Genomic DNA, 121249 nt, shown 5'->3' with positions numbered 1-121249 from the left:
TCTGTGAATCACACACCAAGGGTTGAGGGGGTGGGTGGCAACAGGAGAGGAGCCTTTGCTCTGAGGAGGAAACATTCAAAGATAGCGTTCTGTTGTCTGTCACAAACTAGACGTATCATTGCTTTTTAACTGCCTTCTTGTTGCTATTCTTTGAGTCCACTCATCCTCTTGCCCAGACTTAGTGAAAGGATGTTTGAGTATATCAGCTCAGATGTTCCTGTGTGTGTTTATGTGTGTGTGTGAGTGTGTGTGTGTGTGTGTATGTGTGTGTGTGTCTATGTCTGTTTGTGTGTGTGTGTAAAGATTGCGAAAGAGTGGGAGTGATCTACCCTCTTTCTCTTTAGTCACGGCCATTGGATTGATGAGAAATGCAGAAGACTGTTAAATTAAAACAGTAGCATAGTGGAATTGCACTGATTAACATTTAAAATACCAACTCCACCCACTTTTTACACACAAAATTATAGATCTGACAATTATAATATTTTAAAAATAATACAAAAGATACTATATCATCAGCAGACAAAGGGAAATGTGTGGTTCTCTTGTGGAATTAAATAAACAGTGATCTTTGATTATGTAAACTATAATTCTCTCCTACATTCTGGCATCTTACAGCAAACTACAAATAAAAAATATACATACAGTATAATAAAAATTTAATTGTCATATATACAAGAAATGCGAGCAGTCATCTGCATAGATAGGGGAAACTGTACTGCAGCTATTTATGATGATAATTGTAAAAGAGGGCATTGGCATCCCTTTGAGGTGAATGCATAATAACAGTATTGTGAGGTCACACACCTGTCAGATGGAACCAGAAGGCCGTATTTAATCAGTGATCCCAAACTGAGCTTTGGAACACAGGAAGCCTGTCCTCCTCAAAGGTATAAAGACATAAAGACACACCAGGGACTGTGAGCATTGACTGCCTGTATGATGGCTGTGTTTTCTTAGGGAACAGTTCTGGGGAGGCAGGGAGGTGGGGGATGAATGTATATTTATAGAACAGAGGGGGTGCAAAAGCACTTTGTCTTCCAGTATACTTAAGCTACACTCTGATTAATAAATTACCACAAAATGACCTGAAGTGTAAAGAAAAAAAAAACTTTTTTTTCTGTACAAATACCGCCGCCGGTGTTGTGTTAAAGTGTTGAATGTTTTCACACCCCATTAATTTATTACTTCTTCCTCCCTCTCCTCTCTTCCATTCTCTTTGCCCCCCTCCTCTCCCTCGCTCCCTCTCTCCCTCTCTCTCTCTCTCTCTCCATCTTTAAATTTCATTTGGAGGAGAGAGCAGGGAGACTCCCTGCTGCCACAGCGATTTTCATCTTGTTGTTAATTTTCCCTGCTCCATATGGTGCTGCAGACAGTTCACCTGCGGGCTGTACTAGGCTGCGCGGCAGCGAGCAGACTTCCTCGGGCCGGAGCTGTCATTTACGCGGCTCCGTGCATCTGTCTGCGCCAGAGAGCCGGCTCCGCGCCCGCGCCCGCGCCCACTCCGGAGAGGCCCGGGAACAAATTGGATGCACCTGAGATGTGCATGAGCGCTGCGCTTTTTCACCCGTCCGGGGGCCCGGGAGTGGAGCGGGGGGGGGGGGGGGGAGTGGGGGGTCAGGACGGGGCATTCTGTCACTGTTAGGCGACTCGGTACTCACCCTTTCCATTTGGGGGGTCAGGCTGCGGGAGCCCCCCGCCCTGCCCCAATATGGAGGGCGGGGATGTTTTTTTTTTTTTGGGGGGGGGGGGGGCGGTGGTCGGCGGAGGGGTGGAAGAGAGAGAGGTTTTCATCCTGTCTTGTCATTGATTAGAAAAGGCTCTTTAATTCCATTTCACCCCATGTTGTGATTAATTTGCATTCTTTGTCAGGAGTTAATGGAGTTTTTTATGGTTCGCTCTGAAAATCCTTGAAGACACCAGACTCCATCTGATGTGTATACAGCCGCCAGCACCGCGCCTGCTGATTGATCGCTGCCTTTGTGTTCGCTGGCTGTTTCTCTTTTTTCTTGATTTGTTTTTTTTTTTTCATTTTGAAAATGATTATTTGCAGTCGGCTTGGAACGCAGTATTCAAATATATTTGACTGAGATGCAAGTTAAAGTAAACGTGTTGAGCTCCCTCAACTGACTGACTGCATGTTTCATATCTGACTGCATGTTTCATATCTTTATCTATCTATCTATCTATCTGTCTGTATCAGTATGTATTTGCTTTAATTAATATTCATGATCTCAGTAAATGTATAAGTATATATACTGTGAGTGTGCCCAGTTCAGAGCAGATGAAATACTGTGTTCCCCTTGAATACCCAGGAATGTGGTGGCAAGTGCTCAAACAAAGTTTGTTTAATGAAATGAATAAAAAACATTGAAACATTGAATTAAACTTATAAACCTGGCACCCGGGAGCCATTGTTCAGCTGCATGGCCTGCTCATATTTTCAGGGACATTTCTGTCAAAACTAAGTACTGAGTGCTCAGAAAAGTGTTTTCAACACAATTACGGAATTTAATGGCATTGATCTTTGAAGTGGCAAAAAAAAGTCTCTTAAGAAACGAGTCTTTTTATCTACTGAAAGAATAAGGGTTTATATCATTAATTACAAATTAGAATGAAGAGATGAGCAATGAATGAAAGAGACGAGGAAAGATGTGGGTAATGATTCTAATTGGGTTTTCTTCTCCGGACCAGCAGTTCACTTATGTGGATTTACATCAGACTTGTTCAGTCCCAACCCATCTGGCCCTGGCATAAATGTGGTGCACAGTGAATCGCTAAACAGAGGGATGGATTGAGATGCCTGTAAACTTCCTGCCTTTCACTCCATTGCAGAACGTCTTCCAGGTGACCGTGTTCTCATCCTGCTAGATTAATCCGGAAACGACTCTCTGGGCACCCCTCCCTGGTTCAGTATTAATGGATCTGCTCAGTATAAATACATGTAAGGTAGGGATGGTGCCTTTTTTTCCCACAATCCCCTTCTTCTGGCTTTGTCACAATAGTCTGCAGGCGGAAAGGGAGAGAGCGAGCGTCGGACGTGTCCCTTAACATTCTGTCACTGTCTCTTATTTTCTATGAATCTTAAAAGATATCTTGGCACAGAGGTCCCGTTTTCTCGTTAAGGAGGAGATGAGATGGGAGGAGTGGGTTGAGGAGTGCGGGGGGTGGGGGGGGCGGTGGGGGTGCAAGGAGGGTAGGGTGTTGGGGAGGGGGTGGGGGGGCCTTGGTGGGGGTGCTAAGGAAGAGCTGGGAAAATGTGGTGATAAAATTTGTCAACCGAGGGAGGAGGCCGTGTCCAGGGTCAGTGCTAAATCTGTGCGCCCCGGGCAGCGGGGTAGACCATAATTCCCGAGCAGACGAGCAGAGAGCCAACCCCGGCACAGGCGAGGCCGACACAGACGGATTTCATTTCACTGGCAGCATTGTCATCTCGATAACAATGAGGGAGAGGAGAGAGAGCAACGCAGGGATTCCTCTCTCAGACTTTCTTTACTCTTATCTCCATGGAGACTGAAACAGAATGCCCTTGCACTCCACCAAATGTCTTTTCACCTCTACCGTACTATATTTTTCTAAAGTTTGCGCCATTGAGTAAAAAGTACGCTGCTTGATCCAGCTGTTGGCCTTGAATATCCTCCCGGTACCCACAGAAGCTCTGGAGGTTGTGCTGGTCGGGGTGAAGGTTATACTAAGGCACTTGGGCAGCATTCAAAGATGGACTCTTTGCTGTTTGAAGTATTTTGTGGATTACTTGGAAAATATAGTCTGATGTAATCTGGTACATGATTAAAAGTGTAATTAGAAACCCAATCTGGTTGGTTTCTAATCAGATTACTTTTGAGTTATAGATTCATTAGCCAAATATATTCTAGAATACATGAGTTAGCACAATATGTTAGTTTATGTGTCTGACAAGACAGTAGCTTCCTTTTTTTTGTCTTCTTTGAATGTGTAGCTACAATACATACACTCACTTCCTGCTCATCCTCCTGTGTAGGTGTACATGTGGCGTGAGTGTGCATGTGTAAATGCATGTGTGCAGTGGTGAAGTGATCCAAAATATAATAATATAAACATTGGAACAGTGACTGTAATTTTTAAAAAGTATGCATATTTTCTTTTTAAGTATCCTGGAGTGATTACAGTTATTTAATTTTTGTAATCTGTCTGCATAAACCAGATTGCATGTAATCTGTTAATACTCAGGCTGCTAGTAACCGCATCCCTTGTAATGCATTGGCTGCAACATCTGTATAATTATGCTATTTGCATTTGTATAACACAGTGACTTTATGGTTCTGGTTACATGTATTGGGAACAGGACATGAAACAGCACCAGTGTTTAGGGCAGAACAGGAGAGTGCATAGGCCCAGACTAATCAACATTTATCTTTAGCTTGGAAAGTATTGCTATTTTTATAAACATACATTTTTAATTCATTGTTGTCAGTGCTAAACTAGCCAAACCTTTATTTTTTTCAGTGAACTAAGCATGTGACTAATGTGAGACACAGTCTCCAGGAAGATCTTTCAGTTGTGACAGGTGCACGTGCACAATTAGGGCCATCTAAAGACATTTAAACATATAGTATTTCGTTTGTATAATCTTTACATTTTGAATCAAACTGGACTATCTCAGAATGAAAAGCTCTTCAGTTTGCACAGGGTTGCGCGTTCTGTCCAATGAGGCCTGCACATCCCATATCCCCTGAGCTGAGGAAACCATAGATGTCAATAAGCGCTTCAATTCGAGGAATTATGGTGTGTAGAAAAATTCAGAGAAAGGCGGTTCTGTTGTTGATCTCTGTGGTTTCATTTCTTTACTGCTTACTTTCCCCTCTATCATAATAAAATAAAATAAAATAAAATAAATTCTATTTGTTTTGCAAGACTGGTACTGTAAATCCTTAGAATATCAGCACAAATGAAGCTAGTTTTGGACCAGGTTAGTTCCTCGTGGCTTGTGTTCAGTCGACTTTGATGCAGATGAAAACATTTTGTGAGCATTTCACAGACAGTGAGGGCTTTGGCTCAACATTAGAAGGGAAGACTTTTTTATTTTACTAAAGAAATAACACATCATTAGAATACAGCCGGGCGATCCTTTGTGTAATTCCATAAGATTGAAGATGGATTGAACAGCACAGCCTGAACATTGAGCGGGGAATTTTACTCAAACAGCTTCATTAAATAAGTAAATTGTCATGGCAAGTAGATAATTATCACCATCCCTGTAGACTTCTTTATATGAAAATGCTATTGTGATAAATAAATGATCAAGTTGTACAGTGCATTCAGATTCTGAAATCTAAAACATTTCATTTTCAATACACATTTTAATGACATTTCTTATTGACTTGAACAAATGGATAATACACCTGGATTTTTTTTTTTTCATATAAACTTGGGAAAATTGCAGCGGTTGTTGTAAATGAATCTCATACTCCAACACTGGCCTGTGTACGGCATGCAATTATAGACTTATTTTATCATCGCTGAACAAATCAATTTTCCGTAGGGCTGATAATGCGTCTGATTCAGGCAAAATGGATATTGTGTCGGGCGGGGGGTCTCTAGGTATTTACAGAGAGAGGAGAGAGCAAAGCTTTATTTAATTGAGAGAACGAATCAATAACGGCACTGCCACATTGTCAAAAGACCGGGCAAAATGAGCAATTCATTTACTACACGTAATCAGGGCTTGAAGGGAAGCTGATTGAATTAGGATACACTGGGCCTCTTATGGCCGGGAGAGTGTGGTTTCCGCCCGGCGTCCTTAAAGCCGGCACAGCTTGCGGTGGCTCTTCATCACGGGGCTAAACGGTTCTTAGGGTTGCACAGATTCCTCCTATTTTAGCCTCTAAACGGAAGCACAAGACTGCCTCTGCAAGGGACTCCTGTCCACTGCAGGTGTGGTTCTGCAGCTGCTGCGGATCCCGTGTCAGGCAGCGGTAATTCATCACGGCGTGTAATTTGGATATCAGCTCAAGGTAGTGCTCCTGGATCTGTCTGTAGGGGCTGCTTCCATGAAAGATTGTGTGATTAGCAGGGATGGTGTTTGTTTTTTTTTGTTGTTGTTTTTTTCAAGGAAATTAGCCGTACAAACATTTTTTCCCCCCCGAAACAAATGATATTTTATTTTCTAAAATATAATATTTTATATATTTATTAATATGTAATGCGTTTGTTCTTGCATTCATTCATACTTTCTGTTGATTATTCATATCTAAAGAACAATGAAATCTGAAACAGAAAGGTCTCAAAGTTTATAACATGTAGATCTGTTTTCATGTGGTCCCTGTGCAAATTAATGGTAGATTAAAATTAATATGTAACATTTACCAGTCAACTTTGCAGAATGAACAGCTAAATTGAATAAAAAACAGAAGAACTTTCTTGTTGTTTTAGTGTTTGTTGAAATGTTACCAATGTTGGTAACTAACTGCTAATCTGTCCTCAGTCTAAAAAATCCCAGACCCAGGGTTAATGGTGTAGGACACAAAATGGCAGCAGTGTTGAATCCATGTGTACAGTTACACGGCTACAGCCTGATCTGGCTACAGATCCCTCCTCATGTCCTGAGTGAACACTGTTTCTGATTGATGCCTTACTGAGGAAGAAATTAGCATCTCGTAACACCTGTTTGTTGACTCCGCACACCTGGCGCCTGATGGTAGTGCATTCCCAGTCCAGCCTTCTCTGAGAGCCTGCTGCTGCATCCATCCTACAGGGAAGGTCTGCACAATAACATGATGCAAGGAAATTATATTTGCCAAGAAAGACATGTGTATATATTCATGTGTACATTATATGGTTATGCTCTTAACTGATACTAATGTCTTCATGTGTAAACTGTGTACTGTTTTAATGGGTCTTTTGTTCAGACTGTTTTGAAAAGGGAGTTGCCATCTTTCTGCAGGTCCAGTGAGGTGTTCTTTGTGCTCAAAACAGTAAGTATAAGAAGTTGGAATGGCATTCCTAGAACAGCATTGAATTCCCTATAGATTATCGATCCACGTTTAATTTGATTTGATTTTTTAATTCCTATTTTATTTCCTTAAGGTTAATGTTGAGCTTATTTGTTGGAGGAGTTGTTTAGCATTTAACTGGTAATTCCCTGACTCATGCATCATTGCCACTGTGTTGTAAATGGATAAAAAGAAATAAATCTTACTAGGTAAAATTGCAAATGCACATTGGCACAAGTCCCAAAATGCTAATTCCTAAGCATGATTTCATTTCAACTTCAAAATAAATGGGATTTTAATTGAAAATGAGATTCTTGCATGGTGCCTCTCTGGGTGAGCGTGACGTGGGAATGGTAGGTTTCGGAGATTGTTTCAAGAAAAAAAAAATCGTATTTATAACTGAACCAGTAAACAGCATTTGGAAATGGATTATATATATGTGTTTTTTCAAGCCTGCATTTTTATACAACCTGGAGGGTAGTAAAAGAGGGGGTAGTGTGAAATTAGCATTCTGCTTACTTTCCCCTCTATAAATGAGAAGCAGGCTATTAACATTTGTGTATTTTCATTATGTAAATGGTGTTAACACATACCCACAAATTGCCACCAGCTATGCAGTAATTTTCTCTCAGTGATCATAATGTGTCCAAGTGAGTCGTTTGATTATGACGTGCTAATTACATATTGCCTTTTTTTCCCCCTGCTTCTCAGATTGGGAAAGAACCGGGGATCTTTAATGGTGAGCGTTTATGAGTCTGAGGAAAGGGGTGAAAAATCCCTTCCCGCATTCCTGACGGCTACATCGTGCCCACGCTTCAGTGCCTCCCTTTAAACCCCGCAAATTGCATTTTGCTATGAAAAAAAAAAATACACAAGCTCTTAACTGCCACTATTAGATTAGGTACCATTAAGAAATAATAGAACATTCTAGACTGCAATATTTTCCTTAGAGTCTGATGCTTTTGATTAATCTGACGACATTTTATTGCATTAATGATTTTCCTTGCCACTCTACTGTAAAGACATTGCATGTAAGCTAATGCTGTTTTCTCTCTCCCTCTCTCTCTTTTCTCTTTCTTTTTTTCCACTCTCTCCCGCTCCCATTCAAGCCTCTTCAGTTTTTTTGCAATGCATCGCTGATGAGGTGAGTCGGCGTCTTATGTGCTTTCACTCCTAAAGTCATTCCTAATGGAGTGGAAAGCTTATATTTTGTTTCCTAATGAAGCACAGTAGTCGCAGGCTAGCACTCCTCCGCCTGCCACAACCGCCCTGAGCCATTCTGCTGAGGGAGCAGCAGGCTGCGCTGGAGCGGGGCCCTGGAGGAGAGCGCCGGGCTGGGCCAGGGGTGAGAGGGCGGGAGGGGAGGACTGGGCTCCGATCGGGGGGGGGGCGTGGGGGGGGGGGTCATTGAGGGCCATTCTGAGATCAGCAGCTGTCAAAACAAAGCCATTCATGTCTGTCTTTTATTCTCCTCAGTGCTGTTGGGCTGTGGGTCTGGGCAGAGTCGCCAGCGCTGCGCTGAGTGAGGCTGTACAGCGTGGAGTCACTGTCCACTTCCACACGGCTCCCGCATTCACACAGGTAAAGCACTGCTGTGCCCAGCACACATCACACACACACACAAACACACACACAAACACACATGTACACACATACACACACAAACACACATACACAAACACCTATGTACACACATACACACACAAACACACACACAAACACACATGTACACACATACACACACAAACACACATACACAAACACACACAAACACACATACACAAACACACATGTACACATACACACACAAACACACATACACAAACACACATGTACACACATACACACACAAACACACACACACACACACACACGTACACACATACACACACAAACACACATACACAAACACCTATGTACACACATACACACACAAACACACACACACAAACACACATACACACACAAACACACATACACAAACACACATGTACACACAAACAGACATATTCATGTATACACATTTGTACACACATACACACACATGTACACAAACACACATGTACACACAAACAGACATATTCATGTATACACATTTGTACACACATACACAAACACACACAAACACACAAACACACACATGTGCACACACATACGCAAACACACACGTACACACAAACAGACATATTTATGTATACACATTTGTACACACATGCACACACAAACACCTATGTATCTACGCACGTACATGAATACATATGTACACACGCCTATGTACACACACACGTACACACAAACAGGTGTATTCATTTGTAGACACGTACACACGTGCACACACACACACATACAGGCATGCAAGCACATGCACATGCACACACACACGCACATACACGCACACACGAGCATGCACACACACACACGCACAGTCAGGCCATGGGTAATGTAGCATAACCAGGCTGCAGAGGGTGGAGGCCTGCAGAAAATGTGTAGTATTAACCTTGATCTCTGCGACTCGCAGAAATATCCTCCCTGCACCTTGACACACTTCCCTGACCCAGCAGCACGCTCCATATCAGCTGAGGTCAAGGATTTAATGTACGGCCCATAACGTCACCCCCTCAGTGACCCCATTGGCCCGTGTGTCATACTGTGTGTGTTTCCGTGTACGTGCGTGTGCATTCACGTGTGTGTGTATGTATGTACATGTGCGTGTGTGTGTGTGTGTGTGTGTGTGCCACTGTACACTCCCACAGGACGGGCATCCTTTAATAATGACACAGTTCAGTAAATGCTCTTATTACACACTCATTTTCCGTGTGAAACAGTACAGAGATTACACATAGACATTTAAACAGTTTGATCACTGCCTTTCAAGGCACATTAATCAGAATTAAAGCCTGCCCATACTGTTACAATCTGTTCAGATCTAGAGTTGCTCGTGGTTAGTGGCCTCCTCTCAATGTGTGTGCAGCATCCAGCGTTACCAGGATCTCTCATCTTCAGCTAATCTGCCTCCTTTTTAACTGCCAGCAGACTTCTCGGGAAGTTATTCTGGGCTGTGGTTTCAGAACAAGGTCATTTTTAAAACAAAATGTCTCTGGCACAATCTAGGTCACCTCGCGCTCCCGTACTTTCTCCCAAACTTGCCGTCACGGCTTATAATTAAACGCACTCAATTATCCCAAATTTAATGGAATTTTAGTAAAGCAGTTTTTTATTTAAGCGGTAATGAATAATATTATAATTGCATATGTAACTGTGCAATCCAAGCGAGGCTTTTTCTCAACTATGTGTAATTACTTAGTCAAACTTTCTGACCTGGCATCACTTCTCTGCTTTCCTGGCCTCTTGGTTTGTGAGAGACAATGATACAGCACTGTGTTGCAGTAATATTTACAAAATATATCAATAGACTGTACTGCAATGGAAAAATAATAAAATCAGCAATTGTACTGAAAAATATAAATGTCATTGTCATTTTCGTACAATGTTAAGTAATAGGTAAAAAAAAAGGTTATTGAGTTTTAAATTGTGGAATGAGTATATTACCCAGTGTCTTTGTATGCTTGAGTAAAAGATGTGTACAGTACATTTGTATCAGAGAGAATGTAATGTATTTGTGTTAGTGTGTTTGAATGTTTCTGCATGTATGTGTGCTCAAAGTTTTGTGGGGTGTGCATGTGTATGTGCACATTTGAGAAAGCAATGTATGTGTATGTGCGCATGACAGTATGTTTGAGAGAGGTGTGTGTTTATGTGTGCGTCTGTGTGTGTGTCAGTGAGTATGTGTGCATGCAGTTGTGCGTGTGTATATGTGTGTGTTTGTGTGTATTTGTTTATGAGAGAGAGGTATGTGTGTAACAGAGTGTGTGTGTGTGTGTGTGTGTGTTTGTGTATGTGTGTGTTAGTAGGTGTGTATGTGAGAGAGATGTGTGTGTGTGTGTGAGAGAGAGAGAGAGAGTGTGTGTGTGTTTGTGAGAGAGAGAGGTGGGGAGTGTGTTTTGTAGGTGTTAGTAGTGTGGTGAGAGAGTGTGTGTGTGTGAGAGAGAGAGAGAGAGAGAGAGGTGTGTGTGTGAGAGAGAGAGAGAGAGTGTGTGTGTGTGTGTGTGTGTATAAAGGGGTATTTTGAATGTGTGAGTTGGGCCCTTCTCTTTTCTGCCTGAGCTCCTTGCTGACACGCGCTAATAACAAAATGGCAGGAGAGGGAGGGGGCAGCACAGCCACACATTAAACATACTGAATGTGTCCTTTCGCTTATAGATTGTGCGTAATTAATAATTAAACGGTTGCAGTTGTAATGGGTTGACCTCCCTGAACTGTTCATTACTCACAAGGCAGAGGTATCACTCAAACTATTTTTTCCATCGCCTCTCCCCGTTCCCCCCTCGGCGAGAGCGGCCCCATCGCCACCTTCATTCCAGCTGACCAAGGGCTTAATAAGAGCTCGCACTAAATTAAAACTTTCAGGCTGCAGAGAGAGAATGAACGCCATTAACTCCCATGGACCCACTTCCAGGAGTAATCCAGCTCAGCTGTTACACTGCAGCCAGAGTGTTGGGGGGGGGGGGGGGGGGTATGGGGAGATGGGGCTGGTGGGGAGCTTAAAAGAGAGATGGGGGGGGGCAGGGAGGGGGGGGGGAGGAGACAGAGGCTAGGGGAGAGTGATGGCTGAGACAGGGAGACAATGCCCAGGACATGTTCTCTATCCCAAACCCACTAAAACATTGTTTAATTATTATCTCTCTTGGATGTTTTAACATGAGTGGATTTATTGTGCACATGAAGTGAAATTGGGTCTTTTTTCAGTAGATAATTAATGCTGCAGTAGCAGGAGCTGTGTGTGGAGACAGAGATGTGCTGGACAGGAACACTGCTGCTGTGCTGGACCTTGGGGACTTCAGGTGACAGTGGATCTCTCTGTGCTCTAAGAATTTACCACCATCCTGCGATCGTGTCTGCATCACATTTCAAAGACTCCTTTCCTTTACACTCTCACCAGGACTACTCTACTCTTCCCACTACTCAACAAACACAAGCACAGATATGGTACTCATGTGTGTGCAGTGGGGATACAGCTCAGACTACATGCACAGTGGGATACAGTTTAGTGTGTATCTGTATACAGAAATTATTCTGCTGGCTATTGTTATTGCCAGATGAGATTGAACACCAATTACCCTCTTGAATAGAATACATTCAAATTCAAAGGTTCTGCTAATTAGCACATGACCCAAGGACCCAAGACACTTTGCATATGCCCTTATAAAATCCCTCTGCCAGAAATTCATCTTTAATTTCTCCTAAAGGTGGCATGGGCTTGTGCACTATTTCACTGGAGGGAATTTGGGAAGCAGTTCCTGAAATCTAACATGTGACTAATCTCTACAGGTGAGTTTCAGCGTGGTTTGGAAACCATTTCCAAACTGCAATGCAAATGGAGATAAAATTAACCAGTAACTAGTAACTAGTGGCGAGAGAGTGCAAAGACAAAGGGAACATTCTGGTTCTTTGTGTCCTCGGTCACCAAGTGCATGAGTATACGTGTGGATACAATGCAGAAGAGTACCTCACAGCGCCCCTGGCCTTTAATGTCACTCCCTCCCTCTCCTCTGCTACCTTATACATACTTTCTCATGAGCAGATAGGCAGGTCCCGTTCTGTGCTCAGAGGAGGAGAATTGGCCTTCGCAAAGAAACAAGCGTGTAGAAAAAGAGTCAGAATCTCCTCACAATTAGACACATCCCATCTGCTGCCAGCTTTGCTGTTTGTCTGCTCACGCTTCGTCATTTTCCTTCTTCCCTTGTTGTTGAATAGGGAACAGTGTACTGATAAGAGTTCTACTTAATATTCTCTGGTGTAATTACTGATCTAGTGTTTTTTTTGTGATAATTGGTTCCAAGACAATTGCATGTATATTTACTACTCACGTTGTGTACCGGGGTGGGGGGAGGCAGCGGCTCGCCTCTGTAGTGGCGGGTAATGATGGCCGCCGCCTAATACGACAACGCTTCCATCATCCTCCCCGCTTCTGCCACATCAAAGCCGTCTTCACCCCCAGCACCCCCGCCCCCCCGCATCAACACCCCCCCCACCCCACCCCCACCCCCACCCCCCCAGCCAGTAATGAATACATGCATGTCTGCGACACAGTTGTGTGCGGGCGAAATTGTTTGGCTCTATCTAAACGGCGTGTGCACGCTGCGCTGCCTAGCCCGCAGCGCTGGAGGGCCTGCATGTAATGATGTATTGCTCATCCGAGCGGCCGCAGCACTCCGAAGCACAGCGAGATTAAAATAAGTCATTCCTTTGTTAATTTAAATAGGTGCATGTATCATACTTTGTGAGGCACTTTGAGCGGAATGTCAGGGAGAGGGAAAGCCGCCCAAAGGTATTTTTTTTTTTTATATATCAAATGAGATCGGATGGAGGGATGAATTCTGTTCGCTTTTTTTCTGTCTTTTTTTAACAGGCTGCCGCGCTGTCCCCGCAGTTTCTGGGCTGTTCAGTTATCTGTAATGACGAGGGTGATTAAATCCCTGTTATGTGTTAATTTCATTACAAGGCTGGGTCGTTATGTCTCTCCATGTTCCGGTCTGTTCTGTAAGGCTGTAGAACTAAAGACGCGTGAAAAAAAGCACTGTGCCGTGCTGGTCGGAAACATTCCAGTGACTCGAAGAGAGAGGACCCGTCCTACTGCACTGAATGTCTTTAAATTCACTGCCATGAAATTATTTGGAGCAGCGCATTGATCCCTTATTGAATTCTCCGTTCTTCAAAACTGAGATTGGATCTTGTCTATCATCTGTTCCTACTCTCTTCTGGGTATGTAAAATGATCCTCCTTTGTTTCTTCTCAGTGCTTCCCAGCTGTGCTCCCCAGCTGTACTCCCTGTCTACTCCACCCATCTGCTCCTCAAACGCTACTACTGCTTTACTCCTTCATTACTCCGTAGCCCTTCGTTACTCATCGAGAAACAGACGATTGGAGCAGAAGCCCTGCTGCGGCTGTCCTTGTGCTCTTTAACTGAAAGCATGAGGCTGATAAAACTCGGTGCCGCTTGGTGCTGGTTGGTGGGTTTATTTCGGGGGGGGGGGGGGGGGTGGTTGGGCGTTGGAAGGAGGCGATCAGGCACAGCTGTTGTACACGTCACGGCTCACAGCCCCTGAAAGGCCCACGCGGGCCAGCCGGGCCAGCCTCCCCACGCCAAGGTGAGGGATTGACTGCACTCCAGTCCATCAGTCAGTCATATTTTATTCAGCATAGTGCCCCTAATGACCGCGCTTCCGCCGCCCGCTCCGTCCCGCGAAACGCAGAGAACGGCCATCAGACAGGAGGAAAGAGGCCTTCTGGGTAGTATCGAATTTGCTTAAATTAGAAAATTGGTGAAACAAAACTCATTGCGATATCATATGGTTGATTACAAAATGTTGAAATAGCAACGTTTGGCTTAATTCCTCACCAGCGGCCCATAGTGTCATCTGTGGCCCAAACGACCAGCGCTGAGCGCCTCAGACGCGAGCTGAAACTGATCGTTGAAATGTTATCGAGCAAAAATTATGTTGTTGATGGTAGCTAAAATATCCAGTGTGACAGTATGAATGTGTGGGTGCCATTTTTTTGTAAAGCTTGAGGGTTCTTATTGCAGTCTCTCTAGGACTCTGTGAGTTAGTGTCCTTGTCCAGTCAGGTTGCTCTCTCTCCCTCTCTCTCTCTCTTTTTGTCCCTGGGCAGCAGATCCACTCCTTTGGCCTCCATTCTCTCTCTCTTTTTGGTCTTTGCTGCACACTCACGGAAGCACTGGCTGAGTAAACTGCTTTCTCCATGGTCAATGTACTTATTCATTTATTTCTGTGGGATTTCTGTTCCCACCTCCATTCTGACCACAGATTACAATTATACTGCCTCCCCTGTCCTCCAGCCAACAAAGGGGGTTCAGGTGCAGCCAAACATTAACATACAGTGTACGTTATTAACCAAAGAAATGGTGGAGTGCTATCCCAGTTATTGAAAAAAAAACCTGATCAAGGACAAATCCTCCCGAGGAATATGTTCTAGCTTTATATTTTAATTCTGTATTTTTATGCTTTATTCGTTTTTACAGCCTAACCTGCTTTATATCACACGGAATGAGGTTATGTTCATTTTTTGGACACTGTTAATGGCACAAGCTTTGATCCATCATTTTGTCCACACTATAGTGGAGACAGGGTTAGCAGGGTTCAACTGTTTCCTTAATTCATTTTTTATCATACAGGCATGCCTGCTGTTGTTTTGGCTAAATTAACACGGAAATCCATATAAACTATTCTGTAGATGAAACTGGATTTTGGTTATACAATTTGCTAATTGGGTGATGTGATATTAACAATATATATATATTTTTAGAGTTTACAATATTTACAATATAGAGTCTTTTTCCCAACACATTGATCAAATAATCACAATGAAGCAGCTCTCCTAAATAAATTAATTGATGCACAACAGTCACCCACATACGCAGTTAAGTGTAGGTGGCCTTGATGGTTTCGCTTTTGGAAAGACAACCTACTATCTCCCAGGCTGTTATAGATGGAATAAATATTATAGAAATATTTACTGCTGGTAGGTTTGCAGTCATATTTTTCTCCATTTGAAAAATGTGTTTTTAAGGTGGCGTGATAGGCTCCTGATTTTAAATTTTGGGAAGAAGATTATTCCTTTATGTTTGCATATTCTGGGCAGAATCACAGGAAGTATATATGTTCAGTATATACGGAATACAAAATTAAGAAAGAAAGCATACATCCTAACAGATTAAGTGCTTCACATTTGACACTAAAATTGTGGTCTTCGTTTGCTTAAATATATGAATTGGTCATTACCAATTTTTGTCATTTAATTATATTAATGTCATTAAGTTTTACTTAATAACGTAACACAGAGCACCTCCATTGCCAGTGGGATGTTTCCACTGCTGTGTGCTCTGCTGTATTAGTGGGTGGAAGTCATTATCCTGCCTAGGTGCCTGGAGAATAATTAGACTTTAATTTGTGTGTGCGTGTGTATGTGTGTGTTTTCACAGCTGAAAAGATTAGAAAATATTTACACTGGTGCTGTCCCTGTTCCATTGACCCCTGTCCAGAATCACAAACAAACACGCACGAACACACTCCTCCCAACCCCCCGTGCGGTGGTATGGGGGTGTCCCCCCGAACCACTAACCTCCCATTTCCTAAATTCCCTAAATCTCCCTTTCCCTTCCCAGTGCTCAGGGGCACCCCGTGAACAGCCAGATGTGTGTGTGTGTGTGTGTTGGACTGACTAGCCACTGTTTACTCTCCCCTCCTTTTATTTACACAGAAGGGTCACCTGATGCGGGAGGAGCGGCGGGCCCAGCCGGTGCGGAGCGGCCTGGCACTGCCCTGCCACCTCTCCAGCTATTATTAGCCCGGGCCCCAGCATGCATAATTCATCACGGTGCAAACCGGTTCCCTCCAAATGGGTCTCTGCACCCCTAATCCCTCACATCCCTTATCTAGGTCGTAATGACAAATCTGCGCACGCTCACCAAGTAGGCCCCGTGCTTACTCACACCTGTTCGGACGATTAGTCAACCCTTAAATGCCCGATCGAATATGGAGATGAGCACGAGGCAGACCATACACCGGTGGGGCTCGTGTTCTGAGTCGCTGCTTGAGGCGGACATTTCTCTCGGGGGTAAAATTTTGGGGGTGCCAGCACTGTTAGGGTTGCACTCCCTGGTAGAGCGACTACAGCAAGACTTCCTAATGAGATGTGATGGGTTTAAGTATTACTCAGGCTTCAGTGGTCTTACACGCTCAAGGCACTGTTCACAGGGATCCAAACACAGTAAAGATATGACATGAGGGTTAGGCATTTTTTTACCATCCAGACAGCCTTAGCACTATGGGATATTCAATGGCCACACAAAAAGAGATTAAGTAATTCTGATGAAAACGGCATTAACAGAGTCAGCCACCTAACATTATAAGTTTAAAACTGAACTCTGAATCGAGCTCTTCTTTGGTGAAGGATACCAAACGTGTAGAAAAAACAATATGGAGGCTGGTAACTCAAGGTTAAATCTGCTGACAGCCAGATGCTTTGTTCTGTGACAAAAACGTTAAGTGTTAAAAAAAGATTTCATAATGTATGGGATGAGTTGAGAGGTTAAATGAAATGTGTTTGTATGCTCAGTGCTACGGATAAATGGTTCAGGGAGCCGCCAGCATCTAAGAAGCTTGTGGTAAGTGGCTCTGATGTGTGAAGTCCACCTCCTAATTACTTCTGTTGTGCACTGTAGATGACCCAGGGACCTGCGCATTAAAACATGTCTGTACTCAGGTGTTTTAATATAACTGGCTTCAAACCAATTCCCATGTACGCTGCAAAGACGGAACGCAGTTCTTACACAACCTTGATAGTAAGCCCTTCCCTCTTTGTAAATGAATGACACTCACCAAAGCTAATAAGTCTGGCTTCAGTCAAGCAGTAAAAAAAATAGATTAATTGATTTAAATAATAAATAATACAAATTCCCCAGAGGTCCTTGTATTTAGCGCAGTTTTGTTGCATTGACAATGAGCAGGCTTCTGGAGATAAATAACGTGGGCCACGGCCTCCAGTAGAATTAGTAAGTAATAATTATAAAAGCCACGCTGCTTCTGGCGGCAGCTCCTCTGGCATCCAACAGCGCTCAGCCCTGGAAAGCAGTCAATAAACAGAGGGCAGCGCGCGATTAGAAGAGGCTGACGGGGCAAAACGTGGGGCAGGGATGGCAAGCGTGGCGGAAAGATGCAGTGACCCTGGCGCGCGTTGCCGAGGAACGGCTTCTAGACTGGCCCGGGCCGCTGAATGAATGCTTCTGCTGCAGTCTCACATCTGACCCATAATCCAAAAGGCTGCAGCAAGTCCTTTCAGTGGTCATGAATTCATGGCCTCCACAGGAACCTGATACATTATCATTCTGCTACTAAAGCTAAGCCTAACTTTGCAATATGTAATGAAATACAGTGGCTGTTTCATCCTTTAAGATAGCTATCCAGCATTTGACCTTGAAAAGATTACTATTCAATTTACAATTTGGTCATTTAGCAGACGTGTTTCGCCGACGCAACTCAGAAAAATTAATTTCACATGGTAATGAAACGCCACAAGAGTTTATACATTTTCACAAAGTCAACTATAACATTGGTGGGAAGGTTACCGCTTATGTAGATGATTGTCAGTACAGTGGGCTGCATCGCAGTGTTTGTTTGCTGCGAGCCTTGGGCCCTGACAGGCTCCTGTAATTCGATGTGTGGATTTGATGGAAATCTCTGATCTCCTGTTCACAGACTGCCGCAGCTATTTGCACCTGCTGCCTTTTAAAATCTGTCATCAAAGCAACTGCTTGAGCCGTTTCGGGGCACTGGACAGAGGATCCGTGGAGAGCAGGGTGTGAATGCTGAGGCAGTATGAAGGGCCTGTTCTCACCCGAATGCGCTGGGGGAAAGAGAAAGTGAGATGGGGAGCTCACCGGACACATCTGTTCAGACATTAGCGCGTGCTCACTAGAAAATCTGAACAAATTTTCCTTTAATCCAGCAAGTCAGGCAGCCTACATGTTTGCCAAGAGTTTTGGCTTTATGCTAACTACTTAAAATATATATTGGGATGTGTTCTAAAATTTCAATGGTAAGTAGGCGATGTGTATAGATTGGACACCTATACAAAATTTGATTTAAACATATTGTGTGAAAGCTTAGCAAAGCCAAAGAAGCCTGTTTACCTTAACTCTGAGTTACTTTGTGCATAAATGGTGCCTTTCAGAGGCAACCTTTGTGTCATTATGGTAGCTTTGCATGAATTCAGAGTTTGAAATAATGTTGCCCGCTCGCTAGCTATCAATGTCTAAGGAGCATATCCAACTGCATAGCTTGCAAGCTATGTGGCTACATGCAGTTTGCATTTTGATGGCATTTGAATGTGGCTCACCTCTCTGCTTAGATTTCCTCGACTGACAAATGAGAATACCTGACACATTCACTATTCATTAATTACACTCTGGGTGTCGCTTCTAGTCCTGCACCAACATAGAGGAATTCTATGCCTTCCATCTGTTCTTGTTTTTCTGAAATCAGAATGATTAGAGGAGATTTCTAAATTAAATTAAACCATGATATCTCTGTAACGTCTTGGTTTGTCGAATCAATTAACATTTAATAAAGGAGGGGCAGGGCATGTTTTTCTGAAACCAGAATCACATGCCAGAACCGCTGCCCTTGTGGTGTGCTATATCTCTGAAGTCTAATATCCCCAATGCCAAGCTGGTGGTGGGGGGGGGGTCTTTCCCTCACTCTTGGCCATCTCTACGTGGGTGTTGATCCTTTTGCCTCCTGAGCTGGGAGTAGAGGGTTTTGTAAGGGTTTAGAGCGGTTTAGATCTCCTTGAAGCCCCCGGTGCCTTCAATTCCCCAGGCCCAGAGATGAGGAGGAGATGAGGTCAGGGCCAAGCTTGTGCTGATCAGCGCATCTTTGGGGGCTGATGATTGTCTCATCCAGAGAAAAGGGAGAAGGGGAGGGACTAGCACCCCTCCCCCCACCCTCTGCATACATATTAGCCATCTATACCCATTCTATCTGTATGTAAATTCAGTCACCACAGCTGGAATCCTGCAATGTACCATGATTTACTAATAGTTATCTCTCCGGCTTCTTCTCCCAGCAGACCCTGCCAAACAAGCAAACTGTGTCTTCATGATAATGCCCCCATCGCTCCCAGCAGCCTGCCATAGCCAGTGGTTATTACCACTATTACTCTCATTATCACTATTATTACTGGTAGCATCCACATTATTAGTGCAGCTGGCGAATGTCCACAGGAACATGTGTGGTCTGTTTGAAGGAGTTAGTTTGAAGGCGGGTTGCATTGGTTTATGTGTCCTTCCTGAATGTGTGCGTTTGTTGATTGTGATGTCTCTGCCAGTATGCATCACAGAGCCATTTTTCAAGTAGATCGTCCTTATGATGAATAATCATTAATGGCGGGTTAGTCTCCAGTAAGTATAAGCTCAGGCTTAATTGAGCGTGGCTGTGTTAATGTTGCGGGGGGGGTGGGGGTTGCCTGGATAATGATGTAGTACTACTCCCCCCCCATCTGGCCAACATGACAGGTTATGCACCACTGCATCTCTGTCTGTCAGAATGTTTTCAGTCTGTTGGCCCTCTACCAATGCTGTGTTCTCTTGAACTCATTTGTTTTTTATCTTGACCACTACAGCAAAGCTTGTATTCTGTGTGACAGTTGTGCATTCTCTCACACTGTGCAGTGTTTTTTTATCTGCAATTTTCTGCACCCGTGACATCGCCTCTGTGTTCACCTCTCAGGACAGAATGCTTTATGGCCTTGTTCTGTTGAGTTTGTTGTATGGAGGTTGTTGTATGGAGGTTGCAGTATGGAGGTTGTTGTATGGAGGTTGTTGTATGGAGGTTGTTGTATGGAGGTTGCAGTATGGAGGTTGTTGTATGGAGGTTGCAGTGGGGCTTGTGCTGGTTGCATGGAGTTACCGTGTGTATGGAGTTAAGGACACCAGGGCTTGGATGTTTCAGCAGCCGTCCTTCGTATCCTCTCTGCACCCCTCATTCTTTAGCATGGAACTTCTCACTTCTCTGATAAAACTTAAAAATTCAGTCGACATAATTTAGTGGTCCTAGCTATACAAGCATGTTATCCTCTTTTGCCTCTGTGTAGACATACGGCATGCTATTATTCTGCCTTAAGATGGCACGCAATGTTTATTTTCCATTTCGTTGCAATTTCCAAGAGTTAAAAAAACTCGAGTCCACTTTGTGCTCCAGAAGCATGGATTTTGGTGGAATTGTGCGGGTGTATGTATGTGTGTTTGACTGTGTGTTCATGCCTGCGTGTGTTTGCACACACAAACTGTCTCTGCTATGTGTCTATGAGTGTGATTGTGCCGTGATTGACATCTCTTGTCCTGCTGCAGCCGGCCTCCCAATCCTCCAATCCCCTTCGGAGAGCCCTCATTGTCACACAGCCTTTTAGCACTTTTGTCCCCACTGTCCCCCAAGACCAGCAGCTCCCAGCTGTGGCAGATGAGGCCCTTCCTGTGACAAAAGGGTCCCCGTGTCCCGCCTCATGAATCCTTGCGAGTCCCCAACCTGTCGAGGATTCCTCTCAACCCCCACCTTGTGAAATGAGTGTTCAATTTAGTAAAGGGAAATTGGAGAAGAAGGGGGAGGAAGGGAGCATCAAGATACTGGGCCAGGCCCTCGAAGAGACAAACAACTCCAATTAAGGGTGAATCGGGCCCAGTGCAGTGACAGACGGCAGTACAGGATTTTCTCAGGGGCCTGCAGGAGTGGACCGATGTCTTGTTTACACATTAGCGAGTGCTGGGATATTTCACGGTGTCTGAGCTTTAGGTCCTCACAGGCACATCCCAGTAGGCAACACCAAAATCCCAAGCTATTTTTTTTACACTGTGGATTTCAAAAAGCAATGATTCTTTGTCTAATAGAGGCCCTATGTGTCAAACCTAGCCTCTTAGTGAGGATAGTGTATAGCTTGGAACACTAGCTTCATAGTTAGGTTAATATATGGCTTGGAACACTTCTAGCTTAGTAACTAGGTTGTTACCAGTCTTAGAAGATAGCTACCGAGCCATTTGAAAGTGCCAGAAAGCCAAGAGGTTTACTCAGTGTTGAAATTAATAAATCTTTCAAAAAATCATGAAATGATTACTCTGAAGTATTTAAACCTAAACTAAGCAGAAGGTGTTAAGGTCAACAAAGTAAGTTTACCTTCACATGAGGTAAATAACAGAATGAGATCAGTTAATAAAAGCGTGATGTGTCGGTCTGAGAACGCCTCTGTGCTTCCCCATTGCTGGGTTCTCTTTCACAGTCTCTTCTGGTTCAGCCAGTGTGAAACACAGCACATGAGGGGCTGAGAGCGAAGCTTGGGAGTCAATTAATGATACAATTAGTGATCACTGGTCCACAGGCCCTGTGTGGGGCTGTGTCAGGTACCCCTCCCCCATCATTTTCTGAAATAAGACCCGTGCTCCAGGTGGATTATCCTTGCTCGGTGTCACTTGCATTTGCGAGTGTTTTGGTGAAAGTTCAGCTGCAGCATTTTCCTGTCTTTCTCTCTCTCTCTTTCTGCCTTTGCCAGCCAGCTTCCATTGGGAGCATATTATTAGTATGCAAATCTGCAAAGCCCTAGTTATTACACTGACCCTCTACTTTTCTCTTTCATTCTGTCTTTCTCTTTTTGCAATTTCAGCTGCCCCCTCCCTCCCCCTACAAACAGATACATTCATATTTCCCTGAAAATAGTTGCCCTCATTCTTACACACACACACACACACACACACACACACACACACACGCACTCCTCAGCTGCATCTTTCCAACACCATCTAATGAGGTGATGACCAGCCACTTGTTATAATTGCTTTAGACTCCTTTTAATTTTCAAGCTTATTAATCATATGTAGAGTTATTTAAAATTGCATAAATTAATCTTAGATTAAAAAGCCTATCAAAGCCTCAAAACAATTAAAGAGTAAGGTAAAATTTCCCCTGGGTTGGCAGTTTTATTTTAATAGAGTGTTCAGGTGATTATCACTCTTTGATGCCGCGCTGTGATTAATGCAGCCACACTTTTAAATGAGTTTTCCTTCCGCTCTTAAAGAAAGGTAAGCGTGAGCCAGATAATGACCTAACTAAGAAGTATTTATTTTATTTCCTCTCTTAATAAGTTCCTCCTCCTATCCGTGGTCTTAGTAGCAGGTGTTTTAATTAATGACACGTCTTATAGACAGCATGCAACAGCAGTTTGTGGTGTTGTGCGTTCAGGAATGGGCAAAAGTTCTGAACTTTTTCCTGCGTGGTTACGAGTCATCCGAGTTTTGCAAGCGGTTTCTGTTACATGTTTTCCAGCAACGTTTGTATGTTCAGGGACAGTCTTTGTCACCCGTGTTCAGGAATAACCATTATTCCTGACATTCAGGCATGGTTATGATTGTGTGCATTCAGATGCAGTCGCAGTTCTGCGCATTCTTGTGCAGTCGATGTCAGTTTTTGTCTGAAAGCATGGTCATGGTTCTGTGTGCTCAGGGTCATGGCTGTAGTAAATATATATATGGAGCTCGCTTCAAGAGTCTACAGTCTATAGCTTACCGTAGAATAAGTACCCTACATTATGAACATGAACGTGAACAGAACTGTATTGTCCAGGGCAGTGGAAATTTTCCTTCGCCTTCACGGCGTTGGTTGGTTTGAATGTGTTTTTACTGTCATGTTATGGCGCCCTGAGCATTCTCCCCTGGTGTTGTGCTACATGGCACGTCATGCTGAAGCTCTGGATGTCGGTACGCTGATGAATCCTCACAGTAGTTGTTTCGGATCTTCACAGTGCTGGTGCTGACTGTGGCCGGGAGTCCTGCAGGGTGGCGCACAGTTGCCCATCCCATTGCCCAGAGAGAAAAGGTTTCGGTCAGGAGGGGTGTGTCTATCTAACTGCAAAAGAGCATCTTCTCTAGCTTGACTGGGGGGCCTGCAGTCTGCCTGTGCCAAATTCACAGGAGGTGCACCTCGCTGATGCAGTAACTGCGCAACTAAGCTGGCAGGCTGTACACCTGTCGTAGGAGAGCACATGCATCTACAGTATCTAACATTGATTCCGATTCCTAATTGTAAGTAAAAGTAAAAGTAAGTAAATTGATTAAAAATTGATTAGAACAAAACAGCATTCTCATCTGGCGTAATTTCTATTTCCAAAGAGAAAAACTTTGGACAGAGGCGATGCAAATTGGGGTACTTGGAAATTTAATTCACACACACCTGTGGGTCATAGGCTCGAGTCCCCAACAGTTTCTCCAGAAATACAGCACCCAGAAGGTGCGCTCCCTCCAGTCAATGAGTGTAATTAAACTTTGTATGTTAGTGCAATCTTCCCTGTAGACAAACAGCAGGGTCCTGTACGGCCCTAAGGAGCAACAGCAGAAAGCACTGGACTGGACTTGACTGGATAAAGCTGGAATGGACTGGACCTGACTAGAGTGGCTCTAAGCTGTGGGGAAGTAAAGATCAACCAGTGACAGAACAGTCTGAGGCTCTCCCCACATCACAGACTCTGTTAAACACCATGTCTGTCACGGCTTGTGAGTGAACTACTGCCTTGCATTTGGCTGGTATTAACTGCTCTATCTCTCCCAGCCAGCCCGAGTTCCCTCTTCACTCCAGAGAAGTAAGATCGGAGCTGGTTTGAACAGAACAGAAGCAGGTAAAGACGTGGAGGCGGAATCGCAGAGCGAGGCGCGGCATGTAATCATATTCTGTGTTGCCGTTTGGGCTTTACTGCCCATCAGTCTCTGGGCTGCATGGAATTTGTGGTTACCGAGCTGGCGAGGCTGGGCCTGAATAGTTGCAGCAATCAAGGCATATTGATTTTTGCAGAATAAATAAGAAAGACAGCATGCCGGACAACTTCATTGGAAAGCCAATATGGCTCTTACACTAAGTACCTGCTGTCTCCATTCCGTGCTTCTCCTCCCTCCACGTCTTTATTGAGGTGCATTAAAGCCGTAAACAGAGAGCTGCTGTTGGGCGAGCACTCAGCGGCTCTGTGACGCGTTGGAGCTGTTTATGCTACTGATTAAACTCCATAATTAATGCAATGCTCAAAATGCGATGTCTCTCCTGCACTGAGCTGGACTACTGCGGGCTTGCGTGGATTACACTGTAATCCACTGTGTTGTCCTGGGAATTCAGGTACGCAATGAATCACTTTAAAGTTTCCTTGTCATGCCAAGGAAAGTTCAAATCCCCCTACACCAAATCAGATAAATCACATCCCTAATCAAACATCTAGTCAGCCCACATCTTTCCTCAAATGATTCCTCTCTCAGGGTCTCAGGGTTTGGGCCATGTGTGTAGGTTTGGGGAAAACACGTCGCCCCCAATATTTTAATATGAATTAATTGCTATACCAGCTAGTATACTTATGAGACTTGAGGTTTGACTACAGAAGACAAGGTGGTCCAGCAGTGTATCTCCTCCAAAGTTGAAATGAAACCTATGCATCTGGTTTTTGTCAATTAACAGAAGATTATTCCTCGAAAGAATAATATGATTCATTTCAGTTCAGGCTTGTAATACAAAAGAGCAGTGGGATATGGTGTCTGATATCCAAGAATACACAGAAAAATCATTATTATGCATCCTTGCATAGAAAGAAGAGAAAGATCCTATTTCTATGGTAAATTGTATTGAATGAAACAGAAAAAAAACTTCTATCTATATCAAATTCCATATGTGAAAATAAATGTTAATATATAGACAATTTAAGAACATTTACAATAATGTATGGTGTAGTTACCTAGCACTTGACAGGATAAATATTGTGCCGGGGTCATCTACAAAGTAAAGCTATAACATAATTATTACACTAAAAATATGCTTGTACTGAGTACAATTATTGATGGTGTGGGTAAATTTTACTTCCATTCTTTACATTTTGGCCAGATAAAAAAGAGGAAAATTACTTTCTGTATGAGATATGGGCGATGGGGCTGTATCATCTGGAATTTATGAGTAGTTAAAAGTGGGTGCACTATTCCTGTATACTGAGCAGGCAGTCCTTCACTCACAACTCATTGTCCATTGTCCACTGTTGTACACAGGAGTTGGGGGATTGCATTCAGAAGGTGTAATATTTAGAGTTTGTTTCCATATAAAATATTGACTTTTTTTAACCTCTACTCTAGTCCCAAAAAATTACAGCGCTTTTTTTTTAATGAACAAAAAGAGCCCCCTCAAATGCTTTTGTTTATATACCCATGCTTCCCCTCTTAACTGGGCCCCTATTAACAAGGAGCTTGTTTGTTAGGTCCTTTTCCACAACACCCTTTATCAGGGAAACCAGCAGTGACAAGTTCATTTAAGAAGCCCGGTTTGTCGTTGTTTATCTAATTTTCCAACTTGACACCAAAAATTAGTGCAGCTGCCAGTCATGGCCACCACACCGCCTTTCTACTCACCCCACTCCCCACCCCTGACCCCACAGTGACCTCTGGGGCATGGCGTTCGCTCTGAGGGGCTGAGGTAATATTGCCATTTTGTACCAACAGTCTTGTCACTGATAGCACCCGTGTGACATGAGTTCTCTCCTGGGCTAGATGCTGCTCACAGAAGACTGCGCGTTAAAAGAGCCCCAGAAATGGCCTCAGTCACCCATACAGTACAATATGCCTTGAGCTGCAGTTAACTCCGGGCATCAGATGTGCCGTTTCTCATTGCCTGTCTGTTTATACATACTCAATTTGCTCCAAGGGTGGTCATTTAATGCTGCGAGGAATACACTGACACTGTCCACTCGTCATAACATGGTTGGTTCACTAACTAGCTTTCATCATGCAACAGCACATATGGATGAATATGAGCCTCTTGCAGTTTTGTGCAAAGTGCTAATTCTGTACAATGGCTGTTGTTCTGGAGGCTCTGATTGATTGAAGGAATAAAAATATGAGCAATGATTTGCATGCTTTTTCATCTTGATTTTCTGGGAGCACTGGACCGGTGGTTTGAAGTGTGGATGACCGGCAAAAATACAGTGCAAACCTACTCATGCTCTGTGTTCTTTACTATTAATCTGGCAGGCCATCTTATAAAATGCTTTCTTGATGTACAGTGGATATTAATGGACTGTATCAGTGGGCAGGCAGAGACTGAACTCTGTGATCATTGCTGTGGCATTCGTTAGCAGTACTCACAGCAATGGTGGTGGTGGTGGTGATGATGACGATGACGATGAAGATGAAGATGAAGATGAAGATGAAGATGAAGATTATAATGATGACGATGGTAATGACAATGTTGATGATTACAATAACTTGATATAATGATTAAGATCATAATTAAGATGATGTGAATATACTGTGTTGGTGAGAGAGTACGGCAAAGGCAGAAGACTACACCATTGCCCTGCATGCCAGTCCCATGGTGTCTCACTCACTGTGGTGTCACTCCTCTCAGCCTCCAGATGCTCGTATTCCCTGCGCTGAGACTGATCAAGACCACAAGGTCTCATCGGAATTTGGGGAGTTACAGTGGCCTGAACCCACCAACAGGTAGGCTGAGATTGCTGGCAAGCCTTTAGATGTGATGGGTGTGTCTCCAGACACTTGATTGTTGCAAATGCATTATGTATTTCATTTAGCTAAAACATCTGTTTAACCCTTGATAAAACAGATAAAACATCTGTTTAATCTGGATAATCCTTGACAGTCTTATCCATTCCCACAGCTGGAAATTTACCTGCGTGCTTCACCTACATTGTAAAATGTTCAGTGTTAAATCAACTCTTATAGAGTTCATATGGTCTTAATTGAACTCATGTGCACTCTGTTAGCGTTGAATTAACACTGGAAATATCACATGTATAAGTGTCTTGCTCCAGGGTACAATGGAAATGTTCCACATGGGAATCAACCATATAACCCTGTGGTTAAAATCCCAGTTTATCCCCTAAACACCTAAACTGCAGCTTCTGAAGAATAAATACACCTTTCCATGCAATGAAGAGATGTGAAGGGAGCTGCCTCTTAAATGCCGTGGTCAAATGGGAAAGGGCTGACAGTATATGCAGCAGGTCCATGTACGCACACCATGAGTGACTGGGACTGGTGATGAGCCCCTTGTCATCTCCACCCTGCCCTGTGAATGGCCTCCATGAAACCACATAGTTTTTTCAGATTGGTGGCAACATTTAGTAACTATTCTGTACTTGAAACTTGCACGGCACTGGGTGAAACACAGAAAACCTCCACTTTGTGTTTTTTATGCCTTTCTTTTTCAATGAATGTGCACTTTCATGTTCATTTAATGATGGAAAATCCAAATTAGCATACCTCCCTGTTCTCTATACTGACATAAATGAAGGGAAGAATAAACATACTACTACTACTACTACTACTACTACTACTGTGGACGGAGTGTAGCACAGTGGGTAAGGAACTGGGCTTGTAACCGAAAGGTCGCCGGTTGTACACTGCCGTTGTACCCTTGAGCAAGGCACTTAACCTGCTTTGCTTCAGTACATATCCAGCTGTATAATTGGATACAATGTAAAATGCTATGTAAAAAAAGTTGTGTAAGTCGCTCTGGATAAGACCGTCTGCTAAATGCCTGTAATGTAATGTACTACTACTACTAATAATAATAATACATTTATTTAAAATGTGAAAATCCAGGATATATGAGAAAGTGAATAAAATGAAGATATAAACTGTGCATGAATGTGTAAGGTTACCTAAACAGGCATTGCTGTAATAGAATGTGCTATGTTCACCTTGTGCTTGCTGTCAGCCAGGCTATTGTGCTAGGCTGACTGCGAAGGACACCATGGCCTGCTTTACATCTGTGATGGCAATAGCCTGGCTGCTACCCACAGTCGGTGTTATCATCTGATTTGCTAAAGAAACCAAGCCACTCAGCTGCTTTATTTCAGATGATCGCTTTAACATTAACATCAAAATCAAATTAGCTACCGTTGGAGATACCTCTGAAATTTGGACTTTAACCCATACTGTAAATAACAGTTCCTGTTTGAACTGGGAGAAGCATGCCACAAAATAAACATATAAAATCCGGTTTAACAAAGAACGTTTTGCTAATTCGGTTCCCTCAAGGCTGGCCATTTACTCAGTGTGCGTTTCACACCTTCAACGAAATGCTCTGGAATTTTACATGTAGGCGTACTTTTCGAGACAAATGTCACGTCATGAGTATACTTGAGGAGAAAATGGTTTTACATTGTTGCCGGAAGGTGGAATTAATTAATAATATATGTTGTAGCTTTTTACCTGTAACCTTCAAAAGACATTCTAAAAGTGGGGGAACGGTAGTCAGATATTAAGACTCTAGGTCTTTATTAACTTTATTAACTGATTCAATTGAACTGGGTGGAAATTATTGTGAAGTATTTTTAAATTAATTAAATGTTTTTGCTTTTAGTCAAACCAGGATAAATATGCGTGTGTACAATGTATTTCCCTGGGCAGCGTTAAGTCCGCTTAAGCTTTCAGATACATTGATGTCATTGTGTCATAGTTGTGAATGAAAGAATTTGTTGGTTTAAATTGGTTTATATTTTTATGCACCCATTTATCTTGCGACTACGGGGACGCCTCTTATAGATGTGTGGCGACGTTTTAATTTCTCTCATCTTGTTTCTGTCTCTGTTAGGGTTGTTGACTGTCTACAGTGCTTTCCCTAATCGATAGCCTTGTGTCTATTGATCGCCTGGTTTTCATTTCGCGAGTCCACTTACCGACGGATTGTATCTCCATCCAGGGCGAATTAGGCAGAGGCTGCAGACGATGAGTTATTCAGTTAAATAAAGAGGTACATAAATAGAACGCTTTCATATCTGAACCGATAATGCAACTACCTCCAGCTGAACAATGTTCTACGGACCCCCCGAAGCATTTTCAACATTTAGTAGTTACTGCTACAAGAGAAGGAGGGCCCCTGCGGAGAGAGATTCGATTGACGCATCACGTTACCGTGGCAGTGGATACTGTACCGTATCACGCTGTATGTTGTGGCAGGTTTCCCTTCTCCCACCGGGGGACCGGGGCTCCATCTATCTAATCGTCTCCGTCTTCTTACTCATGCTACTTAACAACAATACAGGCAGGTCTGCCTGATACCATTGTGTTGATGAGTTGACCATGAGCTTACTAATTAAATACTGAGCGACATCGTCGGTGCATGAACTTTATAACTACACTGAACTTAAGTAGGCCTATATATGTACACTAACCATGTACGTGTGTATGTGCAATTATTTGTTTAGTAGGTTATGTTTCTATTTTTGCCTTTATTTTTTCTACAACATGCGTTAGGCTACATAATATTTTAATAAACAGAAATAGATTTTGGAGGCCTGTTTATTTTTTCCATTTTCAGACGTAGATGTAGACCTATTCGTAGGCTAATAGGCTATAAAACACGTATTCGGTGAAGAAAGTTCCAAGGTTGTCTAACTTTTTAACCCTGCTGTGTTCACCGCTAACCCACTGCTATGCCATTCATTGTAGGACAGTGTAGGCCTAACGTATGAATGGATCACCATTCATATTCATGTGGAATGTTAAAACGACCCAATTATAGCCTACTAGCGCCTTGGAAAAAATATTTCGCAAAAACAGCAACCTGCTTGAGGCATAGCGTAATATTAGATTTCGAAAGTGATTGAAACGGAACAAAACTCACAATTAAAATTGTAGTATAAAAAGCGATCTATTGATATGCAAAGTGAAGTGTGAGCGATATAATCTTGTTGCAGATGGAAAACGGGACGCTCAATTTGTTTTGAACACAAACACGCCGGCCGGAATATTGACCCGGTTTGGTTCGGAGATTGCCTCTCCATTCAGCGCCACGCGGGGCCTTCATGTTGCCATTTGCTGTGTAGACTCGCGCCTGCATTGTACTGCCTGTGCGGCTGACCTTTTGCAGAGCAGTCCAACTTGATTAGCACACCGGGTCAGACAAAGTGTGCCAGCCCCGTAAACAGCCATTACCAGGATTCTTTTATCAATGTCCAGTAATTAAAATGTCACCATTTAATTTTCAGGCCACACCGATCCTCTTGGAGCAATCTTTTCCTAATAAAGGGTCTAATCGAAATGCTATTTTCATCCGAAACAAAAAAAGGCTTCAAGAAGCGATCTAAGTGGACCAAGCTGGCGAGGATCAATATGAAAGAGGAGGATTGATCTGCCTCTAAAATTAAATTTATTGGGGTCATGGTTTTATATGGTGCTGATACAACTGTTAAATGGAGAACATTCGTTTTCAATAGGTGCGTTTATTAAACTTCCACTGAATTGGACTGCCGTGATTTATGTGGCAATCTCTCTGCAGGCCTCCAGGATAGAGCCTTATTTTTATATGACACGGCCCTGTAAGTTTTAACCTAAACATTCGCTGGTCTGCTTCAAAAGTAAACTGCGCGGGATATTTTTTTAATGTTTACATTGATTCCGAGGGACTGTCTACAGAATGTTTTGCATTTTTGATTAATAAACTTAGGTAGTATGCTGTAGAGTCTACAGTGTGAGATTGCATGCTTGAATGACCCTGGAAGTATGCTAAGCGTTGCCTTCATTTGCATTTCTTCCTCTCGAAAACACTAGTTTCTGCTAGATTGTACAGTTCTTAATTAAATACCCCACGTATTTAATCACGTTGGATGCATGTTAATCACGTAATGGACGTAATGAACATGTAAGCTAATTGGAATAAGAGATTGGAAAAAGAGAATCCAGCAGTTCATGTTATGATTTGAATGCAGTAAATAAAATGGTGAAAGCCGAATAATGATTAAGCGCCATATAGCCTGCAACAAAAATGCATCAGTATATAGATCAATTTCTTCTTTTAACCCCCGTGACTATTAAATTGTCGTTTGGTATCGCTAAATAATAAACAAATAATTATACAGGCGTGGGGTCGCGGGGTCCTCCCCGTCAGTTTGTAACATCCCTGTGTGAGTGTCAGCCTTTTTTCTGCGCTGATTCGCCATCGCAGTCCTCCTCTTCCTACCATCTGTCTATTACTGGAAACTTGTAATAACCTTCTGTGCACTTGCTATCCATTAGCCTTGTCATTCTTTGAAAAATGTTGCCTTTCATTTCGTTGCAATGCGATATATTCCGTACTGTGAAATTATTTTATCGCACAAAAAGTTTTGATGGGTGGGGGATTCGGTGCAGCCTCAATTAGATTTTTTTTTTTTCAGGCTAAAATTAAGTGTGGAAATTTGAATTAACAACATCCATTTGAATTGTAATTAATTGTACAAGTTAAGTTTGAGAAGCTGCATTCCCCGGAGTTAGCCCCCTATTATTGAACATTTGCCGTTTTGTAATTGCTGTTATTCATTTGTATTCTGGACGAATCAATTGTTCTGTGGTGTTATCGAGTAATAATTACTTTTGTGTTTTATTTCTTTTCAGTGTAACGCGAGTGTCAATAGACTAAGTTTAAAAAAACGGCTGTCATCAGCAGGACCCATTAGTCTCGTTTACACTAGAGAGCACTGACTCATTCAAAGCTCAGCAAGCTATGTAATGGGTACATACTTAACTACTGTACATACGAGAAGGGTTTGAGTCGGGATAGTGTGCTATCAGTGTCTGCTATGGTGTAGGTGTAGAGGCAGTACGGCTCTCCGCTGTAAGTGCTTGTGAGACTTGGGAGTGGGGAGGGGGTTGGTCTTGGTTTCAAGACTGCACGAAGCTTCCACTGGAACGAACGCTTAGCGGGACGGCAGTGAGGGCGGCAGACACATACACTCTTTATTGACAATAAAGCCATGCAAAATAAAAATATAGATGGCCACTGCGTAGCCTATTGTCGGCTGGGTTCTTTCTGAAGAATGGCGTCTGATTTGCTATTTTGAAATGTAGGCAATTTCTCTTCTGTAAAACTTACAGTAAATTAAATTATATTGTAGTGAAAATGGTTGTTTTCCGTGACCAAATTCTCTGTCTTGCCGGAACTGATTACTCTTTGTATATAAAAAACGAATGCGATCAACATGGTACTTTCAGGGAAATATGTTTCAAGTAATGTGACAGTAGCCTATACTTGTCAATAAATTGCCAAAGCGGGGCTCAGCAGTCTTTCAGGCCTACTTCAGTGCAATTCCATTCACAACTTTACGTATGGCTTAATGATCTATTTGTTTACTCCTTTGAAGAGGGAAATTAATACATTCCATTGTAGATGAGTCTCGTGGTAGTTTTGTAAGAACAGTTGCACATTGGTGCACACGTTAATCAGAGGCGTGAGGCCTGCCGGGGCCACAAAGAAACACAATTAAATTAATATCCAAAACTGAGAGGCAAATAAGCACGGAACTATAATACTCTTTCTACCGCACAGGGCCCTTTCATAATTAAAACTTTGATTTTAATTATTGTTATAATAATAAAAGCAGTTAAAGTGCAAACATGTCTTCAATGACTTAAACTTAAAAACAAAACGTTTTAAATGCCCATTTTCCAGATGATTGTTAACAAAATAGATACCTTTGGATACGTCCGTTAACGAACCTCGTTGTGCTCTGGGCGTGGCAAGACGTGTTCGTCCGAACACAAATAGGCCTACGTGTTCCTATTTCTGTGGACTAAACTTAAAATTGACACAAGCCCCTTCCTCCAAGCTTTGACAATTCCAACTATTTTTTAGAATAATTCAGTTTTGGGTCTCTGTCAAGGTTTTCTCTTTATAACAAAACGCACCAGACCTATATTTATTCACACAGGTTATGTATGCTCATAGATTCAAATTTTCCAAATTCATTTTAAACTTTTTTCGCTTCTAAGAATATTTTGTGTTCACTATTCCGAGAACACCTGATTTCTTGAACAGGTAATTATTATTATTATTATTATTATTATTATTATTATTATTATTATATAAATTATCGAGCTGAAGTAAGATGTTCAATTTTGTCCCAGATTAGTTATTCGTGTATTCATGTGGACACACATCAGAACAAAGTAAACGTAGCCAGCGATTTCCCCAGACCCACCGCAGACGTCAGAGACAGTCTTCTATTGGATATTAATATGCTTCATTATTGTAATTATTTTCAATATCCATATACCAAAAATACAACTAGGTAGGAAAATGGTTTTGGATTATCTTAAAATACAATGCAAACGGTAAATAAAAACATTAGGAATGATTGTTTTCGCCTACATATGAATATAAACATAAAATTATAAATCTCAGTTTCAGAAATATTACTGTTGTTATCACTACAGTTCCTCTTACCTGACTTCTACTTATAACGCAAGTATAACGAAAGCTAATATGCACAGCATACTATGTCGTAGGCTGTAGCCTACGTGTGGGTGTTTGGCGTTTCCGGAAAATATACACGAGTTGTCTCAGCGCCTATGAAAAAAAAGAAAGAAAGCTCATAAGGATTTTCCATTGATGAAGCACTGTCTCCAATTGACCTGCAGCACGCATGGTATGAAAAAGTCTCGAGGACGGAGTCCCATTCATTCAAATTTGACGGGAAGCCACTGACAGATGGGTCCTCTGTTCACAGGCACAATTCACCGCTTTATCCCAGTAGCGCGCTTTTCCACCTATTTAAAACTTACCTTTCTGCATGGTGGACCATTATCAGTAAACATATGGCGCACATAAATTAGCTGTATCTCTATGTCTGAAAATGTACCTCTCTATTTAAAAAAGCGTTCATGGAAACGAAAATGTGCCTTGGTTTCCATTATGTCTGAGTGGTCAAAGAGAGGGAAAATTGTTCTGTATTAATTGAAATTAGGTTTTGCTACCTTGGTTTAAATTCATAATGGGTTTATAACATAAATATTTCATTTATTACGGAACTATACTAGTGTAAAATTATTTTTTAATGAATTGCTTATACGCGTGCAGTGCATTTATCATAGATGAAGGCAGCATCGCTATTATATAGCCTGTGGTCATGCTAATTTTATTTTGTTTCGTGTTTATCGAGTCTGTAGATAATGTCTAGTCTATGGCTCAGCCGAAAGTAAAGGTGAAAGAAACTGGTCTTCAAAGTTTATCTTTATGTCTTCTCCAACCGCTATCAATTGCGCAAAAAATTAAAGTAACATGATTATTAGAACACATATTAAAATATTTTAGTTTTATCTAAATGGCCAACATAAAGATATATTGCAAATATATATATATATATATATATATATATATATATATATTAAAGTTTATCAGACGGCTTATCAATAGATCTATTGACTACAATCCACATTAGATTAATATTTAAATGCTAATTTGTTTAAATAATTGCACATGCACAAATACGGATCAGATAATTTACTTTGTAAAAAAAAAAAAAAAAATCTTATTGAAGACTATCCAACGATTATAAAAGGGTTCGACTAAAATTACCACTGAAATGTCTAATTAAAAGCGGGCGGGGTGTTCTGGCTCTGTACCTGGGCTGAACCCAAACCTTAATGAGAGCCTTACAGGACACATGAGCTCGAGTGTTTCTGAGGAATAATCGGCAACAATGGGGTATTCAGCTTGTGCTCTAAATAATTAAAAAGAAAGGAATAATTACAGTATAAAATTGTAATTATTGTTGGGGAGGAGGAAAGCCTCTTGATTGTGAAAGATGACACGGCGGGACCTGACCGGGTTTAGGTTCCCTTCTCCATCAATATTGCAGCGAGCCCAGCTGATACGCCCCCGCTGTCAGGGCGCATGCCAGCTCACACTGCATCGAGGGAGTAAACATACTGCAACTTTTATATCTGCACTGGGACATTGAGGCCGAATTTAGAAATGGTTGATAACAAGAAATAATTTAACGGTGACAATAATTAAGAAAACAAGTTTGAAAAGCTTTACGGATTATAATTATGCGAACAGTTATCAAATGCTCGCATTGGTTAAATACCTGCTAATTATCAAAATAATGGGTATCAGCCGTGTAGTAGGTTGCATATACAAGTGCGCGCGCACACACACGCACACGAATGAATCTATAAATTGTGACAGTCAGTGTTACCAAGCAGGTGTGTGTTTTTTGGTCACTATACAATGACTATGTAGTGAACAAAGAACTATATATAGGCTATATATAGCAACGCATAGTATTTAACTTGCGTATTCATAGGTTAAGGCAAAAGCGGTTTAGTTCAATAGGGTCTGCTTAGCAAAAGCATAGCTTGAGGCCGTTTGTGGACGTTATTAACTTCTGTTTGATCAGGGTAATTGTTCACATTTTGGCCTAGACAGTATGATTAATTACAGTTTAATCAACGCGTACATTAAGGACAGTTAATGTTATAGCATTGTATAAAGAACCCTCGGGGAATGTGGACTCTGCGCGCATATACACAGTGAAATTATATGGGCATTAAATAAACACGTGAAGGGTAAGAATATCTCCAATCCCCAAGTCCATAAAGAAAAAAAAACCATAATGCGACCATTTCGGACTTTTATAGTAGTTCCTGAGTTTGCCTACCGATTTGACTGGCGTGGTTAGTTTGTTACTTTATCTTACGAAATGTACCCTACTCACGATGAACCTGAAAATGTTCGCTGTATGAAAAAGCACATTTTAGGGAATAAGCTAACGTATTTTAACAGATGCTCGCAAATGGAATTAGTAGCCTACATTGGATTTCAGCAAAGTTTACAAAATGTGCGTCAATGCCCGTTTTATGATCCTCCGCTGTATTATTCGCAGCTGGAAGGATGCTAGTTTTCCTCCTTACCGTGGTAAACTAGAATGTGACTCTGTCCCGATCAGGTATTGATATTTCAGCACGAGGTTGAGGGGGGTTAACAGAGGGGCATTGATCAGATTATAAATAGTTAATATAGCCATATAGCGTTCCACCACTTACCTCAGACTACTGCTCAAATATATCAGACTGTTTGTATACACAGTCTGCTCTTAGTGACGCGTGTTTGCTCAACAAACTCGTTCCATTTAAGGACAGAGTGCAGGATAATGTGTATCGCGGGGGGCGGTAGAGAGGGACGCAGTATATAATGAAATTCTACATGCCTCCGGGGCTATTTGCTCAAAGGGCTATTTCAGCTTAGCCTGTGTGCCATTTTATAGACAAAGTTTAAATAAATAGCGATTTCTGTTTTAGTTGCTAATTATTTGCTACACAGGCACGATTCCCAGCAACTACACAGCATTCCCGTTGAAAAAATATTTAGGTGTTTAGTGGAGAACTGAAATTGATTTGTATGTCCACCAGAAACTGCACAGATGGCCACGTAACGTGATAAATCCCGTTATATCTTTTGACATCGATTTTTTTTCTGTCTTTTTTTTTTTTTTGGTCAGAATATTCCCTTTTTATTGACGCTTTATTGTTTACTTTCTTTCGGTACATTTCTGTTAATCTATGTGCTTCTATCCTTTATGAATATATTCAGGAAATATGCGGTGCCATTAACACATGCAGGAGAGAATTGCCTGAATTAATTGCTTAGCCTATCGAGATCCCATCCCACTTCGCATCTCCCGCTGCACGAGGAACTAGTTTTAAAAGGACTACGACCTAAAGCGCAAATCATTTTTATGTAATATAATACAGTCTATTCAGGCTTGGCTACTCTTCGAAAACACCCACCACTTTTTAGAAAATGCTATTTAGATTTAGTATTTTCTATAGTTTGTATTATTTTATTCAATAAGAGTATCATTACCCACCTTACCTGTGCCGCTCGGCTGGGGAGATGCAGTTTATCGCATTTACTAAAAGCAACAAAACAAAAAGCACGTCACTCTGACATCAAAATAGACCCTCAAATAATTGTTCTATTGTCAAAATACGTTATCTGGACTATACATAGTCTTCATATGTGTTTTGTATGTTCTATTTCTTGATTCCTATAAAAAAAAAGATCACAAGCTGAATTTTAATTGTCTGGATGACAGCAGTGACTGTCGTTTCCTCCGGTCCCGAAGGCAAACAGTTAATGTAAATATGCTGGTGCTAAGTGGGTGTGCCTTGCCATTATTTTAGCTGTCACTTGCTCAGTGCGGAGCGTCTTCAGTGAGGACTGACGAAGAGGCCAGGACTGCCATGTGGTCACTCTCCTTCCGCTCTCCACACACGGTGCGAGAGTCGAGCAGGATGGAAGTCCACTCGTTGCACTGAGAGCGAGGAATCAGAAGAAAGACACAATCGGACAGTGCGCCAAATCCACGCACGGGATTCAAATACCACCTTTACGTTAGACGTTGGATTATTCCAAATAGCCTAGTGCTCAATTTCCTCGAATAAAGGTAAGATTCTTTATACGCTGAGTCAACTATATCATCATGCCATTCCTTCTTCCAGAAGTGATGCTGTCGCCACGTATCTGCGGGTGACAGCTGTACTGATATATGAATTTTCATAGTTCACTAATGGAACGCTTTAAGATTATTGTTATTTTTTGTCAAACGTTTGTCCTGTGTTTTTCCATCATAATGTGTCGTTTTATTGAACGTATTTCGTTACAGAACAGAAACAACCTATTTAGGGAGACAGCCTAATGTTCTATTCAGCCGAGGGATTTACAACTTAAAGAGTTACATGCAAATACAATTAAAAGGCCTAGTGATCATTTAATCTCGAATGTACAGCATTGTGAGTTGAATTTGGATATAAAACCTATGCGTTGTGTTATCACTTTTCTGCGTTTGTAAGATTTTTTTTTTCTTTAAAAAAAACCCCCGAATGTTGCATTTAATGGCTCCTCAAACAATGCTTTAATTATACAAGTCTGGAGTTTATTAACAGTTCCAAGAGGCATAAATGAATATAGGCTACGTAATTACATTGAAAGCAGCTTATTTGTTGTTCTTCCCTTTCTTAAGTGCATTGGCGAGGCTAAGCGTATATTTCCCTTCTGGTCTTTTACGTGTTAGCATCTTAAATGGCACGGTTAAGTAATCTCCTCTGATTCTGAGCCGACCTAAAGACATTAGGAAGAGGTCCAGTTCAGTACAGATAATGAATCGGATTTACAGCCGGATAGTTTTTTCTCGGTTCGATATTCGAGCCACGACACCGAGAAAGTAAACAGTGAAGGATACCAGGACAGATAACAGTGAAATCTTTTGATTTCACTTTTCGCAGTGAAATCATGTTTTCAACACCACCGGGGATAATTTTTTTTTTGTTTTAAATCAATTAGGGAGATCTTTCCATCGTATTTATGAAGGCTTTAAATAAATCTCTTCGTTTTTATTTGGATTAAGGGAGCCTGCCACAAAATCCAGAGAGGGATTGGAGGTAATCTTAAATCCCCGAATGTATTTAAAACGTCGACGATCAGCCGTTGCTAGCCTAAAGTGCGTACAATTCCCGTCAACACGTTATTTATACAGCTCCCAATCCTGTCTTGTGAGGATTATTATTATTATTATTGTTATTATTATTAGCCTATTATTAGTATTATTGTTATTATTATTATTATTATTATTATTATTATTGGTAGTAGTAGTTGTACAATACAGTGGTTGCTACTTTAATAGCTAGTGTCTTGATGTAGTAATTGTGTCAGTCTGAAAAAAATTTAATTTTGCATTTCATTGTAATTAGGCATAATGTTTATAATTCATTTAGTAATTAGTAATGATCAACAACCTATAACATTAACAAAGGTAAGATCCATCACCAATACAATTTTAAGCGAATATATTACTTTCGGTTAACCGAAACACTGCACACACACACACACACACACACACACACAAAAGATAAGAGTCTGTCTGCTTGAAAATACATCTCAAACATTAACTTGAATATTTTCGTCACAATTCACAGACTTCCAGGAATGGAGTCGATTCCCTGTCAGCTTCCGGCGGGACGAGATTCCACCTCCTCCCCCAGCTCCAAACAAGAACTTCAGCCCTATTCTGGCACCAGCTCCCTTAAGCCAAACCAAGTCAGTGAGACCGCGTTATACGGAGTACCCATTGTTTCTTTGGTAATAGACGGTCAAGAGAGACTTTGTCTGGCGCAAATTTCCAACACCCTGTTAAAACACTACAGTTACAACGAGATCCACAATCGACGCGTTGCTCTCGGAATCACTTGCGTGCAGTGCACCCCAGTCCAGCTCGAGATTCTGAGGCGTGCGGGGGCGATGCCCATCTCTTCAAGGCGCTGCGGAATGATCACCAAGCGCGAGGCCGAGAGGCTCTGTAAATCCTTCCTTGGTGCTCACAGCCCTCCCAAACTACCTGAAAATTTTGCATTTGATGTATCCCACGAATGCGCCTGGGGAAGCCGCGGCAGCTTCATACCGGCCAGATACAATAGCTCTAGAGCTAAATGCATTAAATGCACCTATTGCAATATGTATTTTTCTCCAAATAAGTTCATTTTTCACTCTCATCGTACACCTGAGTCTAAATACACGCAGCCAGACGCAGCTAACTTTAACTCTTGGAGGCGCCATCTCAAGCTAACCGACAAAAGCTCGTCGGAAGACGTGGCCCACGCATGGGAAGACGTAAAAGCAATGTTCAACGGGGGGAGCCGGAAGAGGACGCTGCCAATGAGTGAGGCTGAGCGATCATCCCCCCTGAAGACACAGGGCCCTAGTAACATTCCGCCTAGGGCTTCGCCGGAGGTCCCACATAAAGCCTTGCGCTGCGAAGAGGACCGAGGTAGCCTGAGTCTAGCAAACGGCGTCCGCAGCTATCCTGTCATCCCTGTGCCCAGCAAGAGTTTTGGGATGCTGCAGAAAATTCCACCGCCGCTGTTTCCACATCCGTATGGATTTCCAGCTTTTGGATTGTGTCAAAAGAAAGACGACAACGTAGGAATGGGAGAACAAAACAAGCCCAATTTGTCAGGTGTGTTTTGGCCAGGGCCTAAAGACAATGTATACCCTTCGTTTCCTATGTTCTGGCCTACAGCAGGCAGCCTGCCCATGCCACCGTACCCGCAACCACAGCCGAAACCACCCACAGAGCTTTTGGCCACACGGCAGAACGAGCTAGACATGTCCGAGCAGAGCGACCGAAGTACTAACACACCAAAGGACAGTCTGATGGACAGCGAACGATGTTCCAGCACCCAGTCCACTAGGAACGACGAGGACAAATCTGGGGATGAGACCAGGTCTATGGAAGGGGTCTCTACCCCAAGGAAGATAAGTTACATCTCTGCTTTCAGACCAGTTGTTAAAGACGCTGAGAGCATAGCCAAGCTCTATGGGAACAGAGATACATACAACGGGGTTCGGTCCGGCTACCTGTCCCCAGATTTCATGAGCGAGAGTTCAAGTTATAGGTCCGTGTCCCCAGACGTGGACAGTGCGGAAGAGCCCGATGTAGATGTGGAATCCAATCGGGTACAAGAAGATGAAGAATCTCTGCAGCTTTCCGTGGAGGACCGCCAGAGCCCCCCAGCCCTGGCCCTGTCCCAAGCAAGTCCAGAAAAGAGGCAGGAATCGGAGGCCGAGCCCGTTCCTGCACCCCAGGACCCACAAAGAGTGAGTTTCAGCGAGACGGGATCCCCGGATGAAGAGAGGCAGAGCGAGCAGGTGGCAGAGAGCAATAACAATCCACCTGTGTACGAAGTAAGCATGATGTTTTTCCTCATCTTTCACTATTAGCAAAACATATTAATTTTGGACTAAGAACGATCAATGCTGTGAAATACAATAAAATACAACAAATAGTTTCTTATTAGTAACACAGTGAACATGTAGTTTAGCACGTATTAAATGGGAAATTAAACATAAATCAGATAAGTACGTACCTAATAATATGAAACAACATCAAGTTTTACTTTCCAATAATTTATTAAATGATAGCGATGGTGATGATGGCTATATTATTATTATTATTATTATTATTATTATTATTATTATTATTATTATTTACTTGTGTTGTTCTTGTTGTTCTCGTTGTTCGTGGTGTTGTTGTAACATTGACTAAAATACATAGTTTACTTTTATTGTTTGTGTGAGGAGTGGTGACGTTCATATTCGTAATTTATATAGCCTACAAAATTAAAATATAAAAGATATGAGATATAAAAGGCGACACATATTTACTCTGAGTTGCATTTGTAGGCCTATTAGTTTTATTAAAATTTAGCAGGAAAATAATGCACTTCTAATCTTCTTTAGATGAGGGCAGGATGAAATTGAACCATGCGATTTGAAAAGCTGCCATTATCTGCTAATGAATTCCATTCATTTTATTTGGAGAGCTCATAATTATGTTTATTATAAAAACTGGGCCCAAAATACAATTTTAATTTGGCCTTGAGACGTTTTCCGCATTCTTTGAAAGTATTCAGCGTTCAAAAAGAGCAGCAATTTAGGACAACTGCCATTATTACATCCGTATTATGCGCTCAGGAGATGTGCGGAATTAGAGAACTGCGGATAATTACATTTAATTGCCTGGTTAATTTTACAGGTGTACACACATGAAAGGGATGATCTCATGCAGCCATTGAACGCCCCATCTACCTTCGGATCAACAACCAATTATCAGTGCGGCCCACTGGAATCCAACGGTAAAAAAATCAATGTTCAATTTCTTTATAGTACAAATTATATATTCAATAGGCCTCACAATCTGTAGACATATATAGCATATTTTCAATAATGATGTTTGCGCGTGCGTGTTAGGGCATTGTTTACAATATAACAACACTTGTAAAAATACAATTTCCGTGCTTATAAGACACAAAGCATGTTTTTATCAGATGCAAGCCGAATATAGTCCTGTAAATATGTATATCTTCAAATTAACAGTAATTGATCGAAGCAAGGAAGATACACCGTCCACAGCCGAGGAGAGGGAGCCTAAGAAATCTTATCAGGGTGATAGCAATAAGGAAGGCTCGCTGGAAGGAGGTTGGTCATGATTTTACTTGGCTTTTAGTCTGTGTGTGAGTGTGTGTGTGTGTGCCCGAGTGTTTGCGCGCGCGCATGTGTGCGTGTGCGTGTGCGCGCGCCTATTTGTGTGCGCGCATAGTTAGGCTACATTCACTTGCACTCATTTTTGCGTGTTATTTCGCCCATTCTTCTCATTCTCAGATCACATATTGTTTATATTGCGATTGAACCTTTCAATTTAGTCTATCTATGCATTGGAGTAATTTCGAATTATTTTACTCCGTTAATATGACGCGGATGTGAGGCGTTGAGTTTTGCTTGAAGGTGCTGTGTGTGTATGTGTATGTGTGTGTGCAGGAGAGGAGGGGGTGCGCAGCGATGTCCGCAGAGTCCCTCTTATTGAGAAAGACATAGAGAAAATGGCAAAAGGTAAGAATACCACCTATCAATAATTAGCGGCCGAAATTATCTTAACTGAAAAAACATTTGACATGCTCATTTAGGTTTATGTTTTACAATTAGGCGCTTTCCTAATTATATACTAGGCCCATTATTAATATAGTAGCCAAGACGTATGTTGACTTTGGCATAGAGTTCCCATAAGAAGAGCTATTATTCACGAACAATTACGAGAATTATCTAATAATGCAAGAGAATTCCAAGAAATATATATACTTTTCTATACCCATATGTTTTGGGACAAAATGTTATTAATCGCTAAATAAATAAATAAATAAATAATATTAAGACTACTGGAAAGTAAACGTCGCATATTCAATTAAGAAAATAAAGGTGATTCACCAACATAAAACTTAATTGTGCTTAAAGCCGATATCAATAGCACGCGCAACTTCTATACAAACAATACAGATTAGCTTTTTGCGAAGTGATAAAGAGGCATTCTCATCTTACATGAACATTCATAGAAATGGGACAACATTTTGTTGCCTGATTGAAATTATTACTTTATTTAATTGGCTAAATTCTGACGTGCACAACAGTAGCCTGTGGCTTAGGCCTACCAGTTATGTCGATAGTCTAATTTTTTTTTTTAAACCCGTCTGTTGTAATACGAGGGAGTATAACAACTAAATGTAACCCAATGCTACCCTTCACCCCACAAACCAATTCTTAGAGTCAATTTTGACAAATAGTAGCCTACTTAAATGTAGTTTTCCCCACATATGATGCGTCAATTCTGCCTCCTGATGCAAATGCAATGGCATTTTTAGGAGCAAAGAATTCATGCAGGCATCACCTTTTCGTTCTAAATATTAGGCCTAAATATTAGTTACTCGGTAGAAGAAATCCCATTAGAATTAAAATTGCAATGAGACAACAAAATGGGCCACTTACATACATGTAGCCTGTGTCTAAATGAGTGCTTAATGTGAAAGACATACCGAGATTTTAAACCGGATATTTATGTGCATATGTACATGTGCATATGTCTTCAGCTGTCAACTTTAGATACCAAACTGTGCAAGTGCCCTATTTGAAATGCGTCTGGCCAGCTGAAATTACTTTATATTAGCTCTCCGATGCAAGGATGAAGTAAGGTCATTCAAGAGACGGGACAGGCGTGAGAGTGACGTCACCTTGTAGGTCACTCCTTCCATGGGTGCCCTTGTTGCCATAGTTAAATGTTGGGCAATCCGTGCTCGAATGCGCTCAGTTACAAACCACAATGGAGATAATCATATACAAGTTGATAGATAAACTGTGACAACAGCTCAGTATCAGATTTTACTCGGAGACAGGGCAACATACGCATGCAGGGTATCAACATTTATTGTACCTTTATTGTACATCCAAAACTTATATTGCACTTGGTATCGTTATCCTGATGTCGTAGCTTGTTGTCTTGCCTCCTAGTTTGACTTAACATTACTCTCTGACCTAGCCTATGGTTACTGCGCGAACTGTGTTCATGGCTATGAATAACAGTTTAATAATGAGTATTGTACCCTATCGGACCTGTGTTTTGTAGTTGTTCTAATGACCTTCGGTATGCACTTATTGTACGTCGCTTTGATAAAAGCGTCTGACAAACAAATGTAATGTAATGAATTACCATAATCCAAGGAATTGATCTTTAGATGTCATATTTAACCATCCTGGCCGTAACTCTGAAACACTAGGCTACTTGACTTTAAAGTTAGCATGATTCAACTAAAATAAACATGCGTCAGCCTATTACAATGCACTTAAAACGTTTATAGTTTGACGACAAATGGAACCTTGTCTGCCACTGCTATATCATATAAAAACAACAGAGTAGCCATTCAGAAAAATAGTAGGTCAAATTATTGAAACCTGGTAATGGACATCTTTCATTGGCCCAGTATTTTGGCAATTGTAGTCAATATTTTAGACCGAATATTTAACTTAAGCAATGGTATGCGTAAATTGAATCATGCCACCAGGACACATTTAAAATACCCAATGAACGCGATTATTTCAGTCATCACATTATTACACCCTACTGTGTTATTTGAGAAATTCTTCCAGCGCCAAATTATTAGTTATTAGTTACCTTTTCTGGCAAAGTGTCTGTGACGCAAATTGTCCAGTGCATCGCTTAAGTGAAAAGCCAAATGTTTTAAACGTAAACTTTGAAGAATAACAACATTTCATTGATATTCAACAATAATCCTGCATAGAACACTCCCTGGGGCAATTAGTACAGCGCCATCCCATACTTGAAGAAACGATTAAAAGTGTTTGCAGCCTACATAAACAATTTTCAGCAAAACATAAAATAGCCTAATTACAAAGGCTACAGCGTCGATACGTATTTGGTAGCCTAATTACTTTATCGCTTATTGTTAGGGTAAGGCAAATTTGTTGAGGTCTTACATTAATAATGGGGGCTAACATTTTTTTTTTTTTACGAAATATTTTTTTCAGCGGGAAAATGAGCCTATTATTTTATAGAAATAGTAGGCTAGTGATCTTTTAGCTATCGCTACAACCTAAAGCTTTGCGATCATTTGAATCGCTCTCTTAAGCTGTGTCTGATTTTTTGCAGATGAATTGCAGAAACAGCTCGTGGAACAGGTGGAACTCAGGAAAAAGTTGGAACGTGAATTCCAAAGTTTGAAAGGTATATATAGATACTTCGGAATGATTAATAAAATATGCGAAAGACTTCGTATGTTTGCATGTATGGTTTTATAAGTACATAAATTAACATTTATGACCTATCATTAAATATCGTTTTTTAGCAAAAAATAAAAAATAAAATAAAATAATGTATGCTGCTATAATGTAATGAATATGTTATTCATACATTTTAAATAATAGTAATATATAATAGCCTAATATTTCAGTTCTAACTAAGAGAGCCTATGTAATTTGCACTGCGTATAGATGCTTTCTCCCAAAACATTAGTTCAGTTGCCAAGCTTTTAACCTACACTAGGCTACCAGGCACTTACAAATTACTTGTCTTTGCCCGTTCTTACGTGGAGCGTATAAAATAACACTTGAACACCTCAATGTTTGGTGTTCTAATTGCCCCACAGATAATTTTCAGGATCAAATGAAAAGAGAGCTCTCGTGCAGAGAAGAAATGGTCCAGCAGCTTCAGATTGTCCGAGGTGAGCCAAGCGCACTCCTCTTGTCCGCAATCCATTAGCCGGTATTATATATCGCTCTGTGTAAACTTTCAAATGTCCGTTCTGACCAGTTTCAATAAGTACATCTAACGTAATATAATAAAGCTAAGTGTTGTGTTATGGGTTATTAATCACTTTGGACAGCGTTTCTATGCATATTTTAGGCAAAGCAACGAATTCAAATAGGGCCTAAAATATGGTGTCCTGCAGGCTACTATCTAGGATTTTTGCTATTCATACATTTTAATTTTGTGAAAAGTACAGGAAAGTTGTAGCTTAATTTATCAATTAAATAGACTTATTTTCAGAAGAAGAAAAAAAAGAACAGCCAGAATAATTCATGTTTAGCACCGTCAAAATTCTGGTAGGAAATTGCAACTTTATAGTAAAATAAAATTAATGTGTCTGCAAAGGTCCACAGCGAAAATATACCCTTCAAATGTCGTTAACAATTGTACATATATCGCATATGAAGCTGTTGTTGATATTTTAACTTTATCGGTGGTAGTATTAGAAGAACCATACCACATCACAAATTGAACTGAAGCCAAAATGATAGGACAGAGTGTATTTAATGCAGGATGCATGGCAACAAGAACAAGTTAATGAACCTATATATATATATATGCATACATAAACTGTAGGACTTGTATTATTTCTCTTCATTACCTAGTTTTCATTTTTTTCGTTCTTGCACAGACACTTTGTGCAGCGAATTGGACCAGGAGAGAAAGGCCCGTTATGCTATTCAGCAAAAGCTAAAAGGTAATTGATCTTTTCAAAGAAGAAAATGCGGTCCATTTGATGTTCATTCTACTGGATTGAGATGTGACTATGTCTGCCCAATAACGCAACTCCGGCCCTTGAAAAGTGTCATTCATTCGGGGAGGAGACCTGCTGTTAATTTATTGTTTAAAAGTAGATGCTGATGGATGCTTTTATGTTGGCACACGTGGCCATTCAAATGCCTAATCTAGGGAAAGGAGTATTATCGTGATTGCATTTAAAAAAATGGAATTGGCTTGGGCCTAGCGTGACATTATGCAATTATCCAGAGTACGCACATATCATACGTTAGTGGTTCAATGCGAGGCAGTGATTGAATGAAAAGCTGACGCAATACAAAAAACTTGCGACATGTTACATTAAATTGTACTTGCGTACAGAACAATGTAAGTAATAGTAATGCTATTATAGTAAAACGAGTAGGTCTATACGTCTGCATGTAGCCTGATGCCATTAGCCAATTAGATAATGTACTGCACTGAGGTTGGGACCTTTATTCACCAAGTCCTATTTGGCAAACATCTGGATCATCGAAAACTGCATTTAAAACTATAAGATATGCCGTGACACAAATGTTGCTGCTATCCGCAGTTTACGCAGTTTATATATAATTTTTTTATAGAAACTGGTTGAGCCAGTAATGGAAATAAAACAGTGTGTGTGTGTGTGTGGGTGTGGGTGTGTGTGTGCGCGCGCGCGCGTTTGCGGACATGCGTAACGCACGTGTGTCGCTGTTTTTTAAGTGATCCATCCACTTTCTCCCTAGAAGCTCACGACGCACTACACCATTTCTCGTGCAAGATGCTAACCCCGCGCCACTGCACCGGAACTTGCTCTTTTAAACCTCCTCTACTGCCACCGTAATTCTTCCGCTTCAAATCCTGAACCCGTGACATCATACTCCACCCATAAGTGCGGAACCTGCCTCCTTGGAACTTTCGGCAGTACCGTCCTGTGGAACTATTTGCATTGGCATGGGAAAATTCTCTTGTACAGTTTGTCCCGCTAAGAACTGATGCCGAACAAGCCGCCCTGTGAACTTGCAGATGCTACTAATATCACTCTAAAGTTGACTGATTGGTTGATGAAAAACATACATTTTAGAACAACTTCATTACTGCTCAACTGAAATTTCCAGTCGATCAATAGGAATAAATCCGGTACAATGCATTGACAGGCTTGTGTATATATTGTAGATTGTTAATATAAAGTTCTAAAGACCTCTCGGAAGCGATTTTATATGTTCCACTGAAGACATGACCATCAACTCTTTAGATATCATCGATATATATTATGTGGCTATGTGCAATGGATATACATGTATACTGTGATACTTTTGTTAGTGAAATTGTATCTTATCTCGATTTATTTAGTAGTTTTATTACTTAATTTATGTATGTATTTTTACATTTTTTATTTTATTTTTCGTTGTTGTTAAACTTTGTTGTTTGCTCTTATCTGAAACAGTTAACTTTGTAAAATATTGATGTAAAGCACTTTAAACAGGCATCCCTATTGACCTATATGTGTAATAAAAATCTTGTTTGGCAATTACATTTATTAAAACTCTCTTTAAGAAATTATTATTATTATTATTATTATTATTATTATTATTATTGTTGTTGTTGTTGTCGTTGTTGGTAGTAGTATTAACGCCACCACCAATACTACTGCTCATAGTACTACTACTGCATAACAAGAGTAAGAATTACAACAGAACCCATGTAAACTGGAAGTTGCAGGACGGCACAGACACAAAACTAATTTTGTGTCCTCTGTTTTGTAAACTTCAAAATTATTACATCACAAGGACTGAACAGTTTTTGTGATGTAATACTTTTGGGTGGTCTGATGTGTCGATGCTGTGAGTAAACGGAGATTTTGGAGGGTGTTCATCATTTTTGCAGGACAATTTAAACATTTTATTTGGCCTGCAGTATTGACCTGAACGATAATGGTAAGCTTATACGGCGTTGAAAACAAAGCTGTGAAACTTTGACGTTTACTTATCTTTAAATTATGAAACGCTGGATGAATTATTCGGCCACATAAATACAAGTCTTTGGTTATCCAGTTACGCAATGCTTTTGTGTTGAATTAATTCAAACAAAATAGTGGGCGCAATCTATGAGATGCATACATTTCTGTTCGTTCCAGAATGTCCACACTGACTGAAATATTTGTGTAACTGAAGCCGCTTGTAGTCGTATCCAGTCGTATAAGATTCCATTGTTGTCGTGCGCGCCTGCCTTCTCAATTTCCAATTAAATAGCTCATCTACCCAACTCAATCCCAACCACTGATTCGTACTGTCTGAGTCTTACTTTCTGTAAACTATTCACTCTTCTTACAATAGGCCTACACATAGTAACCAATAATTCAACTGAATACGATAGCGAACGTGCGCACTTAGTCGCGAATTTACATATCAGTGGCCCACATTCATTGAGTATATATACACCTATCGTGATAAACTAAAACGCATTTCTTCACTGTACCCACTTTAACTACAAACTTTGTGTCCTGTTTTGCAAACTTCAGAATTATGAAATCACAAAGACTGTGCAGTCTTTGTGATTTAATAATTTTGGGTGATCTGATGTGTCGATTCTGTGAGTAAACAGAGATTTTGGAGAGTGTTCATTATTTCTGCAGGAGAATTTAAACATTTTTATTAAGCCTGCAGTATTGACCTAAACGATAATGGTAAGCTTATATGGCGCTGGAAACAAATCAGTGAAACTTTGATGTTTACTTATCTTTAAATGATGAAACGCTGGATGAATTATTCGGCCACATAAACGCAAGTCTTTGGCTACCCAGTTACGCAATGGTTTTGTGTTGAATTAATTCAAACAAAATAGTGGGCGCAATCTAGGAAATGTATACATTTCTATTCGTTCCAGAATGTCCACACTGACTGAAATATTTGTGTAACTGAAGCCGCTTGTAGTCGTATCCAGTCGTATAAGATTTCACTGTTGTCGTGTGCGCCTGCCATCTCAGTTTCCAATGAAATAGCTCATCTACCTAACTTAATCCCAGCCACTGATTCGTACTGTCTGAGTCTTACTTTCTGTATACTGTTAACTCTTCTTATAATAGGCCTACACATAGTAACCGATAAGTCAACTGAATATGATAATGAACGTGCGCACTTAGTCGCGAATTAACGTACTGTCAGTGGCACATATCCATTGAATGATTACGCATATCGTGACAAATAAAAACGCATTTCTTCACTATACCCACTTTACCTACCCTTAAAATTGCAAGGTTGCTTTGAAGTCCAAAAAGGCCATCAAGAGCATCAAGCATGCTAAAACGGGACAGATGCCCGGACAAAATATAAAGTAGGTCTAGTTAAGCCATTTAGATCATTTGGAATTCGCACTATAAATGTATTTTCTTCTTTCTGATTTTAGGCTAGTACAAATCAGTATATCGTTTAATAAAGTTAAAGTTTTAAGAATTACATTTTCAGGCTGAACGTAAAATGGTAGGACTTCCACAAATTTAGACCAAGCACTCGTTTGAGATAGAGGAGAAAAAAATCTGGTATCAAGCGAAATATCCAGAATGAACAGCAGGTGACGGTCACAATGGAGACGTCTTACCGTGAAGGTAAAACAGACTTCTGCCTACATAATAATCGGCTCTTGGTGCTGTAGGTATGATAGCCTATGTCCCGCCGTCCCGTAACTTGGCGGATGGCCCATACCTGTCCATCCTAATAATAATGTAATTATTAGGCTGCGTATTTCTCTAAATGCACATTTACCCAAATCGTGTTACACAACTGTATCTATCTTAGTAAGTATACGATATTTAGCATTAGCTCCGTGAACAAGACATATATTTATTTGAGTTGTAGTTTGAGTTGTAGGTATATTACGCACATAGCCAAATACACTTTGCTGAAAGGCTAAAAATCCAGCAGATCACAGTCTGGAGAGTAAAGTAAAGTAAAATAATCTTTCTATAGCCTTGACGTTCCGGTCATTTAGACATGTCAAGTTAAATCGTTTACTATGAATCAGTAAGTAGTAAATTAATGTTAACAGGGTGTTCGTGGGGGGAAATCGGGAGTCATCCAAATCTGTCTGCACAACAACACCAAAATTAAGTCCTCATGTCTGATATAAAATGTAACTTAAATCGTTTTGTAAAATGTGAACTTTTTAAAATAGTACATCTAGCTTAGTGCTTGATCTATTTTAATGTTAGGAAGGCTTATGTGAAAGACGTTTGCTTGCTGACACCGTTGAGTTCAACAGCCCGGTCGGCTCTTCTGAACTTTATAAAGCTTTCCTGAGGTACACACATCATTGCCTGTGAAACCTATATATTCACCGGTTAAAAAGCAGTTGTGTGCCCGTAAACACAGTGGAGTTTGATCATTTTACAGCTGTATAATTGTGTAGTTTCGTGATGTCGAGTTTCGAGAGAAAGTTCATGCTGACTCATTGATTACAAACCAGTTTCATAAGATAATTTTTCCGACCACAGAACACACAGTATTATAGCCTACATTTTGATCCTATACAACAGCGACATCTTCTGGACACACGTATGAGGCGTATGAGAAGTAGGCTATGCAATGAAAAATAACGTGCCATCATTGGAAAAGTAGGCCGATACCTGATTTAACAAACCGTTATATTTTTTCGTTACATGTTTCTTACGCATCCTTATGCTTATTTCTAACCTACCGTTGGCACATTTAACTAACAAAGAATGTCATATCAATATCAATTTAATCTGGACTTGTTAAAATAAAGAGCAGGTTCTCAGGCTGGCTTCTGGTTTGCCATTAATATCAAGAAGAGGAGAACGTGGAGGAACAGAGTTCAAGATACATCAAAATAAATGAACAAATAAATAAATAAATAAAAAGAAATCACTTACATTGTGGTGCTTACAGTTTTCTAATAGATCATCAGTGCACAGTAATAGACTACTAAGCTTTGTAACGATATACTCTATAATTCCACTGTGGTGATTGTCCCCAAATGAATCCTTCATTGAATGATTTTTAGCGTAGGCATTATGATGTCACGCTGTGGAATGAGAGGGTCACCCGCCCGGCAAACCCAGTGTGAGCCTGACCGCGCCGAATGCCGCAATATATAGGCTACTGCGTGAGTGTTCAACTCTCCACACCGAAATGCGCAGCAGGGACGTATTTACACCCAAAACCGTAGAAGTAATTACAGAACTAAACCTTAATCAGCAGAGATTCTTCTTTCCTTCTGAGTGTTTAATTGTGACTGAATAGCTCAGAGGCATGCTTCTAACAGGGAGATCGCCATTTATCATGTTCTTGTCATTATGTTATTCAGGCCTTTAACGGGACTATTTCAACATTTACTGTGTTTTTTATTACTCTGTAATTAAGATTGTGCCATCACAGCAAATATCCAACAGCTCCTGAGACACACTCAACCATGGTGTAATCACACTAAAACCCTTTGTCGTTCAGGCTATATCAGCTTTCCAGGACGTTAGGCCTTGTTGGAATGCAGGTGAAACCAATGACTGCTTGGTGAAGCTATTTGCCTCTTTTGACTCTGTGTGAAGTAAAGTTTAAGGGTAATATATGTTTGTATAGTGACCACAACAGACCACTATAAGTCCTTGATTGACCAATCACACTGCTGGCAAAGAGGGCACAGTTCAAAACAGACATCTGGCTGTCCCTCCTGGTATTTGTGTTATTTACAGAATTGTTTTGTATTTCTTTGGTCAGTACTGCCAAAACTGTTTTGGACAGTTTTGGAAACTGCTTGAAGCAGGGACAGTCTAGTAAAAATAAAATAGATTAACAGGTATTAACTGAAATTTAAAATTTTATTTTATTTTATTTTTTTACGAGGCCCCTCTCCACCCTCAGATGTACACAAACATTTACACACTGCACCATTAGGCCTAGATATTTTACAGTAGACAATGTGTTCTGTTGTACGAGTTAGACTATTGGGAAAGTAGGTCAAAGTACACTTCAGAACCATGAACAGCGCTCAGCCCGGATAGTGCTCAGCTGCAGACTAGTGGAAACTTACAGACGGTTATCAAAACAAACTTCACAACTAGCTGCGCAAATAGCTTGCTTAGGCCAGCACAACACAACACATCAGATCAAGCAGCACTAAAAAGAGGCACGGTTGGGCACAGCAGCTCACACTGTAGCGAGCTAGGCCATGTATCGGCCTAAAATGCATCAGTTATTTACAGATTTCCTAATTTATCACTGAGCTAGGAGTTCACCTGCTGGCTAGCTAGGTACAAAGTATTCCAGACCCAAAAGACTGTCCTCCTTGTCCTTATTTGTTTCCCCACCTCTTTCTATGGTTTTCCTTGCTGGTTCAGTGATGTAAATCCGATAACACTGACAAATACTAATATTTGTGATTTCTGCAGTCTCACTCTCAATGATGTCACAGACTACCCAATATCAGTATGCTCTGCTTGGTGACTGGTAAAACTTCAGCCATATTTCCCATATCCTTATTATTTTATAGGCTAATGTTTGCTCCAGGACTGCATTCACACTAGATACTGAATGTACAATAGATATTGGGATGGCAGATATGCCATTCTGTCTGGTTACAGTTAGTGGGGCATATCTCATACCTGTACAGCACCAAGAGTTTGCCACTTCTCAGGGTTTCTGATATGAATAGATACAAATACCACATATTCTCATTGATTATTCTTTTTACTGAACAGATATTCTGGTGTGCTATAAGTGGTTTACATAAAGTATGAGCTTTCATTAAGAGACAGTAGTTTAAAACAATGCAGTTATTGTTTGTGAAAACTTTATTACCCACCAATAAGCCTCGTAGCAATAGAGGCAAGAAGGACAGGACTAGAGAACTTAATATGTGTGATATTATCCACCCTAGTTGTGGTGTGCCTGCCTATAGACATAAATAGACAGTAGATCAATGTGTTCCATCAAACATGTTTCATATATCTATCAATTGTCCAACTACCCACAAACTCCACCACCCATAACAGAAAAATATTCATATGAAACTGTGCTGGGTCAGTTAACATCTTGCTATTTAGAAACACATCACAACAGAGCAAAACAGAAGCTCACATATTCCTGAAGTGTTTTAGGAGAAATACAATAGTGACCCATGTACCCTATCGACTGAGAAAAAAATGATAGGCCAATAAAGTCATTCAGGCTAGACTCAATCGTGGTTTGGTCTTGCTCCAGATTTATTGAAACACAAAAAGGCTACACACAATATAACATTATGACAACAAGAAAGCTGTGAGCCACATTTCTGAATTCTGCTGTTTTCCATTCTGAAGGTTTTGGTTTGATCAGCCACACTTGCTGTTGTCTTTCCTATGCTCAGTTTACTGAGCCGTCGTCCTGCGTGCTTGTGTCACTCAACACCATAAGGCTACTTCAGCGCATGCTTGGCAAATGCTCTAGTATATAAAGGATATAAAAGTACCCTAGGCTATTCAGTTAATACAGATCGGCCACTATCTTGAGACTTGACAGCACTAAATTGGTTATAGCAGTCTAGGCTGTTCTCAGCAGTGACAGGAATCACAGTGTTTAGGCCAGATAGGCTACTGCCATTTTATGGATTTGGGGAAAATGGTGTTCCTCTATTTATTTTTTTACCAGTAAAGATTTGGTAAGATGGGGAAAGTGCAGTCACACATCTCAGATGGCTAACTAACAGGGACAAATTTTCAACAACGCATCATTAACACAAAAAACAGTCGCCTAGTTTGGCAGGTAATTAAGTGACAGTTTTGAGAGTCTACCTGATGGTTGTGATACCTAATGTTAGCAAAAATATATTTATAGACTACCTTCTACCCAGTTACCTGATACACCTAACCCCGTTTCGGTGTTCTATTGGACATTTTACCTTTCAGGACGTTCCAACGTTTCTGACGACAACATTTAGAGATATGTGAATGCACAAGGTCTAAACTGGTCCTCAGTGTGACCCGGCTTATTTTATTGATTTGTTCACGTTGTAAACCACTTTGTTTTGAAAAAAAGAACTATGGCCGAATCCAAGGTTTTAGAACACAGAATTTGAGGGCATAAACGCCGTGTACGGTGCTGGATTTCCCTCACAGCAGCTCTATCTATGATTTAATTAATCATTCCCTGATCTATTTCTATAAAAAAAAGTTACCTACTGCAGCTTTAATGTCAACACATCAAAATAAAAGGGGATATAGCTATGGCAAGGTTAGTACACACTATGGGCTCCTTAAGAAGATCCACTGTCTCACAGCATCTGGATTTTCCACCGCTTGAAGTAAATAAATGACCACCAATATTTTTTATTTGGATGGCAAACATGTGTAATGTGGATAATCGCTTTAAGTAAAACAAAACAATGTAAGTATTACTTTGAGGTCATTTTGACCATGTTGCAAAAATGCAACATTGGAACTCGGTAACACAGCCATGTGTGTATTAGCAGGCAATAGGCTCACTATTACAGTTTACAAGAATAATGCTCATGTTCCACAGAATAGCCAACTGGTTTATCAAAATTAGAGCCATTTCTTGGTGCCATTGTAAGAGTGTCAGAAAACATTGGGGAGACCAGGGTTTCAGTCTTTGCCGTATTTATCCTGCATTATTTGCAAGTGAAAAGTTAAGGTCTCAACTATAAATAAATCTATTTTAAGATCTAATATTTATATCTAACAGAGTTCTGTGGTACTTGTGAACTTTTCTTTTCTAACTTTTGATACCACAAAACTGAAACTTTTTCAGATGTTTTAACATGATACATAACTGCAGTTCCAAGAAAACATTTTTCTTAAAAATGTTACAACGAAAACTCAATATGGGATGACACTTGCAGACCTTTGTTTTTGTGCATATCCCAGGTGTATGAGATGATGAATGTTGACTGTTAATTTTACGTGCACTCCTGTCCATGTGATTAGCATAAGGAAATGGCCATGTACAAATACAGATAAGAAAAAAAAGATGAATGCCAAAATGTTCTTGTAAATGTTCTTACACGCAGTTTACAATCAAATGTGATCATATGCATGCTTCTTGAATGAGTCCCAATGAGAGTTGCCTGTTTTAATGCTATCATAAATGTAACAAGGCTGCACATCACAAACAGAACAAAAGTCAGAGTCAAGAATGTGAACAGAGCCAAGGTGAAAAATATTGGTTGGCAGTTCATTTTTGTGTTGTATTTTTTTCCTTTACAATAATTGACTACTTATGGAACAAACCAAATTTTTGTCCATAGTATCATAGCTATGTGCAAAGTTAGAATATTTTCCTGTAACATTAAACAAATTAAACTTCTAAGTAGGCTTAGAGAGCACGGACAGACTATCATGCGCCCGAGGAAAAGGCGCTAAAATTTAAAACTGTGCGCGTGGACGTCTGCGTGCTACACGTCCGTCCCACGTGCCGGGGGTTGATCACGCCTGCGCCAAGAGTAACAAGATGGCGGAGAGTGCGGAACTGAAGGTAAAGCGCAGCTCTAAATCACAATTGATATTATCGGCTATTAATCGCTATTATACTAACTAAAATATACGCCGTTACAAATAAAACACAGGAGAACTTGTTTTGATGCGGATCCATCATTTTTTGTTTGACCGAACTCGAAGTTCAGCTGTAGCTTCGGTGCTGTGGACATGTTATTGTTGATGTTGAGACACGTCTGTTGTCGCTAGTTAGCAGGATAGCTTGCTAGAAACATTACGAAAACCTCATCCCTCAAGTAATGAATATTAACGTTTCAGCTGGCTAGTTCGTGAGAATGAATGATAGTCTACATGTGAAGTATTACACTGATCGAGTGCAGGTGAGTAAAATATGGTTAACAATGAATCAATGCTAGACATAGCAGCGGGCGGTGTTGTCGTTCTGACAAGGTAGGTAACCGTTAGCTTCATAGCAAGCTAGCTAGCACAGTAGTGTGATGATGGATCTGTGAGTTGCGCGAGTCCAGTCTCTTGACCCGTAACTACCGTCTTTTTTTCACTGGCTTTTGATTGACGGGGTGGAAGAAGGTAATGCGTTTGCTATTTTGCCACCGACGTGCCTTTTCCAAACGGTAAATATTGCTGTGATCTCCTGCTAGCTCGATAGTTACAGTGGTTTCGCTGTGGCGTTTTCCTCTTCTAGACAGCGGTAGAAAAACATTCGTTATAGAATTTCAGTATATGTGTCTAGACACAGCTCAAGATCTGGAAAAAAAGTCATGTTCTTGCTGAAGTGTTATTGTATGCTCAGTTACCATATCTCTGCCTAACGCTATGTTTTGTTATCTAGCTAGCTAATTCCCTTGATGTAATTTAATTTCATGTAAATAAGTAGCTCGCTGCATTTTATCACAGCCAATCTTAAATTGAGCCAATGTATCTAACTATAAGTCTATCTTGTCCTTCCTTCTGTGTATATATTATTATTATTACAGACTATTGGTACTTTAAGTATGGGGTGGACCTCTATAACCCCGAACTTAGGATGACGTTCTTACTACCTCAGAGATGAATGTGAAACTCGCTCGCTAATTGAACATGACAATTTGTGTATTTAATTGGTGCTCCTAGGAACGCTGCATCTGTTCAGGTCAGATTATTAATGAGTGATTTGAAATAAGGCCATGGGAACATATTCTCTAAGTCAGCAAAGTCGACTGGGTGTGAGGTCAGAGCAGTGGAAACCGTAGAAGGGGGAGATCTAATGTTTCTCATTATTCATCTAGAGCAGGCAACAGAGCCAAGGTGTTTCATATTGAACCATTCCCTGTTTGTGTGTGTTTCTGTTTCTGTGCACACATGTCCTTTAGTAGACCTGCCAAATTCCACATTTCTATCATTTCTGTTTGTGCCCGAATTATGCTATTTTACAGTCTAAATCGTGTCCAAAGAAACTAGTTGTTTGTTTACACGCTATGATGGTATTACCTAATTTGCAAGTGGGTGTCCTGCCATATCCAGTTGTAAAATGCTCATGAAAAAAAAAAATTTTTTAGATTGTCTCATTCATGAAGCTGTACTGAATGAATTATTCTATGCCCTGATGAATATATCAAAATATTAGTGATTAAGTAAAGGCTAACACTTGTGTTCCCTTTGCTGTTTGTCATAGCAGTGCAGGGCAGGGGTGAATTTAAGCATAGGATACTTGTAGTAGGGTCTTTCAAGATGCTATTGCCAGTATCCATCTAGTCACTTAGCTTGATAACTGCCTTTAAAATCATGGACACAGACCAGTGTATGTTGACAAGACCTCAAAGCTCTCTGTGGCAGCCCTATTGTAGAGAGAGGTGCAGTGTGGAACATTATTGAGTGATGGTGCGCCTGCTGTACTCATACAATCAGCCAGGGGGAATTAATGTGTTTTGGAGGAGAGAGTCCATGCGGTGGGACCCTACTGAAGAAGGGAATATCGTAACTCCAAACAAACAAGCAGACTCTCCAACACTCTGGCCCCATGTGAGGTTCTAAAGGTCACTTTGCATTATATGCCTAGAGCACCTTCTTGTAAAAACAAACAGCAATAACTGGCATGGTTGATTAAATCACAACTTTATGAGGGGAGTGCAGTGGCATTTATAAGTGCTGCTTAATTGTTTTCCTGTTGTCACATGTTCCCCGCTACGGCTGTTTGTGTTTTGACAAAGCTTTGGAGAAGCACCGGACTGTGATGGAGGAGTCCGGTTTGGAAAGGTTTTTATTGCTTTCTGACTCTGAACCTGCCAGCGGAATACAGAGCAGTATTGTGTCCGTGCTCCAGGGGCATGACGCCTCCTGCTTTACTCCTGTACGTTCTGGGCTCACCCTGTAGGCTTCACACTGTCTGGCTGTGTTCCATGTGTTTGTGGGTGAGCCAGCTGGGCTTTGGCATGTGTGGTGGACGGACCATGTCAATTTTTTGTCCATGACTGCTGTACTACATGTTTGAGTGCGGTTTGGAGCTTTGTGTGGATGGTTGTGGATGGCGAGAGTGTGCATGAGCTGGGCAATTGAGATGGACACTGCCAGCTAGCTTGTTAAGGCTGTATTGCTCTTTTGTTTTGGGCTTTTCTGTAGGTGTTATCTGTGACTGGGTACTTTCTCATTTGTGTTCTGTTTCTGGCACTCACGCAGTGGTCTTACCCTCCTGTCTCAAGGTCCTCTCTGCTGGTGTTATTCCTTTGTGCCTGAATGTTTTGATTGACTCCTTCAGTGTTGTTCTTACGCCCAGACTTGCTGCCATGGGAATGGGTTGATTGTTTGGGGCACAAAATCTCACGCTGTTTTGACTTCTGACGTTTTCTCTGCGCTGTTGCTTTTTATCAAATATTAGCCTTCGCAGCTTTGTTGATTGTTATAGATCAAACTGGTATCCAGTCTTTTTTTTGTTAATAAATGGCTCTCCGTGGTACAGCCAGTTCTGTCCTGTGATATTCCTCCTGTGGGGGCGGGCAGTCTTAGCAGCCGCTCCATGTTCCGCGGAGTGGGCGGTGAGTGGGCAGCTACCAATGAGCTCGCTCGGAACTCGAAGCCCCCGCTGGCTCTATTCTGGGACTGCTCCTCGCTGTCCGTCTGAGACGAGGGGCCCATCTTCCGCACATTTGTCTGCTTTCCAGGAGTCCATCAGTTTGTTATTGATTGGGAGGGAGCTAGCGGTATTTTTACACGTTCCAGAATGGTCCAAGGTACCTGTGGCCATTTCTTGGAAGGAAGTGCAGCTTTCTGTGTTGCCTTAAGCGGAGCCTTTACTGCTTGTTTCCTATGTGAGCAGGCTGATCCCGTGTTGGAGTAGCGTACTTACATCTGTACACATGGCTGATTCCAAGTAAATTAACTTGACCCTGGCATGACCCCTCAAGATTTTCATAAATGTTGGCAAAGACATTAGTCTTTCTGAGGTAAATGCAGGTTGATTTTCCCCTGTGTATTTTAAAGGATTTTGGAGATTTGGTTTGTTGAAGTTCGGTAATGCCACTTGAATGCACAGCCAGATTTTTTAAAAGACACTCTTGGTAGGCCTAATTCACATGATACACTGTCTTTTCATATTAACTGTACAGCTTGTCTTTGCATGCCCTGGTCTACGTGTGGGCTTTGTTGAAATATGTGCATTGAGGCTTTTTTTTTTTCGTGTTTAAAGTCAATATTATTATTTGAAAATGTATTGTGTATTGTTCAGCTCTTCGTTTCCGACGGGTGACCAATAAAAGGTATTTTATTTTTGATAGGATCCATTCTTCGGCCTCAGGAACCGCCTTCCTTTGAGAGAGATATCGGTCTTCCTCATTTAATTGGAAGGGCTTCCATCATCAGGGCCTGGTATTTATAAAGGTTTTTTTTGAGGAGATTTTTTCATTTGGATTGGGTAGCCAATATATGGAGATGTGATATCCATGTGTCTGCTTAATATGACTTTTCATGATGTATGTGGTAAGAGCTCTGATTCTGTTTCATATAAAAACTATAGGTACATCAGCATTCGTGCTCTAAGTCACATCATTACGTTTACGATTTTCAAAAACTTAAGATGCACAAGTTCTTGTCATCTCTCAGTCAAGTAATTTCCATCTCAGTGTGATGTTCCGTTTAAGTTTTATCTTGAGACTTTACCCAGCTATTTCAGTGTTTCCCTTACCTAAGGTTCCCGTAGTTCAGTACAAAGTTGTTACCTATAATGTTACAGTGAGATGTGTGTGAAATGTCTTATGGGAGTTGTATTACAATGGCAAAATTAGAAGACCAGTTTTGCCGAACATAATAGAATATCAAAGCGATATGTTTCATAACTTACCAAAAAATCAAGAATATATTGGTTGCATTGCTACCGCAATAAATACATTGAACATACAGATTTAACCCATTGCAGTGAATTATTCATTTTAAGGTAGAGATGGATTTGAAATAAAATAATGGCATAATCCTGATTTGACTAGGTGGGTAGATATGAAAATTTGAAATGCAATAAAACTGGTAATGTGCCTGAAGTGAGCATACAAATTTTTTTGTTTTAAAGGGTATTTTTTATTTAAAATATATTTTTAATTATAGTGAATATTATTTATTGTAGCACTGCACATTTAGCCTACTTTTTTAAACAATGACTGCAATATAAAGAGCTTTTTAGCAAAACTATTGAACAAGTATAGAGGGAGATTCATTGTTTTTGAATGTCCTGCCCAGAAGGTGTTTTAGTTGATTTTTTAAATAACCTGTCTGGATCAGAATCATCATATCTTAATGTCTTTTTGAAAAGATACTGATTTAAGTTTTTTTGGATGGTCCAGATGAAAGGTTTCGGAAAAAGCAGCCCAGAGCCGTAATTATATTGTATATGAATACGTAGTAAACTGAACCAGAAATGCTGACATTTCTTCATATTGAACTTAATACTTTAAATGGCCCAACGCCTTTTAAAGTATTTAATGTGCTCATAATTTGTTTTATAGGAATAGCTGTAATGTTCTGACATACAACCCACCCAGAGCACCTGTTGTTTATAAGATGACCTGGAGCTTTCCTTCGCTTAATAGTTCACTTAAGCACCATTGACATGTTTGATGACTAAGAATTAAAACGCATACAACGGTGTTGTACCTTTGAGCCTGTTTCTCTTTGGTACACCTAGCACCATTGAGTTGTGATACAGTACAGGTAGAATGTCACCAGAGGATGTATGTCTTTGACAGATATGAGTTCATCATTGATTTGTTGTCTTGTATAGAAGGGTGTGTGTTGTCATGCTAGTAGACAACGTTTTGTTCTTTTGCTGTTTTGTCTGATTGATACTCTTGCTTCTTCAGTGTTAAAGTTCAAACAGCAGAACTGGGCTTCTCTTCAGACCAGACTGCTTAAAAAGGTGTCAGTTTCACCATTTCTCAAACCACAACTTCCGGTGGAAATTCCTCAGAACTGCAACCTGTTTTCATAACTGAAAGAGAGTACTTGGCTGATCTCTGCTGTGTTCCACATCAATTTAAAACAAAATGGCTCACTTTGAGTAATTTCTCCTATTCTGCTCTAATATAATCTATTCCCTCTGCAGCCGATCCTAGAGGATTGTTGAGCAGCTGCACTGACAGTAACGGTCTTGACAGTGGGGAAGTTTGGAGTGTACTGTGCTTGGGTTAAACTTTAAATAACATGTACTTTTGAATGAGGAAATGAGAACATTTGTTAATCTTATGCAACTTAGCGACCCCACTTCCTCAAAAATGGGCCTGCTACTCGACTGCGTTGCATCTTTCCAGAGCACCATCATACAGCCTGTGATGTGCAGAGGACCATCGGGCAGTGTGATTATGATGTGAGATGCACACATGTCTGTGAGCTTTTAAAATAAGAGTTTGCCATCTGTTGTTGAAGGAATTCACAATATCCTTGTCAAATCAGATGCTTTTAAAAAAAACTCTTATTGGTGTAGTTCCCTTCTGACTCAGCTGTTTTTGCTCAGAATTGTACCGCATTCTAACTTTATTAGCTCTGATTAATGAATTGAGCTTTTTGTAGGCAGTTAGATTATTTAGTTGAAAGAAGGGTGCAGATAAAATCTTACACTTACATACATACATATACAAAGAATTTGTATATAACGACCCAGACCCCCACAAAGCAAACACAAGCTGGCAGTGGAAGGAAGATCTCCATTGGTGCCATATAGGACATAACCTTGGGAGGAAGCAGACTCATTAGGAAGAGCCCATCCTCTGGCCAGCTCAGGGTATGGGGTCACAGGAGGGTTGAAAGGTGCGCTTTTAAGCTCTACTTACGTAGACAGACTGCGTCCTTTCCCTTACATGTTTGGATTACATTCCATGTTAGAGGAGCTTTATGAGATGGTGTAGAGCGAAACTCATACTTTAACTGCAGGCCGGCACCATCCCACAGCCAATGTTAAATGTCAGGAAGTGTAGCTCCACACTGTTTGAGTACGTACATTGCTGCACCTTCATTCTAAATCATTGAATGTCATAAATCATCCACAGTATATCAGCAAAAAACTAAATTCTTAAAAAAACATTTTTTTCCAGACACGTAGCATAGTGCTTTTCTGCAGAATTGGAACAACAAGGCAGAAAGCAGGGGTGCTGCAAACAGAAACACAGCCTTCAGCAGCTGCATCTTCTCCTTTTATGGACTTACTGGAGGGTCGCAAATATAACCTGGCCATCTACTACGAAGAGCACCGACTGCTTCTCGGCCAGATCACACTGGCTAAAAAATGTGCCTTCAGATCTTCCTCCCCTGGGGCGGTGTGCCAATCAGACGTCCCCGGGGTTCACGTCAGTGCCGCACTCTGCAGGCAGGGCGAGCATAAATGGGTGCGTGAGCGATTACTGCGGGCCTCTGTGAAAGAGCCCCAGATGAGATTTTTGGATCTGATGCAGGCGCAGGCCACCCATCATGCTCTAAGTGACTCTTCTCATCTTCAACCACACGCTTTCGCTGCCGGTGTGGAGGAGGGGGATGGGAGCTGTAGTACTGTGGTACTGTAATCATCACCATATAAACTGAAGCAGTTACTAAGATGCTTCACCTTGACAACAGGATTTCTTTCCAGACTTATGCGAGGCCCTAGGAAATCAGACCTACTCATTGCTTTTTCTGTTTCACTGTGTCCCATTTCAGAATGAGTTTAGTGGTGTTTAACATGCATGTAGATACACACTGAAACAATATGGATTATTACATTGTAGTTTTTGTATTTATAAGATGCTAGAGAGAAGGCACAGAAGCATTTTCAAAGGTAGTGAAGGTTGAGATCAGCTCTTGAGTGCCATGTATTGGTTCCTACCCCGGCAGTCCTGTGGCTCTCAGCCCCGCCCCATGGTCTCCAAAAGCATGCCATTAAACCAGGCAGCGTTGGGCTGATCCTGCATCCACGAGCAAGTTTGCACAAGCTTTTCAGGAGGATATCCCGGTCCTCTTCGCTCTTCAGTGTCATTTCACTCAGAGTGGAAATGACTGTGCAAAAACAATTGTAACAAAAAAATAAAATAAATACAGGAAATGTAATACATTCACGTCATGGAAATTGTAACTCAAAGAGAGGGATTATCATGTAGCTTAACTGCGCAATTAAGAGGGAGATGGCTAACGTGATTGGAATGACCTTACTGTAAAAAGGTCAAACAAATCTTAAAAGGTTTGGGCCAGATGCCAGGCTCGCAGCGGGAGGGTGGGCTAATGCACATTGCGCTTTCTGCAGCACGTTCTCACCACACCCTCCTTTTTTTGTCTCCGTTTCTTTTAAAAAATTTAAACAGGAGAGCCTTGCATGTGCAGGGCTATGCAATTATATTTCCTTAGAAGGAGGAGAGGAGGAGGGGAGGCGGCTCCGCTCAGCAGATTGCTTCCAGCCGGGCAGCGCAAAGCTACCTATCTGTTCATTATAGCAGTCCCCTTTAAAGCAAGTTAACCCTCGCTGCACCAGCTCTGGTTAGAGGCCAGAGCAGTCGTAAATAAATCGCGTTTGAGTTGGAGCATTTCCTGTTTGGTGAGTGCACCAGGCTGTCTGTGCAAGTTAGCATTGAGCTAGTCTGGAGCTCCAGGGTTATGAGAGGTTCCCATTCCCCTACTGCAGTGCAGTGTGCTACTGCTGCTGTACGTGAAACCTCCCAGTGCACAGAGCCAGTTTGCCATCCCCAGGTCAGCTTCTTCCTTTGGGAATCCCTTTCTTAGTCCTTAAGGAAAATAACAGCCGTGTGTTGGTTTGGCCTGTTATTTTTGGCTGGGAAAGGGAGCCGTTTGATTGGCGTGCTCACTGAGAGGTGATTGACAGTGAGGCGTGCGACCACGGGCAGGTACATGCGGTGGAAATAGCGCCACATGCCTTGGATGGCAAAAATGCTTCTTCACCCTCGTACAGGAATTCATCAAGTGTCCCGGATTATGAATCAGTCAGACCTGCAGTACTGAGCTTTCCTAAATATGTTTCCATGTCCCGGTCACTTCAGGGGTTTCTGCAGTGCAGGATATACTATAACCCCCCCCCCAGCCTTTGCACAGTGTGAGAGAAATTTCAGTGCAATATTATACACCTAAATCATCAAGCTTATGACATCTGTTTTTACTTCACTAAATAGAATCTCTGCAGTTAGCAAACCCTGTGCCTCTCAATTTACAGGTTGAAAGTCTCAAAGGGTTGCTGTTAACCAGAAGAAGAAATGGCCTTTCTCCACCCAGGACAAAATAATACAACAAAATGAAATCGTGTGCCAGAAGTTTCAATCATTCGTTTTGGAATTATAAATGGCCTTTACGCGGCTGTGTTCCTGGTCGTCCTGCTTTGAAACGGTGTTTCAGAATTGGATCGGAGCTGGGGAGGTTGTGTGGCTGTAGCCTGAGCTAACCCTCACATCGGGCCCCATTCCCTCTGATTGAGCCGGCTGCTCTGCTCTCTGGGTCACTGTAGGCTGCTCCTGCTCTCATTGTCCCTGAAAAGCCTCTTAATTGGGAAAATATGAGCAGGCAGACACAAAGGGGGGGCATCTGTTTGAGGAATGATTTAGTCCTGTTTGTGACAGTCTATTTTTGAAAGGAATCATTTCTAAATTTCAAGGCCGATTCTAAAGAGCATGTACGAATGTGCTCTGTGTGCACTCTCTCTCTCTCCATTTCTCTCTCTCTCTCTCCATTTCTCTCTTTCTCTCTCTCCATTTCCCTCTCTCATGAATTTTAATATTTTTTCCATGGCTGCAAAATCTTAATTAGTGTAAGTGTGCTTAGTAATGTAATCATTTTGGAGAGTGGTTGTGAATGTGCAGTCAGTTAATACTCTGGATAATATATTTGAAAATGATACTGCTTGTTTTTGCACTTTTAGGTCTATCCTGTTTTTCCTTTCATTTTTACCACAGTTCACAAGTAAATGAGTCATCTGTGACATTCTGTCCTGTGAGCATTACTGTGAAAAAATGCAGAGCAAATGCAGGGTGGATGGGAGTCTCTGCACAGTGCTGCAGAAACAGTGCAGTGAAAGCACGTTGTGCTTTATGAGCGTTAATGGGGTTAACTGTGGAACGGCCGACACACTGGAGCTGGAGATGAGCTGCTGTTTACTCACAGTGACGGTCACGCTCACGGCAGCTTTCTGTTAAAGGAGGGGTAGGGCAAAATGCTGTGACCTAATGGTGATCAGGAGTACGCTTGCCCTGCGGTTACCTGTTTACTTCTCAAACGGTGGAACGCATTCAGTCAACAAAAAAAAAACAACAACAGCACAAAGACTTCTCTTAACGTTCCTGGCTTTGTTGCTCGGCACAGTAAGCGTGTTCAGAGTCTGTCGGTGCGTTTCTGATAGAGGAACCGCGCCCGTCGGGACAGGGGAATTCCGGAGTGTTCCCCCGCTGGCCGCGCGGGCAGGTGCAGGTCTGCTGGCGGACGGGGCTGATTTCCTGTGCTCTCACACACGTCCAGGTGAGCGGCGGTTTCCACCACGCCCGGCGAGAGAGGGCCTTCATTAGAGGCTCTGCAGATCACAGGGCTGTGCGCTCGTGCTCCTGTCCGTCCGTCTTGCCTGTGTAACCATGGGGATGATGATTAGAGACACAGACAGTGGGATCCAGCAGATTAGAGACAGACAGTGGGCTCCTGCAGTGGCTTTTCTCCATCGCTTGACTAGGGGAAGTTTGCTGAGGAAAACCACTGGTTGTTTTCCACGAGTATTCTGTCAGTAGGGAATGTGTTGGCTCTAAATGTTTCACAGCCCGTTAGGACCCACCGTTGCTGTTGTCTGCATATTGACCTGGTCCTTTCATTGTTTTGCTATAAACACGTAGCCAGGGTGTGCCCGCATAGCCTCCATGCTCCACGGCCGTCAGACAGGCCGTGGCGTTCGAACGCGGGATCATCTCGCTTCAAACCTGGGCTTTCGGTCAGCTCCACAAGTTTGGAGCAGAAGATTTGTGTCCCGATGCCCGTTTCCTCCACTCCCCCCCTCAGACAATCGCATCCTGGCCATGCTGCGGGAGGCCGGTTTTAATCCATGTGCTGTTATTAATACTAATCCAGCTGACGGGGGTAATGCCTGGCAAGCCAAAGGTAAAAATATCTGCCCTTAAATCCAGACCCATATCACGGAGATGTAGAGGAACTGCTTTGGGATGCGTCTAGACTGTCCAGTGCCTGCCTAACCAGTGACTAAACTTGGTTGGACGAGGACGCACTTTCCGACCGTCTCCGCCCCCCGTCAGGCACTACAGCCATTTATGCACTGCGGTGCTGCCGTGGCCAGGATTGGGTGGGCGGAGCCGTACGGCAGTGACCTCAGCATGGCCCTCCCTCTCAGTGCGCGGTGCTGTGAGGGCCCCTGCAGTTGGACTGCATGTGTTATGTAGACCCCTGTGTGAGCGTAGCCCCCAGCTTCCGTCGAACTGCTCGCTGCTCTGCGGTGGCTCCCTGGTGCACTTTTGTAGACTCAGGCCTTTTCGCCGACATCCTAAAGAGCAAGATGATCTGGGTGTTCCCTCTAAGATATGCGGCCGGGCTGCTGAGGAGCGGTATGGGGAAGATCGAGTGTTGCTTTTGTCCTCTTGCCTCCTGAACCTGAGCGAGAACGGGCAGCAGTCCAGCCTCTCCAGGCCTTCTCCCAGCTCCTGATCTGGGGGTTTCAGCCCGTAACCACTCAGGTTTTTTCTCTCCCTGTTCACTCCCACACACAAACCGCTTTGAGCTGAATTCACCCCCCCCAACACAAATAGCTGTAAGCACAGTTTACCCAACACACAAGAATTACAGCGTCTGAGAAGAGCACCCCCCCCCCTCCCTCCCCGCCAAAAACAACAAACAAAAAAAAAACAGCTGCCTGAACTAGCCTGCAGCTTTCAGGTCTGAGATTTCAATAGGTGATAAACGTTACAAGTGTGGAGGAAGTGACCTGTTTGGAGGAAATCGTCTAGGCCAAGCGGGGCCCGGGCGTGAAGGGGCACGCCACAACCGGGGCTGCACCGTGTCAGTACCACTGACCATTCACCACCAGCGCCAGATTAACCCTGCTCATCCCTGAGCCCGGCTCCTTCAGTACAGCCGCGCGCGCAGCTTTCTCCTGGAGAGAGTGCTCTCTCTGGAGCAGCGCTCGGCTGTTCCCTTCTCCACTCCCCTCCCGGAGCTCGATTAGCACAGGAGCCTGTGACATCACGCTCAGCCAGCGCAGTGAAATGAGGTATTTGACTGTTGGTTCAGAGCCAGTGCGTTGGGGGAGGGGAGCGAAGCGCTGCTCTCTCCTGCAGGGAGCCGCGGCCGCGCGTAATAAACAGGCTCGCGGCTTCCCCCCCGGCCCCCGCCACAGGGAGCGCTTCACGTGACGCTATTTCAGCCGGTGTGTTCCGCGCGGCGCGGCGGATTAGCTGCACGCTAAATAGCAGCCCCCTTCCTTTGTCTCCGGTGGCACGGTCTGAGAGACTGGAGCGCTGGCCTCAGACAGGGCTGCGCTTTCTCCTCTGTAAACACGTCAGTCCCGCCGATGTCACAACCCCTTCATTTATCGAGTCCACGGCGGGGACTTTTATTGTTGTGAGAAGAAAACCCAGTGTGCTTAAAATGGCCCTCGAAGAAGTGCTGGTGAGATTTTCTGAGAAATTTGGAGCAACTCCCCCCCCCCCCCCACCCCGAATAAAAATGTGCCATATCATTGCTAGCGAGTGAAGCCCAGAGTTCCTTTTCTCTTTGTTCTGCGCTGGTATTGCCTGTTTATTTCATGCGTAGTTAATGAGTAACCAGTGAGTCGGTAGAGACTTAGCTGGACTTATTCGATTCACTGAAGAATGCTTCAGCGAGAAACTAAGGTAAGAGCACAGAACGCTTTTCTCCCCATTTGTAAAATACTACGGCACCCTTTCATGTGATTGGTCTGAATTTAATGCTGGTTCCGATTTAATGGGGGGGGGGGAAATATTGTACTTCATTTCAGCATTTGAAAGACATTTTCCTCATTGTTTTCTTCCTAGATATGTACCTAGTTTTGATCGCAAGTACAGGAAGGAATGGCAGCTTTTGTGATGTTTATCAAAACAGTTTGTCTGCTTTCAGCCAAGTTTGAAATGATAGGATAGAACAGAATAGAGCCGTTTATACTCTATAAGTCATATAGAGGCTTTTTCCTTGAGAAGCCTGTACTAAGTTATTTCTTACCCACTCCGATCCGGTGTTCAGGATCCTAAGCATGTCACACAGGGACGTGTCTTCCGCCCTGTCTTTAGTGGGGGTAGATTTGGCACTTTTTGGCCGGTGATTAAATGCAGGGGCTTGGGTGCTTCAGTGACCTACCTGGCCTGGTACAGCAGTGCGTTCAGAGTCTGTACACCTTTAAGGGTACGCAGTGCCTTGGTGGATGTGACTGTTTGTTTTGGGGAATTTGAAATGCCAGTGTTGACACTGGGAGCTAATCTTACAGTGTTAAGTGTCTTATTTCAACATCATAACTGAAGCAGAGATTATTTCCCCCTGCTAACTAGCAGAGGCTGACGCACGGCACGGATAAATAACCCTAAATGTTTTTATGGAGGGTTGTGGTGTCGAAGCTTCAGTGCAGTATGCTGGAGCTTTCTTTTGTGGTCAGGGCCTCTGGGTTAAAGATTTTCTGCAGTTACTTGATTATCAGCGAATGATTTAACAGTCATAATGATGTCAGCGTGGCCATTTTACCGTTCATTCAGAGGGTGGGCGCTCATGTATGTTCGGTCGGTATTCTGTCCTGACTTGCAAATTGGCAAAGTTTTCTGATCGCCTGTGGTTCCTCCTCGTGTAGTCAAATAAAATCATGTCTCATGCCATTGAGTTTATTGATTTATTGATGCTAGCTAATCATTTCTGGATTACTGGGCCATAGACGAAACATAATTATACAGTTATGTTTGTGTACAGTTCTGTCCTTTCCATAATTTAACTTGTTTAGAGGTCCTGCGCTTATTAAAGACTTCAATAGTGCGTCTGAAGCCAGGCGGGGGGGGTGTGATCTTCTGATAAACTGCCTTGTGTTTGGATAATGTTCTCTGTGCTTAGGTCTGTGTGTGTGTGTGCGCGTTCATGTGTTTGTCTTCTTCAGTGTGTGTGTGAGTGTGCGTGTGTGCGCGCGTGTGTATGTGTGCGTGTGTGCTGGTGTATAAGGAAGAGGGTTTTGGCAGGCCGTGCTCTCCTTTGTGTGTGTGTGTGTGTTCATGCGTGTGTGATCGTGTGTGTTCATGCGTGTGTGTGCGTGCCTGTGTGTGTGTACGTGCGTGTGTGTGCACGCATGCGTGCTTGCCTGTGTGTGTGTGTGTGTGTGTGTGAGTACGCGTGTGAGTGTGTGTGTGTGCTGGTGTATCTAAGGCAGAGGGTTTTGACAGGCCGTGCTCTCCTTTGTGTGTGTACGCGTGTGAGTGTGTGTGTGTGTGTACGTGTCGGTGTTGTGTGCTGTGTATCTAGGCCAGTTTGACAGCGTGCATCTGCCTGTGTGGTGTGTGTGTGTGTGTGCGTGTGTGTGTGTTGTGTGTGTGTGCGTGTGTGGTGTGTGTGTGTGCTGTGGTGTGTTGTTATTAAGGCAGAGGGTTTTGACAGGCCGTGCTCTCCTTTGTGTGTGTACGCGTGTGAGTGCACGTGCCTGTGTGTGTGTACGTGCGTGTGTGTGCGCTCATGTGTGCATGCCTGTGTGTGTGTGTGTGTGTGCGTGCGTGTGTGTGTGTGTATGCGTGTGAGTGTGTGTGTGTGCTGGTGTATATAAGGCAGAGGGTGTTGACAGGCCGTGCTCTCCCTCGGTAATGAAACTGCAGTGAAGGGCTGCCGCTGCAGTCGTGTGGCACAGGGGTGTCTCTGGCGGGTTAAACGGCTGGGCTGGGAGCGCAGAGCCCGCCCGCCCCGCCCGCCCGGCCCGGCCTGCCCCCCCCCCCCCCCCCCGCTGAGCATCGACAGGCCCGCCCCGCCCGGCCCCCCCCGCCTGCCCCGCCCCCCCCCGCCCCGCCCGCCCTGCCGCATCCTTCAGAGCTCCATTTTGCCGTCTGCTTCAGCTCGTTAGCGTCTCCCTGTCGCCGAGGAGGGTTCAAAGGGAGCAGCTCGCGTTCTGGCGTCTGCGCGCGCGATCCTGAGCGTGCCTGCGTCTGCGTGCGAGAGCCTGTGTGCTGCGTGACGTTATTCAGATGTTAGACGCCACAGTGTCACCCAACCCCCCCCCTCCCCCTGATAAGGGGGCCTGCATGAGGCCCATCCCTCCCCCTCCCAGCGTTCCTCTTTATCTCCCTTATGCCCCTATCTCTCCGTCCACTTGTTGCTTGAAAACTAGCTTAGCTTTCGTTTTCTTTGCCGTAGTCGTGTAATGAAGAGCGGCGTGTTCTGTAAGCTATTGTTGGTTCGGCTCAGAACATCCCGGCTTGTACACAGTGTGCCGCTGTAATCACAAAAGCACATATAGCCTTTTATGCAATGAGCTGCTTTCTGACCATTTGAAGGTGTAGTGTGTGATATTTCGTGTTTTGTGCTTTGACCACACACAGAGCTATGCAGTGTGTGTTGTAATTTATGACATGTATAAAGATGCACTGGCTGTAGTCATGTGTATGATCATATATTGCACTGAGCGTGGTAGGTTTGAATCTTAAGCAATATGCCCAGTGGTGAGTACATATTTCACTTTTAAAACATAGTTTTTTTTGTGATTAATAAAGATGTAATGTCTTCTGTGGTATACTGCATGACACTGTATTAGAGTCTGTAGTGTGTGTTTGTAATATGTTGTGTATTTCAATCACATGTGACGCTGTGTTGTAGTGTCAACTGTGATGCATTTAGTATTTTTGTTCCATATTACGGTGTGCAGCCTATGGGATCTGATGTTGGCCACAGTCATTGAGTAACTCCCATTACTTCTCAGTGTGGGTGCGGTGACTCTCCCTCAGTCAGAAACGCTGGTGCTCTGGCACCACAAACATCCACTCTGATCTCATTTGGGTGGATGGAAGTCTAAACTAAACTAAACAGCTTTTGTATATTTTTCTATAAAGAAATGTTGAATACAAACATTCAAAAGCATGGATTTTAATCAAGATCATAACATTGCCTGTTTCTTGGAATTAATGTGTAATGGTCAGTGCTGTAAGGGAGGATCAGTGTGTAATGGTCAGTGCTGTGAGGGAGGATCAGTGTGTAATAGTCAGTGCTGTAAGGGAGGATCAGTGTGTAATGGTCAGTGCTGTGAGGGAGGATCAGTGTGTAATAGTCAGTGCTGTGAGGGAGGATCAGTGTGTAATGGTCAGTGCTGTGAGGGAGGATCAGTGTGTAATGGTCAGTGCTGTGAGGGAGGATCAGTGTGTAATAGTCAGTGCTGTGAGGGAGGATCAGTGTGTAATAGTCAGTGCTGTGAGGGAGGATCAGTGTGTAATGGTCAGTGCTGTGAGGGAGGATCAGTGTGTAATAGTCAGTGCTGTAAGGGAGGATCAGTGTGTAATGGTCAGTGCTGTGAGGGAGGATCAGTGTGTAATAGTCAGTGCTGTGAGGGAGGATCAGTGTGTAATGGTCAGTGCTGTAAGGGAGGATCAGTGTGTAATAGTCAGTGCTGTGAGGGAGGATCAGTGTGTAATGGTCAGTGCTGTGAGGGAGGATCAGTGTGTAATGGTCAGTGCTGTAAGGGAGGATCAGTGTGTAATGGTCAGTGCTGTGAGGGAGGATCAGTGTGTAATGGTCAGTGCTGTAAGGGAGGATCAGTGTGTAATGGTCAGTGCTGTGAGGGAGGATCAGTGTGTAATGGTCAGTGCTGTGAGGGAGGATCAGTGTGTAATGGTCAGTGCTGTAAGGGAGGATCAGTGTGTAATGGTCAGTGCTGTGAGGGAGGATCAGTGTGTAATGGTCAGTGCTGTAAGGGAGGATCAGTGTGTAATGGTCAGTGCTGTGAGGGAGGATCAGTGTGTAATAGTCAGTGCTGTGAGGGAGGATCAGTGTGTAATGGTCAGTGCTGTAAGGGAGGATCAGTGTGTAATAGTCAGTGCTGTGAGGGAGGATCAGTGTGTAATGGTCAGTGCTGTGAGGGAGGATCAGTGTGTAATGGTCAGTGCTGTAAGGGAGGATCAGTGTGTAATAGTCAGTGCTGTGAGGGAGGATCAGTGTGTAATGGTCAGTGCTGTGAGGGAGGATCAGTGTGTAATAGTCAGTGCTGTGAGGGAGGATCAGTGTGTAGTGGTCAGTGCTGTAAGGGAGGATCAGTGTGTAATAGTCAGTGCTGTGAGGGAGGATCAGTGTGTAATAGTCAGTGCTGTGAGGGAGAATCAGTGTGTAATGGTCAGTGCTGTAAGGGAGGATCAGGGTGTAATAGTCAGTGCTGTGAGGGAGGATCAGTGTGTAATGGTCAGTGCTGTGAGGGAGAATCAGTGTGTAATGGTCAGTGCTGTAAGGGAGGATCAGTGTGTAATAGTCAGTGCTGTGAGGGAGGATCAGTGTGTAATGGTCAGTGCTGTGAGGGAGGATCAGTGTGTAATGGTCAGTGCTGTGAGGTGGTGTGGCAGGCAGTGTGGGTCAGTGAGGGATATTGAGACGTGGAGCAGGGGAGAGACAGGCCCGGTCTCAGACAGGGAGAAACGTGAGCCTTGTCTCCTGGGAGCCACGTCTGCTGCTCTCTGTTTTCACTCCAACTGTTGTGAATTTCATTTGTTTTGGAAGCTCAGAGGCTTATACCCCCACCCCCACCACTCCTTCTCGTCTGCACACCGCACAAGGACAGGATTTAATAGAAACCAAATGTGGGTAGCCATTGCCATCCAAACAATCCTGTTTTTCCTTCAGAATCTACGGCAGTGACTTCATAAAGAGTGAGAAAGGAGGGCTATTGTGACACAAACTGTTCTACGTGTGCAGTGGTCGGTGCTGTTAATAGTGGTGAATGTTCTTGAATGTAGAGGTGGACCAGCTTTCTGTGTCCAGATCGGTTTTCCCTCCTTGTCACAGATGTGAAATTTGATTCTTGACCACCCCTCCCCCCTCTTTTTGTCGAAACGCACGCACGCACGCACACACACATGCGCAACCAGCGAGGACTGGTTTGCATACCACCCCTCCCCCTCCAAACACTAATAAAGCCACTCCCTTGGCCCCCATCCACATGTTTCCTGATATCATTTCCCTGTGGTCTGGTCCAGTTAACCGCTGCTCCCGCCAGCCAACCACGGCCTGACAGCGCCACGCTCTCTTCCCTCGCCCCCACGCCAGGTGTGTCCTGGGTTCAGTGTGAAGCATCCTGGGAGATTCTGGCAGGTCATAGGCTGTCCAAGTTATTGGACACCTTTTTGTTTCTCGAATCAGTGGGGTTTAACATGGCTGTTTGCGTCTACCTTTTGTTTGCGAGCCTCCATTTCTGCACTGGTGTTAATCTGTTTTATATGCATTTTTACCACATGCTTTTGTGGATTCTGCGGCTAATGTCATTCAGCCAAGCCCAGACCAGAACAAAACCCCGATATTAAACCATATAATATATAATAACCATATAATAAGATAAAATAAAAGCCATTGATACTTCTTAGGCTCCCATTTGAGGTACCTGTCTCCATGCGTTTCGTACAAGGCCAGTCACTTGCTTCTTTCGCATGTGTCTCCCTTATCCTGCGGGAATCAGGACTGAAACATAGCTTCTTGCCTACAGGAGGAAGCATCCGGTTACTGAAGTGACCCAGACGTCATCAGCGTCCTCTATACAGCAGTTTTGATTGGCTAAAAGAGACTGCACCCACCCATCAAGGCCGCTCCTTTTTAACCCTGTTAGGGACAGATATCTCAAGGTAGGACCCTTTACACGACATCACAGCAGTATCAATGGCTTTTACTCTTCTGTCCTTCCAAACCTTTGTGAAATGGGTACTCTCCTCCGCTTGAATGGAGGTTGTTTGGATATGGTGGTGGATGGCTGTCGTGGAAACGTGGCTTCTGTACTGTGCTGTGAAAACGTATTTGCCCCCTTCCTTATTTCCCCTATTATTGCATATGTGTCACACTGAATAGTGTCAGATCTTTAGCCAAAATGTAACACGAGACAAAGGGAAACTAAGTAAACACAAAACACAAAATTTAACATTATTATTAATTTATTTAATGAACAAAGTTATCAAACACCCATATCACCCATGTGAAAAAGTTATTGCCCCCTTAGTTACTCAATCAACCAGTTAACCAAATTTAATTGGTTATTAGATTCAGCAGATTTACAGCCAGACTTGATTGCACCGGTCATATTGAATATAGACCTCACTTATATTGAACCTTACCATCAGAGTGAAGTAGTCACCAGTTTCTACAAGCACACTGCCACGATCAAAGGAAATTTCAGAAGAGATGAGGGAAGATTTTTCCAAGTACGCAGTGACAACTCATCCAGGAATCACAAAAGATCCCAGAAGAATATCCAAAGAGCTTCAGACCCCTCTCGCCTCAGCTAAGGTCAGTGTTCCATGACTCTGCAATAAGAAAGAGGGCAAAAAAGGGATTCATGGGAGAGTTGCTGGGTGGAAATCACTGCTAACCAAGAGAAACATCAATGCTTGTCTCACATCTGCAAGAAAGCACCTGGATGATCCCCAGGCCTTTTGGGATAATGTTCTATGGACAGATGAGTCAAAAGTGGATCTTCTTGGACGACAAGGGTCCCATTCTGTCTGGCATAAAGCAAATACTGCACAGTAAGAACATCATAGCAACAGTCAAACATGGTGGTGGTTGTGATGGTGTGGGGATGCTTTGCTGCCTCAGGACCTGAATGACTTGCCATTAATGAAGGAAGCATGAATTCCGCTCTGTACCGTAAAAGTCTTAAGGAGAATGTCCAGTCATCTGTCCTTGAGCTGAAGCATAATTGGTTTATGCAGCAAGAAAATGATCCAAAACACAAAAACAAGTTCACATATAATGGCTCAAAAGAAACAAAATAGAAGTTTTAGAGTGGCCTAGTCAAAGTCTTGACTTGAACCCAATAGAGATGCTGTGGCAAGACCTGAAATACTTTGGGTGATGTGGGTGTTAGATGATTTTTTTCATTAAATGAATGAAAAATCATTTCTAAAATGTGTTTTGTGTTTACTCAGATTCACTCTGTCTAATATTAGATTTTATCTAATCTGAAGATCTGAAACCATTCAGTGTATGAAATGTACAACAATAGTGGAAGATATACTACGTGGCCAAAAGTATATGAACACCTGACAACCAAAATCTCATCCAAAATTATGGGAAATAATGTAAAATTAGTCTACCTTTTGCTTTTATAACAATCTCCACTCTTCTGGGAAGGCTTTATACTAGATGTTGGAGCATTGCTGCAGGGATTTGCTTCCATTCAGCTTGAAGAGCATTATTGAGGTTGGGCACTGATTGGGCAATTATACCTGGCTTGCAGTTGGCTTTCCAATTGTTCCCAAAGGTGTTGGATTGGGTTGAGGTCAGTGCTCTGGGCCGGTCAGTCAAGTTCCAAACCGATCTCGAAAAAAACATTTCTATATAGACCTCACTTTGTGCCCAGGGACTTTGTCATGCTGAAACAGGAAAGGGCCTTAGCCAAACTGTTGGGGAAGAACATAATTGTCTAGATTATGATTGTATGCTGTAGCATTAAGATTTGCCTTCTCTGGAACTACGGGCCTAACCCAAACCATGAAAAACAGCCCCAAACCAAGGGGTGTCCAGATACTTTTGGTCATGTAGCATATTTGTCGCGGCACTGTACATCAGCGCGTGTGCTTTCCTTTAGTGATGTCAGTTCTCTCTGTAGTATTGAGAACAGAACGTGCACGTCGGGGTACGTCTCTGCTTCTGTAACACGTTTCTGCTCTCTGTGGGAGTGGAGAGTCTTGCTGCCTTGGAACATTGTGTGTTGAGAGGGACAGAGAGGAGAGCACACGCAGTGTTTTTCTTCTGTTCTGCAGGGCCGGCTGTGTTCTGATGTACAGCACACAGGGAAACTGTGTGCACAGTCTGAAACTGTGCCTCGCGGCTGTGCTTAATGTGCTATGTCATAGGGATGTGAATAAATAACAACCTGTGTGTGTGTGTGGCCGTTTTAAAATGTATCTACTTATCTGTTTAAATTTATATCAGTGAAAGCTCATTTCACTGCTTGAGACAATCCAAATAAAACGTGTAGCATAGAGCAATAGTTCACACTACTACGGAATGTCATTAAGAGGTATTTTTGTTTTGTGATCCCGCCAGAAGAATGGAAATGAGGGTGTGAACCAGAAATGTCCTTTAATACTTAGAAACATTTTTATTTCCCTTTTTTACAGTCCAGAATGCCTGCTGATCTGGGTCACATCACAGCTCACAAGAATATGATCATAATAGCTCCTGATAGCTGAAGGGGAAACTTATACTTTCTTTGAGCCTATAGAGTTTAACAGTGCTATTAGTTACACTGTCCGTACAAGTACAATTCCTGCCTGAAAATGGTTGTTTTCCTCGAGTAGGGATGTAACTGACAAATTAGATGAAAAATTTAACTTAATGCTGATGAACATGCTACGGTCTGCCACAGGCAATGGCCAGTCCCATGAATTAGGACTGGTAGGCTAAATGTTTCCACACCGTCTGCACGTCTGCAGACTTTGTTGTGGATTTTACAATGTGTGCTAGCAAGGAAGATCTTTAATGATAGCTAGCAGCAAAAGCTATTTATTAGGCCATCCTTGCACGCAGTAATGGAACGGGGTTGATGAGCTGTTAAGGAAGCCCTCCTGTCTGGATCTAAATGAACACCGATGCTAACGAGGAAGTCTTATTCAGTTTGTTTTTAGGGTTGTATTTGGATTTTTGTTTGTAAGACCTATGTAGGAAAGTTTGTCCTCAAGCAACCTAGCAAAGATTCAGTCTTTAAGTGATAATGCTATTTGGTTAAATAAAAGGTGCAACATTTTCTTCTAGAAGAAAACTTTTTCTTATTCTGTAAAGGCAACTTGGAATTGCCTCCTTTTATCCAATTGACACGTTGTTTGACCTGAAAGAAAAAACTGTGCAATGTTGCATTTCAGCGATAAATGTACTCTGCAGTGACAGAGGTGCAAGGCTGTGCAGTGATAGATGTGCAGGACTCTGCAGTGATAGAGGTACAGGTCTGCAGTGATAGAGGTGCAGGACTCTGCAGTGATAGATGTGCAGGACTCTGCAGTGATAGATGTGCAGGACTCTGCAGTGATAGATGTGCAGGACTCTGCAGTGATAGAGCTTCAGGACTCTGCAGTGATAGAAGTTCAGGACTCTGCAGTGATAGAGGTTCAGGGCTCTGCAGTGATAGAGGTGCAGGACTCTGCAGTGATAGATGTTCAGGACTCTGCAGTGATAGAGGTACAGGACTGCAGTGATAGAGGTGCAGGACTCTGCAGTGATAGAGGTTCAAGACTGCAGTGATAGAGGTGCTGGACTCTGCAGTGATAGATGTGCAGGACTCTGCAGTGATAGAGGTTCAAGACTGCAGTGATAGAGGTGCAGGACTCTGCAGTGATAGAGGTGCAGGACTCTGCAGTGATAGATGTTCAAGACTGCAGTGATAGATGTGCAGGACTCTGCAGTGATAGATGTGCAGGACTCTGCAGTGATAGAGGTGTAGGACTCTGCAGTGATAGATGTGCAGGACTCTGCAGTGATAGAGGTACAGGACTCTGCAGTGATAGATGTGCAGGACTCTGCAGTGATATATGTACAGGACTCTGCAGTGATAGATGTGCAGGACTCTGCAGTGATAGAGGTGCAGGGCTCTGCAGTGATAGATGTACAGGACTCTGCAGTGATAGATGTGCAGGACTCTGCAGTGATAGATGTACAGGGCTCTGCAGTCATAGAGGTACAGCCTTTGTGGTGAGGATCGGGGCCACTCAGGGTTTTGTGTTTCTCTTCCCTGATTGTTTTCATTGCTCCTCTTGCAGAATGGCAGGAATGCTACACATCCGCACAGAAGCGATGCAGTGCGGCCCGGCACCGTCATGCATTTTTCATGGAGCGGGAGGGAGCGGAGCATCCCTCTCACTGTGGTCTTTGTGTGGGCGGAGCGGGTGGAGGCCGGCTGGGATGGGGGTTGTGGGCTGCGTGTGTTTGGCCAGTAAACAGTCTGGGTTTCAGTACGGGAAGTGTAATGTTGTCATTGCGAGGGCTGGCCTCGCGGGAACGGGGTCCTTCATTTCGGTGCAAAACGGAGCTCTCTCTCTCTCTCCCTCCCTCCCTCCCTCCCTCCCTCCCATCCAGACATCTCTATCAGCGCGTCTGGAGAGGGGAGGGAGGGGGAGAGAGAGAGGGGAGGGGGGATGAGGAGGGAGGGAGGGAGGGAGGAGACGCAGTGTCTCTTCAGCAGTGATCATTCGTCCCTCGCACACGTGTGAGAGGCGCGGGGCCTCGCGGGTTAGCTCTGACATGCTACAGCAGGGCTGGCCTAACTGAGTGTGACAGTCTGCGCTGCGTCGGGGGGTCGGGACATTCCAGCCTCGGCCCCCAGCTGCTGGCTGAGAGCTCTCCTTTCTACTGCTCCCCGACTCCGACCGTGAAAACCAATTCCACTCAGTCTGAAACCGTCACAAACTGCTCACACTGCCAATTTATTCGTGTGAGAAGGATCTGTGTGTGTGTGTGCGTGCGTGTTTCTAGTGAACGTGTTGTGTGTGGGTTTGTGATTAGTTTGCCCATGGCTTTTTGAGCCAGATCTGCATGACAGTAATAAGATCAAGATGGGGAAACCTTGTTTGCTCTCTAGCTGAAGCTTTACAATATTTTCTGATTTGAATATCTTCTCTCGCTCTCTCTCTTTATCTCTCTCTCTCTCTCTGTCTCTCTCTCTCCATCTGCCTCCACCCTGCGATGACAGCAAATGGTAATGAGCCTTCGTGTTTCGGAGCTCCAAGTACTACTGGGATACGCGGGACGCAACAAGCACGGGCGCAAACACGAGCTGCTGACCAAGGCTCTGCACTTACTGAAGGCCGGCTGCAGCCCCGCCGTGCAGATGAAAATAAAGGAACTGTACCGCCGCCGCTTCCCCACCAAGATGGTGTCCTCGGCGGAGCTGGCGCTGCCCAGCGTGCACTCCACCACCAGCGCCCTGCCCGCCGGCCTCACCCAGCTGGGCTTCGACGGGCACGGAGCCCCCTCCCCCCTGCTCCCCGTCTCCCTGCTGGGGCCCAAACACGAGCTGGGCCTGCCCCACCTGCCCTCCGCCCTGCACCCCGTGCACCCCGACGTCAAGCTGCAGAGGCTGCCCTTCTACGACATGCTGGACGAGCTGATCAAGCCCACCAGCCTGGGTCAGTGCCCGTCCGTCCCTCTGTCTCTGTGTCATATCTGTTCATAGTCATAGGCGACGCCTCAGTTATCATATCCTTAGCTGTAGCAGTCAAGTAAGAAAGACTGTCATCATTATAGGTGTGAGAATGTGTTGTTTTCCGCATGGTCTCTCTCGTCTGTCTGTCTGCTCTTGGCGTGCCCGTATGTGCGTCTGTCCCCATCTCTGTGTCTGTCTCTGTGAGCATCTCTCAACTTATGGTTTACCCCTCCAAGATAAGTGTACCTGATCATATGCAAGGTTACATTCAAGGGCAAGGACTCCTGAACAGGAAGTAAAGAACATGGAGATACATTAGATTTGTTCCTCCTTCTCAAATGTGTCATGCATTGTACATATTCCAGAGTAGTCTCTAAAAAGCCAAGTAATGCTATCATTGGTGCAGAAGAATACATTTTTGTTTCCCTCTTGCATGTTAAATAGGTCACTGAAGGCCAGTAGTGTTCAGTGCTTGCATCTCTACATTTCCATGATGGTGAGGGAAAAAAAGGAAAAACCAGGAAATAAAATGCAAACAAGTCTGAGTTATCTGGGCATGTATATATTATCATACATTTGCATGTTAAGAAGCAGGACGATAACAGGCAGCTCATTTGTCTCTTCTTAAATAAAAATGCCGTCCCCGGGCAGACATTTCCACGAGGCTGTGGTGGCCAGTCATTCGGTTACTTACCGTCGTTCTTCTCTTACTGGGGGCCGAAGGCCAGTACCGTGCTCGGCCTTCCGGAAGCTTCTCTGAGGCAGAGTGCTTTTGTCTGGAGGAACTGGGATGTAATGATCCTGCAGTGGAAGTCTGGGCAGGGACACTGATCACGGTAGCACACACATGTAGTTACACACACACACTGCACATGCACACACACACACTCGTTACGCTACACACACAAACACAAGTTACACCAGTCCTGCAGTAATAGTTACCACAAGGCTCCCATTATGGCACCTGAGCCGAAAGTAGATTTATTTGAGAATTGGTGTACACCAAATAGCTGTTTAAATGCATATTCTCAACTTTAGCAAATGTTTGTCTTAATGTTCAAATATTGATCTCATGAAAAACGAATATTATTTCAGTGTATTTTTAAAAAAATTCAGAAAACAAATAATGAGAGTATGTCGGCAGTGAAGATTTGTTTTTTAAAAACGGCTGTTGTTGGAATGGCAGGTATGCCACCCGCTGAGTTACGGCTTGCATTTTGCTCCTTCTGTTCACTGCTGATTTCATCATCACACATGCTCCAGTCCCGCAATCAGTAATTCTCCCCATTGGACATTTAGCTACATTTTCTGCCATTTTGCCAATGCCTTTATTATTAATATAATAATTTTGTCAGAGCGAGTATGTTAGTGGGAAAAAAAGCACCAAAACCTGTGTTGTGATTCGGGCTAGTAGGTACCAGTCATGTGGGAACAGGTGCCATAGTGCTATCAGGTTTCAGTATCCAATCCTGTTCATGACTCAGACCGCTACAGCTACAGCTGTAGATGAGTACTAGGGCAGCCCTAAAACCCCTACCATTGCGGGCTTTGCCCAGCCAGGACCTTGTTCTGCAGGCCTGCAGCTGGGTACTATTAGACCTTTCACAATGTTATACGCAGCGATCAAAACGATCAAGCATGCAGGCAAGATAATTGATGGTTGCTTTGACCATTCATGGACATTTAAGTAAGTAAGGTTATAACTCTTTTCTTTGTCCAATGTTGATATTCAGATTATATCAGAATGTTGAGTAACATATGCTTAGGTCTGGAAGGGGGGACCATATGTATTTCATGATGTCAGATTTATTGATTTTCTTAAAGTGACAGCCGTAAAATTGACCACTGGGACGTTTCTAGCGTTAGGTACTTTTAAACTAAGCTGCTGTAGCTACCTTGTAAATGCCACATTCTCACATTAATGCTTGCTAGGCCTATAGATCAGCTACAAACATACAGACAATTAACAAATGTATACAATAATCCAGTAAAGCACTTACTATAATCCATTTAAAAATATGTCAAACACTTTCATTCATTTGTAATTCATGGTAAAGGAGAACGACTGAATCCACACCTGCGTTTCTTTGAGCTAGAATATGTGTGTTTGCAAGTACATATGTGTATACATGTCTCTCCAGATTTATCTTATTATTCTGAAATTTATATAACTTATTATTATCAATTACTCATAACAGGTAGTACGACAAGAAATGATGTCTCAATAAAAAAACGTTCAACGTACAGGAAGTCTTATCACCACTCAAAAAGAAAACGCTAGCTACTTGTCATTCCGTTTCAGTTTTTGAACAACTGAAAATAATGTTAAGACCAGTAAAAAGTGAACAGCACTATTGATGTGGTGCTGTATTTGTCTGACACTGAGCAGGACATGTTGGGTGAGCTCCTGGCCGTGTACTGTAGTTGAGAGCAGGCGCCGCGGATGCACTCAGCACCTCAGATGTAATGAAGAATTGGATTTCTGCAGCTGAAGTGGACGCTAATGAAAACTCATTACTCATAGTTTAGAGATGACCCTTATCCTAATAATAATGGGGAGACAGTAATGAAAGACCTTGATTAATTGTAATGGGGCCTCTCATGCAGAAAGAGCAGCCGCCCCCTCCCCCTCCACACATTTAGACCAGGCAGCAGGCTCGTCTCCTTGTCGGGCTCATTTTTTGCTGTCTCCTGGGGGGGGAGGGGTTGCTGGACTCTCATTGGCTACTTGTGTGCATGGGCCCTATTGGTGAACTGACCAGGGAGGCCAAAGACTGCGTCGCCAGTGACTTGCTGTTTGGAGCCAATCATACGGTTTTGCTGTGGCAAGCATATTGTTTCTGACTGGCTTGTCTGCGCCTGTTGCTGGGCAACGGCAGCTCCTCCCCCCTGTGAGGCCTAGCACAGCTACAGGTCTCAGGTACTCTGCAGCGGCCGGTCTTACATGGAACAGATGGCTTTTGCATTCAACACAGACCGGTTTAGAGCAGCACTCTTTTCACATTTAGTTTCGCCAGCCAGGTTTAGGCCAGTGTTATAATGAATGTCATTTGCACAGATGACCGTGAAGTAAGAGAGTCTCACATCCAGTGGCAGGCTGTTCAGTCTCCAGTCAGCCCGCATTCAGCCGTACAGACTGCGCTCTCCTGGGGATATTAACCACATCTGTTACGCTCCCTCCCTCCCTCTGAACATTAATAGCTCCTTGCCGGCTTCATTAAGTGCTGCTTTGAGCAGAGCATGCAAAATGTTTGCACTGGATGTGTTTTTTTTCCACCAGAATGAATCATGACTCTTAGTCTGCTGTGTCGGTGCTAAGCACAAAGTGAGTCTTACCCATGTATGTGCAAGGCACCAGTAAACAGTGTGCTTAAATACATGCTGGAGTGCCAGCTCTAAAGTCAGTTTTCTTTTACACCATGGCTTCAAATTGTCAGAACTGTATTTGATTTTCCATGTTAATGGTCAGCATTCAAGCCTCCTTGTGCTTTTACCTCCGCTATAGTCAAGACCAAAACCAATAATGGTTGAGAGCTCAAGACTGAGACCGGAGCAGTTTGATTCCGATTCGGGTCTGAGACCATAACATTGTGTTTGTCAAAGGATACCACCATGTTGACCTTATAAAATGCAAACAACAGAATTTCTAAACATTTGCAGCTGCTATTTTCCGTACTGAATCAGGCCCGTGGCATTTTGTTTCTGGGTAATCGGACATGTTTCTGTCCTCCTCTACTTCCCTTCGGAACGTATGGTGAAAAGTATGGAGAAAAGGGTCATTCATATTTATATTATATTTAATAGCATGCTTTCAAATGTTGCAGGCCAGAACTTAAAGCAAAGGAATATATGTTTATATGTTTTGAGAGCCAAATGAATCGCATAAATCTGCCCAATCTTACCAATGGGAGGACCTTGTAGTTTGTGCTGGATCTCCTCCCGGCACTCTGCTTAGCCTGCTTGGTACCTCACTTCTTTCCCCCACTTCCCTTTTTTTGTTTAAGTCAAAGTAAAAACCTGCCCCGTCATTGGCTGGCACATGCACATTCTGCCAATCAGCACTTTTCACACGGTCTTGTTTTTTATTTGGTGTTTATTAGAGTAGCCTACATTCAAGGCTGCATCAAGTTGTCCTAATGGCAATGTTAGCTAGGTAGACTAAACTAGCTATCCAAAAATACGCTCTGTTTGAAGTCTTTGTATTACAGTTAGTCCTTGGATAATAGGTCTTTAAAATAGATAATGTATAATATAAGATGATATAAAAATGTAATTAAAGGACATTTACCTTTAAATGAGATATTCACCAGCCTTGGTTTGTAACACACATGCATGCATACACACACAACATAAATATTTGTAAATATATTAACTTAAATGTTTGACACTATTAAAAGTTTCATGATAGGTTCCTGTTTAAGCCCTGAAATGTCTACTATCGTGTTGTTACACAGCAGGAGTTCAAAGATGTGACTTTGGGTTGAATACCTATGTCAGTACTATTGGAAGTGCAGAGCTTAAATATAAACAGGCCGTGCTCTTTTTAAGCCCAGATTCATTTTCTTTTTGAATTCTTAAAGTTTAACAGCAGCTTCATGCAATGAACAGTCTCTCAAAAAGTTGACTTCGATGGCCACCTTATCTACAGACATGCCTGGAAGTGTTTAGCTTGTTTAGTCATGGTCTTGGGAAGCATTGTGAGGTATCTTAGGTAAGCTTTTTTAAGGGCCTGAGATGGACAGAGCTGGTGTGCAAGCATAGCTTACTCCAAATCCTCTGTTATGTTTTCATAATTTCATGGCACTAAACTGCGGAACTTTGTCAGCATGCAAGATACCGCATGGAGATGGCTAGCCCTGTTCCCGGAATTGTCCACCACACACACAGCGCTGAACTGAACACACACACCTAAACGCACAGGCACATACAGTATATGAACACACAAATGCGTATACATACGCAGTCTTGCACAGGGCACACGTGCACACACATTCACGTGAACAGACACACGCATGCACACACAACGCACAACACACGCACACGCAAGTTATGTAGATACAGCAGTTGTTAGTTGGTGCAGTAATCTGTGCTGTGCACCCAGCTGTAAGAGCCAATCAGATGTGAAGCTTGTGATGCTATATTTAGCCTCAAAGCTTGGGAGGGAGGAACAGATTTTTTTTTTTGCACTGATGACAAGGGTAAAGGATCTTGCTAATTATGTGTTCCAAAATGCATCTTTCAGGTTTAATTGTACCCCAGGTGATTGATCCAGACCTGCAGAGAGAGAGAGAAAGAGAGCGAGCGAGCGCAGTGTGTGCTTTCATGTTGATGGACTCTGATTGTGTTGAAATACCAGTTGGGCTTTGATTGGTTTGGGCCCCCTACGCATTTTCTTTTTAAACAAGAAGCAATTAGCTCCTCCACAGTTCCACAACAGACAGGCTGGGGAGTTTCTGATCTTCAGAGCATAGGTATTTTGGGAGCAAGCGGCACAATTAAAAGTTAGTGAGCGCCGTTAGCTGCAGGGTGGGAGTGCGTCGGCGCGACTCCAGCGAGGGGCCCCAGACGCTCCCGCCCCGGGGCAGTGTGGGCAAGAAGAGAGGCCAGCGAGCGGCCCCAGGCCTGACTCCAGCGAGGGGCCCCAGGCCTGACTCCAGCGAGCGGCCCCAGGCCTGACTCCAGCGAGCGGCCCCAGGCGCTCCCGCCCCGGGGCAGTGTGGGCTGGAAGAGAGGCCAGCGAGCGGCCCCAGGCGCGACTCCAGCGAGGGGCCCCAGGCCTGACTCCAGCGAGCGGCCCCAGGCTCCAGCGAGCGGCCCCAGGCTCCAGCGAGCGGCCCCAGGCTCCAGCGAGCGGCCCCAGGCCTGACTCCAGCGAGGGGCCCCAGGCCTGACTCCAGCGAGCGGCCCCAGGCCTGACTCCAGCGAGGGGCCCCAGGCCTGACTCCAGCGAGCGGCCCCAGGCGTGACTCCAGCGAGGGGCCCCAGGCCTGACTCCAGCGAGGGGCCCCAGGCCTGACTCCAGCGAGCGGCCCCAGGCGTGACTCCAGCGAGGGGCCCCAGGCCTGACTCCAGCGAGCGGCCCCAGGCTCCAGCGAGGGGCCCCAGGCCTGACTCCAGCGAGCGGCCCCAGGCTCCAGCGAGCGGCCCCAGGCCTGACTCCAGCGAGGGGCCCCAGGCGTGGTCCGGCCCAGGGGCAGTGTGGGCAGGGAGAGAGGCCAGCGAGCGGACAGCCCTCTGCTTCCTGTCCTGAGCAGATTTGGCTCTGTAAAGAAATTGGATTGGGTAATCCCAGGCTATTTGTGGGTGTCCGTTTGGGCTTTGCCGCTGAGCAGGGAGCAGAGCTGTTTCGCAGAGGGGGGGGGCTCTTAGTGCTCGTGTTCCGCTTCAGCACAGCTTGGGCCCGTTTTCACTGACAGCAGTAAATACTACCTCCAATGCTGTTCAAACACTCGATATTCAGTTGAAATGTACAGTGCCTGATTACTATGGAGCGATAGGAACAGTTACTTTTTTTTTCTTTTTTAATCCAGCAGTGAAATGCGTCCAAATAGTCAGTGCTATTTTTAAAAAAATGATGCAGTGATCCTGACAGATGGTTCTTCATAAGAATTGTTTGGCAGGTGTGTTGATTGCAGAGGAGAAAAATTATCCGGTGCGAATGCCAATTATAGTTGTCATTCTTACTCTGTCTGTAGCCTAATAAATGAGATGTGTCTGCTGGACGCGGTGCAGAGTGGAACATGGTCAGGGTGTCCCGGTCTGTGAGGGTCTGATCCCCAGCGTCTGTAAGACTGCAGTGACACTGGTGACCGCCCCCCCCGGGACACTGTGCACATGCCCGCCTCCCCCTGACTTGAGCACGTGGCCTTGTCCTAAGACATACAGGTACAGGGCATAAAAGGGAAGTCAATTTGTAGGCACAAGTGAGAGATCAGCCACTCTCACTCTCATCCATTTGTATGTGTGAGCTCAGCGTGAGAAGTATTACGCATGGAGTGTTGTAGTACCTGTGTGAGGTCACCAGGCTGGGTTAGCTCATGCTGCTCTGCTGTGTGACAGCGTAGTTTAGCTCACGCATTCGCTGGCTGCTCTCAGGGCTGGACCGGGTCTCTCTGAGGCTCTGTTATTAGGGCTGTTTGTGGCGACGCCTCCGCCGCTGGCTGGGGCTGCTGGGGGCAGCCTGTTCCGTACCCGGGCGCAGCGGCAGGAAGGAGGGGCCGGCGCAGCGGCAGGAAGGAGGGGCCGGGCGCAGCGGCAGGAAGGAGGGGCCGGGCGCAGCGGCAGGAAGGAGGGGCCGGCGCAGCGGCAGGAAGGAGGGGCCGGCGCAGCGGCAGGAGGGAGGGGCCGGCGCAGCGGCAGGAGGGAGGGGCCGGCGCAGCGGCAGGAAGGAGGCGTCGGGCGCAGCGGCAGGAAGGAGGGGCTGGGCGCAGCGGCAGGAGGAGGGGCCGGCGCAGCGGCAGGAAAGAGGGGCCGGGCAGCGGCAGGAGGAGGGCCGCGCAGCGGCAGGAGGGAGGGGCCGGCGCAGCGGCAGGAAGGAGGCGTCGGGCGCAGCGGCAGGAAGGAGGGGCCGGGCGCAGCGGCAGGAGGGAGGGGCCGGCGCAGCGGCAGGAAGGAGGCGTCGGGCGCAGCGGCAGGAAGGAGGGGCCGGCGCAGCGGCAGGAAGGAGGGGTCGGGCGCAGCGGCAGGAGGGAGGGGCCGGCGCAGCGGCAGGAGGGAGGGGCCGGCGCAGCGGCAGGAGGGAGGGGCCGGGCGACTGTGGGAAGCAGCGGCTCCGGGAGCCTTTCAGGATCTGCGTTCGCTTTCCCGCAGCGGGATTAGAGCCGTGTCACAGACCGCGTGTCCCGCCCCGCTGCACCCCCGCGCTCGCAGCCCGTGTAACCGCTTAAAGGGCCCGTAATGCCTTCTAAAGAGCAGAGAGCGTCTCCGCACTGAGCAGCCTCCTGTCCCTCGCTTTATCTCCCCCGTGCGCTGAGCCAAAGTCCGGACTCACTGCGGTCATTAAATGGGTGGGGTGTTACGTCAGGAGTCCTGGTCACATTGGCACACGGACTGGCACAGCCGTTCTCTGCCTTCTACAGTTACAGCTGTGCCCTCCCTGGCTTTTCCATACACGTATGTGTATATGTATCTGTGTGTGTGTGTACGTGTGCATGTGTATGTGTGTGTGTGTGTGTGTGTGTGTATCTGTGTGTGTGTATCTGTGTGTGTGTGTGTGTGTGTGTGTGTGTGTGTGTGTGTGTGTGTGTGTGTGTGTGTGTGTATCTTTGTGTGTGTGTGTGTGTGTGTGTATGTGTGTGTGTATCTGTGTGTGTGTATCTGTGTGTGTGTGTGTGTGTGTGTGCGTGTGTGTGTGTGCGTGCGCGTGTTTGTGTTTGTGTGTGTGTGTGTGTGTGTTAGTGAGTGTGTGTGTATCTGTGTGTGTGTGTGTGTGTGCGCGTGTGCGCGTGTGTGTGTGTGTGTGCGTGCGCGCGTGTGTGTGTGTGTGTGTGTGCGTGTGCATGTGTGCATGTGCGTGTGTGTGCATGTGTGCGTGTGTGTGTGTGTGTTTGTTGTTCATGTTGGTTTGTTTTTGTGTTGTGTGCTCTCTCATTGCCGTATTTAGCCAGTGAGTCATGTTCCTCTCTTGTTTTTCTCTTCTGCAGCCTCAGACAACAGCCAGCGGTTTCAGGAAACATGTTTTGCTTTTGCGTTAACGCCTCAGCAGGTCCAGCAGATCAGCAGCTCCATGTGAGTGTTCTGCTTCCTCTGCGAGGGCGGGGGGAGGGGGGGAGAGGGGTGGGGTCGCTCCGGAAGAGGACAGTGTCTGTGGCCCTGCCATACGTAGGGTGATTTCATTACCCTTCTTAAACTGGTTACATAACTGATCATATAAAAAAATTCCAATAAATAAGTATGTATAATAAGTGTGTTTTTTGCGGATGAATGTAACAGCTGGGTGGAAATGTCTCTCTCAGTGGGTCGCAATGCAAGCCATTCCAGGTTTAACTGAAGCCCTCAGTGTCCCAGGTGCAGGCAGGGTTGGTGGTTACGTCAGCCTGCTTCTGCTAAGACCTGGAATGGCTCAGACTGCTTGCGCTGAGAGTGCTGCCTGCGGCCTTATACAGCAGGTGGCGCTGTTGTGCATGCTGCTGTGGAGTCCATCACTCTGGCCTGACTGACTCTCCTGTCCTCTCTCCACAGGGACATCTCTGGGACCAAATGTGACTTCACTGTTCAAGTCCAGCTAAGGTACAGTGAGCTTGCAGTGTTCTGCTAGCATAGCCCTGGCCATGGTCTCTGTTGTCTCCTGTCTGTAGCGCAGGCAGATTGTATGAACACACAGAGAGGCCTGTAGTCTGCGTCAGCATGCTTTGTTGAATAGATGATTTGTTTTTTCAGTCTGTATAAACTCCTGGAACATTTGTACTTTGACCTCTGTTTGAAATCTCAGAATTTACAGCCTGCAGCCTTTATTCAGCATCACACTGACAGCAACACACAGCACCGTGGTTGTTCTCTCTCTCTCACACACACACAGCACCGTGGTTGTTCTCTCTCTCTCTCACACACACACACACACACACACACATAGGGAGGCATGCAAACTGACACGTACACACAGACACACACACACAGACAGACACAGACACACACACACACACACACACACACACACACATAGGGAGGCATGCAAACTGACACGTACACACAGACACACACACACAGACAGACACAGACACACACACACACACACACATAGAGAGGCATGCAAACTGACACGTACACACAGACACACACACACATAGAGAGGCATGCACACAGACACACACACACAGCTTGAAACGGTGACGTGTTTGTATGGTCTGTGGTGAGCCGCGGTCCTGTAGGCCCGTCTCAGTTCTGCAGAAGGTTGCAGAAAGACAAGCTTGCTCCACCTTTCTCTGTCTCCCCCCCAGATTTTGTTTATCAGAAACGAGCTGCCCTCAGGAAGACCACTTCCCGCCAAACTTGTGTGTGAAAGTAAACGCCAAGCCCTGCAACCTCCCGGTGAGTGGGCACTGCGCCAGGCCGAGAGCAGGCCGCGGCAGAGCTGCGCATCAGAGCCACGTTCTGCTTAAAGACAGAGAGTCTGCGCATCAGAGCCATGTGCTGTTTAAATGTGCACACATCAGTGTGTTTGAATGCCACAGTTTCTCCCTGTGAATGTCCACTTTTTGCCTTAGCTTTATAACATGATTTAATCTGGCTTTGCTGGAATAAATAGTCTGTATGCTTTTCTGAGCTTATAAACTTGTTGATTAAAGGGGTATTAAGTAAAAGGATTAAAGGGGTACTTGATGTGGTATAGTATGTGGAAATTAGGAAATACCATAGATGATTTCGGATCATTAGACCAGTACGTCTGTTTGCTCTCTCCTAGGGATATCTTCCACCAACCAAAAATGGTGTTGAACCAAAGCGACCCAGCCGACCCATCAACATTACCTCACTGGTCAGATTGTCCACCACAGTCCCCAACACCATCGTGGTGTCGTGGACATCTGAAATCGGAAGGGTAAGGGGAGGCGGAGCCAAACTGGGCACATCACCGCTACGCAGCCAATGAGAAATTCCCTTTGAGATGCTAATAACTCGTTTTGAACAGGGAGTAAAATCGTGGTATATCAGATAAATTGCAGTTTGCGCCAGTCTTTTAATTAGCTTCTAGCGTCGCTAAAAAGCCTTTGCTCTGAATGGCTTCTGTCATTCCAGAACATTATCTGTTTGTGTAGCATGCTCCCTCATCCAGGGCACTTTGTAGAGATTCTGTGCACAGTAAGTGAGTGTTATTAATTTAATGAAATAATTCAGGCCTAGCTTCTTGCTTAATGCTGCACCAACAGCTCAGCCTGTTGAGATTCAGACATAGGAGCACCTGGTTGTGCTGTGTGTGGCAGCTGAGGCCCTTGCCTTTCTGCACACTCTTAAGCTGTAAACGCGCACATAAACGCTCTCGCACTCCAGCGCGGGCAAACATCCACATCTGCACACAGACGCCCACTCACACACTCGTCAGCAAAATAGGGGTTTGTGAGAAGAAGCTGATCCTACAGGTGATGTGTGACCCTGATTACAGCTGCCTTGTGCTGTTACTCCGCTCCTCACACCTCTGCCGTCTGCATGAACGAAAGCAGCAGCGCTCCTGGGTATCAGAACGCCCTCTCCAGCCTCGTTTTTTCATTGAAGCGCATGTCTGAACTCAGTCTGGACATACCTTTGCTAAAACGTCTACCTGTTGCGGTTTCCGCCACATCAGAAAGCCAGACGGAGTTAGGCAGCTGCCCGCAGCAGCCCGCTTCTCACGCTTTGTGAGCTTCCACCAGCGCCGCTCCAGTCTGGCGTGCTTGGGCCAGGTGTGAGCAGAGCAGAGCAGAGCAGTACAGATACGCAGAGCAGAGCAGTGCAGATACACAGAGCAGAGCAGTGCAGAGCAGTGCAGATACGCAGTGCAGAGCAGAGCAGAGCAGTGCAGAGCAGTGCAGATACGCAGAGCAGAGCAGTGCAGATACGCAGAGCAGAGCAGTGCAGAGCAGTGCAGAGCAGTGCAGAGCAGTGCAGATACGCAGAGCAGAGCAGTGCAGATACGCAGAGCAGAGCAGTGCAGATACGCAGAGCAGAGCAGTGCAGAGCAGTGCAGAGCAGTGCAGAGCAGTGCAGAGCAGAGCAGAGCAGTGCAGATACGCAGAGCAGAGCAGTGCAGATACACAGAGCAGAGCAGTGCAGATATGCAGAGCAGAGCAGTGCAGTGCAGATACGCAGAGCAGAGCAGTGCAGAGCAGTGCAGATATGCAGAGCAGAGCAGAGCAGTGCAGAGCAGTGCAGAGCAGTGCAGAGCAGTGCAGAGCAGAGCAGAGCAGTGCAGATACGCAGAGCAGAGCAGTGCAGATACACAGAGCAGAGCAGTGCAGATATGCAGAGCAGAGCAGTGCAGTGCAGATACGCAGAGCAGAGCAGTGCAGAGCAGAGCAGAGCAGAGCAGAGCAGTGCAGATACGCAGAGCAGAGCAGTGCAGATATGCAGAGCAGAGCAGAGCAGTGCAGATACGCAGAGCAGAGCAGTGCAGAGCAGTGCAGATATGCAGAGCAGAGCAGAGCAGTGCAGCGCAGAGCAGTACAGAGCAGAGCAGTGCAGATATGCAGAGCAGAGCAGAGCAGTGCAGATACGCAGAGCAGTGCAGATATGCAGAGCAGAGCAGTGCAGAGCAGAGCAGATATGCAGAGCAGAGCAGTGCAGATACGCAGAGCAGAGAAGTGCAGAGCAGTGCAGATACGCAGAGCAGTGCAGATATGCAGAGCAGAGCAGTGCAGAGCAGTGCAGATATGCAGAGCAGAGCAGTGCAGATACGCAGAGCTGCTCTAGTGCTTCACTCCCCACCCCATAGTGCGTGTGACCCGTGCAGGCGCAGCCGAGCTTTAACATGCCGCGTCTCTCTCCGTCCCTCAGAGCTACTCCATGGCCGTGTACCTGGTGAAACAGCAGACCTCCACAGTGTTGCTGCAGAGACTACGGTCGAAAGGCATCCGGAACCCAGACCACTCCAGAGCCCTCAGTAAGCGTGCGGGGGGCTGGGGCGGGGGGGTGGGGGGGGGGGGGTGTTGATTGTAGTGGGAGGGCTCTGAGGATCACGGAGTTCAGGCCTCTGTATGTTTAGTGGTGAAGGGGCCGGGACAGGAAGTATAGGCCCCCCGCTCAGACACTGTGTAAATGTTCATCTGGACCCTTGGAGGAGGAGCGGGGGGGTGGGAGGGGTGGATTTAGAGACAGCGCTCGCGCTGTTTGCTTCTCGTCCAGGGAAGGTGCCGGAGGTGAAGGCCCCGACGTCCCTGAGCGTGCTGGAGGCTAACGCTAACAGGTTTCGCTCTGTTTGTGCCCCCCCCCCTTTTTCTCCGCAGTCAAAGAGAAGCTGACGGCGGACCCCGACAGCGAAATCGCCACCACCAGCCTGCGCGTGTCCCTGCTGTGCCCGGTACGCAGACTGGGCTTCAGAGCCCCGCCCCCACAGCGCCGCACGCTTCCCGCACACAGCTGGCCCGTCTCTCCTGTCCATGCCTCAGGAGCTTCCACTTCACACCAGCACACATCCTGCATTCCCCACTCATGACGTGTTCTCTGGTGTTTCCTACATTTATTTGCACCAGGAATCACAGCCACACTCAGCACAGTTCTCTGAGGAGAAAATTAGCCTGCTGGTTTTGGTAGCTTCCGTTATACAAAGGGAGTTTCAAACTGTTGAATGCACTTTTTAGTCAAACACTAAGTGGTGTCGTGTGTGAGTCGTATTGTCAGGATGCTAACAAGCTATGCTGCCTGGCTTAGAAAGAATAAATGTCTGCTTTTTGTTGAAGTTAATTCTTCGCACAAAGTGTGCTTCAGTGGCTAACATGGCGTGTCAGGGACAGGGTAAGTGAGCTTAGTGCATATGCAGCTCTTTAAAGGCCGCGGCGCTAACCTGTGTTTGCGTCCGGCAGCTGGGGAAGATGCGGCTGATGATCCCGTGCCGGGCCATCACCTGCTCGCACCTGCAGTGCTTCGACGCCACGCTCTACATCCAGATGAACGAGAAGAAGCCCACCTGGGTGTGTCCCGTCTGCGACAAGAAGGCGCCCTACGAGCACCTCATCATCGACGGGTGAGCCCCCGGCCCGTCTGTGCCCCCCCCGCCCCCCCGCGCGGCAGCAGGTCGCCACGTCCCTGCCCCGGCTGGGGAGTCGCCGCGGCGACTCGCGCTGGCTCCACCCTGTCTGGAGAGCTGCTATGGCAACTTGCGTAAGCTCCACCTTGTCTGGAGTTGCTATGACAGCCCGCACAAGCCCAGACAAGCCGGGTGAAGTCACTATGCCGGAATTTATGCCTCTTATCTGGCATGGGCCCTGCTGTGTTGTTTGTATTGGTTAATATGTCATTAGAGATTTCAGAGTGGGTGGTGGTCCAGGGGCAGGCCATGTCTGTCCCCTGACTGCAGCAATAGTCTCTTACACTCTTTTTTGCCCTTCTTCTTACTCTCCTTTTCTCACACCCGTGCTTTGTCTCTCTCTCGCTCCCTCTCCCTCCCTCCCTCTCTCTCTCCCCCTCCCTCCCTGGACCAGGCTGTTCATGGAGATTCTCAACAGCTGTGTGGACTGTGATGAGATCCAGTTTAAGGAGGATGGGAGTTGGGCCCCCATGAGGTGGAAAAAGGAAGTGCAGGAGGTTCCTGCCTCCTATAACGGGCTAGAAGGTGGGTGAGGAGTGTGGGAGTGTGGGAGTGTGGGAGTGTGGGAGTGTGGCAGTGTGGCAGTGTGGCAGTGTGGCAGTGTGGGAGTGTGGGAGTGTGGGAGTACAGAGCGTGTGATTAAAGCAGTGCTGTGCGTGCGCTGCAGAGGCAGATTTAATACAGAGCAGAGACACAGTCTTCAGTGGACAGGACTCGTTTGTAGTTAATACGCAGCCATTTGCACGTGTGGTAATGTACCTGGTGTGTGAACGCGCTCTGCTGCGTTGGTGTGTGAACACGCTCTGCTGCGCTGGTGTGTGAACACGCTCTGCTGCGCTGGTGTGTGAACACGCTCTGCTGCGCTGGTGTGTGAACACGCTCTGCTGCGCTGGTGTGTGAACACGCTCTGCTGCGCTGGTGTGTGAACGCGCTGTGCTGCGCTGGTGTGTGAACACGCTCTGCTGCGCTGGTGTGTGAACGTGCTCTACTGCGCTGGTGTGTGAACACGCTCTGCTGCGCTGGTGTGTGAACGCGCTCTGCTGCGCTGGTGTGTGAACGCGCTCTGCTGCGCTGGTGTGTGAACGCGCTCTGCTGCGCTGGTGTGTGAACGTGCTCTGCTGCGCTGGTGTGTGAACGCGCTCTGCTGCGCTCCTGTGCTGCGCTGGTGTGTGAACGCGCTGTGCTGCGCTCCTGTGCTGCGCTGGTGTGTGAACGCGCTGTGCTGCGCTCCTGTGCTGCGCTGGTGTGTGAACGCGCTCTGCTGCGCTGGTGTGTGAACGTGCTCTGCTGCGCTGGTGTGTGAACGCGCTCTGCTGCGCTCCTGTGCTGCAGGGGCGTGTCGGACAGCCGTGCCGGAGCAGAGGAACAGCTCGTCCCACAGCAACAGTAAGAAGGTGGAGGTGATCGACCTGACGCTGGACAGCTCCTCGGACGACGAGGACGACGACCAGCCGCCCCCCAAGAGGACCTGCCCCTCCCTGTCCCCCGCCTCGCCGCCCGTCAACAAGGGGTGAGTCCTGTCAGCTGACCCAGGATCAGCAGGATCAGCAGGATCGGTAGGAGCAGCAGGATCAGCAGGCTCTGTTCTCAGAATGGCACACAGGCCCACGGTGCTAGCCGTTAGCCTGATGTGCACGCTCACACCCTGCCTCCTTGCTCTTCACCTCACTTTTGTGTTGCTTCCCAAGCTGTAAGAATTTATTCCGTCTCATAATTTATTGAAATCCTATCCTATGTGGGTTTGACTTAAAGCAGAAGCCCTTTTATCTGTTCACTCTCATGCCCTTTTGCTCATGGGCTTTGCTCTCCAGCATTCCTCCTCTCCTCTCCTCTCCTCTCCCTGCTCACGTTTTTCTCCCCTTTCCTTCTGCAGGGTGTTGAATCTCCACCCACAAGCTTCACCAGTGTCCCGGACTCCCAGCATGCCCCCCGTCGACACCAACTACATCCCCCCGCCGCCGCCCCTCATTCAGGACTACCGCCACTACTACCACACGCCCAACGACCTGTCAGGTACGGAACCCCAGCCACACGCGCACACACCTGTACTGCAGATATACGTTTCCATGGGAACCACATTCACACTAGGACTGCTCACGGTGTATAAATATTAAAGCTCGGGGCAGACACCTGTCGCTATCTAAGTGGAGCAGATCCGCACAGGCGTAGGTCTGACTCCTTAAAGCCCATATCTTATCTTGCGAATGCACTGGCTTCTGATGTAATTTATGCAGTTCACAGCAGGCTTAATCCCTGAATGGTAATTTAAATTTCTTACAAGCGGCAACTGAACAGCTATGAACTGCAAAACTGTACGCACGTGGACTGAGGATTAAGTGTTGTGTTCTTTTTTTTCCCCCCACCACAGATCTGAATTTCTTTTCCTTTTTACAAGGTGACAATCATCAGGTAGGTGTAATCTAAGATTCCAGGTTGGGGTATTGACCAGCAGAGGGCAGTAACGCCCAAGAGAAACGGGGAACATTCAGCAGCTGAATTTTGTTGTAGTGTTCAGAAGCCTGCAGACCTCTCACTCTATGTGTGTGTGTGTCCCTGTGCCCCCCCCCACCCCCCCGCAGCATTACAACATGGTGATGGCGGCAGCGGCGGCCGCCTCGGCGTCGGACGACCACGACCTGCTGCTGAACCGCTTCCTGCCCTACAGCTCCTCGCAGATGTTCCTGGATCAGCCGGGCACGCCGGTGAGCAGCAGCGCGCTGGTGCCCGTCAACGGGGGCAGCAGCAACGGGAGCAGCAGCAGCCTGGTGTCGTCCAGCAGCCTGCGCGACGGGCACGCCCACCCGGCCGCGTCCCGGGCCAGCGCCGAGGCCGCCGCCCTCTACGGCTCCATCCCCGACGTCATCTCGCTAGACTGACCCCGCGGTGCGGCCCGCGCACCGCCGCGGCAAGAAGAGGCGTGAACCCGAACCGCGTGGGGGAGGGGCGGGGGAGAGGGGCAGGAGTTAAGGTCTTTTTAAAAAGAAAAACGCCTGAAAAAAGGAGGGAAGAACGAAGAAGTGTACAGAGAACAAAAAATATATTTTCAGTTTTACTTTTGTACATAAACTTAGGACTTTTGCCTGTTCAGTGAGTAACTTCAGTTGATATTTTTCTGTGGATACTGAAGATTTTTTCAAAGCTTATACGTCTGTTGTCCTTTGATTATTATTATTATTATTATTATTATTATTATTATTATTATTATGCCTTTTGTACTTCATTTCTTTTTTCTTTTCATTTTATTGTTCCACATCAATGGCATTATTTTCAGTGATACTGTTTGGCTTCTAAAGTAACCAATCTCTCTTCCATTTTAAATCGTAGGAGTCTTTTTCTCAGAAAGAATTAAGTCTCGGTGATTGACGATGTGTTTTATTATTTTCTGTGCAGATTATTTTATGCTTTTAAGTTATGTAAAATATATGCATATATTAACTGTTTGAAAGCATTCCCTTTGCCTTTTCAGGATATGGCTCTAGGAGAATGCACAGATGGATTAAGTATGCCATTTCTGGGTCCTCTTTTACCTACCAGGCCGTTTCTGAACTTTTCCAAACACTGCCTGTGCTCTCATCTACCCTTCGTAATAATTTTAATGAGAAATTTATACTCTTTGATTCTTTCGACTTGAAATTATAGTAATAGAAATACTATATTTTGTTTAGAAGGTGCGTAGCATTTCAGGATTTGTATAAATGTAGCATTTCCCCCCTCCAGTCACTTTGTTCCCACTTGCACAAGGCTTAAAAAAAGGAAGCAGAGAAGTAGAAAAGAGAAGGAACAGAAAATAAGGTGCAGATGAGGACGGTGCGTTAGCGCTGTCCCTCCAGGAGGACGCGGCCCCCTGTCAGCAGCGCGGGGGCGGGGCAGGGCGGGGCGGGCGGGGCGGGCCTTCTCGGGGGTGGAGCTCTCGTTTGGTCAGTGCGCTCAGCGGGCACGCTCCTCAGTCAGCGTAGCCAGTCCCTCTGGCCCAGCCTCCACCTAACCCAGCACCCGTCTGCTTTGGTAGGAGTGCTCCTGTGCAAGGTGAAAGCGCAAACACTTTCCAGTACATTTTGTGCGTTTTTAGAAAGGCCTGTTTGGGGTGCTGTGGGCGGCATTCTTTCCTCAGTGGTGAAGTATTTAACCTGCCGTACTGCAGGAGCCTGATGGCTTTTACCTGCCCGTCTGCCAGGCTGGTTTTCTACCATGTTTCTGCTTGATAGTGCTCAGTGATCTCCAGCTCGTCTGATTGTCTTCAGCTGTGCAGCTGTGCTCTGGTGGCCGATAACACAGCGTTTATTACCGCTGAGAGCGGGCTGGGCTGAGCGGCACGCACTCCACACACGGTCCACACACGGCGGAGGCCAGCCATCGCCGCCCCGCCCGAAAGGCCCTTCAGCGTTGGCGGCGAGCGCTCGTGGAGTCAGAGGGCCGAGGGAAGTGGAGCACGGCTGTGAGGGGGGAGATTAGGCCTGCCTGGGCCTTATCTCTGAGGGTCAGGCCAACGTGCGCGAGAGCTCCCTCACCACTCCCAGAGACCAGCCCGCTGAGATCAGCCCTCTGAGATCAGCCCTCTGAGACCAGGCCTCTGAGATCAGCCCTCTGAGATCAGCCCTCTGAGATCAGCCCTCTGAGATCAGCCCTCTGAGACCAGGCCTCTGAGATCAGCCCTCTGAGACCAGGCCTCTGAGATCAGCCCTCTGAGACAAGCCCTCTGAGATCGGCCCTCTGAGATCGGCCCTCTGAGATCAGCCCTCTGAGATCAGCCCGCTGAGACAAGCCCTCTGAGATCAGCCCTCTAAGACCAGGCCTCTGAGACGCACTCTTCATTTGCCCAGGTCAAACTCGGTCCTGCCCCGGACCCAAATGTGATTTTGTTACACGCACCAACACACAAATGGCCTCCTCGCCGTTTTATACTTGGAATGGCTGTTCCCAGCGCTGCTTTTGGTTTATTTACTTCTGTAAAGGTTTTGGAGAAGGGAAAGCAGGAGGCCGGTGTGAAACGTGCTTTGACCTGAGGCCGGAGAGCGATTGGCCGGGGCTCCCGCTGTCCGTTTGGGTTCTGCGGACGCTCTCTCAGAGCGGCGTTCGGTGCGTGACTGGCAGTCTCTTCAGCAGCGCCGCTCTCCCGCGGCCTCAGATGCCTGCCGCTCTCTTTCCTCCTCCCCTTCCAAAGTCTAATTATGTTAGTGACTGAGATATAATAGCCTGTGACAGCCGCTTTAATCAGACTGAGAATGCAGTGCTTTGCGCTGAGCAGTGCGCTTCCAACCCAACCCAAACCCAAACCCAAACAGAAGCCCAAACCCAAACCCAAGCCCAAACTCGGCCCCGCGCCCTCCTCCATCACAGCCCTGCAGCAGGAGCTCTCCCAGGTCCCCTTTAGAACCCGGCTTTCGGTTCCCCTTACAGAAGCATTCACTGTTTTATTTATTTTGCAATCCCTTCACATTTGTGTTTGATGCCCAAGAGTGCATTCATTTTACAGTACCTTTATTTGGAATGATGATACATCTATTTCAATGGACCCTTGGGTCCATCATATGAATTGTAACACCCATCTTGGCTTCTTTTGTGTGCATCTCCCTCTTACATGGTTAATTCAGAATTATGTCTATGAAGCATGGGAGCACTCATTGCTGCTGTGGCTAGGTTCTTGCATGCTGTTTTAGCTCGAACATTATATTGAAATTCAACTCATAAAGGATAAGTCAAGCTGACTGTGGTTGCACAATGTCAGTTGTGTATAATCAGATGTCATTTTTTAAAAACCCTGTAAAAATCAGTCTCAGATTGACCTATGAATGCCGTGTGATTACAGTAAAGATCCCATCAAAAAGTGACATGATCACCTTTCCCAATTTTAAAATGCTACCTGAAAAAAGCATACAATACCTTCCTCTGCCAAATCATTATTTGAATTTATAATTCTGGTTTATATCACATCCCTGAATGATTGTGTAGTTATCCTTTGCTTTCCTAATGCTTAAACTGAACTGATGTCATTGCATACGCTATTGGACAGGTGAAGCACAGGCCAGCCTTCAGCCCCTCCCCCTAACCCCACCTCTTGTCACGCCGTTGCCATAGAGACACAGGACATGCAGCTTTGAGCAGTCAGACCGTCGTTGGCGGATATTTTCAGTGTTGTGGAGTGGCACTTTCCAAGGCATTTGGTTTTAGTCAGTGCCTGTAAATTTCAGGATTATTTGACATTAAAAAAATCTAGCCGATGCCATTTTTTGAAGTTTCAAAACATTGACACATTGATTTCGGTGTCTGAACAAGATTAATAAAGGGAAAATGTAAAATGTAATGTTTGTATTATTACTGGAAGGATCTCAGGCAAGTTGTGCACACAAGGAAGTTCCAGTAATACTTGTTCTTGTTTTTTGTGGCATCCAAAACGTCAGATTGTTAATTTATACATATATATTTTTAAACAAACAAAAATGAATAAAAAATACCACTAAGTGGACTATATTCAGTCCAGCTCGCAGCTTTCCTTGAAAGTAAGATTGGCTTACGTCTGTGCTCACTGCCTTAAACTCACTGACTCTGTTTCCTTAGGGCATGTCGAACCAGAAAAATGGCTTTTTAAAAGAAGGTGAAGAAGAAAAAAGATGTACAGTAGACCAATGTCAGATTGTATAAAGTACCAAGTGAAAAAAATATTTATTACCTGCATTGGAAAAAAATTGTTTACCTATTGAATGTTACCTGTTTATGTAGAGAAGTTTAGATGTAATAAAACGCATTCAGCTAACTTGACATTGATTGCGTCATTATTTTTCCCAGCAACCAAAGGTTATTGCATTTAATCTTTAACTAAATATTTTAGGTTTTTTCCTACCCCCATTTATCTTAAGTATCTATTCTGAGTAAATATTACTGCCAGATGACTACCCCAGTTCCTGTTCAAAACTGGAGCACTCCTGACTCTTAGAGAAAAAAACTGGTTTTTGAAAAATACATTTGAAAAATAACCCTTTGAATATTTCAATTTGCATAAAGATTAGCATCACTTTTTAATAATTTTTTATTGATTATTTATGTCACGGTTTGTCTCTCATGCACAGTATCTGATTGACTGTTAAATCCCTGAGTTCATGTGCACTTAATGGTGATGTAACGGTTTGGTGCTGAGCTGAGCCTGTGAGAATAGAGAAATGCCTTAATGTGTTGAGGCCAAGAGCATGATTTTTATCAAGTCAGGTGGGGTTGGTGTGTTTTACAATAATCCTGTTTATTGCTACAATGAGACAATAGAAATGACCCCCTCATAGGAAAGAGGGCAGGCACATCCGTCTGCGTTACACAAATCTGTCTTTTATCACTCGGCTGCAATAGAAAGCATCCGCCGTTTTGTGCGGAGGACACGCATAAGGGTTAAAATGGTACTGAGCAGAAACACCCAGGGCCCTACATTCTGCCACCGTCGGGGTTAGCTGGCCATGCTCACGTTCGCTATCTTATACCGGGGGTGGAATTTAAGAGAACACCGTTGCTTTAAATAGTATATTATTAATTTCCGTACGTGCATTTTAAATCCCCTATTTGCATTTGGAATTCAAAATTAAAAATTGTGCGTTTAATTTACAGGCTGTCGACTTTTTGCCAGGTAAAATGAGTTTCATGACTGCCATTCTTAAATAGCTCGGTAGATGGCACTGTAATACCAATGCACGAAAGAAAAACAATTCTATACAATTCTAACAGTAGTAACAGAAAAGATGCCGGTCTGTTTTGATATCGAAATAGCCTACAACCAGGTCGAGGAAAAATGCATTGATAGAAGAAGTTTCTCTGCGTTGGGATATGCAACTTAAATCTCACGACCCTGACCATTCCGGCAAATGAATTTCGGAAAACTGCATGCATCTTATTTTTAATTATCTTTTCATTGAAGTTCAGCAATGTTTCGACACACGGTGAATAGCCTAGTCGTTCTGTTTTCTAAAATAATTAAGTTTTTCAGCTAGGCCTAAATTAGCCTACAGAACGCGTATTCAGTCATTTATGTAAAAGAAACTGGGCGTCAGTTGGCTACTTGTGCAGCAGTTGATAAATTATGTAAATATGTAAAAATGTTGTCTAGGAAAATCAGACGTGAGTTGCTTCGATGTGCGGAATATATTACGGAACGTGGAATAGTTAATCTAAAAAAGGTCGTCGGGCCACTCAAATATAGGCTACTCAAAGTAGAAATATGCATGTAACATCTAAGGCCACCGACATTGGTGAAGTTATACCTTTGTTTAAATAAATGGCCTATATCAACTATTCAAGGTGAACCAGCCCAGAAAACTTTTGCTGGTTGCTATTCTTTAGAAATGTGCAACCATGCACGGCCTATATCATTACATCAAATGCACAATGCAAAATCAAATACATAATGCTGTAATGAATAAAACTCTGAAGCATATTCAGTCTTAAATCTTCTATTTCGAATGACCTTCCGCTCAACCCCATCAATCAATTCCCAATAATTACACAATTTGCATAATGTAACAGCTTGTGCGCAGTAAGTGGGCTAAACCCACAAGTAAGAGCACTGATATTGGCTACGGTTTATTGTTAATTCTGACGCCTGGACCCAGAGTCAATCAAAACAACTTAACCAATCCGCGCGTTCAAGGGGCAGGCAATCCGAAAGCGCACATGTAATAAAAGCCTGGAGTGGCACACTTTTCGAGCATATTCGGCTAATATTCGTAGGACTGAGACAGTGAATCGATTGTGGAGGCTTCAAAAGTATGTGCGCTGTTTCAAAGAAGAACATCGAAATACACAAAGCTTCTGTTGATGTCATATCGTTCCGTTCAGTTGTTCTCCACGCGTAGTCCCATTTTCGTTGAAAATAATGGGGGACATTCTTAATTATACTACCAGCGGAACATTTAACAGCTCTTTGACAGATGACGACCGGTTCAGCAGTCTGGAGGACATAGATGTACCTGCAGACGGGAGCCCTGTTCTCAGGTTCTTTATTTCGATTGTGTACTCAGTGGTGTGCGCTGTTGGGTTGGTGGGGAACTTGCTGGTTTTTTTCTTCATAAAAGTAAAACAAGGGAGGAAAAAATCCACAATTAACTTTTTTATTCTTAACCTGGCCGTGACGGACTTCCAGTTTGTGTTGACCCTGCCCTTCTGGGCGGTGGACACCGCTCTGGACTTCAGCTGGCCGTTTGGACATGCGATGTGCAAGGTCATTCTGTCCGTCACCGTCATGAACATGTACGCTAGCGTGTTCTTTCTCACTGCCATGAGCATTACTCGCTACTGGTCTGTCGCATCAGCTCTTAAGAACCAAACTCGACAAATATCCTGCTCGGTGAAATGGGTGAGCGCACTACTGTGGGTCTCGGCGACCGTGGCTACGGCACCAACATCTATATACTCCACGGTGAGAAACGTAGCTGGAGAGAAACTCTGCCTCTTGAAATTCCCTCGTGGACAGTACTGGCTTGCCGTGTACCATCTTCAAAAAATTTTGATTGGCTTTGTCTTACCGATGCTAACAGTTTCAATCTGCTATTTGCTGCTCCTGCGGTTCATCCGCCTGCGGAGCATGAACACCAAAAACTCCAAGCGGAGATCCAAAGTCACAAAATCCGTCACCATCGTGGTTCTCTCGTTCTTTCTTTGTTGGATGCCAAACCACGCCATCACGTTCTGGGGAGTCTTAGTCAAATTCAATGTGGTTTACTGGGATAAAACATACTACACTGTTCACACCTATGTGTTTCCTGTGACTGTCTGTCTAGCCCATGTCAATAGTTGTTTAAACCCAGTTCTTTACTGTCTCACGCGGAAGGAGTTTAGGAAGAAGCTAAAAGATTTAATTTTTAGAATGTAGCCTCTGGTGGCTGCTTCAGATGCAGGAATGAATATGGTGGATGTTCTAAAAAATATATATAACCCACAGAAATTATTTTATTATTTGTTGGAAGGAAATGGGTATGTGTGTTTTGATCTAGCTTACCGAAGATGTAAGACACGTTGCGAACACATTTACAGTTCCATCAGGTATTGGACCTACAGCTAATGCCATTAAAGTGACAGTAATTTTATTAAAATCAGAATTCATTTGTCTGAAATTGATTTGACGTGATAAAAAGAACACTGTTTACATTTTGCCGTGGTATGTCTCGCTTGTCCTCAGAAATGTAGCTCACAATTTGTATATGTCCAGCAAATGGCGTGAGACAGCCCACTCTATTCTCTATTCATGCGCTAAGTGGCCAGAGTAATGCGAGTTCGCTTTTGTAGCCTATTTAACGGAAGCTATAGGTGTGTTGACATGCTGTATAAAATAGCTGTTGTTTTATGGTAATAGTTTTAGGCTACATGAGGTAATGGAAGCAATTGTACACAATCATCATTCATAACTAAGACTGCTCACAACTTGGAAAAATAACAGATCGACTGCTTTTATGTAAATAATTAGCCACATATTTAAATCTTAATATTTAGTGTCCCAATTTAAAATATTGAGTGCTGTGTTGTTTTTAAGCCTTCTAATATGTGGTGCGAGTATGTTCTATTTTAAACCAAAATGCGTTCTAGAACCAATGATGTCGATGAAAATGGTATTTAAAAATAAATAAATAATTTAAATTAAGTTTAAACGCGCTTTATAGTCTAATTATGTAACTGTGATATTGTGAGATGTTTCATTTTGATCTCGGATCCTACGCATGCTGCTGTATCGTCATGTTATAAAATCAATCAAGTATGTCATTCTATTATTGAAAATTAATTGTGTGTGTGCGTGTGTCGATACGTTGTTAAAGTGAATAGTCCACACCATGTAGGCTAACCTAGGGTATGTTTACGAAATAGCTGAACAACTATGCTTCTAATATAGTGTGATTCAGGCTATTATTGACTGTGGCTGCAAAGTAGTCAATACACATAAAGCTGATTTTATCATTTGCTTTTCCTCTTTGTGGCATGTGGGTGAGTGCCTCGGTGGGTGGTGCGTAAGTATCCTACAATAAGGTAGACATAAATTCAACAATGTCAGTCCATCCATATTCATAAATACAGTGTATGTATCCAAACAGACATTTCTTTGCAATTTTCAATGGGAAAGTGATTTCTCTGCAATAAATGAGGATAATCTTTCAATTTGTTCAAATCAGACAATAATACCATGAAATGCCATGACATCACCTACCAACTATTATATGTAGATCGTAATCCTTGCATTTCCGGTGTATTTAGGCGAAAAAAAACTTGTGCACATCTGAACCAATCAGCACAAGTGAACGTGGATCAGAGCCATGCATATCCCATGCAGACCTTGGGCTTTAAAAGTGAATCGTATGAAGCATTTTTTTTTTCATTTGAAATATGATGTGTGTGAAAGCAGACTTGACTTCTGAAAGTGACAGATACCTACAGATGCCTTCTGCTATGGTGGTGCATAACACTGTGAAAACATGGACTATTGCTCCTCTACCTACCTTTCTGTTCAGAGGAAAAATAAGGTTGCACTTATTTTATCAGAACTGCACAGGCGTAGAGTGGTAGAGGACTAGGGCCATTCTATTGGACAATGTTGCTGCCTGAATTCCAGAAATTGTGGAACCAAACTCCACAAATATCTTTCAGCTGACTGTGGAAAGATATGACTGAACTAGTTCAGACATAAATGTACTCTCATCACAGTGCTTGCTAGTGTATTATGGTGTGGCTAAAGAAAAGATATATGATGCTGGCATGTGGGGAAAAAAGCAGACATACCTTTTAAATGACATTAGTCCATATTTGTTTGGAGTCTGAAGATTGACTTTCTAATTGAGTTCAGTTTTTTACCTCCTGTACAATAGAAATAGAAATAATGTACAATCCATGATTTGGGAAAAGACAACAGCCTGAGCCTTGTCACTCAAAGCACAGTTATGTGGTCCTATCAATGGAATATCATGTAGCAATGTGTGATGGGGTATCTGTTGCAATATCAATATTCATAGAATTAGCTACTTCAGCTTTGACATTTAGCAGGATGGAAATATGTTGAATTAATTATTCTATTAATATACAATGTTTAGATAGGAATTATGCATACCTCCTACACACCAGCATATTGTAATACACATGGACATTAAATGGTAAATGGACTGCATTTATATAGCGCTTTTATCCAAAGCGCTTTACAATTGATGCCTCTCATTCGCCAGAGCAGTTAGGGGTTAGGTGTCTTGCCCAAGGACACTTCGACACACCCAGGGCGGGGTTTGAACCGGCAACCCTCCGACTGCCAGACAATCGGTCTTACCTCTTGAGCTATGTCGCCCCCGTTATACATGGAGTATCAGGATAATGCATGCACTTAATCATGGTTGTTGAATAAAGATGATTTCTCATGCATCTGAATGGAAAAAACACAAATCAGGGATTATTGCATTGCTCACACGTTCAAGACATAAGACTAAACAGCATCATACATTTTGCAGTTTTTCAAGTAAAATATATTTTTCATCATAAATGTTAAAAAATATATTTTAGTTCACTATTTGCTGTTAAAAAAAGATGATGGCTCATCCATCTGAATGAAAAAAGCACAAATTTAGGATTTTCCCTTTTTGTGGCATAAAACTATACGTATCCATACACGTGTTGCTGTTTTTCCAGCAAATGAAAATGATATTCACACTGTTTTTCATAACCCTGAACCCTAATTTTAACCATATACCATTTTTAGCCCTAGTAATCATCTCTAAAATGTGATGTCTGAGATGGATGAAAAACAATGAAAATACTTACAGTTCAATAAATGTAAGACAATTAAATGTGTTTGAAGTCACTTGCTGCCCAAAATGTCTTTCACTGAAAAAACATACATGAGCTATATCCTGAAAGTGAAAAAATCTGATCACCCAAAGTCAGACCCAAGACTAACTACCTGAATCTTTTCTCATGCTCCCAAACATACAACACATTCTCTTCAGTTGGTAAAATGAAACAACACAGGGCCAAGTTAAATTAAATGATTTAGGATTAGTTAGCATTGTTTTGAAATAAAGCTTATTTGTGTGAACTAACGTAGCCAATATTGTTTGTTGTAATTTGGCCTCATTTTGACATGAATACATTAAACGCCTGGCCTAGATTTCGCAAGTGTTAATTTATGACTTATGGACAGTGCTTTGATTGCGTGAGTAACTAGCCATTTTCTACGCTGAAAAGGTTTTTTTTTTCTGATTCTTTAGATTCTTTAAACACAGCTTCAAAGGATCATCAGACACAGAAATGTGCGCACAGGGCGCTCACGCACATAGGATCACGTGACCAAGTTTGGCTCAATGACGTAATTGGTGCGGTGGCATTGCGTCGCGCTTCAGTGACGCAGAGTGGCGCCTTCACTGTGTCTGGATGAAATCGGAGCTGGCGATGCCTGAATTTGATTTTTCAGATATTTTAATAGTTTAATCTGTGAATGGCGCCAAAACAGGACCCTAAGCCTAAATTTCAAGAAGGTAAGAAACGAATATGTAATTTACCGTTAAAGTAAGACTGCGTTCCTTTGCAGCAAATCCTGTTTTGAGGAGGAGGTAGGGCAGGCGCTTGTTCAATGGCGCGCTCGGCACCCTTAAAAAACGATATAGCTTGCTGGTTAGTTAACTAATTTGACTAGCCATCTAATCTGTAGTATCATTGGAAAAAGTTAACGCAGATTTGTAAAATACGCCCAAATCTGTCAATGTTGTTATACGCTTTTTACATTTATTATTGATTCAAAGCTAACTAATATTGCACGTTAGCTAAGCTAACGTTAGCTGTTTTTGTTTTCCCGAGGACAGAATTAAGTAGGCCCGAATAGCTTTACCAAGCTACTCTCTGTCGTCATGCAAAAATAATGATAAAAGACACTATTTGGAGATGTATCCAGCACGACCTAGCATATAGTCTTAAACGACAGCTAGCCTTCTAAGATAGCTGAAAGGGATTCCCTTTGTTAGCTACGTTAAGTTACCTAGCCAACGTCAACGACATTTTAAGTCAGTAAGCCATTCAATTGGATAGGGTTCCTTTCCATTTTCAGGGAAGTTCCTCGATTGAAATCCACGTTCTAATTAGCCATACGTGTGCCGGATGCCTCTTGCTTAACACTGACGTTCTTAGCTAACCCATACCGTTAATGTAATCATCAACGTGTGGTACTGGACATGGCTATGTTAGCAGTAAAACTGTCGAATAGTTGCCGAGTCCTGTTTATACACTGGGACGTTTATGTTATCTATGTCTATTTGATTTTGTTTTGTAATACTGCTTAAAACAGCAAATTCGTGGTTTTCTTTATGGCTTTAAGGTTTTGATCGTTTTTATGTGGATTAAAATTATTAAATTAATATTTAACGAAATGTTCATTGCTCAACTAGCAACTAAACGTCGCGTCCCAACGTTGCATGATGGAATATAGGGTAACGTGGTCGAATTCCTAAGTATTTCCAAAAGACCTCCGTTGCAAATCATTGAAAGGAGATTTTCTGTAATGTTTTGTTGAAGAGTACGGAACAGAAGGGCCCTACAGTAATACTAGAAAAGATATCCTTTTATGATCAAAAGTTTACGCCAGTCAACTTTCAACATTGTGAAGAAACACCTGCCTGTTGTATATACAGGCAGCAGCACTTTGCCTGCCTTGGTAAGTCTTTCTGGTAATTTCATAACGTACACAATCTCTCACTGGATGATTTAACTGGAATAAAGTAGCACTGCAAAGCAGATGATGCACAAACATTGATAGATTTAAGCTTCACCCGGATCACCTGTTCCCATTTAATGCTGGGAAAAGGGTTTTGTCAAGCCTAAGGGTATTTTTGTGGAATCCGTGGCATTTTTACATTGCTGTTAGCTAAATATTACCATAAAAACCTATCCAAGATAGTGTACAGTCTATTAACTTCCATCTGAACTGGACCAATTCACAAAATTAAGCTTTTTATTACCCAAAGCCTTGTCATTTTGTAGCAGGGTTTATACACAGTAAAAGTGCCTGTAAACATTACCTCAAGTCATGTAGTTAGGTTGCAGATAGTTTGTAGTTTTAATAGTACTAAGTTTGGTTGTCTTGTTTTTCAGGTGAACGAGTTCTGTGTTTTCATGGGCCATTGCTCTACGAAGCTAAGGTATGCACACCCATCTTCATTTGTTCATTTGTGGCATCTTACATTTCTGTCTGTAATGCAAGATAAACTGATTGTATTTATCAAAAATACAAATTCGTTCTTACTACCTGTGCCTGTTCAGTATATTCAGCTGTAGATTTACTCCCGTCACACCTGTCCGTTTTAAGGAAAGTTGATATTTGCTTTTCTATGGTAGTTTGTACTCTAGGTGGGAATGGCTGAATACTGTTTTAGAGACAATGGAAGGGAACCTTTTGAATTAAAATCTTAATGGGGGTGAGATTTAACTTTTTCACTTAAAGAAAAACACTTGAAAGTTTTTACCAGGGTTCCCACAGTCCTTGAAAACGGAGAGAAATAGCACCATGCTTCCCGCTATCCCAGGCTTGCAGTCAGTATTAGTGTTTTGATGGCACTGACTAATTGAGCAGTGCTATTGTTTGTATGTTGATTCCACAAACAAAAGTTAAGGGGAACTAGAAAGTGTTTGCCTTTGGCACAAATATCTTTTTAAATGATGTCCCTCAGAATGCATGTCCTCTTTACAAACAAAGTGACCCTCACTTTGACTTGAAAAACAAATAGGAAATCATAATTTATCCTTAAAATGATAAGTTCATGGAAAATATTTAAATGATTTTAATGGGAACCTTGTTTATTTCCTGTAACTGATAAGGTGGAACATGCTATAGCTTCGGACTGTAGTGAGAAGTGGGTAAAGGGTGGAATGATAGTGGTTTGGGTCCTGGGTTTGGCAGTTTAATTCCCAGCTGGGGCACTGCACTTGTAACCTTAAGTAGGCTGCTTAATCTGAATTAATTCAGTAAAACATTCTGCTGTATGAATTGATTGCATGTTGCTCTAGGTATGAGTGTATATCATTTTTTACATTTATTTCTGGAATGTTTCTGATTTTATTTTCTGCTATTTTTTTACAGTGTGTAAAAGTTAATATCAAGGACAAGCAAGTGAAATACTTCATTCATTACAGCGGATGGAATAAGAAGTGAGTTTCCAGTCGTGTTTGTTTTCCACTAACGATTGTTTATGTACATCTTCTCTGCAAATGTTTGAGCATTCATTTTGATAATGAATTACATTAAGTGAATGCACTGAAATCTCAAAGAGATGCATTTAAGCTGTGTCTTGCTTATTGGGGTGTTCGTGCTTGAACTGTGCTCAGGCTTAATGCCAATGTGTAGCAATGATTTCTCCTCAATCAAGGGTTAGCATTACAATTGCATTGTTGATGCAGAAAGCAAGCCGGTTGCCTTTTGCATTACACATATTGTAACATAATGACAAGAACAGGCCATTCAGCCCAACATTGCTCGCCATTTTCCTCACTCAGTTGGTGCTCTGTTTACGTACAGACTAGATAGTATCTCTAACACGAGCTTAGTATGAAACCCCAGGGTTTCTGCGTGTACTACGTGACCTGGCAGGCTATTCCACACATTGACAACTCTAATATCCATTTATGGCCCCTCGTCTTACTAACAGGACTAAACCTGAAGAATCTCTTGTAGTTCACTTTGTTGATCCCCTTTATGAATTTAAAAGCCTCAATCAAATCACCCCTGAGTCTCCATTTACTAAACATCAAGAGATTAAGCATCTTAAGTCTTTCCTCATAGTTTTATCTTTCATACCAGGAATCAGTTTGGTTGTTCTTGTTTGAACCTTTTCCAGAGCCTCTATCTTTCTTATTTTAGTGTCCCCAGAACAGCACACAGTACTCCAAATCAGTGGTATATCAGTGCTGAAGTGTTTAGGGAAGGAGCTGTTTACGGGTGACCCGCTGGGAAACCTGAATTCCGACGCTACATTTTGCATAATTCGTTTTGTCAATGATTTCCTCTGCTGCCACATTTAAATGTCAGTAATCTGGTGTTGTTCTCGAGAGTTACGACCATTGTGTCGTCAACTGTGATATGAAATTATCACAAATATTCTTAGCACTATAAAAATAACTAAGTTGCTTTCGCACAGATGCGTGTTCCAAGTCAAACTTATTTTGTTCCATCAAGAAATCCCAATGCCTGCCCATGACTCTGTCGTGCACGTTTCTAGTTGGTTAAGCTATCACCCAGGTTTCAGAGGGAAATTTTATTTATTTACTCTGCAAAGAAAACTGAAAATGTTCACCTTCACTGCTGCTTGCAGTAGGTTGCATTCGATTCATGTTTGCTTTTTGTTGGTGAGATGACAACCTTTAACTTAAACCTTAAATTTTGTCCAATTACGTACTTGTGGGAATGTTCTTAACGTTTTCCCAGTGAAAATTGAAAATTGTTTTTCATTTTTCCCTTTTTGTTTTCAGCTGGGATGAATGGGTTCCTGAAAGCCGAGTGCTCAAGTATGTGGACACCAACCTTGCGAAACAAAAAGAGCTTCAAAAGGCCAATCAGTGAGTCCCGTCTCCCTGGAGAGCGATATAGTGGAGAAGTGCAGTGGCTCATTGAGGAAGTCATACATTTTTTGGGTTTTTTTTTTTTCAACAGATAGTTGGTCTGAAGACTTGGACATTACCAAAATCTCAGAGTCATTGGGCATTTCAGTTATGAAAATGTAAAGCATTTACTCACAAAAATATTAACTATTTATTTTGTAATGAATGGCCTTTTAAAATATTTTACGAAGGCCCCCACAAGCTACTGCAGGGAGAGGCTTGGTTTAACTGTGAGCAGTTTAGACTTGTTTGATGTAACTGCACACAACAAGCAAATGCATTAAAAGTAACAGTATGTACCTTTAAAGCATTAAAGGTATGTATGTATGTAGCAGCTGCAAATTTGTTTTAAGTGTGCATATTAAGTAAGTAAGTTTAATTTTTATCTCCAGAGTGGCTCAGCCTGAACATTGCCTTAGTCCTGTAGCCTAATATATTGATAGATGTTAGGGCTGGATGATGTGTAGTAATGGTAATTATCGATTGCCATAATGGTCATTGCCACCACTTTAATTAATTATACCTAATGTGGTAGTAAGCATCCAAGCTTCAGAGGCCAAATACTTCCAGGAAGAACATCACCACCATTATCTGTTGGGTGTAGACCAGACAGCCAATCGGCAGCAAGGTCGTACAGCTTCCACGTGATCATGCGGTGTGTTTTTATCAATCACACGGAAGCTGCAAGGCCTTGCTCCTTATTGGCTGTCTTATCAGTAACCAATAGATAAGTAGTGACGATTTTTTCTTTGGAAGCTTTTCATGCCATTTAATTGCCAATCCGAGTGTTCTTGGATGTTAACAGATTGAGGTGCTTTTCTAGTGAGAGTTATCCTAAGAAGGCTTAGAATTTGTCCTCATGTAGCCTGTGTACCTTTTTTCCATTAAGAAATCCTTTTTGATTCACCCCCAGTTCACCTGTACTAAAGTGCAGTGTTAATCAACCTAACAAGCTGTACTGTTTTAAAAGTGTTACTCTGCTGTGGCTGCCCTCTTCACCCCTCCCCTCTCTCTCTCTCTCTCTCCTGTAGGGATCATTATGTTGAGGGAAAGATGAGGGGCATAGCACCAAGCAAGAAGATAGCTGCTGTGCAGCAGAAAAATGTTGATCTGTAAGTGGCGATACTTTTCTCCGATGCTTCTTCGTGTGAAATTGACTGTTTTTATTGCATATAAATCAATCTACTTCTTAAGGGGTAAGCACCACATAACGGCAGCCCCCACAGATATTAGGCCGATTCATTTTAGACTAGAGGTTTTTCATTAAATTGAGCTGTAATTGTTAGTACGGCTTCAAATTTGACTAATTGATTGCTCCTGACAGAAACACCCGAAGTCAAGCTGGATAATGACTTCTGTGGTGCGTGACGTAATACATGGATATCAAACGCCTCTGCTATTATAACTTATGGTTGAAAAGATGACAGAAATGGACTGCATTTGGCTGAAAAGATGACAGCTTCTGATGCTGCAATACAACCGTTTAGGTTTGCGCCAGAGGTGATCAGAATTTGAGGATTCTTCCCAAATTCAACAACCAGAGCAGTTTTTGGGAAATTCGCTTTTTGGCTATCTTGCCCAGATTCAAACGAGAAAACTGATACCAATTGTGTGTGTCCCTGTGTGCGTCCAATGCAAGGGTATTGGACAATACGGGCTGCATGCTAACAGCTTTATCAGTGGCTGCAGTGATGATGAATGGCACTCTAGCTTAGCGCCTACCTTACGATCTACTCTCATCCTCCTCTAGCAAGCAAATTAGTCTAGCATCATACTGTATGTCGATTTAACTCATTTTCCATTAGCATTGTTGCGATAACTTTCTTACACGCATCTCGTGTAGTCTAATTCTTTAATGGAAAAATGACTAGCTATAGCTGATTTGGTCATATCTCACTTCCTCATTCTATCATCACAAAATATGACGTAGGTGATCATTTCGAATATTGTTGAAAAAGGCAGGCGTGGCAAAACGTGTAAGCGATTTGATCTTTTAAGGCTTATTTCTTGCCTTTATTTCCATAAAAGTTTCATGTTGTGTGTCATAAAGTAGGACTAACCATTTCCATTAGGCTGGTGTTTTTCATTTTTTGTAATATCTGGTGCTTACCCTTTAAGAGCGAAATTGCACATAGAAGCAGGTGATCGTCATTTGAAAGGTACAGTGTTATTTATAAAGCTCCCGTGACCTGCGGTACGATCTGTGGAACCCCTTAAAATGCTTTCCCTTCCCGGGATGACAAAACGCAGGTTTTTTGCCGTTCATATAAAATGCACTGCAATCTCATTTTACTGCACAACGTTTTCCCCCAGATGATAAAATAACCATAAGATTAAAATGTGTCTGAGATTTGTCATGTCCTTCATGGCTCTGAGTGCCAGGCCATGGCGCTGAATGTAAATGATTACCATACGATACACATTGAGTTTCTGTGCTGTCTGCTGATGATTTGTGACAGTGAAGATCATAAGAATCTCAATTTTCCCTGTAGGAAAACCAAGAAGAACAAGCAGAAAAGTAAGTTTTGTTTTATTTCTTTTTAAATGTGTTGTTAATTTCATAAATGTTAGATTCTTGCCATCCTCAGTTCACACTTTGTCTGACTTGGAATAGATGTGTAATTAAAAAAGAAAATCATTTTTACATTGTTGTTTGCATTAATTATATCACAGCTCAGTAGGCTAATGCTAAAATACTGCTCTTGACATCATGCTGTGGGTGGATTGCTCGAGCAGAATAAGTGTGGTTTCATATGATGATTACCTGTTTTAACTGTACTTTCCACGCTCATTTTATAAGTGGTGTCAGGTAAGGCCATACAAATATGATCAGGAGTGTAACTGATACCCTGTTTGTGGTGGTAATGCACTGTCTGCTCTCCTGTGATTTCATGAGCACCAGCCTTTTCAGAATGCATCACACATTCTGTGCTTGTGTAACCTTAACAGAAAATGCCATGGTTTTGTCATAATGACTGTTGTTGAAGTAAACACGTCTTTCATGAACAGCATAGTCCGCCACAGTCAGGTAAATCTTCATGTCTTTTAGCAGCTAGGCCTTATGTGATATCACTTGGCCATACTTGTCATGTGATGTCACTGCTATACTTATGCCATGTGATGTCACGTTGCCATACTTATGCCATGTGATGTCACTTTGCTTTGTCATACTGATGCCATGTGATGTCACGTTGCCATACTGATGCCATGTGATGTCACTTTGCTTTGTCATACTGATGCCATGTGATGTCACGTTGCCATACTTATGTGTTGTGGTGTCCCTGTGCTTTGATGGCGATGCTGTGCGTGCAGCTCCAGGGGCCGGCGAGGGGACCAGTGCAGGGGAGATGCCGCAGCCCCCGCGTAAGAAGAGGGCGCGTGTCGACCCAACCGTGGAAAGCGTACGCTTTATCTTTATTTCCTTCTTTAAGATTCGTTTTGTACAAATGCCATAGAATTGGTTGATAACAAGAAAAATAAATATCAATGCACACTTTATTAATATGTCATGTCCACAGAGGAGATTATTTTAAAAACCATATCTATGAGTTTCGGCTTACTTAACCTTCGTGCAATGTTTTAGAAATAATCTCCTCTGTGGACATGCCGTTATAAAAAGGCATTTTAAGCATTTATACTAAAGAAGAGTGCCTTGATATTCCTTTTTTCTTCTTATTAACCAATTAAATGGACCAGGTTTGTGAAAACACTAATGAGTTAGGCTGTGGTGCCTGCTCCTGATCCAAGTATGGACCTGCTTTCATTTTGGTGTTAAATGTGCAGCATAGATACTCCATTCGTTCAGCTAATGTTTTTAATTTTTGACCCTGCTAATGTTTTGGTTGTGCTTGACACATGCTGCTAATGTCAGGCTATGTTCCTGCTTCAAAGTGGCGGCACCTGTTATTTGTGTAGACTTTATGTCTTTGAAGTTATAATTGGTTCTGACGCGCTAATTTTCAATAGATGCACCTTTCATTAAAAAAAAAAACTCTCAAACTTGCGTCCCTGGCCTATTCTATTTTATTTTTATCCAGAGCTCACCTGATAGAGCTGCTCTTTTAGATTAGATTCATATTTGCTCATATCATTACTCAGTTGAGAGTTAAGTCAGTAACTTAACCCCCTGCATGTCTTGGACGTGTATTTCATTGGGTAGGAACCCGCAGTGAGGTTTCTGAACCCTGTGATTGGACAAAGCTGATGGCCCCGCCAGTGTCAGGGTTCACAGCGCTTTGTCCCGTCCCTGGCTTGTGCCGCGTGTAATGGATGTGTCCTCGCTTGACCCGTCTGCCCACAGGAGGAAACTTTCATTAACCGAGTGGAGGTGAAGGTGAAGATCCCGGAGGAGCTGAAGCCCTGGCTGGTGGACGACTGGGACCTGATCACCAGGCAGAAACAGGTGAGGGAGGGCCGCCGCTCCTCTGCGCCCCCGCCCACGCCCCCGCCCACGCGCTGCGGCCTGTTCACACTCGTGTAGAAGCCAGTCAGTTTTTCTGTGGATGGAAAACCTTTCCGTCTGTTAAGCTTCTTCCGCAAGGAAATAGCAGTTGTACTGCTGCTGGGTTTTCCCTGGTGTTTTGTGTTTCCCTCTGTGAAGCGCTTTTTGCTTTCGTCTCGCGGTCCCAACTGTGCACGTCTGTGATTATTTCAGCTCTTTCACCTGCCTGCCAAGAAGAATGTTGATACTGTTCTAGAGGACTATGCAAACTATAAGAAGTCGAGAGGCAACTCTGACAACAAGTAAGTTTGACACCCCTTTTTCTTAAATATAAAGACTGGATCTGAATCCATATTTGAATGTGTTTAAAAATGGCTGCTGCTGATGGTGGATGCAGACCGGGCTGTGCGTGTTGCTAAGACACCCCCCGCGCTCGTGTTCCACGCAGAGAGTATGCTGTGAACGAGGTGGTCGCGGGGATCCGGGAGTACTTCAACGTGATGCTGGGCACCCAGCTGCTCTACAAGTTTGAGCGGCCGCAGTACGCCGAGATTCTGGCGAACCACCCCGACGCCCCCATGTCCCAGATCTACGGGGCTCCCCATCTGCTCAGGCTTTTCGGTGAGTGGGCACAGGTGGTGATGCCACACCTGCCTTACAGAGGACAGAGAATGAAGAGCTGCCTGCATTTGTCAGCAAGTTAAAATAAACAAAAATAGCCAGTAAATTAGTCTTGCATGCCTACCTATATGTGTTGGCAACGAGAGCTGTCAGAAGCAGCTCTGAGACCTGCTGCCCTATGAACCCTGACAGGATTTCTTATCCCGTGACTAGAGGTCAGACTCCAATGAGAAGGTTCGCTCTCCACTGTAGTCTGTGACCACACACCAAATGGCCCAGGTCTCTTGCACACTCCCTGTGAATATGGTGTATACGTCTCGAAGCAAATGCGCATTCCACAACAGATGTTTTCTCTTGAGGCTATAAACAAATATTTCCTGGAATTAGCCTTTTGCCAATACTGGTTTCGGTGGATTCTTTGTGATTGACAGATCTTTTTCTGCTGTGTAAACTCTGGATTTGTTTGCCAAGTGAATTCCTGCCACCTACTGAGGAGAACAGAATGCAATATCTGATTTGCTTTCTGAAATGCTTGCTATGCTTCTGCCAGTTGTATGCCCTGCCATACATGTTTGTATAAAGGATAAAATGGGCTATAATTTGAATTGTTGCGTCCTCAGCTGCTATAGAGATTGACCCTCTTTAACCTTGTAGTCAGACTCTTACTGGTCCGATCTGTGGTGGTATTTTTGCATATGTGTGTGTGTGCGTGACAGTGCGGATCGGAGCCATGCTGGCCTACACCCCCTTGGACGAGAAGAGCCTTGCTCTGCTGCTCAACTACCTGCAGGACTTCCTGAAGTAAGATTCATCCTTCATGTCGCATCACGTCAAGCTGTCCATTATCGTAAGGCATTTTGACCGTGACGTACAGCCACCTGGTTTGCGGTTGTCATGGTTCAGTGTGAGTCTTGTCAGGCCTGGTTGCACACCACTCAATTATAGATTCTGCCCAAGAGAGATCATTCTCGAGCCCTCAGCATAACATGTAAATCAAAGAAAAAGAGTGCAACACTATTTTAAAATGATATTATATTGCGGAAATAAATATGCACTATATGACTAAAAGTATCTGGACAACCCTCGGTCTGGGGCTATTTTTGATCGTTTGTGCTAGGTCCCTTAGTGCCAATGAAGGCAAATCTTAATGCAGTGACATTTTAGACGATTCTGTGCTTCCAAATTTGTGGCAGTTTGGGGAAGGCCCTTTCCTGTTTCAGCATGACAATGCCCCAGGGCATACAGTGAGGTCCATATGGACATGGTTTTGTCGAGGTTCGTGTGGAAGAACTCGACTAGCCTGCACAGGGCCCTGACCTCAACCCCATTGAACATCTTTTGGATCAATTGGAAAGCCACCTGCGAGCTAGGCCTAATCGCCCAATCAGTGCCTGACCTCACCAATGCTCTTCTGGCTGAATGGAAGCAAATCCCTGCAGCAGTGCTCCAACATCTAGTATAAAGCCTTTCCCACAAGAGTGAAGATTGTTATAGCAGCAAAGGGTGGACCAACTTCATATTAATGCCCATAATTTTAGATGAGGTGTTGGATATCAGGTGTCCACATACTTTTGGCCATGTAGTGTGGCAGCAACGTGTTGGGTTGTTGGACCTTCTTCAGCCTGAATGCGCGTGTAACGTCTGTGTGCTCTGTCTAGGTACCTGGTGAAGAACTCCTCCACTCTGTTTAGTGCCAGTGATTATGAGGTGGCTCCCCCTGAATACCACCGGAAGGCAGTCTGAGCAGTAAAGTGCTCTCAGTGGATATTTGTCTTTTGAAGAAGGAACAGCAGTTTTTTCTGAATCGCAGGTAAAGCTTTTATCCTTTAATAGGAAAGAAAAAGACTTGATTTCTGTTTTCCCCAACCCCCCCCCCCCCCAAACTCGGACACTTACAGATGTCGGAAGAAACCCACCTCCACAACCAGCCCCACCACCACCTCCACAACCAGCCCCACCACCACCACCACCACCCCACAGCGGGCGAAAAGGCTTCAGACACATGTACATAGATTTGTTGGGATAGATGTCAAGTCATAACTTGTTATTTTCCTACTGAAGCAGGGAGATAAGATTGGCACGCATCTGCCAGTATTAGAGGAAGTGCTTGTACATCCAACTCCTAAGCTTACCAGTCTTTTCCTTGGAGATTTTATTTCTCTACCTACTGCTATTTGGATAGCAGTTAAGAACTTTGTCTACACAGGTATTCCGAAACGTGTTTTTCAGGTTCCAAACCATAACTCTTGACAAGAAGCGGTCAAGTGTGTTTGTGTATTTGTGTTGTGGCAACAACAGATGGAAGGTTTTTTTAAAAATATTTTTTTTAATAACTTTTAGTGACTTAATAAAATCCAGTATCCTCACTGGTAGAGTCATGCTCATGTTTGTCTCTTATTTTGTTGTACACTGGCTCTGACCTAGCGCACTTAATTTTCCTCTGGCAAAAGGGCAGCCGAAGGGATAATGTTAAATAAGCAGGCAGAAATGTCAGTGACCGTTCAAGTGACCCTTTGAGCATGTTGATATGATTTTTTATTCATTTCGGTTATAAACCTTAACCTGTCTTAAGTGGGCTCTTCTGCTGAGGTCTAGGTGTGTCTACTTAATTTAAAAATTTTCCCAATTTATTTTAAGTCAATATCAGTTTTTCCCTTCTCGCATATAAATGTGGTTCCTCTGTATTATAATAATGTGGGGCAAAATGGCAGGAGTTCATCCTGAGCTAGCAAATTGGTTTCTGTTATCTGGTTTTGTGTTCTTGTTCTATTCCTGGCAACTTAAGGTCAGCTTAAGCTTTAAGGCTTTTCCTTAATTGTTTTCAGGTTAGAATAATTTGAATCCAAGAAATGCATCAGAAACTACCGTATGCAGAATCAAAACATTGTGACTTGAAAGTAAATAGCATTTTCTGCCATTGCATTGTGATTGTGGTTATCATTTGGAAGTGTTTGGAAGCGCAACAGGTTTCTGAAGTCTTTTTATTAATTGTGATGTGCATCCAGTTTCCCTTGAAGGCCAGATTTTTTCCATCATCAGAAAAAGGTGGAATTGTCCCATTTTTTTCATCAAGGTTTTTTTCTCTGTTCAGGATCACTGTAAATAAAACTCTTTTAAATATCTTCCTGTGGAGTACCTTCCTTTGTCTTAAGACATTTCATCACTTTGCTGCATGCTGTTGAATTTGCTGTTGGATTTGTGAAGAACTCTGGTTTTCCGTTTGTGTGCCTCGTTTCCGCTTTGGTGGTACAGGCCGTTGAAGTACTTGTGTACTGTTCATACCTGAATTTCAAGCACAGCTAAGTGACTAAGTAGAGGGAAAATAGGCATACTCCAAAATGGCTACAAATTATGTACTGTCCTCTAAAAGCTGAATGTTTTAAAAATCCTTGCTGATATTTTCAGGTGTTTTTTTTTTTTTTGGTGCTTTCTCCTGCAGTGCTTGGTTAAGACCTGAATCCTGGCTGTTAACTTGAACAGAGCTGCAGGATCCCGTCTGTCCTCAGCACTGTCTGTTCCCTGCTCTAGCACATCGTGTCGAGCTCTGGTCTGAGCCCGCCTGCTGCTGTGTGAGCTCAAAGCCCTTTTCACACTGCGCTTTTTGGGTCTGCGGCAGGCAGAGCTGTGAATAACACACATTTTGAGGTTGGAGCCTACTGTGTGTTACTCTATGCCTACCTACTCAATGGCTGGCTTAGCCACACTCAATGGCAAAGCCAGTCATTTCACAGTTTTTAAAGCCCTTCTGATCTGTGTCATTTGGTGTTTTTTTGTGATGACCAGGGATAATTGAGATTAGCAGGCTTGGACACTAGTTCAGTGTTGGTTGTTGGCCAAACCTCAGGAAAACTAATGCTGATAAATTATAGCAGCTTCTGCCTTCCTGCAGGTTCATACTGCACCTCCAGCTTTTTAGATCTTTTCTCAGTAACCAGGACGACCACTTGAACTGTGTGCTATAGACACAGGTGTGGAATACGTTATGGACCGAGCCGTAGATATTTTAAAGAATGTGTATATATTTTGTGAGGTGTTAAACAGAATTCCTGACCCAGGCCAGAAGGTGAATGAAGCGATGCCTGTGTAGTCTGTGGTGCTGTAAAGGTGTAGCAGCCTTCACAGGCGAGATTCCCTGAGGTTCTGAAGAAAGGTAGAGCAGGTTCACCTGAGGACCTTTTGAAGAGCTGGTGGATGGAGGGCTGGACTTCTTTCACAGAGCCTGGTGCATCAAAAGGCATTGACAGGTTTCCTCTAATTACTGTTCTGCTATTGCAGCTTTGATGCAGGACACCACATGGACTCCCAATTAGTGCTGGAGTGGAGGAAATGTAGGGGGGAGGAAGAGAAGAATGTTTGGTTGGAAGCATGTATAAGGGGCTGAGATCATGATCAATACTCTCTGGGGTTCTCCGTGTGTATGACCAGTATCCCACCGGCTGGTTGTAGGATGGCTAAAACGCTTGTTTGTGATGTTTGCTGAATAATTGTCTCCAGTTTCTCTTCAGGGCTGGTTGGAAATATAAAAATGATTATATATTTTGCTTCTTCTATTGGTGCACAGTAGTCTTTCAACTCTGTCTCTTGGCACTGTGTTACATGTTCATAGAAATTATGTGTATTCCAAGTCAAGGAACATGGTGCGCTTTCTAAAAATGTTATCCTTAAAAAGTAATTGAGGTATTACTGAATATGATTACTGAATATGTATTACTAATACTTAATAATGAGAAAATTGACATTTCTCCATCTATTTAACTTTGTGATGTAACTTGGAACTAAATTTGTAAGGTGCAGTTTATTATTTTTGAATTAAGTTAAGCGTATTACCACTGCTTTTTTGAAAATACATATTT

General features: G+C 43.7%; 4 protein-coding genes across 15 annotated transcripts; all 4 read left to right on the top strand.

The window, feature by feature from the left end:
• Nucleotides 1–37293: 37293 nt before the first annotated feature.
• Nucleotides 37294–48391, top strand: skor1b (SKI family transcriptional corepressor 1b). 2 transcript variants are annotated; one of them, XM_064313316.1, is made up of 9 exons: nt 37294–37837; nt 39366–41130; nt 41981–42080; nt 42322–42423; nt 42763–42834; nt 45437–45511; nt 45933–46007; nt 46725–46790; nt 47581–48391. In XM_064313316.1, exons 2-9 carry the CDS (start codon nt 39376–39378, stop codon nt 47673–47675), a joined length of 2340 nt encoding a protein of 779 aa, XP_064169386.1. In that variant the 5' UTR covers nt 37294–37837; nt 39366–39375; the 3' UTR covers nt 47676–48391. The 2 variants fall into 2 exon arrangements, with proteins under 2 accessions (XP_064169386.1, XP_064169385.1); XM_064313315.1 differs by having other exon boundaries at nt 47578–48391.
• A 7831-nt stretch (nt 48392–56222) lies between these two features.
• Nucleotides 56223–100508, top strand: pias1b (protein inhibitor of activated STAT, 1b). 9 transcript variants are annotated; one of them, XM_064312977.1, is made up of 16 exons: nt 56245–56310; nt 74404–74539; nt 75029–75194; nt 79594–80029; nt 88689–88773; nt 89227–89274; nt 89982–90072; nt 90446–90580; nt 92509–92614; nt 92958–93031; nt 93534–93694; nt 94152–94282; nt 95090–95267; nt 95631–95770; nt 96126–96166; nt 96337–100508. In XM_064312977.1, exons 3-16 carry the CDS (start codon nt 75090–75092, stop codon nt 96631–96633), a joined length of 2028 nt encoding a protein of 675 aa, XP_064169047.1. In that variant the 5' UTR covers nt 56245–56310; nt 74404–74539; nt 75029–75089; the 3' UTR covers nt 96634–100508. The 9 variants fall into 9 exon arrangements, with proteins under 9 accessions (XP_064169052.1, XP_064169047.1, XP_064169054.1 ...); XM_064312980.1 differs by lacking the exon at nt 56245–56310 and adding an exon at nt 56329–56650; XM_064312978.1 differs by lacking the exon at nt 56245–56310 and adding an exon at nt 68448–68590.
• Nucleotides 100509–100646: 138 nt separating this feature from the next.
• On the top strand, nt 100647–104508 carry rxfp3.3a3 (relaxin family peptide receptor 3.3a3). Its single transcript, XM_064312986.1, has one exon. The coding sequence runs from the start codon at nt 102606–102608 to the stop codon at nt 103599–103601; it is 996 nt and encodes a 331-aa protein (XP_064169056.1). The 5' UTR covers nt 100647–102605; the 3' UTR covers nt 103602–104508.
• A 2559-nt stretch (nt 104509–107067) lies between these two features.
• morf4l1 (mortality factor 4 like 1) lies at nt 107068–119518 on the top strand. 3 transcript variants are annotated; one of them, XM_064312988.1, is made up of 12 exons: nt 107068–107229; nt 108836–108882; nt 109821–109888; nt 111206–111292; nt 112366–112446; nt 113827–113853; nt 114630–114735; nt 115635–115736; nt 115989–116077; nt 116224–116396; nt 117113–117197; nt 118055–119518. In XM_064312988.1, exons 1-12 carry the CDS (start codon nt 107190–107192, stop codon nt 118137–118139), a joined length of 990 nt encoding a protein of 329 aa, XP_064169058.1. In that variant the 5' UTR covers nt 107068–107189; the 3' UTR covers nt 118140–119518. The 3 variants fall into 3 exon arrangements, with proteins under 3 accessions (XP_064169058.1, XP_064169057.1, XP_064169059.1); XM_064312987.1 differs by having other exon boundaries at nt 107069–107229; nt 113827–113852; nt 114626–114735; XM_064312989.1 differs by having other exon boundaries at nt 107070–107229; nt 113827–113852; nt 114647–114735.
• The last annotated feature ends 1731 nt before the right edge of the window (nt 119519–121249 follow it).

Source organism: Anguilla rostrata, chromosome 16, assembly GCF_018555375.3.
Source record: "Anguilla rostrata isolate EN2019 chromosome 16, ASM1855537v3, whole genome shotgun sequence".
Taxonomy (NCBI): Eukaryota; Metazoa; Chordata; class Actinopteri; order Anguilliformes; family Anguillidae; genus Anguilla; species Anguilla rostrata.
The sequence above is the reverse complement of the archived record's forward strand: the minus strand, read 5'-3'. Positions and strand labels throughout refer to the sequence as shown.

What these genes read in the sequence shown, in the direction of transcription:
- pias1b (XM_064312977.1), top strand. Translation starts at nt 75,090, where the DNA reads ATGAGGGAAGATTTTTCCAAGTACGCAGTGACAACTCATCCAGGAATC. An exon ending in CCCCTCTCGCCTCAGCTAAG is followed by an intron (nt 75,195 to 79,593) that starts GTCAGTGTTCCA and finishes CTGCGATGACAG; the next exon opens with CAAATGGTAATGAGCCTTCG. An exon ending in AGACCACTCCAGAGCCCTCA is followed by an intron (nt 92,615 to 92,957) that starts GTAAGCGTGCGG and finishes TTTTCTCCGCAG; the next exon opens with TCAAAGAGAAGCTGACGGCG.
- rxfp3.3a3 (XM_064312986.1), top strand. Translation starts at nt 102,606, where the DNA reads ATGGGGGACATTCTTAATTATACTACCAGCGGAACATTTAACAGCTCT.
- skor1b (XM_064313315.1), top strand. Translation starts at nt 39,376, where the DNA reads ATGGAGTCGATTCCCTGTCAGCTTCCGGCGGGACGAGATTCCACCTCC. An exon ending in CGGCCCACTGGAATCCAACG is followed by an intron (nt 42,081 to 42,321) that starts GTAAAAAAATCA and finishes TCAAATTAACAG; the next exon opens with TAATTGATCGAAGCAAGGAA. An exon ending in GCAGCTTCAGATTGTCCGAG is followed by an intron (nt 46,008 to 46,724) that starts GTGAGCCAAGCG and finishes GTTCTTGCACAG; the next exon opens with ACACTTTGTGCAGCGAATTG.
- morf4l1 (XM_064312987.1), top strand. Translation starts at nt 107,190, where the DNA reads ATGGCGCCAAAACAGGACCCTAAGCCTAAATTTCAAGAAG. An exon ending in TACAGCGGATGGAATAAGAA is followed by an intron (nt 109,889 to 111,205) that starts GTGAGTTTCCAG and finishes TTTTGTTTTCAG; the next exon opens with CTGGGATGAATGGGTTCCTG. An exon ending in CAGCAGAAAAATGTTGATCT is followed by an intron (nt 112,447 to 113,826) that starts GTAAGTGGCGAT and finishes TTTTCCCTGTAG; the next exon opens with GAAAACCAAGAAGAACAAGC.